This window comes from Manis javanica, chromosome 3, assembly GCF_040802235.1.
Source record: "Manis javanica isolate MJ-LG chromosome 3, MJ_LKY, whole genome shotgun sequence".
Taxonomy (NCBI): domain Eukaryota; kingdom Metazoa; phylum Chordata; class Mammalia; order Pholidota; family Manidae; genus Manis; species Manis javanica.
Genome location: NC_133158.1, coordinates 122,208,972 through 122,353,150, shown reverse-complemented (window position 1 = coordinate 122,353,150; position 144,179 = coordinate 122,208,972). Strand labels below are relative to the sequence as shown.

The following is a 144,179-nucleotide window of genomic DNA, read 5'->3' as shown; positions in this document are numbered from 1 at the left end:
TACACTCATGACAAGAATACCACAGAGAACGGTGTCTTCCCCTGAAGGCCTGGGGTCCTGATGCCCCCACTCTGAGGGGAGGAAGATAAGAGGGAAGCAGGGGCAAGCTTGTGTCTTTTTTGGGTGCTTTGACACGTGAATGTGTGCATACACATTCACAAGCATGTCTGGAGTGTGTTGTGAGAAAGGGGAGCATCCACACTGCGTTTGTCATTTACATCATGTTTGTTTGAAATGTGAAGCTCTCCATTTCCTTTATTTCTGTTTCATTCTCCCTTCCATTAAACTAAAACAGCAATGAACTTGCTCTTTAAAACCCAAACCTTCTGTAGTCCTTACTGCCTTTTAAGTGGGTAGTGGCAGAGATGGATTCTTTCTATCAGTCTGAAGGGAGATCTGGGATGGGGGCTAGAAAACAGGAAGACAAGAGCCTGCAGGATAAGGAGGCCAGGGAGAGAGGTCCCATGGGGAAGTAGCAGGAGCCAATTATTATGTACTATTTATCTTATCAGAAAGCAATTTAATCACTTTAAAATTGTGTGCAAAAAGCACAAAATGATTCTTAGAGAATAGTTTTCTCCTCCTCCTACCCCCATCCCCCAGGCATCCAGGTCCCCTCTCCAGAGACCCACTGTTACCTATTTCTTGCAGATAAGAAAGTCTTTTAAGATCAGATGTGTGTAAGATCCAAGTTGAAGTTATTTGCATTGTTGTGATACAGATCAGTGCTTTCCAAACTTTAATGTGCTTATGAATCACCTGGGAGATCTTGTTTAAATGCAGATTCTGGTTCAGAGGGCCTGGGGTGGGGCCTGAGACCTGCATTGCTGGCATGCCCCCAGGAGATGCCGATGCTGCTGGGCCAGGAACACACTCCAAGGATGTAGACAGTTCATCACTCCACATTTTTAGCAAATCTGCCATGCCACCAATGTCTCGTGTAAGTTTTTTCACTCAACTAATATTTATTGAGCAGTGTGTGTGTGTGTGTGTGTGTGTGTGTGTGGCACTGTTCTAGGAGCTGGGGACTCAGATATGAGTTAACCTGACAAAAAATACCATCTGTGTGGAGTTCATCATCTACTGGGGGCAGACAGTCAATAAATACAATAAACATGTCAATTGTAAGGTGTGCTAGGAGAAGGTGCTATGGAAAAAATAGAGCAGGAGAAGGGGAACTGGGAGCTCTTGGGGAGGAGGATCTGAGTTCAGTTTTATTAAGGATGGTCACAGAATGCCCTGGTGAGGTGACATTTGAATGAATACTTGAAGGAGGGGAGGGAATGAACCATGAGAATATGTAATAATTAAAAAAAAATTATGAGTGGGGTTAAGATCCTTATCAGGAGAGAAGGAATGAGATGTGCTATGAATGTGATATACATGTCAAATCAATATGTCAGTAGATATCTAAATTCAGAGTGAGAGGCAATCCTGAGAAAAAGAGCCCCTTGGAATATTACGGAGAGACTGGACCTCCACCAGAATAGAGGATGGGGTCTTGATTCAATTGTATAAAATCTCTTCTTCTAACACTTGACTTCTGTACTGTAATAGGAGACAAAATATGACTGAGTCAGAGTTAAATAACTACTACCTGGCACAACTAGGTCACATACATTAAGGTGTCTGTTATGCCTGCATGAGTTTTCTCACCAGATACAGCCCACAGGCATTGGTGAGTCTGGAAAAGGAGGAGGGGAGGAGGTTCTATTCATGATAGGGATGGAAACTTGCAGTAGAATCTTTACCGAGCAAGAGGTTAAAATGTCATATTTTGTGGTTGGAAATGTTAGGGGCCAAATGCCACACGAAACAGAGAGATTTCCTGGTTGGCAGACAAGGCAGACTGGAGTTTGAAAGGCTCACTGCATGCTACCTAAAAAAGCACCATGCCAGCCCACAGAAATAGGCTCCTGGACACTCTTGAGAAAAGGAGTTAATATGGAAGTGGAGGAGCAAAGGAAAGAGGTGGGGGAGGCACCTGGTGGACTTATTCTGGAAAGGTGAACTCCAGATGTTGGAGGACAAAAGATGCCTCATTTTCCCCCAGCAGCTCCAGCAGCTGGAACAAGCCCAGCCCCAACTTGTCCTCCCAGGGGAACAGGGAGCCCACCTGGGGAGAGGCCCAGCATCCTTCCCACCACCCCCACCAGGTCCCAGGAGGTCTCAGATTGACATCATGGACTCATCTGCCTCTCCTCTTGACACAAACATTACTGTACCTGCTCCCTGCTGCCTGAAATTCCTAAGAAGCTTTTTTCTCCCCACAACTGGAAGATGGGAGTTTAAAAATGTGAACTACTGGTTAAGGTATTAAGTCATTGGCTAAAGTATAATCTACCAGTCAACAGATGTAAAATGATACTGTTCCTTTTTGACAACGGGAGGGGTAGAAAAAAGGGAGAGGATGGGAGAGTGAAGGGTGAGGACGTGGGAAATGGGGGCTTCCGGCCTGTCTCCCAGGAAGGGACCCTGACAAGGGCAGGGGCTATTTACCTTCAAGAGCTCCGCGGAGGAGGAGTTGTTGTGTGCGGAGGAATTTCTGTCCTGCACATCTGAGCCCTCTCCCAGCTGAGAGGGAACGCGGCCACTCAGACATATGATTCACATCAACTGTGTTTTTCACGAGTTTTAGAGGTTTTTTTTTTAAGCAAACCTGACGTCATTATGAAGGAATTTTCCCCTCACAGGTTCCAACCGAGGTACCCCTGAAAATTGGCACCAGGGAAGACCTTCAGAAATTGCTTTTTAAATTTTCTCTCTTCTCCTCCAGAGATAGACGAGTGAGGGGACTTCCTGACAGGGATAAAAGAAGCAGTGTTTTATTTTTGTCTGATCATAAATGTAATGATCCTTCATTCAAAAAGACTTGGCAAACAGAACAGTACAAATGAAGGAAATGTAATGCTAATTGCTTGTCAAAATTAACACCAATTCAGAAATAATCCTCATTTACCTTTGAGTTTTTTCCCCAATCTTTTTTCTGAACATTAAATATGCCATGATGTCTTTGAACATTTCAGATGGCATTTCTAGTGAACCATCTTTTTTAATTATAAAAATGATGTTTGCTTGAAGTAGAGCATTTGGTTGAAGAAAAAACCAGGGAAAAATTCTTTGTCGAGAAAACTAAATTTTTTGAAGTATTTTCTTCCTTCATGTGTATTTTGTTGAGTTTACCCTGTGTTTATAGTTTTGCATCCTTCTTTTCTTTGCTTGGCTCCATTATCACAAAACTGGTGAGCTTTTTTCATGGATTGTTGGAGTTTTAAGACAGACAATGCTGGTTTTCCACATCTGGGTGAAGCCAGACACAGGGGGCCCAGCTGAAATCCCACAGCCTGAGGGCCATCTTCGCGGAATAAACTCGCCCTCAGTGCAGTGGGATGCGCAGTGCAGATATTTGGTGACAGCACCTCAGATGAGAAAGGAAGGAGTTTGGTGACAGAAGGTGAGCCACAGGCAAGAGCCCCGGGAGCCATGAGGGAGGTGGGAAGTGGTGGGCAGAGGCAGGCAGAGATGCAGTGCCTGGGGAGGAGGGCTGCTCCTTGAGATCAGTCAAAAGCTGCTCCAAAGCTGGACCAGTTCTCTCCGCATAGCTGTGGTCACCTTAATAGTTTGCAACGTGTGTATTCATTTTGGTTGCCAAGAAGACTCAGCTGAGTGGATCTGGACTCAGTAGATGACATTTTGTGAGGAGAAGGGAGGCAGTGAAGCAGGGGAGGGCCTGCTTTGCTGATGACCCTTTTGGTCACCTGGCCTCTATACCTCAGTTTACTTGCTTGTGGAAACTTCCCAGAAATATCGCAAGCCTTGAACTAGCAGCAGCTTAGTACAGTGGTTTGAATCCAAGGCCTGATGCATGTTGGCTGTGTGACCTTGGGCAAGTCATTTGACATACCTGAGCCTCAGTTTCCTGCAGATTGGTGATAATAATGGTTATCTGCATGATTGTTAATAAGGATTATAGAAAAGGTATGTGATGTGCTTGACATGTAGTTGGCACTCAGTGACATCACTGTAATTGGATCTGACAGTTGACTATCATTAGGGACATACAAAGTGCTCTGCTTGCACACCAAAGGGTGAGGTTGTTTAGGGTAGAAACAGAACTGAAGTCTCTGTTATGTGATGGACACAAATTACTCAAGGGCATGACCACAGCCTTTCTGCTGTCAAAGAGAATCTATAGCCAGCCTAATGCTCATTCCCCGTCTTCCATCCCAGAGCAGAAACATCCTTTTTTCCCCCCAGGGAATCATTTCTTTTTAATACATTGTTGATCATATAGAAAATGCAATCCTGGTCTCCTGATGCAGGCAACAGACAAGAGAAGCACAGCTGAGGAAGATCACAGAAAGGCAGTGTTCTTCAGAAAGCTCTTCAGCATCTTCAACATCTCAGCAGGTTGATATTGGGGCACCATGTTTCCTGGGTCCCTCATGTTGTTGGGCAATCCAGTCTGGGGAGATCTCCCTGCATGCTAGTTTGACACCTCAACCTGGGACAGGGTTCTTGACTCTGCTCGAGAAAGAGTTCATGAGCAGGCTGAGCAGGTACGAGCAGACAGTAACCTGATAAGGCAAAAGCACACACTGGAGAGGGAGTGAAGGAGTGCTCCAGAGGTGAGCAGCCGAAGAGGAGGCATTCTTTCTTGCTGGAAGTGAGGCTAAGCCAGTCTACCTAACCAGGTGGGGAAGAGGGGCAGGGGTGAAGGCTATAGGACTAGAGGTGGTGGATGGCCAGGAGAAGTGGGTAGCAGCATATGTGGGGTGAGAGGGAAGGGGAAATGAGAGCACAGGATTCTCACATGTTGCTGTGTGCTGTTGTTTATGGGTTTCCCTTAATGCTTCTCATGACTGGAATAAAAAAAGAAGAATTCTTTTTTGGGGTAAATATATATATAAATAACATGAAATGTATCATTTTAACTGTTTTTAGGTGTCCTGTGGTACTTAGGTGACATTAAGTACATTCATAATGTTGTACAACATCACCACTAACCATTTCCAGAACTTTTTCATCGTCCCAAACAAATTTTTTACCCATTAAACAATAACTCTCCATTCCCTATCAGCCCCTGGTAGCTTTTATTGTACTTTCTGTCTCTATGAATTTGCCTATTCTGGGTACCTTATAGAAGGGAACCATTAATAATATTTGCTTTCTGCATCAGGCTTATTTCACTTAGTGTAATGTTTTTAAGGTTCATCCATGTAGCAGCATGTGTCAGAATTCCATTGCTTTTAAAGACTGAGTAATATTTCACTGTATGCCTATTCCACATTTTGTTCATTCATCTGTTGGTGGATATTAGGGTTGCTTCTACTTTTTGGCTATTATGAATAATGCTGCTATGAACATTGGGGTACAAGTATCTGCAACCCTTTCAATTCTTTGGATGTATACGTAGAACTGGAATTGCTGGGTCGTATGGTAATTGTATTTTTAACTTTGGAATTCCTCTTTAAGTGCCTTTGGCTATGCATCTTTTGTTCTTATTTTGTTTCTCAAATCCTTTCATTCTGTTGTAGTCCCTCCCTCTTTATTTCATGCCACTGATTTGTTGGAGAAACTGGATTGCTTGTCTCTGCAGAATGATCCACATTCATTTCTTGCCTCCTTGTAGTGCCACTTAATTTGTTTCTCCATCCCCTCTATTTTCTGTAATCTGGAAGTTAGAGTCTTGATGGGATTCTGGTTCAAGTTTTCCACAGGAATATTTCATAGGGGTGCTCTGTATTTCCCATTGGATCATATCAGGAGGCATAAAATTACACTTGTTAAATATTAATCTACTTTGATAATGACCCACCCAGGTGTCTGGGCTCATCAGCACTAGGAGTTTTGGAGCTGCATTCATTGGAAAGGAGTAGGGTCAGGGAGTAACTGTCAGTGGCTACAGTGCTCCATGTTAGGTTCCCTGGGGACAGTGTCTCCTCCCTGACCCAAGCATCCCTGAGGACCTGGCCTGGCTCAGGGCTTTGAGATGAAGTTCTGGCCCCTCCGAGCTTCTGTAGCTCAGTAGGTGGAGCCACGGGGGATCAGCACTCTGAACAGTATGGGAAAGTAGAGGGTGAGAGAAGAGGGCCCCGTACCTGTCTCTGGGCTTTGTACAGAGCTGATGCCCAGGGAATGTTTGTCTATAGTGATGATGGTCTAAGGATGAAGTGAGGAAAGAACAGAAAATATATTTTAGACAAAATGCTGGTGAGGGTGTGAGACAAACAGAACTCTCATACATTGCTAGTGGGAATGAGAAATGGTACCCCGACTTTGGAAAACAGTTTGGTAGTTTCTTATAAAATTAAACACATATTTACTGCACCATCGAATAGCATCGTCCCTATGTATTTACTTAGTGAAAAGAAAACTGTGTTCACACAAAGCCCTGTATGTGAATGTTTATGGAGGTTTTACTAATAACTGTCAACAACTAGGAACAACCCAGCTGTGTTCGACAGCAGAATAGGTGAACAAACTGTAACACAGGACCGAACAGAACACTGCTCAGCAATAAAAAGCAACAAACTGCTAATGCACCACCACATGGATGAGTCTCAGCTTCATCATCTCCAGCTCCTAAGGTTCATACTGCATGATTCTGTTCATATGATTTTCTATAAAAGGCAAAACTTTGGACAAAAAAGACATCAGTGGTTCTCAGGGACAGGGGCTGGGAGAGAGGTTGACTACACAGGAGCACAAGGGAATCACTGCGTGATGGAGCAATTCTATATCTTGATTGCAGAGGTATTTATACGACTGTACACATTTGTCAAAAACTCTGAACTGAATACTAAAAAGGGTCAATTTTATTGTATGTAAAATTATACCTTAAGAGAAAGTGGGGGGAAAACTTGTCATTTTTAGGCTGCCAAAAAAATCTCCTCACTACCTCCCAGACCACCTGGGTGATCATCTAGCTCAGAGCTTACCCGCAGTCTCTCAGTTCTCTGCTCAGAGAGGACTGGTTAAGAGGCATGCCCATGGTCCATTGTGTGAACCAAAGGCACCACTTGTCCCTCTTTCTGGGGCAGTTGTGAGTGGGCAGGTGAGTTGGGCTCAACCAACTGGACACCCTCCCCTGGCTTTTGAATCTTGAGAATATGTGACCAAAGGTTTGAGGATGGCGGCAGGTCAGTTTCATTGTGTCGCCAGCAGGAGCATGTGGACAGATGGTCCTGTGCTGAGACACGCGCTCTTACTACTCTTGAGAGCCATCCCGCTTCCTCCTTACTGCACAGCTTCATATTTCACTTTCGGTGCTAGAGCTGGTTTCTGTTGTTTACAGCTCACAAAACTGTAAGCTGTAAGAGGCATGACCAGGGACGTGACTGGCTCTGTCCCAGGGCAGGGCTCTCCCTCAGAGCGGTGCCAGGCAGGGGTGCAACAGTCTGTGTCATGGCGATGGTCCTAATCTATTATCTGTGCCCATGAGAAGGATGCTCCAGGTGGTACCAGAGGGCTCAGGGATCTCCCATAGAAGTCTCCTGAGTCCCCTACACATGTAAGTTCTGGGTAAGCTTACTGGCTTGTCCCTCCAGTGTGCCGGCTCAATGGCCATCCCCATCAAAAGGCAGGGCCAAAGCCTTTCTCCTCATGGTGTTTCTCGAGGTGACCCAGGGTCAAGGATGAAAATGGAGACAGGGAACAGGCAGGAGGTGTCTCATTTAAGTTAGGGCAACCACCTGAAGCCTGGGCTCCCTTTTCTCAGTTGCTGCTTTCACCATCTCTCTGCTCTATTGTCCACTGTCTCCCACCTCCCTGCTCTGGGCCCCCATCCCCGCTGTTACCAGTCACCTCTGACCACCTCTCCCTGGCTCCTCCTGCACCTCACCCTTGGTGCTGGCTAACCAAAAAGGGAAAAAATGTATTTGGGGGATGGAGGGGATTTGCAGGACACCAGCTGCTTGGCCTCTGAGACTGTGAGGAGCCAAGTATTTCTCTCTCTTTCCTGAACAGGACAGGGTCAGTGGGCTTTTGGATTGCTCCCCATGCTGGCCTAGACCTCACCCCTTCTTCTAGTGCTTTTGGGACTCCTCTCCCAGCTCATCTCCACCCCTAGACACACAGACATGCTGGAGCGGGGGGTCCATCAGTCTTCTTCGGACCCTTTCTCTCAGGGCTGGTGTGGTCCAAGCAGTGTCAGCTAGTCTCCTGGACAGATCCATGGACACAAGGGGAGGAGGTCTCGTTTCCCTGGCACTTCTAAAGGCTTTTACACTTATGATGGGGAAGAACTAGAGCCAAGTAGAGTCAAGAGGTGGAGAGAGGGACAAAGCTCTGCCACATGGACACAGCTGGGCCTGAAGCAAAGCACTCTTTGGCTCAGCAGCTGGCCAGCCAGAGCTGTCCCTTTCTGCTCATGCTGGTTTGATCGGGGTTTCTGTCACATGTTTCTGAACAAGGCCTGACCAGTACCCATGATCTTGGCTCATCTGCATAGTTCCCTCTTTTGGACACAGATCTTTGCTGCCTCTCCAAGCACAGAGGGTATACCCAACAGCCCAGGAATTTATAGTTACTCAGTTCCAGCCATGCGCAGAGACTCCCTGGCTGTGTTTGAGCCCCAAATCCCTGGAGAGGGAATTTGGCCAGAAAATGGAATCATACAGGAAAATTGTGGCTGCCCAAGGCCCATCTCTGTGGGGGTGTGGGTAAGTTAAATGGGCAGAGAAATTCAGAGACAGGAGGACCACTGTGAGCCAGGAAGGCACCCTCAAGGTATCTCCTTGGGATATGGGCATGTTTGTGGGCAGACAGCAGAGTTATTGGTGCCCCCAGTAGCTTAGTTTCTCTTGTCCTGCAGATTCCAGGACCTGTCCTTCACTTTGAGCCCCTTTTCCTGTTCCTTCCTCCAGACTCTTTTGCTTCTTTCCTGGGCTTTCCCTCCCCCTCCTCCACTTTAACCAAGGCCCTTTCCAGTGGAGACTTCTGGATTCTTATTGCCTAAGAAGGGGAACCTGCCAGGAGCATGAAGTCCTCATGGCAATGAGCAGGAGTGATGAGGACAACACACAAGGCCAGTAAGATCCGGGACAGACCCCCTGCCGGGGCAGCAGACAACTCACAGAGGATGGAATATTTGAGCTGAGCCTTGGAGGATCCCTAAGCTTTAGAAGGGCAAGTGGTGAGGAGGCTTTAGGACCCTGGGGTGGGAAATTGAAACGGGCGAGTGTGGGTTCCATGGGGTTGGAGAAGGAAGACAAGGTGGCGGGATGAGCTTAGACAGCCTGGAGAGGGCCTTGAACGTCATCCACATCTGCACCAGAAGGACTGAGGGTCCCCAAGGCTCTGGGCTAAGAGGGCAGCTTGGAGGTAAACAAACTATGTCCTTGGGTCAGCTCTGCCCTTAGATGTGGGAGAGCACGTCCTGCCTTGGGCCGGGCCTCAGAGGGCCCAGTGCTTTGGAGTGTCTTGCTCGGAATGTCCCACCCTGTCTTGAATGCCTGGGCTGGGCTGCACTGGCAGTGCTGATTGGGCTGGGTGCCCCGAGCCTGGACCGGGCCTGCTGGGGTCATGGTTTCCAGTAGCTTGTTTCTCAAAAATTTCTCAGTCCCCCTGTAATGACTAGGACCACCCAGACTTCCCTCCTGGCAGAGCTGCCATGCCAGGACCAGGACCAGGACCCCCATAGCCCTGGCTCCTGTTACTCTCCTCTGGGGTGTCTCTGGCCTCTGCTCTGAGGGTGGGTGAACCAGTTGCCCTGAGGAGCTCTGGAACTCATACTGACGCGTGGGCCCCACATGGGAGGGCAGCCTGCTGAGCGGATTGCTCCTGCTGTCAGCGCAGTGTTTTTTCGTGGGATCAGATGCTGTTTGGGCTGGGTGCCCCGAGCCTGGACCTGGGGCACAGGATGAGTTTGAGGCTCTGGGTAACTGATGGTCAGCTCTTGGGCTTGACTGTGTATGTCAAGAGTGACTTTGACTGTGTGCTTTGGCTCCTGCCTGGAGCTGCTCCACAGGGCTGCCTCGGGTGTGGCACCCACGGGGATGGGGGTGGCAGCCAGCACTCCCTGGTCGGCCTCCCTACCCTGCCAGTGGCACCAGGGTGGTCGCCCCAGGCCTCTGTGGCTTCTATACCACATGTCGGGCAGTGTTGTGGCTGTCACCCACCTCCTCCAACAGCTTTCAGCCCTAGCCCCACACTGAGAAGTGCCTTTGCTTGCCATGACGGGTGTGAATGAGACTGTTCTTTCCCCTCTGGCTGTGGGCCCCTTCGCCTTTCCTTCCTGTGGTGTGTGGCAGGCAGGCAGGGGTGTGGTCAACAGGGAAAGAGCTCACATTCTAGGAGTTCAGGGATTACGGCCTAGAGAGTCCTAGAAGAGTCACGGTTGGAAGGTACGCTATTCTATGTGAATAAAATCCTCAATGGGAAATTTAATAGAGTCTGAAAATAAATAATTGCCAATGTTTTCTGTATACCCTGGGTAAGACATGCGTTTGTGATCATTCTGAAGGAAGCAACATTACAGCTTTAAGAGAGTCGTGGGAAGCCTGTGCTCATGGCCGCACTACAGATGATGCGGGCTCTTGAGTAGTGGTAGAGCCAGCATTAATAAGTGGCACAGGGAACAGCAGAGGTGGGAAGGTCTGTATCGTGTGGTGATGCACAGGTTCGGTAGAGCCATGGCATCGGGAGCGATGACAGCCTTACTGCCTTTTCCTCTCCATCAGATTTGTGAAGTGAGCCCGGAACAATGATGTTGACCGTAAACAAGGCGAAGAGATGGTTCCTGGACTGGGCAGGAAGAGAGGGGGCCTGTACCTTTTGGAGAGTCTTCATGTGCTCTGATGGGTCAATGCCCAAATCTGTAATAAGTATCTCTCCAACCCATTATGTGGGCCCATGAGTTTTGGTAATAATGCATTATAAAATCAAATTATTTATTTGATGGGGATTCCACAAAAAGTATTTGCCAGGGCCTGTGTACTTTGGGGGTGGGAGGGGTCCTGCCTTGGGAGTACTTGTGAGACCCTGCCTCTCACCCCTTTGGGCAAGTCCATCCATCCAGGCCTTGAGGGCATGGTCACTGACCTTTCCTGGGACCCAAGGCCTGCATTCTGTGCCCTTATGTCTGCCCAGCCCCATGTACTGGGTAAACATGAAGCACAAGAGTTGTGCACTGGCGTAAGGGACCTGGAGTGAGGGAGGAAAAGGTCACAGGTCAGGAGGAAGAGATTGGTGAGAAAAAGCATGTGGGTCAGTCTCTTTTGGGACAGGTGAACAGAAGCCAGGGCACTGTCTGGGCTCTTTCTGTCCTCGGGGGCCCCCAGGTCTAGCCAGTGTGCTGCAGGATGGGCTGGGTGGGGCTGCGTCACCCGGAGTGTGGTGTCAGAATCTTCAGGGCTCTCTTCCTGGACTGGTCAGATTCCTGCAAATGGCTCTTCCAGCATCCTGGCCAGGGGTTAGGACCCCAGCTGCCAGTGTTGGGGAGCAGAGGGGTGAGAGGCTGTGGATGGCCATGGCTGAGCAGGCAGCATGCAGCCTTGCAGTGGATCCAGTTTCCAGTGTGGCTCACTCTGCCTGGCAGGCCAGTTCAGAGACCCTCAATTTTACCCTTTCAGAAGAAAAACACCTCCAGTGTCTGTTGGAACGAGAGAAGGAATGAGGGTGGAGCAGGAATCAATCCTCAGTCCTCCTGTTTTGGGCTCCATCTTCACCAGCATCCCTCCCCGTCTCCACTTTCAGGGGTACCTGTTGCTGCCAGTTCTGGAACCATTTGGTAGTGCTGGAGTATAAATAAGATTTTTTTCTTCACTTGCCCCACAGCTCAGGATTGAGCTTTCTTGGTTCTGCTACATTCATTACCACTTGTCTAGTTGCTTTACAGCTTCCAGAATGTTGCTATTGACACCTTTCCTGTTCTCTTTTCTCTTATGGAGTTTTAGTCTTAAAAAAAAAAAAAAGGATTTTAGGAAGCAGTTGAGACTAATACAGGCCCAATCTACCACAGCAATCTTTCTAACATTTAAATCTGATTACGTGTCCCTTCTGTTCAAAATTCTTCTATGGTTCTGCTTTGAAAGCAGGATAAAAGATAAAAATCTTGTGCATGACATTTTTTTTTAGATTCTGCCCCAAATCAGCTTTGATACCTCTCATGTGCCAGACTGTACTTGATCCTATTCATTTTAATGAAACAGAAATTTCAGGATACCTAGAGACAGAAAGAGAAGTTCACTTTTGTTTTCTATTAAATGTCAGTGCTGAAACAGTACTGGCTGTCACCTGCATCGCTTTGAGCTCTTTTTCTCTGGGAAATTTTAACTGCCGAGGGGTCCTGAGCCCTGAGGTGGCTGGGGTTGGGGCTCAGTGATGGTGTAGTGTGGGGTGTGTGTGTGTGTGTGTGTGTTCACACCTGTGGCTCACATCCCTGAGCTGCTGCAGGGAATTTCCGGTGTATGTTGCCAGCAATGAGAAGGCAGACTTTTTTGTATTCTTTCCAGGGCATAAACAGCAGCTGGTGATAACATTTCTTCAATCTCCCTCACTACCAAGTCACATTGGACCACACAAATGCTTGGTCTAGATAATTCTGTTAGATTTACACACAGGGGGATTAGGGAGACATGCACCCATAGGGTGAGTTGGCAGGACCACCCAAAATGTGGGGGATTGCATCTGTTTTCTCTTCTCCCTTTGTGGTGCATGAAGGAATTGTCATGAACAAGTGGAGTTCTCTTTGGTAGACTGTACCAATCTATTTACTCTTTTACCATATCAAAGAAAAATGCCATCATGATGTCATCCAGCCGAGCATTAAGACCCATGGTGTCTTTGCTAAGAATCTCTTAGAAAAGGTAGTGCAGGTTTTTCATTTTGTGTTTCCTTTTTATTTGTCTCTCTTCCCCAAAACAAATACATTGGTTTTCTAGTTCCACCACATAGAACTTCTCGTACTTGCCAGGCAATGGCCTACTTGCTTTTATATGAATCTTACACAGTCTGCTCTCTCTGTGTGAAATACCTACTCTGGCTTTTCTATTCCAGCCAGGCTGGCCTACTTGCTATTTTTTAAACATACCAGTCGCAGTGTCACCTCAGAGATTTTACTCTGGCTACTCTATCAGCCTGGAATGTTCTTTCCCACATCTCCCTGTGGCCTGCCCCTCATTTCATCATCTGCATTCAAATCTCACCTCTGGTCACAATTGTCAGCGAGCTCCACCCAAAGCCGACTGGGAATCCACGTGCAGTGGAGCAAGTTAGAGTTTATTGCTTCTTGCAGCAAAGGAGAACACACACCATAGGGAATGTGAGCTTCTTGGCATGGAGGTGTCAGAAAGGACTCACAGCGTTTGGCTTCATTTTGTCTAGATCCATCATGGTCACAGAGTGGCCTTGTCTGATGCTGATGTTCTGTGAAACTGTTTATATTCAACAGGAGAACTCCACAGCCTAGCTGTGAGTGCCAGACCAAGATCTGGATGTCAGGGACTGCTTTTCTCTTTACCGTCATTGACTTTCTGGTGCGTAGAAAAGAAACTGGGGGAAATGGCGGCAGGTATTGGATAAAAACCTGTTGAACAAATCAACAAAGTGTGTCCTCAGCAAATTCTTACTCCATATTTAAGTGCCCAGCCAGAAGAGCCTCTCCTAGGAACCATCCTGGACTATCCCAGGCTGACCTTGTCTAGGCCCCTGCTGTATACTGCAGACCTCTTTGAAGCAGCTATCAAAGAGTCATGCGGTGAGGGTCTCCTTGTCAGTCTTCCTATTCTGCCTGAGGGAAAAGATCACTTCCTTTCTCTTAGAACCCCAGTGCCATGCACAGAGGAGGTGCCTAATACTTTACTGACTGACCAGCTGAACACCAGCTTGGCTGTGCTTGAATTGTGACTCCCGCAGAAACTCCAGAATTCTGAATGTGTTCTGTGAGATTATGGTCTGCAGGCCCTTGGGCGGGAAATAGTTAAACAGGAGACACCCAGACACCGGGAGCCAGAGGGTATGTTTGTGAGTTTGTGTTTCTTAGGGACAGCTTTAGCCTGAAGGACTCTGGCCCTCACATGGGGCCTCTGCAGTGTGGATTTCATCTGAGCCTGACTTTGCCTCAAAAAGTACTCCCATCCCTGCCACCCAAGCTCAGGGGAGTTTCATCAAAGCCTGCAGTTCCCAGTAATGGGATAGGAAGGGGCTTTAAGAGTCTAGGAACCTCTAAAACAGGGGCCACATTTAGGGGAGTCAGGACATTATCTGATTATCTGGTTCTATTCGCACAGCAACTCATTATAAGTATATACTGTACCTACAGATGAAGAAACGGAGGCACAGAATGCTTAAATAATTTGCCCAGAGACACACACCTGGTGAATGGACAGAGGTGGGATTCAGGCCTAGGTGTACCTTATCACCAAACTCATGTTTGGAACCCCGAACAGACTGCACAATCCTCTCTGTGACCTCAATGGTGGTCAGGGGAGGGACTGAACATTTGAATCCAGAGCTCTCTGAACCAAGTGGCCCCTAGAGTCAACATGTTGGTGCTCAGAAAGTTCTGTTACAGAAGGCAGGAAGCAGCTGTCTTCATGGAACAGGCCCAAGTTGGGTGGGCTATGTTCTGGTAAGCAGGGGACATAAGAAAGAAAATTCCACCCTGCGGCTATGTTAAGTGAGAACTTCGGGCTTCCTGTGATGTCTCCACAGGTCTCAGGTCTGCTGGGGTTGATGTGTGTAGAAAACCTTAACTCCTGTGGGCATTTCATTGGCTTTGGGCACTGTGTCATCGTCTTGTGGCCACGCGGGGTAGGTGCACCTCTATCTCCCTTCAGTGGCCCTGGGTCCCAGGACCACTCCCTGCTGTTATCCTTATCCCTAGTTCTGCTCTGAGAGAGGAGTGAATACTCATAAAATCTTGTATTTGTCCCATTGCCTCCCCTTTCAAAGAACAATTTGCAGTGTGTGTGTGTGGGGTGTGTGTGTGTGTGTGTGTGTGAGTGACTTGGGAACACACGGACTCCATCTCCTTTATCCTGAGGAAGAAACATGTTTTGTCAGAACCACTGGCCTTCAGATAGTATTCATAGCAAAGTCCATGTATATAAGCCTATTGAAATTTTATAAAATGATTTCTCCTCTTTTACATTTAATAAAAAGAAACATGGGACTTCTCTATAGGTATGGCAACCACACAATTTATTTCTCAACTTTCAGCCAGGATGGCATATTGAGTTCATGCTGTGGCCTACACCATCTGTTCCAAACACACAGCAATAATAAATAAAATAGAAAAAATGATAAACAAAGGACATAGTTGGGCCCCAAACCAAAATGGATATCTCTGTGTACCAGACGCAGAATAGAAATGCAAAGTGGTGAGTGGGGCAGAGGGTCTGGTGGCCTTGGGGTCTGGAAGCAGCAATAGCTGCCAGAGATACAGCTCCTGGTAATGAGCTAAAATGCCCTTTGCAAGGCAGGGAATAACAGCCAGGCTCCTTGAAGCCAGAGGTGGGGTGAGGCTCCCTCTGCTTGTGAAAAGAGGCAAGTAAAAAAAAAAGCCAGTTGTCCATGTATAGACTGGGGCTTGAAATGTGGGAAGATGAAGACAGACTCTTGACTAGGAGCTGAGCCAAGCCACCCTCTGGCTATGTACCTGGATGTGCAATGTCCTCATACCACAATAGAGTGGGAGCCCTGAAATGCTATTATAAGACCTGTGGTTTTCAACTGGGGTCCCAGCTCAGGATAGAGACAACATGAAAATTCAATGTAAAACAAAATAAAAAAATCCCCCAAATCACTGAGATTATAAACCAAAATATATGAAAAATACTTAATGATAAGAAAAGTAGTCAATAGAATCAACATTAGGAATTTGAATTCATTCCAGATTAATTAATTTTGTGAAAGTCTTATAAAGAATTAAAAATAAAGTTTAGGATGCCTTAGAAGGCAAAGGAAAGCTTAACGTACATTGTAAATGAACTAGAAATGAATGGAAACAAACAGAAATGAAATCAGAACAAGCAGATATAAAAGGAATCAAATAGAAATCTAGGAAATGAAAATTCTGATCATTAAAAAACACAGTAGACAGAATAAGTTGTAGACTAGACACAAAGAGAGAATTTGTGAGTTTGAAGTCATTACTTAGGAATAAATACTGATACACAGTGCAAAGAGACAAAGATTAGAAAAGGTAAAGAGCAGTTATGAGACATGAGGCTTGTATGAAAGACAATATATGTCCAATGGGAGTTTTGGAAGAAGAAAGTAAATGGGACCACAGTGAAGAATTATATGAGGAAATAGTAGCTGAGAAATCTCCTTGGGGAAATTGCAGAATATCAAAGGAAAAGAGAAAAAGGCCTTACAATAGATGTGAGAAAAAGACAGACTACTTACAAAGGAACTTCTGGCTTCAGCAAAAATCAAGGCCAGAGATATTGTAGTAGTCACTTCCAAGTGCCAATTGGACTTTTATACCCAGCTAACTTATAGTTAAAATTAAAAGTGAAAGTGGGTATTTTCATACATATGAAGGACAGACTGCCACTGAAAGAATTATTATAGGATGTACTTCAAGATGAGAAATGAATCCAGAGAGAAAGGGAAGGATACAATGAACAATATTAAGTGAAGAAATTGATAAAAGGTTGTTGATAAACCTAAATAAGCATTGACTATAAACAAAACTTTACAAATTTCTCATTTTTGTTAAAGATATACATATTTTAAGAAGTCAATTCTGTAAGACACTAAGGTTGGCCACCAGTGACCTTGCCTCCTGACAGTCTTGTGTTGTGCCCTCCCACACTGAATAGGGCTAACCTGTGTAACCAATAAGATATTACAGAACACATTGGTGGGTGATATCTGAGGCTAAGTGAGGAAAGATATTGCAGCTTCCACTTGGTGTTCTTTCGGCTTACTTGCTCTGGGTGAAGGCAACTGTCCTTTGGTAAGGACACTCAAGTCGTCTCAAGGAGAGATCTGTGTGGTGAGGAACTGAAGCCTCATGCTAACAACCAGCACTAACTTCCAGGTATGTTAGTGGGCCATTCTGGAAGGGGGTCCTCCATCCTCAGTCAAGTTTTCAGAGTATTGCCACCTTTATCTGATTCTTGACAGTGGTCTCAGGAAAGGTTCTGAGGCAGAACCACCTATTAAACTCCTGAATTTCTGATTCACAGAAACTAAGTGAGATAACAAGTGTTTATTGTTATTTTAAGCTGATTAGTTCTGGGTGACTTCTTGTGCAACAGAAGATAATTAATATAGCTTATAACGAAAAATGAAGCTCCCTGTACCATTTTACCCCACCTCAGGTCCTGACCCCAAAGGCAAACACTTTCAACTCCTTTCAGCTGGCATTTTGTTGTTATTGTTATTTGCCTCTATGTTTCTATATACCTTGTTTTTATTTTTTCCTATTTTTCCATTTTAGATGTTATATATTGATTTCCTATTATGGAAGATGATACTATTTTTCTCCCTCTGAAATTCTTCACCCCTTCCCTTTCAAGGTAATTACATCATATTTTCTAGTTATTCAGTGCACATACGAGGATTACCACATCAATACCATTCAGAGCTAACCTTGTATGTAATACGATTGCATTTCCTTTCTTGTATAACTTTTTATTTTCTCTGGTGATAATAATGGTCTTTGTTTACATTTCTAATGAGTGACTCATCTTCTCTCAATATGTTTGAACATGTCAGGTAATCTATTAATTCCACCTTTTTCTTGGGGATATCTCCTCCTAGAACCCTCAGTCGTCCTGTTTCTGTGTCCCTTGGCTGTGTGTTCTAGGGACACTATACCACTGTCTTCCTGGGACACCCTTCCTCTCTCACTCAGGGTTTCCCTTTGCCTACATCCAATGTCTCATGAATTCCTTTTTCTTGGTTGGTTTATCCCTAATTCTGATGGAGTATATTCTCCAGTGGCTTCCTAAGCAAGGGTCCATGAGACGTAGGCACATTTTTAACAGCTTTCATCTCTGAAAATGTCTATTCCACCATTGCACTTAAGTAATGGTTAGGCTGTCCGTGTAATTCTGTGTTGGAAGTAATTTTCTCTCAGAATTTGAAGGCATTTCTCTATTATCTCTTAGATTCAGGTATTACTTTTTAAAAGTCCTTTGCTATTTTGATTCCAGATCCTACAATAGGACTTTTTTCTCTTGGAAAAATTTTAGGCTCTTTTATCTCTATTGTTCTGATGTTTAATGATTATATGCTTTGATGGAGTCTTTTTACAATTAATTGTCTTGAGAATGTGGAGACTCCTACTCCAGAAACTCATGTCCTTTCTTTCTTTTTTTCTTTTTTTTTGAGGTTATCTGACATAATGGTAATTTATCTCCTTCACTTCACATGACAAAATTACATGGTACTGGGATGAGTAATCTACTGGACTCCTAGTACATTTGATCCACATGAATAAGCACAAGACAAGGGTCTAGTCACATGCCTATTGTGAGAAGGAACTAAAAAGGCCTAGAAAAGAGACAGTCCTCCTGGAAATTTTCATTCATAAGTTAAGGTAAAGGAGATTAGACTAAGGAAAATCTCTATAATAAAAGGGCTGATTATGGTGCTAGAACAGACAAAGAACATGTGGAAGTTATCAGAAAATGTGGGGCATCTGATTACAGATTACCATTTTTATAACTGTCATTTAGTGATACCCATTTATTTCCCAGAGAGTATTGGTATTTATGTATTGTCTTTAATCCTTACCACTGCCTGAGAGCATGATTATTTTTGAAATATTTTTTTAGGGTTTTTTTCCTTTTATTGAAGTATCATTGATATACAATCTTATATTGGCTTCAAATATACAATACAGTGGTTCAGCAGTTATCCATGTTATTAAATCCTCACCCCTACTAGTGTGGCTACTATTTGTCAACATAGGAAGATGTTATGGAATTAATGGCTATATTCTCCATGCTGTATTACTATCCCTGTGACCAACTTATATTATGACTGAGAATTTTGTGCTCCTTTAATCCCCCTCACCCTTCCCACTCACCCATCCGAGCCCCTATCCATGGTAACCACTAGTCACTTCTCAGTGTCTATTAGTCTGCCACTATTTTGTTCCTTCTGTTTTGCTTTGTGTTTATATTACACAAATAAGTGAAATCATATGGTATTTGTCTTACTCTGCCTGGCTTATTTCACTTACATAATACCCTCTAGATCCATCCATGTTATTGCAAATGGCAGGATTTTCTTCTTTTTTATGGCAGAATAATATTCCATTGTGTATGTGTACCACTTCTTTATCCATTCATCTATTGATGGACACTTAGGTTGCTTCCATATTTTGGCTATTGTATATAATGTGGCAATAAACATAGGGATGCATATATCTTTTTGAATCAGGGATTTTGTTTTCTTTGGATAAATTCCTAGAAGTGAAATTACTGGTTTGAAAAGTATTTCTATTTTTAGTTTTTTTTTAGGAAAATCCATACTGCTTTCCACAGTAGCTGCACCAAGTTACATTCCCATCAACAGTGTAGGAGGCTTCCCGTTTCTCCACATACTCACCAACACTCATTATTTCTTGTCTTTTGGATAGTAGCCATCCTAACTGGTGTGAGGTGATATCTCATTGTGGTTTGATTTGCCTTTCCCTGATGATTAGTGATGTGAGCATCTTTTCATGTGCCTCTTGGCCATCTGTATTTCTTTGGAGAAATGTCTGTTCAGGTCCTCTGCCCATTTTTAAAATCAGGTTATTTGTTTTTTTGATGTTGAGTCATATGAGTTCTTTATATATTTTGGATGTTAACCCCTTACTGAATAAATCATTTACAAATATATTCTCCTATACTGTAGGTTGCCTTTTTGTTCTGCTGATGGTGTCCTTTGCTGTACAGAAGCTTTTTATTTTGATGTAGTTACACTTGTTCATTTTGGATTTTGTTTCCCTTGTCCAAGGGTATGTGTCCAAGAAAAAATTGCTCATGTGTATGTTCAAGAGATTTTTGTTTGTTTTCTTCTAAGAGTTTTATGGTTTCATGCCTTACATTCAGGTTTTTAATCCATTTTGAGCCTACTTTTGTGTATGGAGTTAGACAATAATCCAGTTTCATTCTCTTACATGTGGCTGTCCAGCTTTCCCAACACCAGTTATTGAACAGGCTGTCTGTTCCCCATTGTGTATTTATGGCTTCTTTATTGTACATTAACTGACCACATATGTGTGGGTTTATATCTGGGCTCTCTATTCTGTTCCATTGATCTATGGGTCTGTTCTTGTGCCTGTACCATACTGTTTTGATTACTATAGCTTTGTAGCATAGCTTGAAGTCAGGAAGTGTAATCTCCCCAGCTTTGTTCTTCTTTCTCAGGATTGGGTTATTTGGAGTCTTTTGTGGTTCCATATGAATTTTAGAACTATTTGTTCTAGTTCATTGAAAAATGCTGTTGGTATTTTGATAGAGATTGCATTGAATCTGTAAACTGCTTTGGGCAGGATGGCCATTTTTACAAGATTAATTCTTCCAACCCATGAGCATGGGATGTATTTCCATATATGGTGTGTTCTTTGATTTCTCTCATGAGTGTCTCATAGTTTTTAAGGTACAGGTCTTTCACCTTTTGGTAGGTTTATTCTGAGGTATTTTATTCTTTCTGATGCAATTGAAAATGGAATTGGTTTCTTGATTTCTCTTTCTGCTGGTTCATTGTTAGTATACAGAAACTTAACAAATTTCTGTATATTAATTTTGTATCCTGCAACTTTGCTGAATTCACTTATTAGTTATAATAGTTTTTTTGATGGTGTCTTTAGGGTTGTCTATGTATAATACCATGTCATCTGTGAATTGTAACAGTTTAACTTCCTCCTCACCAGTTTGGATGTCTTTTATCTCTTTGTCTTGTCTGATTTTTATGGCTGGAACCTCCAGTACTATGTTGAATAAGAGTGGTGAGAGTGGACATCCTTGTCTTGTTCCTGACCTTAGAGGAAGGGCTTTCAGTTTTCACCACTGTGTATGATGTTAGTTGTGCTTTTGTCATACATGGCCTTTATTATGTTGAGGTATTTACCCTCTATCCCCATTTTATTGAGAGTTTTTATCATGAATAATTATTGAATTTTGTCATATGCTTTCCCAGCATCTATTTATTCTTCTTTTTGTTAACATGGTGTATGATATTGATTGATTGATGAATATTATACCATATTTGCATTCCTGGAATAAATTCCACTTGGTCATGATGGATGATCTTTCTGATGTATTTTTGGATTTTGTTTGCTAACATTTTGTTGAGGAACTTTGCATCTAAGTTCATTGGAGGTATTAATGTATAATTTTCTTTTTTTTTGTAGTTCTTTGCCTGGTTTTGATATTAGAGTGATGCTGGCCTCATAGAATGAGTTTGGAAATATTCCCTTCTATTTTTTGGAATACTTTAAGAAGAATGGGTATTAGCTCTTCTTTAAATGTTTGGTAGAATTCAGCTGCGAAGCCATCTGTTCCTGGACTTTTATTTGCTGGGAGTTTTTGTTTATCAATTCAATTTCATTGCTGGTAATTGGTCTGTTCAGATTTTCTGTTTCTTTCTGAGGCAGTCTTGGAAGGTTGTATTTTCCTAGGAACTTGTCAATTTCTTCTAGGTTGTCAAATTTATTGGCATGTAATTTCTCATCATATTTTCTAATAATTCTTTGTATTTCTGTGGCATCTATTGTGACTATTCCATCTTTGTTTCTGATTTTGTTTGCTTGTGTACTCTCTTTTTTTCTTGATAAGTCTGGCTAGGGGTTATCTATTTTGTTTATTTTCTCAAAGAACCAGCTCTTGGTTTCATTGTGTTTTTTCCTATTGTTTTATTCTCTATTTTATTTATTTTTGCTCTTATCTTTATTATGTTCCTCCTTCTACTAACTTTGGGTTTCATTTATTCTTCTTTTTCTAGTTCTTTTAATTGTGAGTTTAGACTGTTTATTTGGGATTGTTCTTGTTTCTTGAGGTAGGTTCATTTTGCTATGTACTTTCCTCATAGAACTACTTTTACACTGTCCCTCAAATTTTGGACTGTTGATTTTTTGTTTCCATTTGTCCCCATGTATTGCTTGATTTCTTTTAATTTGTTCATTGATCCATTGATTATTTAGAAGCATGTTGCTTAGCCTCCATGTGTTTGTAGGCTTTTTTGTTTTCCTTGTGTAATTTATTTCTACCATGGTGGTCTGAGAAGTTGTTAGACAAAATTACTGTCTTTCTGAATCTATTTAGGCTCTTTTTTGGCCTAGTATGTGACCTATTCTGGAGAACATTCCATGAACAGTTGAGAAAAATGTGTATCCTGCTGCTTTTGGATGGAATGTTCTGCAGATATCTGTTAAGTCCATCTTATTTAATGTATTGTTCAATGACTCTGTTTTCTTATTTATTTTCTGTCTGGTTGATCTGTCTATTAATGTGAGTGGTGTGTTGAAGTCTCCTAAAATGAAGGTGTTGCAATCTATTTCCCCCTTTAATTCTGTTAGTTTTGTTTTACATATTTATGTGCTCCTATATTGGGTACATAGATATTTATAATGGTTATATCCTTTCGTTGGACTGATTCCTTTAACATTATGTAATGTCCTTTTTTGTTACCTTCTTTGTTTTGAAATCTATTTTGTCTGATATAAGTACTGCTGCTCCTGCTTGTTTCTCTCTATTATTTTTGTGAAATATCTTCCATCCCTTCACTTTTAGTCCATGTATGTCTATGGATTTGAAATGAATCTCTTGTAGGCATCATAAAGATGGGTCTTGTTTCCTTATCCATTCTGCCACTGTATGTCTTTTGATTGGTACATTCAGTCCATTTACATTTAATTATTGGTAGGTATATAGTTATTGCCATTTTATTGTTTTCTGGTTGTTTTTATAGTTCCTTTCTGTTGCTTTCTTTCTCTCTTATACTCCTCTTATTTGATGGTTTTCTTAAGTGTTGTGGTTAGATTCCTCTTTTAAAATTTTTTCATTTGTCTCTTATAGGTTTTAGGTTTGTGGTTACCAGAAGGTTCAAGGATAGCTTCCTGACTATGTAGCAGTCTATACTAAGTTGCTGATTGTTCTATTTCAAACATAATCTAAAATATTTCATTTTTCTTCTTCTTCCTCCTCCACACTTTATATATTAGGTGTCATAACCTGCACTTTTTGGGTATGCCTTGACTTATTTTGTGTGTAGTTGGTTTTACTACTTTTGTTTTCTTTTAATTTTGTACTTTATTGGCAATTAATTTTTCTTTTAATTTACTGTGGGCTTACTTTCACTAGTGAAAACTATTTAGCCTTAGGAACATTTCCATCTACAGCAGTCCCTTAATTAGTATACTGTAATGCTGGTTTAGCAGTTATAAATTCCCTAAGCCTTTGTTTATCTGGGAATTGTTTAATCTCTACTTCAAATTTGAATGATAATCCTGTTGGGTGGAAGATTCTTGGTTGAAGGTCCTTCTGTTTAAATACATTAAATATTTCATGCCACTCCCTTGTGGCCTCTGAAGTTTCTGCTGAGAAGTATGCTGATAGTCTGATGGGGTTTCTCTTATAAGTAATCTTTTTTTCTCTCTCTGGTTGCTTTCAATACTCTATCCATATCTTTAATCTCTGTCATTTTAATTACTATATGACTTGGTCTTTCCTTCCTGGGGTTCCTTTTGTTAGGGGCTCTCTGTGTTTCCATGACCTGTGTGATGTCTATTTCCTCCCCCAGGTTGGGGAAGTTTTCAACAATTATTTCCTCAGAGAGACTTTCTATCCCTTTGTCTTTCTCTTCTCCTTCTGGTACCTCTATTATGTGAATATTGTTTCATTTGGATTGGTCACAGAGCTCTCATCATTCTTTCAGTCCTAGAAATACTTCTTTTCCTCTCTGTTCCTCACCTTTGTTATGTTCTTGTTCTCTAATTTCCATCTCATTGATTGTTGCAGCAATCTATTATTTATTCCCTCCATTGTATATTTCATTTCAGTTACTGAATTTTGTATCTCTGAGTAGCTCTTTTTCAGCCTTGTATCTCTTTGTTGAAGTTTTTCCTGAGTCTTCAATACTTTTCTGCAGATTAGTGAGCATATATAGACTTTTACTTTGTAATCTTTATCAAGAAGATGGGTAATCTCCATTTCATTTAGCCCTCTTTCTGGTGTCTTACCCTGTAGTTTTGTTTGGATCAAATTCCTCTGCCTCTTCATTTTGTTAAGGTTTCTGTGTTTCTTCCTTTATATTAGATGGATATGCTATGCTTCCTAGTCTAGAGAGTAATGACTTTATGAAGAAGTCATCCTGTGATGCCCAGGAGCACAAGACTCTCTACTGTCCATTGTCGGGGTCTTTTTGTGGTGGAACCCTAGTTGCTGTTGGTGGGCAATGGGTGGGGCTGCCTTTCTGTCTGCCAGCAGTGGTCTCAGTGCATTGCACTGGCAGTTTGCCTCAGCCAGCCTTTTGTGATCAGAGTAGTGGCTTCTGCTGGAATCATGTGGGTGGGACTGCCCTCTACCCATCCTGTAGTGAGGGTAGGGAGGTTGCAGGGCTCTGGGGCAGGGCAGGGCATGTGGCCTTGAGTTGCGGCTGCCCCCTTGCAATGCTTCACAGCACTGAGCTTGGCTGCCCATAGGGAGGAAGGGGCTCAGGGAGCTGTCCTTCAGGTGCCTCCACAGTTGGGCTGAGACAGGGCCAAGAAGGATGGGGACGTCTTCCTCTGCCTGCCAGGCAGCAAAGTCTGATGCTGCTGGGTCAAGTGGACCAGTGTGCCCGCAGTATGCTGGGAAATGCGTGGAGGCAGAGCCAGCAGCAGTAGGGGTGGAGTGTCTGGGCTCCCAAAGATGCCCCAACTGTTGGGCCAAGGGAGGTCTGGGAAGGTATTGTCCACTGGCCCTTTCTACTGCAGAGAGAGCTCTGTCTAAGCCTTGTCCCTCTGGCACCCCTCCCACTGCTAGAAAGTCTTTCAAACTGCTGCCTCTGTGTTGGGTCTCAGTGGGATCAGCAGAGCATGCCTGTCTTGATGGCTGGAGTATCAGCTTCCCAGAATGCTCCAAGTGCCCCTGGTTTCCAGCCCTGATAATCACCAGAACCCAATGCAGATCTCCAGGGCCAGGTGTGCAGATTTCCTGGGTGCCAATCACTGCCCCAGTCTGTTCATCTTCTTTCTGCCTGTGGACTGGGATAGGGGAAGTGATGGGGTCATGATCAATCATGGCTCTGCTACTTTACCCTTTTCTGTGTGGTCTTCTCTTCTTCCCCAGGTATAGGTGGTCTGTTCTGCAGCCTTCAGGTCATTTTCAGGTTTAGTTGTGTTTGCTGTATTTGCTTCCTTAGTGTGTATATGGGAGGAGGTTTCTTCCTTGACTTCCTACTCTGCTGTCTTTTTTCCATCCACATCCTTTCTTTTTAGAAGTTTTTCTTGGATTATTTCTGATACTTTTCTCTCTCCATTTTCTCTTCGTAGATTTCTGATTATTTTGATGTTGGACCTATTGGATTGATCACTTAAAGAACTTACTTGTTCTCTTCTATTTAAAATCTCTCTGTTTTACTTTCAGGGAGATTCCTTGTGTGGGGAAAGTGGAAGTTCCTATTGCCAGGATCCTCACCTGACCCTAAACTAATTGATGATGTAACTGGTATGCTGTTAGGCTAATGCTTCCACATCTGTTAGCAATGAGCTATTATTGACTGAGTCACTATATAAAGAACTCCACCCAGTGCTCTGGTTGGAGGCATGGACCTGCAGACTGCTAGATGCAGATGTGATTCTGGTGCTTGATATCTTGCCATGAGAATAAAGCCAGGTATAAACCCTTTTACCCCAAGAATGTTCCTTTGTCATTTCTTGGTCTCACCATATCCATAGTGAACTTGCCTGGGGCTGAAGGCCTCAGGCAAGATACCTTGGTTCTATTTCCAAACCTCCTTCTAAACTTTCCATTTCTTCTCTCTTATTTTTATTACCCACATATCTATGCTTATCTATCTGAGGATATTAATTATTGATATTTTAAGCAGTTTTTTCTTCCTGTTTCCAATTGTCTTTATTTCCTCAAACTTCCTTTTTAAACATGTATTTCTTCATTTATTTGTTTATTTTTGTCTTTTCACACTAGAAGCTCAAATGTGTGGTACTCCTTGCTAATATTTGTGATAAAGCACTAAAAAGCTGACTGAGAAGCTGTGTCCATAGGTGGTGTTTGTCCTGGGTGGGTTTCATTGTGGGGTAGTGTGACTGAACCTTTTCTCCATGGGCCCACAAAGGTCAATATATATGTCTTTTTTCTAGGGTTGGTCTGCCACCCCAGAGAGGAATCTTTGAATCTGCTGGCTGTGAGGTGTCAGCCTGCCTGCCATGGTCTGGGAGTCCCCTGGGACAATCCTTCTCATACAGATTTGAAATCAGTTATCCTGTGTGTATAGTCCCACCCACATCCCTGCTCTGATAGGTACCTGGCATCCCCAGTTGATATGACTTTTCAGCACTGTGGACCCTGTAAAGGTTGGCTCCCACATTTCCTATATGGTTGGCATTGGTGTCTGCTTTAGGGTCTGCTAGTCCTTGTCCATCTGCTTTTCAGATTCCAAATTTTGTTGGTATCCTTTTGTCTCCCTTCTTGTTTTGTTCTATGCTGTAAAAGAAAATCATTTTAGACAGTTCTAGAATAGACATTTGGGAAGGGGAGTTGGGGGTAACTGGAAACCTGCAACTCTGTTGTGCTTTTTTGCTAAATAATAGGTAAAATGAAAACCTTAGATCTTCACTGTTCAGTATGGCAGTTATTAGCTGCATTTGAGCAATTGGAATGTGGCTAGTCAAAACTGAGATGTATTACACTTACAGTGCAATACTTATTGGATTTCTGAGATATAGTATGAACAAAAGAATGTAAAATACCTCATAGTATTTAAAAATATTGATTATAGGAGAGGTGAGACAGAGCCCTCCTCCTAAAGCCACATAGAATACAAAAATATAATTTAATACAGCTAATCCTGAAAGAGCAACAGGAAAGAAGGCTGCACCAAACTTCATACACCTGGAGAAAAGAGCAGACCTCACAGAACAGGGTAATGTACCAAAGCTGTGACCCAGTGGGGCCCAAGCCCTTCCCCTACCCCAGCTCATGGTGGAAGGAAGAGAAACAGAGCAAGGAGGGAGTGTAGGCCTGGGACTGCTGAGCACCTAGCCCTGGATATTTGCTCTGGGAGCATAAACCTACACTGCATGGTGCTCTGGTGATTTAGGGGAGTTGGAAAACTAAGACAGGTGGAATACCTGGAGAGACGGAGATTCCAGCTGCTTGCAGAAAACAGGGATTCATATCCAGCCAATCTGGGTGGGCAGTTTGAGAGGACTGGATTACACAGAGCTTATTTCTCAGGAGAAAGGACAGGTAGACAAAATTGTCTGGGTGCACTCTGCCCAGCAGGTTGGGAGCTTAAATGATCTTCAGGCACTCCATCCCCCTGGCTGGCTATACTGCTCCAAGTGCCCCCACCATGATACACAGCCTGCTGTGTCTTCCTCCCAGCTAGTCTGCACCTGGCTCAGGCTCACAAACCTGCAACCCCTGCCCTGGTGTCAGGCCAGCCAGAGGGAAGCCCTCCTTATGGAGATACAAACACAAAGCATAGAGGCTTACACCTGTGTGTTCAGCCTATTGGTTCTGGCAGGGGAGACAGGCAGAGCAGCTGGGAAGCAGGAAACAGCTCTTTCCTCCCTCCAAGCACCAATACTGCTCCCCTGTGACCCCCGACATAGCTCCAGGGGCTGAGCAGCTCCAGAGAGTAGAGCTTCTGGGCACTAGAGGGCACCACAGACAAATTATGAAATGTACAAGGAACCTGGTTCAAAGCAAAATTATGAATACACCTGAGAATCAAATGAAATCGACCTCATGAATCTTCCTGAAAGAGATTTAAAAATAAAAATCATTAACATGCTCATGGAGGTACAGAAAAATATTCAAGAACTCAGGAACGAATTTAGGATGGAGATCCAATAGTTGAAGAACACAATGGAGGGTACTAAAAGCAGATTAGATATGGTGGATGAGAGGATAAATAAAATAGAAATCAGGGAAGAGGAATACAAAGAAGTTGAGGCACAGAGAGAAAAAAGGTTCTCTAAGAATGAAAGAATACTGAGAGAACTGTGTGACCAATCCAAATGGAACAATATTCATATTATAGGGGTGCCAGAAGAAGAAGAAGAGAGAAAAAGAGATAGAAAGTGTCTTTGAGGAAGTAATTGCTGAAAACTTCCACAATTTGGGGAAGGAGATAGTCTTTCAGGCCATGGAGGTGCACAGATCTCCCAACACAAGGGACCCAAGGAGTTCAACACCAAGATGTATAATAATTAAAATGGCAAAGATCAAGGATAAGGACAGAGAATTAAAAGCAGCCAGATAGAGAAATAAGATTATATATAAAGGAAAACCCATCAGGCTATCATCAGACTTCTCAATAGAAACCTTACAGGCCGGAAGGGAGTGGCATGATGTATTTAATGCAATGAAGCAGAAGGGCCTCAAAACAAGAATACTTTATCTGGCAAGATTATCATTTAAATTTGAAGGAGGGATTAAACCATTTCCAGATAAGCAAAAGCTGAGAGAATTTACTTCCCACAACCCATCTCTACAGTTTATTTTGGAGGGACTGTTATAGATGGAAGTGTTCTTAAGATTAAATAGCTGTCACCAGAGGTAATAAAAAGGGATAGACAAAGAGTACAGAGTATGATACCTAATATATAAAGAATGGAGGAGGAAGAAAAGGAGGGAAAAAAAGAACCTTCAGATTGTGTTTGTAATAGCATACTGAGTTAAGTCAGACTCTTAGATAGTAAGGAAGTTACCCTTGAACCTTTGGTAACCATGAATCTAAAACCTGCAATGGCAATAAGTACATACTTATCTATAATTACTCTAAATGTAAATGGTCTGAATGCACCAATCAAAAGACACAGAGTCACTGAATGGATAAAAAAGCAAGACCCAACTATATGCTGCCTACAAGAGACTCACTTCAAACCCAAAGACATACACAGACTAAAAGTGAAGGGATGGAAAAAGATATTTTATGCAACTAATAGGGAGAAAAAAGCAGGTGTTGCAGTACTTGTATCAGACAAAATAGACTTCAAAATGAAGAAAGTCACAACAGACAAAGAAGGACATTACATAATGATAAAATCCCACAAGAGGATACAACCATTATAAATATCTATGCACCCAACCCAGGAGCACCTACATATGTGAAACAAATACTACCAGAATTAAAAGGGGGAAATATAATGTAATGCATTCATTCTAAGAGACTTCAACACTCCACTCACTCCAAAGGAGATATCAACCAGACAGAAAATAAGTAAGGACACAGAGGCATTGAACAACACATTAGAACAGGTGGACCTAACAGACATCTACAGAACTCTTCACCCAAATGCAGCAGGATACACATTCTTTTCAAGTGCACATGGAACATTTTCCAGAATAGACCACATACTAAGCCACAAAAAGAGCCTCAGTAAATTAAAAAAGATTGAAATTGTACCAACCAACTTCTCAAGGGTATAAAACTAGAAATAAATTGTACAAAGAAACAAAAAGGCCCACAAATACATGGAGGCTTAACAACATGCTCCTAAACAATCAATGGATCAATGATCAAATTAAAACAGAGATCAAGCAATATATGGAGATAAATGAAAACAGCAGCACAGCGCCGCAACTTCTGTGGGATGCAGCAAAGGCAGTTCTAAGGGGGAAGTATACATAGGAATACAGGCCTATTTAAGGAAGGAAGAACAATCCCAAATGAATAGTCTAAATTCACAATTATTGAAATTGGAAAAAGAAGAACAAATGAAGCAAAAGTCAGCAGAAGGAGGGACATAATAAAGATCAGAGAATAAATAAATAAAACTGGGAAGAATAAAACAATAGGAAAAATTAATGAAACCAAGAGCTGGTTCTTTGAGAAAATAAATGAAATAGATAAACCCCTAGCCAGACTTAAAGAAAAAGAGAATCTACACACATAAATGGAATCAGAAATGAGAAAAGAAAAATCATCATGGACACCACAGAAATGCAAAGAATTATTAGAGAATGCTATGAAAATCTGTATGCTAACAAACTGGATATCCTAGAAGAAATGGACAACTTTCTAGAAAAATACAATCTTCCAAGACTGATTCAGTAAGAAACAGAAAATCTAAACAGATCAATTACAAGCAATGAAATTGAATCAGTAATCAAAAAACTACCAAAGAACAAAATCCCCAGACCAAATGGATTCACTGCTGAATTTTATCAGACATTTAGAGAAGACATAACACCCATTCTCCTTAAAGTTTTCCAAAAAATAGGAGAGGAGGGAATACTTCCAAACTCATTCTATGAAGCCAGCATCACTCTAATACAAAACCAGGTAAAGACACCAGAAAAAAAAGAAAACAACAGACCAATATCCCTGATGAACATAGATGCAAAAATACTCAACAAGATATTAGCAAATCGAATTCAAAAATACATCGAGGACCATACACCATGATCAAGTGGGATTCATACCAGGGATGCAAGGATGGTACAACATTAGAAAATCCATCAACATCATCCATTACATCAACAAAAAGAAGGACAAAAACCACATGATCATTTCCATAGATGCTGAAAAAGCATTTGACAAAATTCAGCATCCATTCATGATAAAAACTCTCAACAAAATGGGTATAGAGGGCAAGTGCCTCAACATAATAAAGGCCATATATGACAAACCCACAGCCAACATCATACTTAACAGTGAGAAGCTGAAAGCTTTTCCTCTAAGATCGGGAATAAGACAAGGATGCCCACTCTCCTTGCTTTTATTCAACATAGTACTGGAAGTCCTGGCCACGGCAATCAGACAACACAAAGAAACAAAAGGCCTCCAGATGGGTAAGGAAGGAGTCAAACTGTCACAGTTTGCAGATGACATGATATTGTACATAAAAAATCCTAAAGACTCCACTCCACAACTACTAGAACTAATATCGGAATTCAGCAAAGTTGCAGGATACAAAATTAACACACAGAAATCTGTGGGTTTCCTATACACTAACAATGGACTAATAGGAAGAGAAATCAGGAAAACAATTCCACTCACAATAGCATTAAAAGGAATAAAATACCTAGGAATAAACCTAACTAAGGAAGTGAAAGACCTATACCCTGAAAACTACAAGACACTCCTAAGAGAAATTAAAGAGGACACTAATAAATGGAAATTCATCCCATGCTCTTGGGTAGGAAGAATTAATATTGTCAAAATGGCCATCCTGCCTAAAGGAATCTACAGATTCAATGCAATCCCCATCAAAATACCAACAACAGACATAAATACCCATTCTCCTTAAAGTTTCCAAAAAATAGAAGAGGAGGGAATACTCCCTAACTCATTCTATGAAGCCAACATCACCCTAATACCAAAACCACGCAAAGACCCCACTAAAAAAGAAAATTACAGACCAATATCTCTGATGAACATAGATGCAAAAATACTCAACAAAATATTAGCAAACCGAATTCAAAAATACTTCAAAAGGATCATACACCATGACCAAGTGAGATTCATCCCAGGGATGCAAGGATGGTACAACATTCGAAAATCCATCAAAATCATCCACCAAATAAACAAAAAGAAAGACAAAAACCACATGATCATCTCCATAGATGCTGAAAAAGCATTTGACAAAATTCAACATCCATTCATGATAAAAATTCTCAGCAAAATGGGTATACAGGGAAAGTGCCTCAACATAATAAAGGCCATAAATAATAAGCCCACAGCCAACATCATGCTGAACAGCGAGAAGCTGAAAGCTTTTCCTCTGAGATCGAGAACAAGACAGGGATGCCCACTCTCCCCACTGTTATTCAACATAGTACTGGAGGTCCTAGCCATGGCAACTAGACAAAACAAAGAAATACAACCAATCCAAATTGGTAAAGAAGAAGTTAAGCTGTCACTATTTGCAGATGACATGATACTGTACATAAAAAACCCTAAAGACTCCACTCCAAAACTACTAGAACTGATATTGGAATACAGCAAAGTTGCAGGATACAAAATTAACATACAGAAATCTGTGGCTTTCCTACACACTAACAATGAACCAATAGAAAGAGAAATCAGGAAAACAATTCCATTCACAATTGCATAAAAAAAATACCTAGGAATAAACCTAACCAAGGACGTGAAAGACCTATACTCTGAAAACTATAAGACACTCTTAAAAAAAAATACCAACAACATTCTTCAATGAACTGGAACAAATAGTTCTAAAATTCATATGGAACCACAGAAGACCCAAAATAGCCAAAGCAATCCTGAGAAGGAAGAATAAAGCCGGGGGGGATCTCACTTCCCAACTTCAAGCTCTACTACAAAGCCACAGTAATCAAGACAATTTGGTACTGGCACAAGAACAAACACACGGACCAGTGGAACAGAATAGAGTCCAGATATTAACCCAAACATATATGGTCAATTAATATATGATAAAGGAGCCATGGATATACAATGGGGAAATGACAGCTTCTTCAACAGCTGGTGTTGGCAAAACTGGACAGCTACATGCAAGAGAATGAAACTGGATTACTGTCTAACTCCATACACAAAAGTAAACTCAAAATGGATCAAAGACCCGAGTGAAAGTCATGAAACCATAAAACTCTTAGAAGAAAATATAGGCAAAACTCTCTTGACTATAAACATGAGCAACTTCTTCATTAACATATTTCCACAGGCAAGGGAAACAAAAGCAAAAATGAACAAGTGGGACTATATCAAAGTAAAAAGCTTCTGTAAAGCAAAGGATGCCATCAGTAGAACAAAAAGGCATCCTACAGCATGGAAGAATATATTCATAAGTGACATATCTGATAAGGGGTTGACATCCAAAATATACAAAGAGCTCATGCACCTCAACAAACAAAAAGCAAATAAGCCAATTAAAAAATGGGCAGAGGATCTGAACAGACACTTCTCCAAAGAAGAAATTCAGATGGCCAAAAGGCACATGAAAAGATGCTCTACATCGCTAATTATCAGAGAAATACAAATTAAAACCACAATGAGATATCACCTCACACCAGTTAGGATGACCAACATCCAAAAGACAAACAACAACAAATGTTGGTGAGGAAGTGGAGAAAGCAGAACCCTCCTACACTGCTGTGGGAATGTAAATTGATTCAACCATTGTGGAAAGCAGTGTGGAGGTTCCTCAAAAAACTCAGAATAGAGGTACCATTTGACCTGGGAATTCCACTTCTAGGAATTTACCCAAAGAATGAAGCAGCCCAGTTTGAAAAAGACAGATGCACCCCTATGTTTATTGCAGCACTATTTACAATATCCAAGAAATGGAAGCAACCTAAGTGTCCATCAGTAGATGAATGGATAAAGAAGATGTGGTACATATACACAATGGAATATTATCCAGCCATAAGAAGAAAACAAATCTTACCATTTGCAACAACATGGATGGAACTAGAGGCTATTATGCTCAGTAAAACCGACAAGCCAGGTGGAGAAAGACAAGTACCAAATGATTTCGCTCATATGTGGAGTATAAGAACAAGGAAAAAACTGCAGGAACAAAACAGCAGCAGAATCACAGAACCCAAAAATCGACTAACAGGGAAGTTAATTTTTGAGGCCAGTATATTCTCAATACTAATCAAACAAGGTCAGTTCAAGAAAAGAAAACTATACAGCAATCTCACTGGTATCCAGCCCCCAGGATGGCCCCCAATGGCCCTCACCTCCTGATATTCACATCCTTGTGTAGTACTCTTCCCCATTGAATCTGTGTGCCCAGTAGGATATGGCAGCATTGATAGTGTCAGACTTTGGAGTTTAGTTTATAAAAGTCACTACAGCTTCTCTGCCTCACCTTTTCTGGGTAGCTCACTGTGGAGGAAGACAGCTGTCATGTCATGAACACACTCCACCTTCCCTCTAGAGAGGACCATGGTGAGGAACTGAGCCTTTTGCCAGCAGCAACACCGATTTGCCAGTCCTGTGAGTAAGTCATCTCAGGCATGGATCCTCCAGCCACACTCAGGCCTTCAGATGACTGCAGCACCAGCCAACAGTCTTGGCTCATCCTCATGAGAGACACCAAGACAGCACTGACCAGCTAAGTTGCTCCCATATTCCTGACCCACAGAAACCAAGAGATAACAATTATTGTTTTAATTAGCTAGTTTGGGATAATTGTTATGCAGCAGTAGAGAACTGATACACTTGCTCAAGAATGTTTAACTTAGGAACATTTATTAATGTAATTCAACATGTTAAAAATTAAAGGGGAAAATACATGATCATCTTAACAGATTCAGAGAAATTCAGAAAAAATTCAAAATCTGAAAGATTTCTTGATAATAAAACTTACTAACTGGAAATAGAGAGAAACTTTGAACATGGTAAAGGTTTTCCACCCATAACCAATGGCAAGCATACTCATATGGCACGGTTTTAGAAGTATTTTTTTAAAATTCAGGAATAAGACAGGATGCCTGCTCTCATCACTTCTCTTTCACATTGGAAAACCTAACTTAGGCAACAATCCAAAAAAAAAAATGGAGAGGTATAAGAATTGGAAAGGAAGAAATGCAAGTGTTCTCTTTTGCAGGCTATCATTGTCTACATAGGTAATTCAGAAGAATTTACAGATAAACTATTAGAAGTATTAAATGAATTCAGCAGTATTGCTGAGTACAATATCAAAATAAAAAAATTGCTAATCTTCCTACTTATCAATCATGACCAGTTTGAAAATGTAATAGGAAAAACAAAGATCTCAGTCATAATAGCACAATGAAGTGTGAGATAACCACTGATTAATATAATAGAAGATAGGAGAACTTTTATGGGGAAAATTATAAAGTATTTTGGGAAGAATACAAAAGAAGACCTGAAAATAAATGAAGAGACATATGTTCATGGATCAGATGACTCAATATCCTAAATATTCCAATTTCTCTCAATCTATGATTTCAACTAAATTTCAATAAAAATCCCACTGCAATTTTATTTGTTTGGGTTGTTTTTTTTTGGTATAACTTAACAAACTGATTTTAAAATTTATATGGAAGAGCCAATTCTTGGTAATTTTGGAAAAGAACACAAGGAGGTGGGATGGAAGGAAGACTTAGCCTACGAGGTAACAAGCCTTAGTGGTATTATAAAGGAATCATAATTACAGAGTGGGGTGGTGTGATGCAGAACACAGAGCCCAGGAAGAGGCCCACGCACATATGGGAATACTAGCTAGCATTTCAAATCAGTAGAAGAAAGAAATTACTTTTAAAAATAAGTGATGCTTGGAAGATTGGTTATCCATATGGAAAAACATCAAATTAGGTTCCTTGTTCCATACTCCAAAATAAATAACTGGAAAGCTAATCTTTAAAAGCTAACTTTTAAAACTTTTAGAAGAAGCATGGAGAAATCTTTATGACCTTTGGCCAGTGAATGATTTCTTAAATAGGACACAAAAATAAATTATAAAAGGAATGAGTGACATTTTACCTGTTTTAAATGAACAACTTCTGTTCAAAAAAGACATCTAAGAGAAAATTAAATTTAAGACACAGACTAGGGGAAGGTATTTGCCACTCAGAGAACTGATGTAAGATTAGTATCTATAGTTTATAGAAAAATCCTACAAATCAAACAAGGAAGAGATCAATAATACACTAGAAAAGTCGTCCTTGTGTCTGAAAGGGCAATTAAGAGGAAAGGAAATCTGAATGGACAACTTGACAAATAATCAAGTAAATAAAAATTTAAGCTACATGAGATACCATTACACACCCATCAGATTGGCATCAGTGAAATAGGAGCTCTACCAAATATTTACAAAGATGTAGAGCAGATAGACAGAAATTCTCACAGGCTGCTGGTTGGAGAATAAATTGGTACACTTTGAAGAGCAATTTGGCAATGGCTAATAAACTTCAGATGTGCATGTTCTTCAGCTCTGTGGTTGACTTTCAGAGAAATCTTCACATGTGTACAAGGAGACAAGTATAAGACATGATTAGAATTCATTACAAAAAAGTAGTCTACAGGGAGATACTACGAAACTGTGCAGCTATCCTGTTTCCCATCAAACTTTTACTCCAGTACTTTTAGCATCTGTTGGTAATTTCTGTCCAAATCAACTATTACTATATTATGTAGACTTTGACACAGCATTATTTTTTAATATTAACCTGTGTGAAATTTACTTCTTGTTCAAGGATTTACAGCCATCTGTGAAAGCATAGGATCCCTTAGGCAAGGTCTTGAAGCCAAGATGAAGCTGGACAAGGACCAGCTACAGAAGCAGATCCAACAGGTGCAGAAGCCAGAAGCTCAGAGGTGGTTTTGCTGGTGGGACTGGGAGCCCGATGCCTCTGTAGCGGGGCCACCGCTGCATTTGGGATTGCTCTTGGCATGGTGAGCATGTGCCAGGGAATGTGTTTTCATGGGTCTTAATGTTTACCTTGAGTCTTGGAAGCACTCTTTCTTTAAAAGTATTAAATGTAAGTTTTACCATTTAAAATAAAAAAAATTCATGACAACACTGCTCATATTAGGGAAGAACTGGAATCATCTATATATCCATCATCAGGATAATGAATACATAAATGGAATAGTACAGAGCAATGAAAATGCTACATGTATAAACATGAAAAAAATCTGAAAAACATAATGTTGAGAGAAAATCAGTTTGTAAATGACATAGAGTATGGTACATATTACATGAAATTTGAAAACATGGGTTATTACAATTACACATATATATACACATACATATATATAATACAGTATGAACATACAGTGGGAAGATAAATATCAGAATTTCATAAGCTGGGTGTTAGGGGCATAGATTTAAGATATGTTACTGTCTTTGTTTGTCTGTTTGAAATATTATAGTAACATCATAATAATCATGATCTGCATAACTGTCAATTCAGACAGAACAACTGCCACGTTCCTCTTGCATATTTCATGACACTGAGGTTCTTGGTGACCCTCTCTCACTAAATCCTGAGCTCCCTCAGGGACATTATCTTTTTACTTTCTATATTCCTTGGGCATAGGATAGTTTTAATGTTCAACCAATGTTTGTTGTTTGACTGACTGACTGAGTCAATGGAGAAGGAGGGGAATACAAAAGGAAAGTTAGGAGGATGGATAGAGAGACTGAGACAATGCTTTGACTGCCTGCATCTGACATGGGCTCCTATGGAAAGAAGTAGATGGGTTTCAGAGAAGCTAAGGAAATGAGCTCAGCTGGACTTGTGGTTAGAGGGAGAAGTCTAGAATGTTTCCTACGCTTCTTAATTGGGGGATGGTAATAGCGGAGCCACCATCTGACATTTCACCTGTTTAGGTAGGGAACCCCAAAGAACACATAGGTTTAAGATGATGAGTTTTAGACAGTGTTGTGAACCCCCCGGATGTAAATATCCAGCTTGTGCTAGGATGTACGTGTCTACAGTTTAGGACTGAGGCCAGGGCTAGAAGGGTTGATTTGGTTGTGCAGGAGAAAGAGGACAAGGAGCATGGTGGAGCATAAGCTTCCCCAAGGAGAGCGAGCAGAATGAGGAGGGCAGGTGGCTGCAAACAGATCCGTGGGAGCATTGATCATTTAAGGACTGAGTGGAGAGACAGGACCTGGGTAAGGAGACTGAGACGAGAGTCCGGAGGAGAGTGGGAGAAGTGAGGAAAGACATTTCAAGAAAGAGAGTGGGTTGAGTAGGGTCAGATCAGGATAAAACACCCAGAAAGATAAAAATCTGAATAGTGTCCTTTGAATTTGGCCAAAGAAGGCCATTGGTGGTGCTTGCTGGAGGAGTTTCAGTGGAGGATGAGGTGGAAGCTGACTGCTTTGTGTCGTGAGCAATGGTAGCTGAATGTGAGCACGTGCAGAGGAGTGAGTCTCAGAACCTACTTTTATTCAGATGCCTAGGCTTGAAGGTTGGGGAGAGACAAGGCAGTAAAATCACAGGGCGGATTTGAAGGCGGATGTGGGCGAGGGGGAGATAATTGATGAATCAAGGTTTTGGCAGAAATGGAGGAAAGCACTCACACCAGCCATACTAATCAGTACTAGTAATACTAACACCGGCAAACAGTTACAGAGCATCGGCTTTGCACCGGGTGCTCTTCTGAGTGCTTAATGTAAATTAACTCATTTAATTCTCCTAGTAGTCCTAAGAGCTAGGTACTATAATTACCCCATTCTACAGATTAGGAAACTGAAGTACTGAGAGGGAAAACAATGACCATCATTACCATTTAATGAGCCATTTTTATTTATCAGGAGTTTTTCTGCTGTCAAGTCTGTAATGTAATAATAAATCAGTTTTACGTATTAGCTGTAGTAAGAACCCAAAGGCAGTAAGGACACAGAAGGAACATTTGTTTCTGACTTTGGAGGGAGGGAGGGAGGAATGTGGGCACAGAGTGTGAACTTAGGAGGAGTGGAGAACAGGAATTTGAGGCAATTCAGGCCAATGGTTTTGATTTCTTTGGCAACATAGAGAAGGTACACATTTATTGTGGAAAACACAGGTAACAAAGACAGTAAGAATTCTAAGCCCTTGCCATAGTTACTTTTAATATCTTGTGTTCCTTTCCTGGATTTTCTCTAAGCACACATATACAGGCATAAATACATATCAGGGGAAGTCAGTCCTTCCTTCTGATGGCGAGAATGAGACAAACAACCAAAAGGAATTCAAACCCTGTAATTTTGGAGCGACAAGCAGAACAGTTCTCAGTGTATAGAAGATAGCTGTTTGACCTCTCTCCCTTGTCCTGAGAAATCTTTCTACAGGTCTGTAGTAATGTGAGTCCTGCAAAGACCCTCTTCCGGAGTGCCGGGCTCTGAGGCCTTGTGACTGGAAGAAGCCAGGCTGGCTTGTGCATGTATTGAAAGATCATCTTTGCAGTGGGGCAGCAGAGGTGCATCTCTGCAAACTCTTTCCTTGGAGAAATGTTTCAAACCTAAGTATGAATTTAACTCAGTCCTGTGGCAGTGTGAAACACCTATTATGAGCCAGTTGCGTGTAAAAACAAAAACAAAACAGTATTTATATGTTTGTGTTTTTGTTTCAAGGTAGATTGTCCTAGAAAAAAATGATGTGTGGGTGTCTGTATATGTGTGTCTCTCTTCTTCATTGAGGAAGTGTGAAAACACAGTCTGGCCTCAGGGATGTGGGCCCTGTCAGAAACAGGGTGGGATGGAGCAGGGCTTCCTGGAATCACGGAAGAGAGCATTCAGTGGGTGGGTGCCCAGTGAGTGGTCCGGATGTCTGGGGCGATGGTGTGGGGCGTGACAGCTCCCTTTGTATTTGGAGGGGAGGACTGGCCAACAGATCCCCAAGAGGGTGTAGAGGGGATGCAGAGGGGATGGAGAGATGGAGGCGAGACCCTCCACCCCTAGGACGTGTCCCTTCCCCAAGCCTGTGCTTCAGCTGAGGATAACCAGGGAACTTCTCTGAAGGGGTCTGACCCCAGGAGCCACAGAGATGGACAGAGCCAAGCCCCCAGACTGCATCTTCTCAGCCTGTTCTCCAGAAGTGCTTCTTCAAACAGGAGCACTGCTTTTATAAATACGGGATCCTGCTCTATGCAGCCTGCACCTGATAATATATGAAAATGCATTTCCATGTCATTAAGTGTTCTACGTCATCGTGTTCAGTGGCCACTCCACCGAGTATGATCGTGGCTCATTAACTAAGCCCCTAGGTTGGAAATGCCTACCCGACTGGACCTCACTGGAGTCCAAACTAAGCCCATCTTGGGAGCTGGTTAGCACCACATCCTCCCACTCCTAGGAGGACTGACGAGGTCAGTTCCTCCACTGCTTACCTCTCAACACCTTTCCGTGAGGTTCTGGACCACCTGTTGAAGCCCCATCATGCCTGGCTCCAAAGCTCACAGAAGCATTGAGGAAAGGAGACTCCAGCACACTGAGCAGCACTGAGCAACAGCCATAGCTGGGATCCCGCACAGACTCCTGTCTCCCCTGCAGTCACAGTCTCGGCTGAGCGGAGCCCTTTCCTCACAGTGTTTGGCTTGGATGCTAGACCAGGTGAGTCAGCCTTCCTGGATCTCTCCTTTAAGTCAGAAGTTACACTGAAACCAGATGGTTGCCAGATCAGTAGAATTATTGTCTCTCCCACAGCCTAAATCACCCCAGCCTTTCCTCTGAAACTAGAGAATGTGTCCTGTGAGGGTGTGGGCAGGGCCAAGCCACAGGAGCTGACCCATGTCAGCTCTGTAGTGGCCCAGAGCCTCTTGTCATGATCTGGGGCCAGCGCCCTAAATGAAGGAAGCACATCTTTCTGTGTCTCCAGATTCTTCCTTGGGCCCAGGGCCAGTGAACACACACCTTGCAGAGGCTGCTGGACAGACCTAGTTGGAACCCAAGCTCCATCACTGACTGGTTGGGTGACCTTGGCATTCATCATCTCTTTGGATGAGTCTTCATGGATGAGTTTTCCTCATCTTTAAAATGGAAAATGTTATCTGTACTTATGAACATAAAAATAGTCAATGCATATAAATGTAACTGGGCCTTAAAACTAAATTTTCCACCAGGCACCAATATGTATCATAGATGTGAAAATTCAAAGTGAGATGCCAGGTCACCTTTTGGAGATTTTCTAAGAAAGTGACAAAAATCTGTTCCAAGACTTTTGAAACCCCTTGCCCATTTTGAGACTGACAAAAAAATAGAGGTGACAGAAGGATTTTGTGAGGAGGAAGCTGTACTGAGTCCCATCTTGGGGACAGGGTGATTTCCTGCTCCCATACCTCAAACATAGTGAGGGCGAGTATCTCTGGGGTGGGGCTCCTCAACAAGCCAAACTGTGACCCTATAGCTGGGGGTGGCAGCCTGGCTCTGGCCCCACCTGGGAAATCTGGAAAGCGAGAATCTGGAAGCCTTCCCTGTAAGCTTCACTGACATCTGGAAGCCTCACTAGCTGCTTTGGCTGGGCTCCTGTTATTACCATGTTGGGACCAGCTTACTACCCAGAGTTTTTCTGGGGTATGGGGAGCATGCAAATTTCTGCTGGACAGATGTGGGCTTCACAGTAGAGAGCCTGCAAGGGCTCCATGTCTTGGGTTCTGTGAGGAGAAGCTCCACTAGTTAAAAGCTGGAGCTGAATGCCCAGGGGCTGAGCAAATGGTCTCAGGCACCCCCCCAAATGAGATTGGACTTGAGATACACCCACAGCTTAGAGAGAACTTCAGGAGAAAGAGGCTGAGTGGGGAGGCTGTGGAGAGGGCATAAAAGCACTGTGAGAAGAAGCAGGACTGAATGTCTTCCCGGAGAAAGCCTGAAGTCAGCTTACAGCTGTGGCTGCCCCTCGCCCGCCGCACCCACAGAGCCTCAGTAGTCATAGCCATGGCAACTGGCTGGTGAAACTGAGTGGGCAGAGAGAGAAACCAAGCCCTCCTCACTGTCCCCGCTGGGGGCTCCCAGCTGGCAGGCTGGGGCTCGGGGGAGAGAGAAGATGGAAGGTAAAAACAAGCTCAGAGTTCGGATGGAGCCCTTGCAGGAGCTTTCCAATTTCTGAGTGGAGGCTGTGCTTGCCACCCAGAATGAACATGGGCCCTATTTGGTGAATGAGCAGAAAAATCTCAGGCCTGCTGGAGTTGTCATCTAGGCCAGGGAGGGGCCCCTAGGGCCCCTCCCTCCAGAATCCCACTGGTGCAAGGAAACAGCTCCTCAGGGCTCTGAGCTTGGTGGTCAGTCAGCAGCTGGGCTACAACCAACCATCACCCTTCTCTGCCCACCCCACCTGAGGTCTCTGGTTCACAGTCCTCCTTGCCCTGACACGCTTTCTCCAGCTCATATGTTAAGCTTGAAGCATGTTGTCTGAATGTCAAGGCCAAGTTCTTTTGGCAAAAGCCATTTCCTATCATTGAATATCTTGATCTCAAGCCTAATCTCCCTAAGAGACAGAGGACCTCCGTGCTAGGCACAATCTTCTGGGGCGGAGAAGAATGTGAAGGGATTTTCCTATTTCTCAGATGGGGTGGAACAGGCTAACTGCTGCCATTAGGCCATCACAAGACCCCCATCAGCTAATCTGATTTAAGCTCCCTACCCCACTGGTTGCTCTTATGTAAAAAAGGGGAATGATGTGTATCCCACAGAGTAAAGAATATGAAAATAAAGTCATGTCTTCACCTCTAGGAAATTGCCAACCTTTAATCTTTCTTTACCATACATCAATGACAATTTCAGATGGTTCATCCTAATATGTAAACAATGCTCTGTGAACTCTAAATCGTGAATTATTGTGTTAAACAAAACAAAATCCTTCTATCCATGCTCCCTAATTAGCTCCCGAATTGTGTTTGGAGGAAACTTCTCAAGGACCCTGGTGATTGGCGAAGGAGCTACAACTGACGGCTGGAGACCAGTGAAGGTGCAGACCTTCTCAGGTTCTTGCCAATTTCTCCCAGGACCCAGGGGCCTCCCTCTGTCTCTTCTGGTCTCACTGCAAACACTAGCACAAACAACAAGCGCCCTCCAACCCCACCAACACCTAAAACCCTCCAACAATCATATTCTGATTTTCTACTACAGTGTGTCTAAATGGGCATTTATTATATTCAACCTGCTTAGCATTCGGTATATCCTCTCAATTCTGAGTTTTTAGGTTTGAGAAATACTCATCCATTCTTTAAAAAATATCTCTTCCATTAGATTGATAAATTTGACTATATAAAAGTGAAAAACTTCTGTATGAAAAAAGACACTATAAGCACAATTGAAAAAAGGATTCAGTAGGCTGGAGTGGGGTGGGCAAAATGGGTGAAGGTGACTGAAAAGTACAGGCATCCAGTTATATGATAAATAAGTTCCTGGGGATGAAATTTACAGCATGGTGACTATAGTTAGTAATACTTTATTGTATATTTGAAATGGCTAAATACTAAATGGCTAGATCTTAAAAGTTCCCAACACAAGAAAAGCAAATTGTACTATGGGTGGTGATGGATATTAACTATACTTATTGTGGTGAACCCTTCATAGTGTATACACATACCAAATCATTATGTTGTACACCTGAAACTAATATAATATTTTATGTCAAGTATACCTCAATAATAACAATAAAAAAAGATTCAAGGAGACAAATCACAGAAAAGGAATCTCAAATGGTCATTTGGCTATGAAAGGATGGTCAAAATTACTAGAAGTCAGGGACATGCAAACAAAAAATACAATGAGGTATAATTTTTCACCCATCAGACTAGGAAAATTAAAAAGTCAGAAAATATTAAATTTTGGTGAGATTGAGGGAAAATGGGGAGAGCCATATACTGCTGTTGGAGTGTAAAGAGCAACTTGACAGAATCTAGTACATTGGAAATGTGTACATCTTATAGCGTGCAATTCTACTTCTAGATATACACTTAGAAAAATGTTTGCCCTGTGCATAAGGCACATGTTGTTACACTGTTTCACTGTTTCCTGATGGTAGAAATGTTTAACTACTGCGTTAGTCCATCTATAAATATGGTACTCTATTAAAAATGTGGCACAGTCAGTAATACAAGGAAATATTCTACAGTGGTCTGGAGAAATTAACTGGTTCTCTGTAAATGTGGAGAGAACTAAACATACTGCTGAGTGAAAATAGTTAAGTGCATAACCCAATGTACATATACTCTTAAGTAAAATTTAAAGCCACATACAAAAGCATCCTATATATTATATTATACACATCATATATACAATATGTATATAACATATATACATATATACACACATATAACTAATACATATATTAGTTATTATTGTGGGGAAAGATACACACAAATTCATGATGGTGGCTGCTGCCCTAGGGTAAAGGGGAAGGGGGACTGGGTCAGGAAGGCCATCAGCTTTATCTGTAGCTTTCTTTCTTTGAAAAAATTACTTGAAGCATATCTGGTAAAATATTATAACTTCTCTGTACTGATGGGTGGGAACATAGTATTATATTATTTTCTGTTCCATTTTGTAGTTTTAACATTTCTTTAAGAATTCCCCCTTCTAGACTATTTTCTTCCTCTGAAACACCTATTAGAAGGATACTGGAACTTCAGAAGTTATTTTTCATGTCTCTTGGGTATATTAATTCATATTTTTCTTCTCTTGTGCTGCATTCCAGAAGAATCCCTCAGCTCAATTTTCTAGGTAATTCTTAGAAGCGGTAATTATTTTATCAGTTTATCTGCTTAATTTTTTATTTCCATTATATTTTTTATTTTCAAGAGTTCTCATTGGTTCTTTTTCATCACAGCCTGTCTATTCTTGTTTCTTGGAGGCCAGCCCCTCACTTAGTCCTCTGTGGATTTGGATTGTATTTAAGTTTTACTGTGATTACACTTTGCCTCTGTAAGTTCTCCTTTCCTTTATTTTCTGTTCTACTTCTTTCGTGGTGTTGGCCTTACTCAACCGATTGCTGATTGCTGACAGTGCTCATCATTGTAGTTGAGAGACATCTGTTTGTGCTAATTGCTTAGGGAAGGAGAGGGGTGTGAGGGAAAGCGGGGAGGGGCCGCTGGGAACCGGCTCTGGCGGAGTGGGGGTGGGGGTGTGGGTGCTCCTGTTTCTGGTCTCCACAGATACTGTCTTATCTCTCTGGCCCAAGCCCACCTATGCCACACTGCCTGGAGGGACGTACCCAGTCACTTCAGATTGGCTGTTTGTGTTTATGTGGGCAGGTGCTTGCTGGTTTATAGAGACCAAGCCCGACTCATCTGGGAAGCTCTCCCTTTCAGTTACCTGGGTTGTGTCCAGCTCTCAGTCACTCTTCCTCCAGCATGGTGCTCTCCCATCCATGTTTTGAACTGTGCTTGCTTTCTTCAATCCAATCCCATCATTATTTCATTAGCATTTCATTTTTAGGAATGCTCCAGTATCTGATCCACCAAGGGACCACTTCACAATTTTGAGTTGAAAATTTAAAAAAAGTATTTTCTTTCATTTATTAGGCATGTATTTTATTTATAGTCCACCATCTGTGAATCTCAAGCTTGGAGAGAGAGTTTAGGGTTAGCCATGTAGATTTGGGAGTCATTTGAATAAAATAAAACTTAAACATGAGAAGGTAGAAGATGTTCAGAGAGAGCCTGTACACAGGGAAAGGAAAAGCCAGCCAAGGACAGAATTTAGGAAATTACCGGTACTGAAGAGGATGGGGTAAAACAAGGAACCAGTGGGAAGGAGTGGTCTGAGAGGTGGCGCGGGGTTTGGAGAGGGCAGAGGAGAGAGGAACGGGAAGACTGCAGAGGTGGGTGGTGGGCCAGCCCCGAGAAGAGGTCCCGAGTGCAGCGCTGAGGCTGCTAGTGGCCTCAGAGAGCTGCCTCACTGCAGGGGCGGGACCCAGCCAGACCGAGAGAGTTAAGGGCCCGGGAAGGAGACTAAAGCTGAGGAAGGCGGTGAGTGCCAGCCTGTCCGCGCAGTGGAAGGCGGGAAGCAGAGCGGAGGGGGAAGACGTGAAAGACCAGCCAGCAGGGGGATCTGGGAGACCTTGGGAAAATCCCTCATTGTCTTTCAGCCCCCTGATTCCTCCATGTAAGCAACTTTTCCTCTTTATAAGAAGCTGGTGGAATTAACAGACTGGATTATTGTTTCTGTTTGTAGTATGTATATACGGTAAAAGTTATATTGGAAATCCTTGTAATTCCCTGTTATAAATCCATCCTTGTTTGGAAACCATCTTTGTTTGCTTTTTAGTTTTCTTTTCATGAATAAGGGGCATTTTCCCATTTTGTCAGTGTGTGATGCAAGAAAGGCCCAGTTAGGTGTCACAGGTTTTGCCCTGGGGAGAGTAGTAAAAGGCGAAGTAACAGTTTGTGTCCTTGGAACAGGTATGTGGCTGCTGCTCAGGGCCTGGCCCTGCTCTTCAGAAAAGGCTCCTCTGTTTACTCTGTTCCCAGGAGAGCTGCGCAGCTCTGAGATCCTCAACTGCCTAGACCAGCAGAGAGATTGGACCTTCGGCACAGGGCCAGACCAGGGAGGTTACTATCTGGGTACTGCCTGGCACCATAAGAGGAAACACAGGGTGTATTAACCTTGTGAGTGGACTCTGATTAGTTGAGTGCTGACATTTTCATCGCACTGCTGTGAAAGAATGACATTACTGCCCAGCCCAGAGAGGCAAGTCTGTCCTAATTTCAGCAGATTATGAGATGGGAGAGACAGGTCAGAAAAAGGAGAAACTTAGAACAAGGCCCAGAACAGAAGTTACCAAGAGGAAAAGAGGGAGAGGTGTAGTGGATGTTTGGGGTTATTTTTTCCTTCTTTTTTAAATTTAGATATAACTGACAAAATATTATGTTAGTTTCAGGTGTACAACATAATAATTTGATATTTGTATGTATTGTAAAATGATCACCACAACAGGAAAGCAGTATGGAGGTTCCTCAAAAAACTCAAAATAAAAATACCATTTGGCCCAGGAATTCCACTTCTAGGAATTTACGCTAAGAATGCATTAGCCCAGTTTGAAAAAGACAGATGCACCCCTATGTTTATCGCAGCACTATTTACAATAGCCAAGAAATAGAAGCAAACTAAGTGTCCATCAGTAGATGAATGGATAAAGAAGAGTGGTACATATACACAATGGAATATTATTCAGCCATAAGAAGAAAACAAATCCTACCATTTGCAACAACATGGATGGAGCTAGAGGGTATTATCCTCAGTGATATAAGTCAGGTGTAGAAAGACAACTACCAAATGATTTCACTCATCTGTGGAGTATAACAACAAAGCAAAAATTGAAGGGACAAAACAGCAGCAGATTCACAGAACCCAGGAATGGACTAACAGTTACCAAAGAGAAAGGGACTGGGGAGGGATAAGGGGTTTATGAAGCATTATGATTAGCACACATAATGTAGGGGGGGTGGCACGGGGAAGGAAGGATAGCACAGAGAAAACAAGTAGTGACTCTATAGCACCTTACTATGCTGATGAACAGTGACAGTAATGGGGTATGTGGTGGGACTTGATAATGGGGGGAATGTAGTAAACACAATGTTGCTCATATGGTTGTATATATCAATGATACCTTAATAAAAAAAATGATCACCACAATAAATCTAGTTAACAACCATCACCATTCATTGTTAAAAAAAATTCTTTTTTTGTGATGAGAACTTTGAAGATCTATTCTGTTTAGCTGATTGCAAGTATACAATACAGTATTATTAACTGTAATCACCATGCTGTACATTACATCCCATGACTTCTTTATTTTTTACTGGAAGATTGTGGTTTTTGACTTCTTTCACCCATTTTACCCACCCTTGGGGGTTCTCTTTTCTAAGCAACTTTATTGTGGTGTAACTGGTATTCCATAAACTTCATATTTTAAGTGTACAATTTGATGCATTTTGACATACAGATGCACTTAAGATACTATCACCACTACCAAAATATACTGATTGTGTCCATTACTCCTTGTGTCCCTTCATAATTCTCCCTTTCCCTCACCCTGATGCCTAGATAATCAGGGACCTGCTTTCTGTCTCTACACAGAAGCTTGAATTTTCTAAAATTGTATATAAATGGAGTCCTACAGTATATGCTCTTTTTTCGTCTGACTTACTTCGCTCAACATGCTTATTCTGTGATTCATTCATGCAGCTGTGTCAGTTGCTCATTCCTCTTCATTGCAGAATAGTATCTTCATCTGGTGATGAACATTTGGGTTATTTCCAGTGTTTAGCTGTCACAAATAAAGCTGCTATGAATAGTTGTGTATAAGTCTTTGTATGGACATGTGCTTTCCTTTCTCTTGGGTATAGCTACCTCTAGTGGAGTGGCTGGGCCATATAGTGGGTGTATGTTTAACTTTCCAAGAAACTGCCAAGCTGGTTTCCAAAGTGTCTATTTCATTTTACATCTCTACCAACAATGCCAGAATTCCAGTTGCTCCAGGTCCTCACCAGCACTTGGTATAGTCTATCTCTTTAATTTTAGGTATTTTAATAGGTGTAGATAAGTATCTCATTGTGACTTTAATTTGCATTTTAGGTGGAGTTCTTCTAATTTAGAGTTTCATAAACATAACATGTAAGATGTGTTGAGAATTATTCTGCCCATACAATTGCCCTAAGAATAAACAATTCAAAATAATTATGTAAGCTAAGTAGCACAAGTCATAAATGAGCTCTGATAACTGCTTTCACTCTTTCCTTTTAAAACATTTAGTCACATGTGAAACCAGATGAGGCCAAAAAGAAATAAACCTACCTGCTCATGCATTCCCCTCTAGCTTTTCTGTCTTTCTGCCCCAGGGCCCTCTGTTTTATTTCTTTTATGCTCTGAAACTTTCTCTAGGTTCTGTGGGAGACAGAATGAACAACATGCCTTATCTGTGTTCTTAAGATCACAAACAGAACTTGAGCATTTGCTCAACATTTAGAATTAAGAACAATTATTATGAACTAATTTTCTTTTCTTGTAGGCAATGGGTTGTAACTTCTTTTGGGTCATGGATTTATTTGAGAATCAGGGAAAAGTCAGGAAAGGGAGAAGGATAGATGTATATACAAAAGGGATGTATGGATCCGGCTCTAGCTAATGCTATTAGACAGATGTGTACAGTGCTGGAATATAGGGACCGGGTCTTTTCCTTTCAATTTTCCTATTCAAAATGTGAGTGGCAGGGGCTGCCACATGTTGTCAAGAAAAATGTTGGTAAACAGAGTAGGATCCTGTGGATCTAAGTCCTGCAGACATCCCCTCTGCCATAGACTTTTTGGTTGTACATGCTTCTAAATTCTGTCCTTTGTTTGAGTCAGTGTGGCTTTAGTTTTGTAACCAGTAGCTGAAATCACTCTTAACAGATACAACGGGTAAACAGAGTATGCTTCCTGCCACTGGCAAGCCTGGGGAAAGGAAGGGGACATTTTGGAAGGGAAGCAGGGAGTTGAAAGTCAAGGGCCTCAAATCCTAATAGTGGCCCAGGGTGAAGGATGTGGTACTAGAGGAGGAGAGGGCAGGCTGTACCACCCCTCCTATACCTCTCCCAGGGGACACAGGGACTCTGTCCTACCCCACACCCAGCAGTGAAGTCCCCTCATCATTCCATTTCACATCCTAAGGGTGCTGGGCACTGGGCTCTGTTCCAGGGCAGCCGTGGGACCTGGAGACAGCTCACACAGTCCTCCCCAGGCAGCCTGGGTGGGCGCACTGGACACAGTCCTCCTCGGTGTAACAGGAAGACTCTTGCATATCCCACCCCTCCCTGCTCAGGGTGTGGCTCTGGGTTTGCACACAGGAGAAGATCCCCTGGGGAGGCCATTGCTAACGGGTGGCTGAGCACCCACCTCCTCTCTCATCACTGCTGCCTGACTCTTGAAGCCGATGTCACTGTCTTCCTGCCTTCTGCTTCTCTGCAGGTGATGCTGCACCATCCTGGGTGCACCCCATCTGCCCTCTCCTCACCCTTGATCATCTTCCTAACACACCTCAGGGTGCCATTTCTTGGCCTCCAAATCTCCAGTGGTTTCCCCATCACTCAACTCCTTACTGTAGATGTTAAGGCTCTCCGTGCTCTGGCCCTGTTTTTCCAATCTCAATCACTCCACATGTTTCTAAAAGCCAGGCATGGTGCTGGGTATTGAAGTTCTGAAGACGAGCCTAGAGCTCACAGCCCAGCAGTGGGGTGCCAAGGTACCCTGGGGCACATGTACAATAGTTCCAGCATCAGGAGTTGCCTCGAGCCACATGGCACAGAGAAGTGAGCAAATGGGTCCAAAATGATCAAAAAACATTTGCAGTGGAAGAAATGGGACGGGGGGCATCCTGGACGGGGGATTGGCATGGGTGAAGGCAAAGAAACGAGTCTGTGGTATGCTCAGGTGAAGGCAGGTAGTTCTGTCATCTAGACTCTAAGGAAGGAGGGGAAAGGAGGCTGTGATGGGCTTTATAGGTGCCCGTTGGCTAAGGGCAGGGTGGAATGCTTGTAGGCTGACCACACTGATGTCTGCAGAGATGGGGCCTGCGTGGGGCCTGTGCTGGAGGGAGCACTGGGCCTCAAGGACCACTTAGAAGATGTCTGCTGCTCAGGCAGGCGGTGATAAGGCCCTGTACTTTGTGTGCAGTGGGGGAACTAGAGAGATGGTTTCCACTTCATAGAAGGGGCAAGGGTGTGGCTGGCATTTCTTTCTTGTTTTTTTAAGGTATCATTGATATAAAATCTTATGAATATTTCACATAAGCAACATTGTGGTAGCTATATTCACCCATATTATCAAATTCCCCCACCCCCACCCATTACAGTCACTGTCCATCAACGTAGCAAGATTCCACAGAGCCACTACTTGTCTTCTCTGTGAAAGACAATGGCAGCAGCTGTCTTCCCCATGACTCCCACACACCACATGTGTCAATCATAATGCCCCTCAATCCCCTTCTCCCTCCCTCTCCTCCCACCCTCCCCCACCCCTTCCTATTGGTAACCACTCGTCCCTTCTTGGAGTCTGTGAGTCTGCTGCTGTTTTGTTCTTCCAGTTTTGCTTCGTTGTTATATTGCACAAATGAAGGAAATCATTTGATATTTGTCTTTCTCTGCCTGGCTTATTTCACTGAGCATAATACCCTCCAGCTCCATCCATGCTGTTGCAAATGGTAGGATTTGTTTCTTTCTTATGGTCAAATAGTATTCCATTGTGTATATGTACCACATCTTTCATCCATTCATCTACTGATGGACACTTAGGTTGCTTCCATATCTTGGCTATTGCAAACAGTATGGCAATAAACATAGGGGTGCATATGCCTTTTTGAATCTGGGATCCTGTATTCTTAGGGTAAATTCCTAGGAGTGGAATTCCTGGGTCAAATAGTATTTCTATTTTTAGTTTTGGCTGGCATTTCTATAGAGAAAACCTGGTTAGGTTTGGGGGCGGGGGTTCTAGAAACTTTGAGATGAGAACAGAGTGGGCTGGTTACTGAACCTTGTCTTCTGTCCGACTCCCATACCCTTTCATCCCACTCACCATACTTTCCAGCCCCTCAGGTCTCTCTTGGCTAAATACACCTGTCTTGTCAAGCTTTTGCTAATGTTGTTCTTTCTGCTTGAAAGGCCCTCATCACCCACCCTTCTCCACCTGGTAAATAACAATCACGGTTCCTAACATAAAAATAATTATTTATTTATATAAATAATATAATATTTATATTATATTATACTATAAAAACAACTCTCTGAGCCCTTACTACAAGTCCAGGCATGATGCAGACCTCTCTGTATATGTATTTAGTGTTCACAGCAAGGCTATCTGATAGGCATGAGTCTGGTGCACAATGAATAAAGTGAAGCCTAGAGGTGGTTGGGTTGCTGATGGTCACCCAGCAGCAAGCAGCAGAGCCAGGATTCGGACTTACTTCTCACTGAGTCCCCACTTCATGCTCTGGAAAACTGTGCTGGAAGGGCCGCAGGGCCCAGTTCCTGTGACACCTACATGGACCCATCCCTGCTGCCTGTGCTCAGCCTCTTCCCCCAGATGCAGGATCTCCTGGCTGCCTCCTCAAGGTTCCCACAGCTCTTTGTTGGTGACCCTGAGCTCTGACCCAGGCAACTCTGGGATTCGAGAATGCTAGGATCGATTTCTACCAAATCATGGAAATCAGGGCTCAGAAAGGGTAAGTAAGTTGCTTACTGACACACAGCTAGAAAGTAACAAGACTTTTTAGGAGCATGAGCAAAAATTGCCCAAAGCACGGGAATATTTGGGGGACAATCTGGACCTTGGTGAAATAGGCAGGATGGGAACACAGACCCTGAGAGGGTCCCAACACCTTTGACCAGCCACATCCACCCTTCCCAGGTAACCAAACCCTTCTTAGGGTTTAGGGGACATGCTCCAAGATTTTCAAGAGCAACATCTTGCTTGTAAAACTCTCCAGTGACCTGGTTGGGAAGGGCTGGGTGGGTGTGAGTGATCATAGGTCCAGATGGGGTCTACTAAGGCAGAGAAGCAAGAAGGAGAAGCAAAGCCCAGACCCAGAGGAAACTGGTCAAGGCAGAGATGCTGTGAGAAAGGGAGGGGAGGGCAGCAGCCTGTAACCTCCACATTTCTTCCTGCAAGGCAGGGCCTGTGGGGCTTCCTTGAGGAGCTTTCAGGGGAAGTCTGGGGCTGTCCCCACCCCTGGTATAGCAGGATTGTCAACTCTCTGGGTTCTGGGGACAGACATAGCTGCTGCCATTGTCTTCTTGCTCTGGGGTTCTAGGCCTAGGGCTGTCCCAGACAGGGCAGCACTCAGTAGCCAGCCAGGGGAGCAGGGCACCTGGTTTCTATGAAGGCCTTTTCCCTTGGACAAGGTGGCTCTGGCTCTCTTTCAAAACCATGACCAGCATTGGGTATGTTCATGATAGAAAGCTAAGAGAAGAAAAGCAGGACTCAGTAGTGTAATGCTATGTGAGTTTAGCAATCGGCACAGAAGTAGGGAGATGTAGCAACACACCAACAGGGTAAACCTGTGGAAGTCTGGGATTTGACTCTACTTTTCCATACATTTCAGACTTTTTACAATGAACAAATACTAGTTTTTTAAGAAAAAAAGCTTATTTAAATTTTTTTAAGTTCTAACAACTTGCAACCAGAAACAAAAATGTTACTATATAGTTAAAAGATTGGAAGGAGAAAAGTCCAATGCTCACCACACTTCTCTCTGGGTAGAATGTCACCCGACCCTCTGAGTGTCAAGTGACCCCCTTCCCTGTCAGTCCCCCGGCCCCCTCACCCTATTCATTCTTCTTCATGGTATTTGTGGTAACCTGATGGATTTGGTGTTTATTAGGGTGTCTCTTGTCTCCTTCCTGCGCTAGCAGGTAGGTGACTGAGAAGAACCCGGGCAGAACTGACACTGAAAAGGTCTGAGCTCAATGTGGGTTTGTTGAATGAATGGTCAGCTTGTGAGCAATTTTAATTTTCTTCTTTATACATTTCTGAGTTTCCAGCTGTTTTCCAATGGACTTTTATTACTTTCGCAATCAGAAAAAAACGAATAAATATTATTTTTTCCTCCATGGAAATAGCACAACGGAGCGACATCTCCATTATAATATTTGAGAATGAAGTTCTTTTCTAATGAAGTTGGCATTCTTTTAAGTCTCAGAGGTACATGAGAAATCCGCCTTGTGAGTCATATGTCTGCACGGCCAGATTCCTGCTGAGCTGGGTGAGAGCACAGATGTGCAGAGAAAGCTGCGAGTTGTCCACAGGGCCACAGAAGGCGAACAGGACCAACCTGTGTAAATGTGCCTCCCCAGAAGGCGAGCTAGCCTGTGTTCTGTGTCTCGCTCTCTTCTTCCCCACCTGTTCATTTTTGGGTCTTTGGGCAGTAAGTGTAGAGCTGTGTTTGCCAACAGGCTCTTAGAAGTTGACCTGAGCCAGATCTCCAGGGTGGGGCTTGCCAGGAGAGGTGCCGAGCCTGTCCACAGGAGGCTCCCTGCACCTCTGGGGAGACAGGCTGGGGCTGGGCTGGTTCCAGCTGTTGGAGCTTCTGGGGGAAAATGAGGCATCTTTCGTCCCCCAACACCTGGAGTCTGCCCCTCCAGGGTGGGTCTGCTGGGCCCTTCCTGCTCCCCATTCCTGCCCTTGATCCCCTTCTCTGGCTTAACCAATTGCCAGGTAGCTCCCAGGACCTCTTTTCTATGCCCAGGAATGCTGCTTCTTAGCTGAAGTTCTGTGATATCTTCAAACTACAGCTCAGCTTGCTGCCATCTTGGGAAACCTCTCTGTGCTTCTTGCAGCTTTCTAAGCTCTGATTATAGCATTTCTGACCAATAACCCTGTGGAATTGTAGCAGCATCACTACTGGGGGGTTCAGCTCGGCTCCTTTCTCCACATCTACAGCAGACATCTCCTCTGTTCTCTCTGAGGTTCCCAACTCCAAGTGTTGTGTTTATTCATCCCACACAAACAGGCTCATGCAGAAGAAGCAGTGGACCCCAACTGTACCAAGAGATGCACATGTCTATACAACTTGCTTTAGCTGTATTTCCTTTCATTTACATAATGTGTCGGCTGACAGCATTGTTCATTTGCGCCTCCTCTCCTCATTCTGAGAGAAGTCCAAAGCCTTTCTGAAAATTTCTGGGAACTCCAGGGGCTGACCTGCTGAGGTTCCTCTCAGCTCAGAGCCCCTGCATCTTCAGTAATGTTGAGCTCATTGACACCCTCTAGGTCCTGGCTATGCTTTCCCCTCTGCTCCCATCACCTAGAGACAGGCCTTTTTGTTGTTTTCCCCCAGAATCAATCACACAAAACATTTATCTGAGAGGCAGACTTAATTTTTTTATTAAGGTATTATTGATAAACACTCTTATGAAGGTTTCACATGAAAAAACAATGTGGTTACTACATTTACCCATATTATCAAGTCCTCCCCCATACCCCAGTGCAGTCACTGTCCATCAGTGTAGTAAGATGCCATAGATTCACTATTGGCCTTCTCTGTGCTACACTGTCTTCCCCGTGATCCCCCACACCATGTGTACTAAACATAATACCCTTCAACCCCCTTCTCCCTCCCTCCCCACCCCCCCTCCTACCCCCCTCCCCTTTGGTAACTGAGAGGCAGACTTTATTGAAAAGCCTGGCTGTTTTTACATCTTACAAGCAAGACAAACAATTTTAGCATTAGTTATTAGATATCTTTGCCTGCTGCTTGTTTTAAGAACTAAAACAGTATTGGTTACGTACATCCACCTCTGTGCTCCCACCACAGGCCCCATTTCCGTAGCGGCCCTGCTGCTGGAGCTCCTGGCGGATTCCCTCCCTCCCCAGGCTCCATCTGGGCTGGGCCCTTGGGCCCCCTCTCCTTCCCCTGTTAGGCCACCACTGTCCCCTTTCCCCTAGGGTAGGAAGTGAATGGAGTCAGTTTCATTTTTGAGCAAGTTCTCCACCATCCTACAATTAACTTAAAAAACAAAAACAAAAGGACAGAAAAATGAAGGCATCTGAAATCCCCACAATTACATAAATGTGGGTGAGAGCCACTTTGATGGTCTCCACCCCACCCCACCCCCTCACTCAACACTCCAGCCTTAGGCACAAATGCACGCGGCCTTCCCCACCCAAGACCCAGCTCTGTGCCTACTCCCATCCGCAGCTTTAAGTAGATCTCAGGTGAGCAAACTGGATTAATTATGGCTTTGGATCATGACACACTCTCATCATTGGTCCACGATTAGTCTTTTATTTTATGTACCTATTGAAGCATACCCATGAACCTGCCACTAGTTTTAAGAACCAAAATATTATTAATAACCTACCTCTACCTTTGTGTTCCCCCCGTTTCACTCTGCTGCTTCCCTCAGTCTCCCACCCTGAGGAGTTCATCCACCCAGTCCATGCTCATCTCCTCCCATTTCCCCTTCCAGTATGTCCTCCTGGATTCCAGAAGCAACCAGAAGAGGCCTGGGATCCCCACAGAGAAGCCTGGAAACCACACACACAGGGTGAGGTAGATGGAAAGAAAGGCCCATAGATTAATAGCCCAAAAAACTACCCTCACAGGTAGCAGATATATTGAGGGACAAGGAACATGGTTCCTGAGATGGGAAGCCACGCTGTGGAACCTGACACTCCAGTGTCACTCACATGGTAGGTATCCTCACAAAGCTCATTACATGGACAAGCAAGACAGAGCATACCTGGGGGCAGAAGGACAGTTTTTAAATCAGACATCTCCATCCTGCAGCATGGCCTCTGTCCTGAGTTTCTTGAGTTCTGCACTGCTGTGGCCTGGAGGGCATGGCAGGTACCTAGGCCCTGGGAATCCCACCAGGGGGAGCAGTGTTGGTGCCAGGGGCTGCAGAGGCCATAGTCGGGGGCCAGCATGGCAGCCTCTAAACCCAGGTGCCAGCAGAAGCAGAGGACGACAGTAGTGAAGTCTACGGGGCTAGGTGTGCAGGCAGATCCTCAGGGTGTTCTAGTGCTCAGTATGGGCCACTGCCTCCAAGAGCATCACAACCAGGGCCGAGGCTGCAGCAGCTTGCTCCAGCTTCACACTCTCCTGGGCGCCCACGCCTGGCTGGTGCGATCTGCCAGGGTACTGAGCAGGAAGAACCCAGTGATGGTGGCAGGCTGCCACAAATTCTGATTCTGGAAAGGCCACCGAGGGCTCCCAGTTCCCTGGGGAAAATGGTTCATTCCAGGTGGGAAGAAGTCTCCCAAGAGCAGTATCATGCCAGCTCCCACCTTCACCATGCCCTCCACATGCACTGATGGCTACCACCTCTGGCCTTGTTGTCCCTTGGGAGGAGTGGGAGGAAGGGGAGCTTCTGGTCTCAAAAGATAGCCTGGGACACCATCACAGCACAGCATAGCCCAATGTATTAGATGACCAGCCCTAGAGCAGGTGTCCCATGAGCATGCCCATGCCTCGGCCACCAGCTGGCTCGGGAGTGGAGAAAAGTGGGAATTGTGAGTGACTCTCCCCACAAGGTATGGGCTCCTCTTGGCTGTCAGAATAGGCCCTGCCAGTCCCAACTCTGCTGCCCACACAGGGGGAGGGCATAGGCCCCCTGGGCCCAGGTCTGTCTTCAGGCAGGCAAGGACTGGCTGGGCTCCTCCCTGACACAGCAGGGCTCTGGTATAGTTGGTACTTCTACAGAGTGACTTCGCTCCCTTTTTCTCCTTGATATATCTCCAGGGGCCGGGACAGCTGAGTTGCAGTGTATTTGAGTATCAGGTGTCATGCATATTGCACCCAGAGCCACCATAAACCTTGGGGATCGTTTGACGCCTGGCTTGCTCTACCAGTTTCCTCCTCTATTATGGCAAATTCTCTCCCAGGGGGCCTCTTTCCACTGTACATTTTAGCCTTTGTCAGCCACAACCCACTCTGCCCACTTGTAAATGTCTAAAATGCCCATCAATGTCTGAACCTCCACCTTAGTAAATAATAATAATATAAAATACACAAATATGTTTGCATATATTATATATGTGTGAATGTATATTTACATATATGTATACTTGAATACATACACACATATATATACATGCGTGTACACACAGAGTTCTCCAGAGGACAGAACCAATAGTATTTATATATATATATATATACACATACATATAGTATATATGTACTATACATACATACACACATAATATATATAGTATACTATATACTGTACAAATACACCATATACTATATATACTGCATATATATATATATATATATAGAGAGAGAGAGAGAGAGAGAGATCTATAATGATGAATTGGCTCATGTGACTATGGCAGGAAGTCCCCCAGTCTGCCTGACGTCTGCGAGCTGGGGACCCAGGAGAGCTGGCAGTGTCTGGCTCGGGAGGCCTGAGATCCAGGAGCGTGGAAGGCATGAGCCCCAGTCTGAGGGCAGGAGAACAATGCCCCAGCTTACAGTCAGGCTGGGGGCAAATTCTTCCTTCCCTTTTGTTCTATTAAGGTCCTTGCTGATGCCCACCCACACTGGGGAGGGTAATCTGCTTTACTCAGTCTATGGACTCATACCAATCTCATTCACAAACACCCTCACAGACACATCCAGAATAATATTTAACCAGGCACCCCATGGCCCAGTCAAGTTGACACATATAATTAACTATTACTGCAAGTCTCCTCAGCCTTCAAGTTAAATAGATCATTTTGTAGGAAACAAGTCAGATGACCCTAGATAAATCTGAGTTTTGGCTCAATATCAGTCAGAATTGTGTTGTTCTTTACAGACATAAGTATAGGGACTTTAACATTACATAGCAGGGTTTATACTGTACATGCAATTTTTTCATCCTTTTTTCTTTTTGAACTCATTTATTTCCTACAACTCATGACCTAATCAAATATGAGTTTCATCTAAGTTATAAATGACTTTTCATTAAAATTAGAAAGCAAGTAATTTTCCACTCTAAATACAAAAACCTATCATTACACACAAGATTGTAAGGAACACAGACACCCAGGATGCTCAGTTATCTTGCTCGCCAACCTCCTTAAGTACTGCTTAATTGTTCATGGTTTGCACCAAGCTGGGGTGGATCAGGTCAGCCTTTCCACTGGGCAGTGAAAGTGCTCAGTATCTTTCTGGACCTTTAATTAGATTTTAAACACACATGTGTTGCTGCAATTCTAATCATCCTAGAAAAACTAATACTAATAATGATAACAGCATAACAGCACTTACTCTGTGCTGAAGCACTTTACAAACATATTAACTCATTTGTCTTCATAACAACCCACTGAGGCCTGTTTTATGGATGAGGAAGTGAGCACAGAGCAGTAACCTGCCTGGGGCCACCACTCGGTGAGGTCTTCACCTGGGCCATTTGCCACCGAGTCTAAGGAAGGACTTTTAGTACCTATCATCTGTGTGTTTCTGAGTCTTTCTCCATGTGCAGGAACAGAAAGAAAGAAGATAGTCACAAATACACTATGTAACCTGGTGACTGTTTTTCAGTCACAATCTGTTTTTCTCTGTCAACTTTTCCTTCTGAGAAATTCCTGAGCCCGTTTTAGCAGCGACCCCCCAGCACACCTCCTCACCTGGTATCTTCCAGTGCAAGGATGTCCTGGGGCCTGGTCACCCGCAGAGGCTGTGGATGGAACTTTGGTGGGCTCCTTGGAGTGATGCTGAGGTGCATCTTTGGGGCCTGGACCCCAGAAAAGGGCACAGTCCAGGCCAGGCACATCAGAGACCAAGGGGAAGGCAGCTGGGGGACTGGGGAGCCCTGCACGGGAAGGCTGGGGCCTGCTGCATGTGCTCAGCATGTGGGTGCAGTGATGAATGATGAGGGGAGAGCTCTGGTCCTTGTAGATGCCACAAAGCACGGGGCTGGCACAGGGCTGGATGTGGTTTTGGGTGGGCAGTATTGGTGAGGCAGCCACTGACACTTCAGACTTGAGAGGCCAGGACCTGCCTTCTGCACTGTCCCTTGTCCTCTGTGCCAGTCCCCGGGTGGTGGCTCTGTCTTCTTGCTCCTTCCCCTGTATGCTCCTGTAACCCCACTGTGAGCAAGGCCCTGTCCAGAGCAGACACTGTCTTTGGGTTCTTGACATCTAGTGAAGCCAGAAACCAGGGCAGTGCCCTGGGCTCCTCCCTTCCTTCAGCTCCCCCACTCAGTCAGCCTCCTGTGGAGGCAGACCTGCCTTTTCATTGACCACTCTGCCTTGGTTCTCTGCTGGGCCACGGCAGCATCCCCCTGACCTTCCCTGACCTCTCCATGTCCACGTTTCTCTTTTCCTTACAGCTGCCAGGGAGGTCTTGCTAATATCACATCTGGTCATGTCATTTCCCATGACAAACATTGCCTAACACCACTTTGTTGACTGGAGAAATGCCTCTGTGGTCCAGCGCCACGCTGCCCAGGCTCACACAGGGACAGTCCTCAGGTAGTGTTGTCACCCTCTCTGTGGCACATGTGGAGATGCTCCTCTCAGACGCCTCTTTGATAAAGGACTCACTACCCAGCTGCCAAGCGTGTGGTGAGCTGAGAGCTTCAGTGTAGCCTCCTTCAGAGTCAAGCTCAGTCATCCAGCTGAGGTCACACCCTTTTCTGGGTGGCCTCCCGCCAGCAGCCCCACAAGGCAGTGATGCACGCCAGCCATTTCTGCTCTGTGCTGGACTTCTCCACAGCTCCTGCCTCAATCGGGGAGTTCTCCCTGCCCTCTCACTTCTGCCTCTCTCTTTTCCAAGGCCTAGTACCCAGTGAAACGTTTGTTCTCCTGGCTCCATCTCAGCATCTATTTCCAGGAGTGGTCTGAGAGATTAATCAGAAAGGTGGAATTGGGACTGATTGCCCATCTGGCAATGAGGGCCACATCCAGGGGTTAGGTGGAGTACGGACCAGTGCGAGCGGCCGTCCCATTTCAAGCATTTCATTGATGGTGACGTGGGAGAATGGGGGTGGTGAAGAATGAACTGGCTTGTGTGATTATCACGCATTTGAAAGGTATGCAAACAAGAATTATATATCTATATATAATTTGTCTATATTTAATTTATATATATATATATAATCATGTGACTTATAGGCTGAAGGCAATAAACAATTAAAAAGTAAGTGTGTGAACTACAGAGTTTCTTTGGTAGTTTACAAAGAATCCTTCATCTCATCCAGTTGGAGAAGAAAAAATGAGCTGCAGATGAAGTCCGGGTTGCCTGGACAGAATGGCTGAGGCTCCAGGATGGTAGAATGCTCAACCAACGCAGATCTGTCGGACTCTGACGGATGGGACGGGGCCTCTGGGTGGATACGTTGGAAAGTTCTGCATCCCTCAACTTCTCTGCTCTCAGATCCTGCAGAGGTGGCTCACCCTCACATCAAGAGTTCGAGCCTCCACTGCCTGTGGGAAGACAATAAAAAGATGTTTCCCCCACAAGGCAACGGGGGTCCCTCTCCTGGCTGCCAGACTCACAACTGGGGTTCAGCTGTTGCATAACTTGACTGAAGACTTGCTGGCCTGATAAAGAAGGAAAGGGACTACACCCCAAAGGAGCTGCAAGATTTAGTCCCTGTTTGCCAGCTAGGGACAGCAGCTGGTGGGCCTGGACTCAGAGAGAGTCAGGCACTGGACAAGGGGGCTACCGGACATAGGATCTCACGCCTTGGCACAGACCCCAGGAGAGGGTCCAAGCTTGCTGCTGCAATGGCTTCCAAAAGCCCAGAAAAAGCTGAGGCTGAGCAAGGTTGAAATATCTGAATTGCCAGGAAAGATGGTTGAGGAGGGATTGAATGGCCTGGAGAAAAAAGCAGCTGTTCTGGAAGGAGTATAGTATGTTAGGCAAGGAGACTGTATCCTCTGGGGAGGCTAGAGAGCAGACATTCCAGGCCATTACTAAGCTGCTCACTGGTGGTCCTCTGCAGGCTGGGACTGATGCTGGGAGAGGCAGGTGCAGAGCCTGGCTCACTGATAGTTATGGAAATGATAAGGATCAGGCAGCAGAGGCCAGATGGCAGCGCCTAATGTCCAGAAGGGGACCTAATGACTGTAATAACTGACAACTTCAGCACAACTGTCATGGATGCCTGGACTATAGAGAGGTGTGAGGGTTAACAGAATGCAGCGTCCTCATGCAAAAATAGATGTGCAGCGAAAAGGGTACTGTTTTATATATATATATATGTGTAAAACCAAAATGAATGAGGAGGAGGCTAAGGGAAGCCACCCTTATAAAAAGCCATGATGTCCTGCCCAGTTTCTAGAATTGAGCCAGTTTTCCATCCAAAATCTGTTGACTAAAGAGGTGACTGGAACCCCAGGGGAAAGACCCTGCAGCCCCACAACAAGTATGAACCTTAACGATTCCCAGTCCTTCCCCACGGGGTCTACATTTACTCTGGTGATTATTCCCTGGGGAAAGGGTAACACTCAGCCATTTCAGGGACTGTTGAACACACAGTCTGAGTTAATGTTGATATCCAGAGACTTGAAATGTTATCACGGTCTCCCATTAGACACACATACTGGTGCCCAATATGTCTGCTTCCCCCCCCCCCACCAATTAGGGTGCAGGCATATATAGTCCTGGCCAAAGACCCAGCTTGTGATTGGTTTACTGCACTCATGGCCCCATCTGTGATCTATGCATTGAGGCTGGCATAGCTGGTAGTTGGAGTAACCTCCACATTGGCACCTTGACCTGTGGGCTAAGAGCTGTCAGAATGGTGAAGGCCAAATGCAACCCTCTGAAATGGCCATTCCCCCCACCCCTCAACCAGAAGAGTACATCAGAAACAGTACCAGTCATGTCCTGAGGGGAAAGGTGGGAATTGGTGCTGTGCTTAATAATCGGAATGGTGCAGGGATGGTGGTCCCTTAAATCCACAGTGCGGCCCCTACAGAAGTGGGATGGGTTCTGGAGAGTGTGTGTAGCCTACTGGAAGCTCAAGCAAGTGGTAACCCCATCACAGCTTTCCTACCAGAGGTGGTGTATTTGCTGGAGCAGATCCGTAAGGTCTTGTGTACAACGTATGGAGCCACCAATCTGGCAAATAGATTCTTAGCCATCTCAGTCAGAAAAGAGGATCAGCAACAATTTGCATTAGCATGGAATGGACAATCATATTCATTTACAGTTTTGCCCCAGGTCTGTTAATTCACTCACCCTTTGTCATAACAGTCTGAAGAAATTTGGACTATTTAATAAAACTTCACATTGATCCATAACATTGACAATATTGTGCTGATAAAGCCAGATGAGCAGGAGGTAACTCAGAGGTCTTGGTAAGATACAGATGATCCACTGGGTGGGGAATAAACTGTGTAGAGATTTAGAGGCCTACTACAACAGTAAAATTTTAGAGGTCCTGTGGTCTGCAGTGTGCCATGATATCTCCTCCAAAGTCAAGCCTAAATAACTGCATCTTGCACCCCATACCACAAAGGAAAAAGCTCAATGCCTAGTGGGTTTCTTTGAATTCTGGAGGCAACACATTCTACAGCTAGGATATGCTGTGTGCCAGGCAATCCTAAAGGGTGCCAACATCAAGGGGGACCCGGGCAGCAGGTGCAGGCTATAGTGCGAGCAGGCCTGCTGCTTGGACCACATGAGCTGGCAGATCCAGTGGTGTCAGAGGTACAGTGATAGGAAGAGATGCTATAGGAAGTTTTGCAAATCCCATGGGGAGAACTATAGCTCAGGGCTCCAGGATTCTAGGGTAAGGCCATACCTCCTGTTGTGCAGAAAACCTCTTGGTGTGCTGCTGAGCCCTTGCTGAGAGGGCAGGTTCAACCATGGTGTGCCAGCTGACCATGGGCACTGGGTGGAATTGTGTCCCTCTGAAACACATGTTTATTCAGAACTTGTGAATGCCATCTTTTTTGGAAATAGGGTCTTTGAAGGTGTAATCAAGTTAAGATAAGGTCTTGATAGATTAGGGTGACCCCAAATCTAATATGAGTGGTGTCTTTAGAAGGATAGGGAAATTTGGACACAGACACACAGGCACGGAAAGAGACCACCATGTGAAGACAGGCAGGGACTGGAGTTTTTAGCTAACTGCAAGCCCGGGAATGCCAAGGACTGCCAGCAATCGTGAGCCAGGAAGAGGCAAGGAAAGATCCTTCTCTAGAGCCTTCAGAGGGTTCACAGCTCTGCTGACACCCTGACTTCAGACTTCTAGCCTCCAGAACTGAGAGAGAATAAATCCTGTTGTTTAAAGACACCCAGCTTGTGGTATTTTGTCATGGTGGCCCTAGAAAATGAACACACTGTGTCTGGAGGTGCCTATCTTGAGCAATTTCCTGTCCATTTGTAGTCACAGTGGGGCAAAAAACACCAAGAGGTGCCCACAGGAGTCAGCTGAGTGCCACATGTACCTCACCGTGCCCTCACAGTGTAGCAGCAGGCTTGCGACCTCCTGCTAATCAGTCAGTTGTCCTTACAAGATAGTGACTTCTTGTCACTAACGGCTCAAAGTGCTCCCCTGGCAGCTGTTGCTTGGAGTTCAGTGGGACACTTGCTGTGTCCTCTGGTGAGAATGAGCCCCATCTGGGTACCAAGACCTCTAACTTGATGGGACTGGTTTGGGCCATGCCACAGGTGAAAGATTGGGACAACAGAGGTGGTAGCCTAGGGTGAAGGGAATTCAGAATGACTAGGAGAGGAGGGAGATGATGGGTACCAACTGTGGCCCCAAGACCAACTGCAGTGGATGGGGTCTGTATTTCATCCCCTTAACTTCCCTCTTGTAGGTTTCCCTGAAGCAAGGACGGTCCTCAGAGCTCTAGAGGAACCACTCCCCACGTGTATGCAGAGGATTTGGGTGCAGGCAGCACAGGCTGGGCCCTGTGGCAGACACAGCCACTCCACTCATTTCTCCTTTGAGAAGCCACAGGAAGTGAGGTGGAGCCTCTGCAGTGTGGATGCAACTGTGCTGGCTCCTCACTGCTAGACCCTCCCCTGCTTCCCCGAGGGCCAGGGGAAGACAGAGACTTCTGGATTAGGTGCCAAGGACTGGCATAGAAGGGGTCACGAGAGCTTCCACCTCCAAAACAGAAGCTGTGAGGGTGGCTGTGCCACAGAGAGACTGACAGCAGGGGACAGCATTTCACAGCGTGCAGGAGGCAGAGACACCCTCTGTGGTCTGGCCAGGGAATAGCAGGGGATGACTGCCCTTGCTGAAACTGTTGCCACATACTCACTCAGCCATTAAGACTAAAAGCATTAAGGCAGGGAGGGGCCATTTTATCAGAGGTCTTAACATTTTTTAAAAATTGAGGTGTAATCGACATGTAACACATTAGAATCAGGTATACCACCTAATGACTTGATATTTGTATATATATTGCAAAATGATCACAACAATAATTCTGCTTAACATCCATTCCCACACACAGTTACAAAATTCTTTTTACTTCTGATGAGAGCTTTTAAGATCTACTCTCTAAGCAACTTTCAAAAATATGAAACATTATTGTTAACTGTAGTCACCATGCTGTACATTACTTGCCCAGGACTTACTTCTTTTATATCAGAGGTCTTTATGGTCACAGAGCAGGGCCCCAGGAGGGAGGAGAGGGCAAGCCACCTCCCTCAGCTGTTCCCTGTAAGGCACAGGTACACCAGGAGAGGGACTGAGGGTCCCCACCAATTAACAGGCACCCCAGCCACCCTATATAATGATTGCCATTTGTTCTATTAGGGGGAATCATGTGAAAGTGACATTTTTGTAGGTCAAGAAACAGTAACATACTGACAATTTTATTTGTTCACTTTACTATATAGAGAGTTGAATTTAAGTTAGGGGTATATATATATTCCCAGGCTAGGGGCTTTATTTATGAACCTTCCTGTAGCTACTTTTCCTGGAGAGCCTCTTATAGGCAGGACATCAAACAGAAGTCTTACTGTGCATTGCTGATTCTGTTCACACAGCAACTCCAACAGTATGTACGAATATTATCCCTATTTTTCAGGCGAAGAGAGGCACCATCAAGTAACGTGCCTAGGAACAAAAGTGGGATGTAGACCTATGTCTGTCTGACCTACAGCCCATGTTACTGACCTCTGCACAGACTGCTCTTCCAAAGCCTTCTGTGTGGCCTCCAGTGGAATGGAATGGGGTCTGGGACAGAATATTTTCATTAAAGAATATGCAGAGAGCTCTGGACCAAGGAGTGGCCCCTGTGTGGCCGCCAGGGTCAGATATAGACTTTGTATGGTCTAAAACTTACGCAGTTCATGCGACCATCTTTAGGAAAACTAATACCAAAAAAATCTTACTTTTGCAGATTTTGCATAAACATACGTCCCTAGGAACATTTTGCTAACTGGCCTTAAAAGGACTTGCGAAAGGGAGGGGTCTTGAAGCTTCAGCTTCATTATCATCAAAGTTCTTATGCCCAGAGGGGCCGGGCAGGAGGCAGCTGCCTTCACAGGACACGCCCTAGCAGGGCCTCTGGTCTAGCACAGCCAATGAGAGTCCAGCAGCCCCGCAAGTTCCCCTCAGGACCCAGGGAGCTTGTATAAACAGAGACTTCAGGTGGCCTAAGCATTTTCCACAGGCCGGACTCTGCAAAGGGCGGGGAATGGTCCAAGATCTGCGGAGGTGGGGTGGGAATGCGGCGGAGAGTGTGTGGAAAACCTTACACTCCTTGGCATTTCCTTGGCTGCGACGGCCGCCGCTTTCGCTTATGGCCACAAGGGGGAGCCGCTCCTCGGGGAACTGGTTGCGGAGAGCCCCTCCCTCCCAGTCCCCTTCCTTGGCACCCACAGTACCTGAGCCGCGCCCCGCTGTTATTCTGGTAAGGCCTCTCCTGTTCCCGTGGCCTCCCCTTTTCAAGCAATGATTCACAAGGAGAGGGGCTAAAGCAGCTGGAGGGAACATATGGATTCTATCTGGAAAGAAAATTTCTTCCCTTCGCAGCCACTGACCCTTCAGAAAAGTCCATAAGAAAAACTAGTTAAATATTTAAACCAGAAAAATTGAAAATTCAATTCATGTTTAACTCGAGTTTCAGAAGAGGGAGCATCACACTGTTGTGTCGGTGCATCTGGATTCTGTGATGTAATTTGGAGAGGAAGGCTGCAGGCCTCCAGGAGGACCACGCCCATCCCCCCGTCTCTCTCCTCACAACTGTGAGCTCCTGGAAGCCAGGGCTGGTCTTTGTTCATTTGGTAACCGCTGACTGAGCACACTGATCTCTCTATCAGTGCTTCCAGGATGAACAAGTGAGCTGAGAAAGGAGGGGACAGGAAATGGGAAGAAAGGAAATGACGAGATAGAGACAGAGACTGGCTAGCTTATTTAAAAAAATTGTCTATTCTTTGCAGGACTTTAGAAATAAAAGAGGGGCTATAAAGATAAATGAGTTGGTATTCCTGTTCTCAGGTAAGGCACTTTCTTGTGAAAAAGAAAGATTTACCAGTAACTATGGTATTGGGCAAAGTAGAAGTCCCTTCCGGGGGAAGCCCAGCCTCAAGGCCTCCCCTGCTGAGGCCCACTCCTTCGGAGGCACCCAGCCTGCAGCACTCTGGTGAAAATGTGCAGAGACTTCCCGGCTCTTGGTCCTTTGCAGGACATGTTAGTGTGCTTATGCTTGGTTACATGTCTGGAATCTTTCAACAGTCTCTGTATTCCCAGCATCTTGAATTTCCCTGGTGGGGCTACTTTTCATTCATTGTTCGGGGATCTTGGATGGAAGTCAAATGTTCTTCAGCTCTAGGAAATTTTCTTGCTTAATTTTTTGAAAATCTCCCACCCCCTACCCCAGTATGTTTCTGTTCGCAGCTTCTAGGCCTACTATTAGTCTGCTGTTCAAGTCCTGGCTGGATGCTCTTTAGTTCTTATCATTTCTCTCACATTTTCTATTTTGTTGTGTTTTAAACTTATTTTTAGATCTACTGACCCACCTATTGAAATTGTTTTCAGAGATCATAGTTTTAATTTCTGCGAGTGTTGTTTGTTAACTGATTTTAGGGCATTCTGTTCTTTTCTATGCTTGTGATAGCTTCTCAAATTTCCCAGAGGATACTGTATGCATATTTTAAAGTTTCCTCTTGTTCCCTGAGTTATCCTTGTTTTCTCTAAGGTCATTTTCCTGTTTTATGTTTCCCTCAACTCTTTATTTAAAAAATGTTGAAACTTACATATAAGTTAAAAGAACAGTGCACCGAACACTCATATATCCTTTTCCTAACCAACCATCAATCATTAACATTTGCCACATTTGCTTTCTTTCTTTTTCTAGATTTGTTTTTTTCCAAATCATTTGAAAATAACTGTGATGACATTTCACTGCTAAATACTTCAGCATATATTTCCTTTAAGAACAAGGACATTCTCCTACACACCACAAAATCATCACTACACTCCAAACACCTTCATTAATTCCAAACTCCAAACATTAATTCAATAATGTCTTTTAATATTCAGTTTATATTTAAATTCCCTCATTTGTGCCCAAACTCACTTTAATAGCATTTTTTTTTGACCCAGTATCAGACCAAGAATCACATATTATCGTTAGTTATTTATTCTCTTACTCTCTTTTAACCTGGAACATTTCCCCCTTACCACTTCTTTGGGTAGTTTTTCATAGTGTGCTGACTTTTTGAAGAGCTCAGGCTAGCTATCTTGTAAAATGCTCTACACTCTGGACTATCTGATTATATTAAATAGGTTGAACATTTTTGGTAAGTACATCCCCTAGGTAATTTTGTGCACTTAAGATTGTATCTCATTAGGAAGTATTTGTTTCCTTATGATTAGGTTCATCTGACTTGTCCTCAGCAGTAATATTGCACAACTGACATTGTATTCAGAGGCACACAATGTTCACCTATCCATCATTGGTGGTGTTGATTTGGATTACCCAGTCTAGGTGTTGCCTGCTTTATCAACTTGTTTTTTCCTTGCAATTAGTTAATAAGCCATCTTCGGGACACATGTTAAGACCAGGTGACTATCCTACTCCTTACCACATTTCCCCTCTTAGATTTAGCACCCATTTTCCTGAACCAGTCTTTGCTATGATGACTGCAAAATGGTGATTTGCAAACTTAACTACTGTCTCTACATTCACCAGCACTTTCTGGATCTACAAGATGTCCCATGTTCATCTTGTACTTTCCATGTCCTAGTCCTGGGACCAGATGCTTCTCAGGGCACTGTGGAGCCTTTTAGCAGTGGCCTTTACTGTTGGAGGGCACTTTCAATGGATGATTTGTGGTTATAGGTTAGCAGGTTTTTCCTCTTCAATATTTTAAAGATCTTGTTCCATTGTTTTCTGGCTTGCATTATTTGTGATAAGTTGGTGTTTTGTCATTAAAATTATTTTTTCATTCAGTGTTTTATTTTTCTCTGCCTTTCAGATGTTTCTATTCATCTTTGTTGTTTAGCATTTGAGCTTCTTGGTTCTGTGGGATGATGTTTTTCCATTCTGTCTGAAATGTTTGAAATGTTTCAGCCATTATGTCTTCAAATACATTTTTTTTTCCTGCTATACCTCACTCTTCCTTCCAGGATTTCAGCTGTACATATGCTGGGATGTGTAATATTGCCCTACAGGTCCCTAAGGCGCTTTTCATTTTTTGCCATCTTTTTTTTTCCTCTCTGTGATTCACTTTGGATTGTTCTATTGTTCTGCCTTCAAGTTTACTAATCTCTTTTTCTGTAGTGTCTAATCTACCCTTAAACCTATTCAGTAAAATTTTATTTCTGATACTGTGTTTTTCAATTCTAGAATTTCCATTTGATCTTTTTAATTAGTTCCCATTTATCTACTGAATTTCCCTATTTGTTTACTATGTTCAGTTTTTCCCTTTAAGTCCTTAAATATGTTTATAATGGCTATTTTAAAGTCAGTGTCTGTTAATTCCAACAGCTCTATCATGTCAGAATTTGTATCTCTTAGCTGTTTTTTCTTCCCCTGACTTTGAATCACATTTTACTGCTACTTTACAAGTCTAGGTTTTTTTTCTTTTATTGTAGACTGTACATTGTACATGCTATGTTGTTGGGATTATGTGGTTTTCCCTTTAAGGATTGTTGAGGTTTGTTTTAGCAGGCAGTTTAGCAACTTTAACCGCTGGTTTTGCCTATCCTCCCCTCTCCCCTCTCCAGCTTCTTCTGGTTTAATAGCTCATCCTTTCCTTCCTGTCCATTAAGTGTGGCCACATTCCAGCCATCTGCCCCTTGGAATTCTCCTCTTCCCTCTCCACTCTGCTGACCATGGCCAAGGAAATGTCCTCTCCTCCTAGGACAAGGGCAGCTTTACTACTTATCCCTTTTAGCATCAAAACCTTTATTATCTTACTTCTTTGGATGGGGTGTCAGTCAAATGTTTCCACACTTCTCTGCTGAGTTAGAGATTGCTAGCTGGCCACCGAAACCTGCTCCCTGCTTCTTCCATAATAGCAGACACTGGACACATAGCTTCCCAGGGGCCTCATTTCCCAGTTATTAGGTGTGGCCATGCATCTTATCTTGGTTTCCCCCAAAGCAGAGACTGGGATAAAAGTTTTCATGTGAACAGTTTATTTGGGAATGTGATCTCAGGAAGCAAGAGTGAAGAACATGGAAGTGAAACAGGGAAGAAAGGATGTGTTTGTGAGGTGGCCACAGTATGAGTGACTGGTACTCAAACTAGAGGACTTTCTGATAAGCCCCATGGATGCATCTCAGAGCTATCTGCTTGGGGGATCAAAGAGGAAGGATTTATCTTTTGACTTCAATATCCTCCACTGACTGAAGCTGTGAGTCTAAGTATAGCCCCATAAGCCTTAAGTGCCCCTGGAATTTGGGACTGCTCATAAGTAGGCATTGAGGACAGAATTAGATGTGTATGGCACTGTGCCCAAGGCAAGGCATTGTCAGGCCACACAAGCAAAGAACTGGTTGAAATGTGTGCAAAGCTGGCTGCCAAAGCAGTGGCTGGAGGAAGAGGTGTGGCCAAGAGGGTTTGAAGTGGTGCCCATGAGGGTTCTTATACCACTCAGATGTGTTCCTGCTTTTCATCAGGTCCATTCCACCACAGAGTCACCATCGAGAAGGTGGTCAACTACAATCTCTGCAAGAACATAATGCAAGAGTGTTAGCAGAACAAGCTATGGTCCCCACTGTCCCCACTGGTGCAGCTGGTCCCAAAGCTCAAACTAGAATTTATCATCTTTCTGCCATCACATGATAGATTTCTCTTTACATCAGCCAGCACTTTGACATTGGTGTGGATTGGTTGCCTGGTGGGAGGCCTAGTCCTTCATCCCAAAGGATCTGAACCTTGGCTACAGGAAATGTAATTGTAACCCACCCCCCATGATCACTGGGTATGGAATCTCTGAGTTTCAATGATAGTCTTTCCTGCTCCCATCATATACCAGCTTTACATGGTGATGAGAGTCAATTATCACCCCCTGCCTGTAACACTTGCATATTGGCCCACTAGTGCAGTAGTCCAAAGGGTCCAGTTAGTAAGTGTCCCCCTTTTGGTGTTGCCTGTCAGGTGTTTTCTCCCTCTCCTCCCACTACAGGAGACAAGTCTTCTAATACAATAGGTGTAAGGCTTTAGGTACAGGAAGCACGAACTCTGAAAATGGGCCACTGGGAGTGATGGGAGAAGGTGTCAATCCTACTTCTACCTTTTGGTTCCCGAATGCATGTCGAACAGCTACCAAGGACACAACACTGTATCTCACCCATTGGCCAGCACCTACCTCATCCTAGAGGACGCACCTCAACCCCATGGTGCTGTCCCCAAGCTGGTGCCTTAGCAGGACTTCAGCAGGCCATATCTATGTTCTCTTAGGGTATTTGTTACCAGGTGCTGGAGAGCATAGTAACATTAGTACATCCTGTGATCACATGTCCATTTCATACTTCCTTTGCCATAAGATGGGTTCCTTGTTCTCAACTAAAGATGTGTGATACATCACACAAATTGATAAGAAATGTTGTAAGCCTGAGGATGGTGGGGAAGAATGACAGGCAGGGAAGGAAGCCAGGAAAGGTGTGTTGCCCTTTGGGTGGCAAAGGGCAGTCAGGTAAAAATCAATATGATTCTTCTGTGGCCTCTGGAGGCTTGGCCCAAGTTATTTGTGTCATAAGTTTGCTTGAAGAACCTTCCCTTCTGGAGCTCAGAGAAGATGGCCCACAGGGGACTTGTGGCGGGGGCCAAAGGCTCTCTCAATGGGGCTTGGCTATTGCACATGGCTGCACAGGCTGTACACTGCATAACACTAGGGAGTCATTTGCAAAACTACGATGTGCGTGATCCCACCTGGAGTTGTGGTACAGAGATCCTACACAAGGGCATCATATTTCAGCACTAGTCAGTGACTGTTGTGAGCTGGGGAGCAGTGTCACTAAATGATGCTGAGTGAACTCCTTCTATTAGCTTAGTCTGGAGGGGACACAGTGTGGGGGTCATAAAACCTGCCCTTGCCTTGAATCTCTGAGAGGTCCTGCTAACCTTGCTCACCTCCCAAAGCATCCATGCCTTCTGATATTTCTCCACCTATTGCCTCCCACCCTGAGGTGGGAGGGGTGGCAATGAATGCAGAGGCCTCATTTTACATGTCAGTAGGCAGCTATTTAAGGTAAAGCTGTCATTACAATTACAGTGACAACAAATGGCCCCAGGAATCTTAGCAACACCTTTCCACTGAGGAGCTCAGAGGTTTTCACTTTATTCCCGCATCTCTGTGAAGTTAGAAGAGGTTGAATGGATACATCCCCCATTTTACGCCAGGAGAAATTGAGGCCAGAGAGGAAAAGTGACTTTCCTGGTGTTGTGGACTGAATGTTCCTGTCCCTCTAAGATTAGTGTGTTGAAGTCCTAACCCCCAGGGTGATGGTGCTTGGGGGTGGGGCCTTTGAGAGGCGATTAGTCATGAGGATGGAGCCCTCAGGATGGGATTGGTACCCTTATAGGAAGAGACACAAGAAGGATGGTCTCTTTCTCTGCCATGTGAGGATATAATGTGAAGGTGGGATCTACAAACCAGGAAGAGGGCCTTCACCAGGAACCCGAGCATCCTGCTCTTGGACTTGGAACCTCCGGAACTGTGAGAAATAAATGTTTAGTATTTAAAACACCTACTCTGTGGTATTTCATTATGGCAGCCCAAAAAGACTAAGACACCCAGGATCCGACAGCAATTTGGTAGCAGTGCATCCCCACCCCAGGACATCACTACTCCACAACTACTGCTTCCCCTTGCAGCCCCGTCCCCATGCCCTGCAGGGGAAATGTTTTGGTCAGGTCCACAGGAGACAGAAACCACCCAGTAACTTGAACAGGAAAAGTTTAATATAGAGAAGAATAATTGACTATTAACAGGGGATTGAATAAAGGAAGATTGGCTGGTAATTGGTGGAGAAACCTTGAATGAATGTGGGAGTAATGGATAGGGGTGTAGCCGCTGCTCCAAGGTTGACATAGGGCACCCAGTGAAGGAACAAATCTGCAAGAGGGTCTCCCTCCACGGGGCTCAGTGGATGGGTGTTGTGCCCACAGACCTCACTGAGAAACAGCTCCCTGGGACTTGGTGGGGAGCTTCCCATGGATAGGTGTCAGTGCTGCTGGCTCCTGGCTGCTACAAAACCATGCATGTACTTGGACCAGGTGTGGCAGAAGTCTCCTCCTGCAAGAAGCTGCCTAGAGGAGCACATGGGCCACTGGAAGGCTGACCCTGCCTCCTCCAGGTTTCTTCCAGTGCTACTACTAAGAAAGCTTAGCATTCAGCCAGCTGGCAAAGATGAAATATTTTAGGGTCCAGCTCCATTATCACAAAGCAATAGACTTAGAGCTGAGAGGCAATAACTTGATAACTGGCACATGGAATGTAGAACCTGGAGTCCCTCAACTAATAATACTTTAATTCCACTTGGCAGCTGTTAGTTCTAAACCAAGTTTCCAGAAATAAATATTTCCAGGTACAGGAAGGAGGAAAAAGGACCCAGGATTCAGGAAGACAGATCAGCAAGGCGAAAAGTTTACTCACCCAAGGAATACTCTTGGCAAAGGGAGGGGCCCACAATAAATGTCCTTGTACCTTTTAATCGAGGTATAACTTAAACAAAATCAAGTTTTGCACTAATCTTAATGGTACTGCTTGACAAAGCTTTGCATATGTATAAAGCTGGGTGACCATCCCCCAGATCAAGAGAGAGCTTTTCCAACACCCTGGAGGACTTCTTGATTCCTCTCCCAGTCCACATGGACATTCCCACTATTCTGACTCCTATCATCATAGATTGACTCCTTGTTTTTGAATTTTGTGTATATGGAGTTACATAGTATCTGCTCTTTGATGTCTGGTTTCTTTTATCATTGTCTCTGTAAGATTCATTCTCATGTGGTGAGTAGTAAAGCCAGAACAATGTTTAAGCAAAAAAAGAAAGAAAGAGAGAAAGAAACAGAAAAACAAATCAGCCATGATGCTTACTATACTTGTTTCCTATGAAGACATGTCTGGTTACAAGCATCTCAACATACCTACTCCCCATGGTGTGGATTTGCGAATGTAGTTCCTGATCATCAGAAACCATCACTTTACTAGCTGTGTAATACTCCACCATGTGGGCCCAGGAAGCTCAGGTAAATAGGTAATAAGCCTTTGAACAGAGAGCTGCCCCTCAGTGCTGGGGGCGGGGAAGGCTTTGAGCCACTTCTCACTGCTGAATCTGGAACTGGCACAGCAAGAGTGGAAAGGAGACCCTGAGGGAGCAGATCCAGCCACTCAGTGGACAGAGCTTAGCTAGAGTGAAGTGGGCTGGGGTGCGTGGTAGGGCCAGACAGGGAGTAGAGCCCAGCATCCCAGGGAAGGCCAGGAGAAGTGATGGGTGATTTCAGTGCCCATGAAAAGGGGAGCAAGCAAGCTCTGGCATCCAGAAAACCATCCTCTGAGTTCCCCATCCAGGGCAACCTCTGCAGTTAACTATGCTCTAGTGAGAGACTGAGGGCTTATCCAGCTTGGGATGGGATGATGGTGGCTGCAGGAAAAGGGCCAGTAGCTGTGACCTCTTGCAAAGGAACTGGATGGTAGGGCAATTATAAGTCTAATTGTCTTCTAATAAAGGTGGGGGCATGTGTGGTGCGAGGAGTGTTAGACAGACAGTAAAGCCTCAGTAGCTGCAGCTGAGCCTGCAGGGAAGTGGTGGAGGCTTTGGAGCCCCAAGGATCTGGCTGAATTCTCAGCTCTTTCATTTCTTAGGCTATGTGGGACATTGGAGGAGTTACATAATTGTTCTGATGTTAGTTTCCTCATTTATAAACTGAGATAATAATGCTTATCCTACAGGGTGAGAGCTAAGATTAGAGATAACAACCGCAGGAATCACGGTGCTCTAGAAGCCAGCTATTGTCATTGTTTTCACATGCACACAGGTGCACACACACACACACACACGCACACACACATACACACAGGCGCATGCACACACAAACAAGGGGAGAGATGAGTGCCTGTGTGGGTCTCCCAGACTGCATGGCAGGTGCTGTTGTAGGCTTCAGATAGTGCAGGCTTGGTACTGGGGTCTGGGGACTTTTCAAGGAACATACAATGATGTCTGAGATCCCAAATTAAATGATTAGCTCAAAATACGAAACAGAATCCTCACAACTGAAATTGACAAAGATTTTAATTCATCTGCAATTCAACTAACTCATAAATGACACCTTAAATTATTCTTAAATATAAACTAGTGATGCTAGTGAAAAAAAAATGCTTCATAGGCCACAGTATTTCATCATCAGAGTGCCTACCTTTATATTTTGGCTCCATTATTTACTAGCTGTGTGGTTTTGAGTAAGTCACTGAACCTCTCTGTACCTGTTCTTCATCTGTAAAATAGGAATGATGATAATACTACTTCAGAGGGTTGTTGTAAAATACTTAGAATGGTGCCTGGCACATAGCAGTCTGGCTATTAGTATATTTACTATAGGATAGGGGTGCATTTTAATATGCTTCATATAATTCAGGTAAGGGTTCCAGAGTAAGGGCCTGAGTCTTATAAAGTCTTAAAACAGCCCTGATCGTGTGTATGTGGCTATATTTTTATGTAAATCAGGTGTAACTTAGATGGTAAACCACAGATGCGTGATTGTATCTTCATAAAAATTAATGGGATGATACTGCTCCCAGGGGTATTTTGGAAATGGAATTTTTCTTTTCGTCACAATGCATAAGGGTTACTGCTGGCATTTAATGGGGCCAGATTGGCACAACAAAAAGGCTCTCCTGTGTCCCTTGGGACTTTGAAATACTAGTGAGAAACTTGTTTATAATCTAATTCTAGAACACAACTGAATCTGGATTACATAGGTGAAAAACCTGTGCATAATTATTTGAATCCAGAACTAATACCATTTTACACATGAATACAAAGGGTTTTTTGTTTTGTTTTAGTTTTTGGTAAGGTTTAGTAAGTACCAATTTCCTAGGCAGCAACAACTGCATACATCAAGGGAAGATTGTACTGTGTTTTATTTAAAACTGTCCTAAGAAGTCACCATTGTGGAAAGCCATTGATGGCAATCGTGTATTATTGAAGTCACCGAATCCCTCTGCATTTTAACTGTCATCTTCATGGTGATTCTGTGTTTACATAGGAGTATTCTGATTTAGCCTGTATGACAAAATGTCAAATATAAAGGAAAACAGTCAACAATATTCAGTTGAATATTGAAAATGTGGTTTTCTATCTGCCTACATGTGAACAGTTGTAAAAATGCGAACTCTGTAGTTCTTTTTTAATAAGTAGGGACCTCATCGAGATAAGGTGAAGATTTTACAAAGAAACACATTTATAGAGTTAACAGTTTATCATGCTTCTGAGATTTAAAGGAAAAGTTTGAAAACTAGAATTTTTACTGAATGTTAAAAAAAATCTTTGAGTAGAAATTAAAGTTGTTGCTGTTTTCTATTAAAATAATATTAATGCTTGCAAAATAGGGTAAGCAACAGATTGTAAAAAACCCTCAAATTACCAGTGAATGAAAGGTTATTAGAACAATGATGGGAAAAATTTCATCCAAAATGATTTTTTATTCCACTGAATTCTGATGATACCGTTCTAAGAAAAATTGGAGAGATGGTGAAAGCTGTTGAGTATCAGCTGTGTAATGAGATCAGGCAAGTAAATTTTCATTACAAGTTGATGAGAGCTCCCTATGGGATAGGAAGCTCTCTGCTCACATGCAGAAGTTAGTTAAGGAATGAAAACAGCTATGGTGGAAATTTATTTTTGAAATTACTGACAATGGATACAAAGGTGTTGACAGTATTTGAAACCCTTATAAATGATTTTGTAAGAAAAATAATTCCCTTTTCCAATGTCATTGTATGTACCACAGATAGAGCCTCAGTTATAATTTGCTGGCAACATAGATTTGTAGGCCATTAAAACAAAATTAGTCCCAGATGTTTAGCACAATGCAAAGAAAAAAGTTTTGTGAAAATTGTGCATTATTTTATTTACTTTGGATTCCCTGCTGTTTTTCAGGATTTTCGCTGTTGTTCTGATAAGTCCTAAGTGGGCCACCTTTGAAGGCCTAACTTCTCTAAGACCTCTTGTATTCTTTTCCAATCCAGCCTCTATTCTCCACAACCTGATGAAGCAAAATAACTCCAGGCCACAGTGAAATAAATGGAGTACAAAAGCAATCATGTAAAATATAGGGTTGCATTTTTGTGATGTTAGTAAAAAACTAATTTCTAGGAAGTCTGTACCATCAAAACAAGGCATACAGGTAAATATATGGAAGCATGTTGTACACAACTATGCATACATCCAACTGAGCAAGTCCCAATTCAGTTATGCCCATCCTGTCCTTTCCATCTCCCCAATAGAGGGCCTGCACTGCCTGGAGCCTGCAACAGGGTGGCCAGGGATGCTCTCACAAACATGACCATGCACATTCCCACTTCCATGCAGTCACGGAGACCCAAGTGAGAATGCCATCTGGGTGTGTGTGTGTGTGTGTGTGATGCGCAGACCATGGTGATGACAATGGCTAGCTTTTAGAGCACTATGAAACAAGTATGTCCCAAATATTATCTCTACTCACCGTACCAACCCTCTAGGATAGGTTATTATCCTTTTCATCTGCCTAGCTTGAGACTCAGGTTTGGGAATGAGGGCTGGTCAGGGGTCTGGAGCGAGTTCCATTATATTAAAATATGCCTTATCTTGGGGATTTATTGTATATGACCTTCAAGGTTTTACATGCTGGAATGCATGTCTTGAATGAGTATTGAAATTTCAAGACAGGAGATATGATCTCTGAGATATTTTATCACTGCCTTGTTCCAATTCACATGGAAGGAATATTTTGTCACTACTCTTAAAGATGCTGTTATGAGTATATTGTTCTTATTTACATTTTCTTCTTTGACAGCCTGTAATTCTTTAACATGTTATTCCTGTTTCCATTAAGGTTATCCTTTCTTTCTATACACAAATGAACCTGGTGTGTCATTATGTATCTTAACACTAATTTTAACTCCAGCGTTAACTGGAAGCTCTTTCATTCTTCTGTATTTATTGTAAAGAAATACTTCCGATGTTCTTATTTTTAAATCCAAACTGACTCATAGAAGAAGGTACAGTAATCTGACTCTATTATGTATTCTAGTATAGTTATGCTGGAACATTTACATATGGAAACATATGTTAATTTATTTTTCATTATTTCTCTCTCCTTTTTTATTTCAGTTAGGGTCTGAGAAAGAGAAAGGAAGCTGGGAGCTGGCATGGTACTCATCGTGTGGCGTTGTGTTCTCCTGCTGAACATAACTGATTTCATGGAACACCAGTGTCAGACAGGGCCTGTGACACTGAGAGATCTAGATGAAAACAAGAGCACTCTGTAATCATGTCTGAATGCAGACTAAATGAGAACATGGTCCCAACCGAAGAAATGACTGAACATCTATCTTGGCTAATAATACAAGGTCCTGCTGCTCCTTTACTATGTCAGCTTTAGCTCCATTCTAGTCTGTCTTCCTCTGAGTAACATTTATTAAAATAACCAATTATGGAAAGATTCCCACTTCTCGCCAGTGGGTGGGGAGGGAGGCAGAAGGGGATCAAGGGGCACTATAATCACAATCACAATAAGGAAGGTCACAGGGAAGGCAGTACAGCAGGGTGAAGACAAATAAGGACTCTAGAGCATCTTACTATGCTGATAGACAGTGACTGCAGTGGGGGGTGAGGACTTGAAAATATGGATAAATGTTGAAACCACAGTGCTATTCATGTGAAACCTTCATAAGATTGTATATCAATGATACTTTACAAATTAAAAAAAGACTGCATTATAACAGAAAATAAATAAATAAACACATTTAACTTGTTCAATTGCAAGTGTCTTCCTGAGGGTCTTTGGCTGGGAGGTGTGGCAGATCTTATAATGATATCCATCTATGTATCTATATAGTGTTTGCATTTATGTATATAGGTAGATTATATAATCTATGAATTCTATTTCAAGATAGTAAAGGAGCTTTACAAACTATTTGTTATAAAAAGAGGGTATTGAATTTGGTAGGACCATCATAGACATTTCTGAAAGTGACCCTGCCTACAGGTAATTCATGGCATGTTTTGTCTGCATCAATCCTGTGTGTGAATGAATGTAGGCCTTGCAAGGGATACCACTTAAATGGGCTTTTGATAGTGTCAAATTACAAAAAAAAAAAGTCTTCAAACTAAATTCGGAGCAAATTATTCTGCTTTGCAGCTTAAGAAAAATGACTGCCAGAGGCCTGCTTGGAGTAGATCTAGTTCTGCTATGCTCTGGTTTTGATTTCTTTTGTCATTGTCTCCTTGTTAATTGGACCTTTTGGGCACTACTGTCTGAGCTCACCCCTTGTTATTCCCATTTAGGGAATGTACAACCGTGTTGTTCCCACGGTTTCTCTTTCAGACACGTGCTTTCCTTGAGCTCTCCATACTTGTACCCTCCCTGTATCATGTATGTACCCTCCATACTTGAAGCCTCCCTGTACCGGCTTCGTCTGGTGCATGCTGGACAGAATTTGTCAAAGATTTGCTTTTCATAGCAGTAGGAGGAGGTTTTTAGGTTACTTAGGGCTAAACATCAATATATGATTTTATGAGTTCATTGTTTTTTCTATCCAATCACATCCGGCCCCAGGTCTGCAAGCGTGGGGATCTTCGTTTTGTTCGCTGATCCCTCCCAAGTTCTTAGAGGGCGCTAGAGAAGAACTTACACAGGCACGAGCGAGTGGGTGGTTCAGTCCATCCATTCGTGCGTGATGCATCCATCTCTCCCCTCACTGTAGATGTGCGGGAGAAGGACGCACAGTGGCGCTGGGCCTGGCCTCGGGCACGCACATAGAACGCTGAACACTTCTTCCGCGGATCGGCTTCTGCCTGGGGCCTGGTGCGGTGCCTGGCGCCCTGGCCTTAGGCGAACCAAAGAGTGGAGGGAACCTCGCCTCCTCCGGACACTCCTGCCGGCGTCCTGGCAGCGCCTGCAAGGCGCGGGCGGAAACAAGGTGTGTCGCGGGTGGAGGGCTTGGGGCGCGGGCTCCTCCCTTGGGTGCTGGCTTGGAAAATCTCCCCTCCAGCCCTTGCCTGGGCGGTGGTGGAGAACCCGCTGAGTTCAGGACCTCCGCGCTGCCTCTAGCAGGGGAGAAGGAGGGGCGCAGGGTTGCGGGGCTCTGGCACCGCGGCATTCACAGGCCAGAACTCCTGTAGCAAAAGGGTGGCAGCGGACTGTGTGGGGCACAGCTGGAGACAGCCTGGCAGGACAGGGCTCCTTGCATTCCCCACAGTTTACCAGCTATTTCTGTACCCATTGCAAACTTAATTTTGATTTTAATTAAAAAGAAATAACGCGTGTTACCCATATACTTTCTTTTGCACATGGTAACACAATCACAGTACAAAGATAAGGAAGTCAAGGCCCTCTCCCACCCCAGTCTCCCGGTTCCCACGCTCCTTGTTCTGACCTAGGACACCAGGGCCGGTTGATTCGCGAGGCAGTGAGGATGCGGCCACACAGCGCACTCGGGTTCTCGGAGATTCGTTCTGGCCATCTGCGTCCTTGGAGAGGCGGGCTGCGGGAGGAAGTTAAGGAACTCCCTCCACCAGGGCTGTTGGGGGTGGGCGCACAGGGCAGGGAGAAGGACGTTCTCCAGGTTGAGCGCGGGCTGCTCTCAACGTCGTCAAAGATTTGCGAAGTAAAGAAGGCAGCAGCCTCGTTACCAAGCGCTCCATCCGCAGTGAGGAAGCGTGGGGGGGAGGGGTAGTCTCCGGACTAGTCCGGAAGCCAGGTGGCGACCCAGAGCTGTAGGTGTGGGAAGGGGGGTGTTGTGGTGGGGGGGCGTGAGGGAGAAAGGGTAATGGAGACGTAAAGGAGAGGGGAGCCAAGGATACTGGGAGAGCGAGGGAGAGGAAGAGAGAGGAAGAGAGAGGAAGAGAGAGGAAGAGAGAGGAAGAGAGACTCGGAGTGACAGCTCGGGTGGGGCTTCAAGTTGTTAGAGGGCCTTGAAATGTGGATCGTTATCCTTCCTCTGGTCCGTTTTGTACACAGGCTAGTGAGAGAGGAAATTCACTATCAGTCCCCACCGCTGGTACTGTAGGCAGTCAATAACCAGGGCTCATGACTAGATAGTTAATTGTAAAATGTACAGTCATCAAACTAGAATAATTCTGTTTTCCTGGAACTAACTTTCAGTCCCATCACCTTACCAAGGTATTAGTAAATTCCTTAGCTGGGCATGACTTAGGGGAAAATGTGTTCATCTCTTCCTATTCTTTCGTTATCCAGCCTTACTTTATGAGCGGCACGCACACCAGCATTTTGGTGTTGCCGCTTGGGCAACACTATGGGGCAATGCAGGGCCGGTTCCTGGAGTCCTGGGGGAGGAATCCTTCCGAATGTCCGGGAGGCCATCCTAATCTGGGAGGGGAAGGCAAGCAGGGAGGAACCTGGAAGAAACAAGGCTTTGGTGGCTACTCTCTTGATTGGAATACCATAAATCTTTGGTTTCTGAGTTACAGCAAATTCTTGGCTTTCCTGCTTCCTCCTTGGCTGCTCTTCCTTGGTCCGCCTTACAAGTGCCTGTCTTCCTCTTCCCAGCTGGGTATGCTGCCTCCCACAGCTGTGTTGCCAGCCCTCCCCCCTATAGCCCCTCGCTGGGGGAGCTTGTCCCTCCCTGGGCGATCTGAAACGTCTTCCATGGCGATTCACTGCTCCCACGTCTCCCGTCCTCCCCGCACCCATCCCTTTCTCTCGACTTGCACATCTGCCTGCTTCTAGAACATCTCAAACGTCTTATCTCTTCTCCTGTAGCCTCCTGCCCTAGTTTTCGTTTTCTCGGTGACTGGATTCATTTTCCTCCTCAGCTGTCCAAGCTTTGGCCCCTTTCCTCCTCTCTTACCCTGCCCGCCTTCGGCCGTGATGTCCTGGTCAGGAGCCATCTATCAGCTCCCCAATCTGTACACTTTTTTCTCGCCCAGCCGCCACCACCTGTTAGTCTCCTCACTGGTCTCCCTGCTTCCATGTTTGCCTTCCTCCAGGCCTCACTCCACATGGAGGGTGAGTGATGATTCCAAAAGGAAACTTTGATCACTGTTGACATAAGGATAAATGTTAAATTCCTTCATGGGGTCTAGGGTCTGACCATTGTCGCCTTTCCACCTTCAACGGTCTCCACTCCAGGCTTAAACTCCAAGATCCAACCATCTCACCTTTTTTTTTTTTTGACTTTTTAAAACCATTCCCTCTCTCCTGAATACTTCCCTTTCCCCTCTTCCCCTGGCCAAACCCACTCCTCAGGTCCTTGTGGAGACATCACTTTCCCTGATCCCCAGGTCTGGCTCAGCTGCTCCTCATCACAGCCCTTTCCAGAGGGTGCTTAGCTTGATGCTTACCTTTTTTCTCCTACTGATCCCTGATCAGCTTGGAGACAGAAACCCTGGCATCTGGATCACTCATTATTCTCAGGGCATAGCATAGAGCCTGGCATAAAATAGATACTCAACAAATATTGAGTAACTGCTTGAATGAATAAACGAAAGAATTGAACATGTGGAAATAAATGAAGACCAACCAAAGGACCACAAGCAAAGGCTATCAGGGGAGTCAGCCACCAACATTTGCTCTTTTGGCCAATACTCAAAGGTAGGCAGAGGAGTGGGAAAGCTTCATGGTGGGAAAAAAGGGAAGGCTTCAGGTGTACCCTGGCTGGAGGCCATTGGCATGGGGAAGCTGTAGGCAGGCTAATTAGAAGTGAGACATCTATGTGATCGGCAAGGGTTGCATATTTGGCTTTCTCTATTTGGTTGTGTATTGGAAGCAGGGCAAAAATTAAGGAAGCTGTTAGTTATTAATCAAGTCCTGTGCATTTCAGATCAGCTGTTACAGGAGTTATTGTTTAGCTTCCTGGACTGGTTACAAGAGATAGCTAGCTGAATTTTTACAAGTCTGATTTTCTGTGTAGTCTGTGGGCTGGCTTCCTGGGCTGTTTACTGTAGGTAATGGGTGGGTTTCCTGGGCTGATTGCTGCAGACTGTGTGTCAAGTTTTTCTTTTTTTATATGGCCTGCTCAGTGCCCACCTGCATATTCAATCTCTCAAACTAGTATTTGTTGAGCATCTGCTGTACACCAGACTCTGTACTAGGTATAGTATATGCAGACCAGGGGTGGTATTACTATTTCTGCTTAACACTAACACCTCCTCCCTCGAAGTTACTGTTAGCTACCTTTGCTGTCTTCTGGCCCTCCTTGCTCCCTTAGGTTCTGCCCCTGCCCTGCCACCCACAATTCACGGAGGACTGGGGTTCTGCAGTTCTTCACCAGCCTGAGGCTGCCGTCTTCCCTGGCATGTCATCCTTGTCCAGTTCCTTCCCACAGCACTAGATTCCCAGTTCTGGACTTCTTCTTCAGTGACCTTCACCTCCAGACCTCTTCAGTCCTCCATGGCTTAGTCATCAGGCACATCAGTCATCATTAGCAGGAAAAGCCTCCTCTCTGAATATAAATCCTGTTATCCCTCCGTGATTGAAATAACTTCCTACTCTTTCAGCCCTCCCAGGCAGTAAATAATTCTGGGTGAAGGCATTATGGTAGATTTCAAAATGCTTTAAAATACTTTTTGGTATTATAAAGATGCCTAAAATCCACAACTTGAATAATCCAATAAAAAACCCTCTAAACATAATTTTTTTAATCTTTAAAAGTGTCTTCTACAGAGAGCAGGGAAAAGAAGTTCCTACAGTGTTATATAGTCATAATCACACTGCAGTCAGAACCTATACTTAAGGAAGCTGTTAGTTATTAATCAAGTCCTGTGCATTTCACGTCAGCTGTTACAGGAGTTATTGTTTGGCTTTCAAGGAAGTTACTGTTATGTAGGAAGGTCTCCAAAAATCACAGCAAACACAGTTGACGTACATCATGTTTGAGTGGCCATGTTACCAAATGCTAAGTGTGATGGTTAACTTTATGTGTCCATTTGGCTGGGCCATGGAATGCAGGTGTTCTGTTAAACACCAGTTCAGGTGTTGCCTTGAAGGTATTTTTTTAGATGTGATTAACATTTAAATCAGTAGACTGTGAGTAAGCAGATTACCCTCTATACTATGAGTGGGCCTCATCCAATCAGTTGAAGGCTGAGGTGCCCTTAGGAAGAAGGGATTCTGCCCTCTGACTGCCTCCATACTCAAGATGGCTACATAGCTCTTCCCTGGGTCTCCAGCCAGCTCTGCCCTGCAGGTTTTGGACTTGCCAGCCTTCATAATCTCTTGAGCCAGTTCCCTGAAATTTCTGTTTAACTATCCACATCCTATTGGTCCTGTTTTTTTTTCTGGAGAACCTGACTGGGCAAGGGCCAGATATACAGGACAAAAAGCTCCCTGACACAGCACAAAGGAAGATAAACAGAACTTGCCTCTGTAAATTACTTCAGACATCTACCCCAGCCACTAGTCTTCTGCACCTCTAATTTCTCCTTATTAAATCAGGCCCAGCATCTGATAACAGATGACTGAGGGATTATACTTTAGCAGGTGGTTTTCAGCCAGAATGTGATGTCATTAGCATTTTAAGCTGCTTGTTTCCAAGTCAAAGAAGCAAGAGTCTTAACATTATCCTCGACTAAAGAATGTTCCACTAACAGGCTATGAGAGATGTTTATCATAAGGCATCCTGTGTTAAACCTGCACAGTGGGGGTACAGCCAGGTTTTGTGAAACCTGAAGTTTATACTATTTGGAAGTCCCTCTTTAGAAAAAATAATACAGAAATATCTTACTTTTGCAATTTTTCCATGACATGTGATCATATGAACACCTTGCTATGGCTACTCCCAGGGTTCTGGACTATAGATGGAAAGTGAGTGGTCCTGAAGCTTAAGCTTTTTAGCTTCAGGGTGAATCTGGCTCTGCTTCTGGGCTTTCTAGGGGAGGGACAGAAAGAAAAGTTTTGTCCTTTTCTTAGGACGGTTCTTGCTTTGCTGGGGAGAAGAGGTGAGGCTGGCCTGGTTCCAGCTGCTGGAGAAAGATACAGTTTTCTTCCTCTAGATCCAGAGCATCTCTCCCCTCCAAGCTCTGCCAGTGTGAGTTGCCAGACCCTTCCCCCACTTCCATCTCTCCCCTTGCCCCCCTTCCCTCCCCTTTAGCCCATGTCCCAGTGTTTGCAGGGCCTATTTTCATGCTCCTGTACACTGTTTCTTTAGGGAGTGTCCAGAGATAATTCAGATGACAACATACAGCCTGTCTTGTCTTCTATCCCGCAAATGCAAGTCCCTCCTATGCCTCTTACAACTTTTCAGTCTCTGAGGACAGCATTTCTGACTGCATGCGAGGTGGTGTAATTGCAGCTGCTTCATGAATGGGCACTTTCCTCTGTGGTCCTTTCCCTACACGTATGGCCAGTGTTTCCTTCCTTCTTCTTGCCTCTTCAGACTTCTAAATGCTGGGTTGTCCATCCCACACAAGCAGAGAGGATGATTGAGAAGCAGTGGCTTTTTAACTGTACCCAAGGATAAGTATTTTTATATAATTTTCTGTCATATATTTCAGTGAGTATATAAATTTATCAGCACTTCCTCTCCTTATTCTTGGAAAGGATTAATGACTGGTGGAAAATTTCAGCAAATTCTAGGGGGCTGGCAATCTCAAGTTTTCTCCCAGCTGAGTTCCTGAATCTTCAGAACCACAGAGCTCATTTGCAGCCTATGTTTCATGGCAGTTCTTGCCTTTCTGCTCCCACCAAATGAAATCTGAGCCTTTACTTTGATCCTGGCCAAGAATCACTCAAACAAGACACATATATGTGTATAGTAGACTTTACTGGGAGAGTAGAATAATGGAGTTTTTTTTATCACATCAAAAATAAACAACTTAAAAATCGTTTTTAAGTCACCCTCATTTCTTACAACTACCTTTGGGAATTCTTCCCTTGACCCTTTTTTCCCCAGACTTGAGTTCCTGCTAAACTGATTGCCACCTTTACCCCCTCATCTCTTACACCCTTACAAGGCAGGAGTAATCCTAATTTAGATTAAACAACAATGACAATAACAAGTTCTTCATTGTGTTACACTTAATGTGAATAAAAAACAGAGAAGTGTAGAAAACAGAAGCCCCCAAATTATGCAAAAATGAACCTCCTCTTTTTCATACATTTAAACACTTGCCCTGCAGCCACATAGGTGCACACACTGACCCAGCCTTGCCTCAGGCAGATAGATCCCTCCCTCCCTGAGTACCCGGGACAACCCCCCACCCCCACCGTCTCTCTCTATTTCTTCCTTTCCTATCCTCCTCTTGGATCCCAAAAGCTGTCAGAGAAAAGCACATTTCCTGTTCTCACTTCATCTAAGTCCGTGGTCAGGAATACCATAGGATAGCGAGACAGGAAAGACCCAGACCCAGAGAGAACAAAGGGATGGATAGAAAGTATTCCCAGGAGCTAGAAGGTTTATTTAGGACCAGGGAAGATGACCCCTGTGAAGGAAAGCCACACTGGAGATCCCAGGATAATTTTGGGCTATGCACATGGTAGGTACCCTCAAAACTCTCATTACCAAAGGCATAGCACAACAGCAGATTCTATACCTAGACACTCCCATCCTGCAGCTCAGCCTCTGTCCTGAGCATCTCAAGTTCTTTGCTGCTATAGCCAGTGGGGCATGGCTGGTACTTGGCAGCTGGGCCCTCTTTCCAGGAGGAGAAGTGATGGTACCAGAGGCTGCAGAGGCCACAGACTAAGGTTCAGAGGGGTGAAGAGACATGCGCAGGTGCTACTGCCAGTGCAGCAGAGCCAGTATGGGGACGGAGTTCTACTCACCTGTTCACAAAGTCTGGAGATTGTACATGACAAAATGACTGACTCAGCTCCAGTACTTGAAAGTCACAGCACTATGGCAAGTTACTTTGTCTTCTTAAGCCTCAGTTTCCTGATATATAGAATGGGAATAATAATTAAGGTAATAGGCTTGTTATAAGTATGAAACAGGTATATTTGTTGCAAGTATCAAGTAGAGTGTCTGATACATAGTAAATACTCAATAAATGGTAGTGATTATTAATAATTTTACTATTATTATTAGCATTCCTTGCTAAATTCTTATGATACTGACATTGTTCAAGTATCTCTATGAATGATGCCAAAGCAGGAATCATTTAAAAAAAGTGAAAAACTTATAGCTTTAAAAATGTTGTTTTTTATTAACAGAAATTAAACATTACAATTCATTATTTATTATATATTAAAACAACTATTAAAAACAAATTTCAAGAGAAAAACAAACTGTAAAATTTTACTCCACATGTAACAAAGTGTTAGTCTCCTTATGATATAAAGAGCTTTTACAAATAGAAAAGTTTAAACTGAATACCTCAGTAGAAAAATGGGCAAAGGACATAGAGTGACCTTTCTCATCCAAGAAAACCTCTAAGTTTATAAATCTATAGCATTCAAGATAATAAATCTTACTTAGTAAGCAAATGAATAATAGTAAAATCAACATGATACCTGTTACTGACTGAAAGTTTGTCTCACCCCAAAATCCATATGTTGACACTCTAACCCCCAGTGTGATGGCATTTGGAGGTGAGGCCTTTGGGAGATAATTAGGTTTAGATGAGGTCATGAGGTGGGATCCTCATGATAGAATTAGTGCCCTTATATAAAAAGGAAGAGAAAGATATCTCAGAAGAATGTGTACTCTGTTTTGGGTAAAGTGTTCCATATATGTTTGATCTAGTTGGTATATTGTGTTGTTCAAGTCCTCTATTTCCTTACTTATCCCTGGTATGGTGGTTTTCTCCATGTGCATGCACACAGGGAAAGGCCATATCAGCATACAGAGAGCAGGTGGCTGTCTGCAAGCCAGGAAAAGGGCTCTCATCAGAACCCACCATGATGCACCCTGATTCCAGACTTCCATCCTGTAAGACTGCAAGAAATAAATATCTGTTGTTTAAGCCACCCAGGTATGGCATTTCATTAGAGCAAACTAAGGTGACTAAGATAGAACTTTAGTACCATGAAGTGAGAGACGGTGACTGTAACAAATATCTAAAAATGTGGAAGTGGCTTTGGAATTGGGGAATGGGTATAAGCTTGGAGAGTTTTGAGGTACACATAAGGAAAAGCCAAGATTGCTGTGAAAGGACTGTTAAAGGTGGTTCAGGTAAGGACTCAGAAAGAAAAGAGAGCTATAGACAACACTTCCATCTTCTTAGAGAATGCATATGTAATCATGAACAGAATGTTTATAAAAACGTGGACTTATCAAGGCCACTCTGATGAGTCTGAGATGGGAATGATGAACATGTTATTAGACAATGGAGAAAAGGTGATACTTTTACAGTGGCAAAGAATTTGGCTGGATTATGTTCATGTTCAAGTGTGGTGTGGCAGGTAGAACATGTGAGAGATGAAATAGTATGTTTAGATGAAATTTCAAAGCAAAGTGTTGAAGGAGAGTCTTGCTGCTTCCTGACTACCCATAGTAAAATGTGAAAAGAGAGGACTGAGCTGAAAAGGCAATTGATAAGCACAAAAGAACCAGAAGTTAAATATTTGAAAAATTCTCAGCTTGTGCACATTGCAAAAAATGAGAAAGCTTGTTCTAAAGAGAACACTAAGGGGGTGTCCAAACAACCCTTTGATAAGGAGATCAGTAGAGGTGTGAATCACAGACCTAATCAGCTACACTATCAGAAACACTGCCAGTTTTAAGTATCTACTGAAATTTCCATTTTGTTCATACATTGTTCATTGTTCATGCATTGTTTTAAGGCAGAGCCACATCTTCCTTTAGTACTTTGAGCATTGTTAGGACAATTGTTTTAAAGTATTTATCTGGTAAGTCCACCATCTTGTCTTTCTCATGGCCAGTTGATATTTTTTCCTTTGAAGGGCCATACTTTCTGATTTCTTTGTATGCCTTTGTGATTTTTGTTGTTGAATATCAGACATTTCAATCTTATGATGTGGCAACTCTGGAAATCAGAATTTTCTCTTCCCCAGAGTTACCTGTTTTTGGTCCTTTTTTTTTTTTTTTATTGTTGTAATGTGTCTTTGTGCCAGGTATCAGCCTGAGGTGTAAAACCTAAGACCTTGTCTGAGCCTATCCCTTTCTCTGGGCATGCACAGTGACTTTTTAAATTCCCCTGTCTACATGTTTGCTTTTGAATGTCCTAGTCCTTAAATGTCTGGCTCCCAAAAGGGGAAAGAGGGAATAAAACACGTTCTGTTTTTCTAAGTCTCCTTGAAGCTGCCTCAGCTTGTGTGGGTTGCAACAGTAGTAGCTTGCCTCTTGTCTGCACTTCTGTGATCAGCAATTAGAACCTATTTGGAGAAGAAGTGTTTATTGTCCAGTCTACCTCCCTCAAGTTGCTTAATGAATACTGGTATGGCTACCACCATGGAACTGGGGTGGTGGGAGATGGGAAGCCACTACTGTACTAGCTTATAGTTGACATATAATTGGAATTTACTGTCCAAGCTTTACCCTAGAAGCTGCAAGCCTTCAAATAGACTCCAAAATTCCAAAACAGTTACATCAGACAGATTCTGCCAGTATAATTGTTGCCTAGATGGGGAGAGATTCCTGGTACTTCCTATTGACCATCTTCTCTGATGTCACTCTTCAGTCATTCTTTACTTGCATTCGTTTGCGTGTGTGTGTTTGTGTGTGTGTGAGTGTGTAGTTCTATGCAATTTTATCTCCTGTATAACCACCACCACTTTCACTGTCTTGTCTTAAAATTCTTTCAATTCTCTATCTTTTAGCCACAGTTTCATTGTCAAAGATGTGGACTGTCTATCTCATTTTGGTCCATATATTTATGAAATCATGTCAGTAAAACCTAGAGAGCAAGAAAGAGTAGGTAACCCAGAAATCTTGGTGGGACACATGTTCTATATAGGGTAGGAGGTAAAAAGAACATGGAGGCGTGTGCCAGCACACCAGAAGTTTTAGAAGTCTAAAGGTCTGTGGCAGGATATTCTTTCCAAAGGGAAACACAAATTTCTGTGCCTTATACTCCCACCACGAAGGGCTCTTGCTATTTTGGAGACAACATACACATCTAAGTATGCTGCTCAAGTCCTCTTACAGGGTTTACCAGGCATCTTTTAGGTAGAGACCAGTGTAAGGGAAGAATTCCTAACTGGCACTGGTTGCAGTGCAAGCAGCTCTATCATTGTGTAGTGGGGCTAGTGGTGGTAAATTTCATGTCAATTCCAGATAGGAGAATTAAAGTGAAGGCTCCAAAATTTTGGAGTAAAACCATGACCATGTTGGCAAGTGACCATCCTCATTTTGAGAAATTGCTCTTGGCTTGCTATGGGGCCCTTCTGGAAACTGAACACTTTCTGCATTGTACACCAGGGAACCATGCTCTCTGGGTGTTTTTAGGCATGCATATCAGGGTTCAGTTATCAAATAGATATGGTACAGTGAGGCTAGTTTCCATGTCTTGAAACCACAAATAAGCAGCAGAACGTGTTGCTCACATTTCTAGCAGATTTCCTCTTCCTGCTTCCCCCTCAGCTAACACCTAGGGCCACGTACAGAGTCCCAGATGACCACTTGGCTAAGGGGAAGTAGTCAAGCTTGGTTTCAGATGGTTCTACCAGGAATGCACTGAACAGCACTATGGTCTCACTCCAGGATGGCCCTGGGGAATGGCAAAGAAAGGAAACACTTTCAGGAGGCAGAACTTTGAACAGCATATTTTAAACTTTTTATTCTCTATTTTTCTGGAAAGGCTCAAGTACCCCTGAATCATGGGTAATGGTTAAAATCTGGTCACCTAATCGGTGACCTAGAAGAATTAAGATTAGAAGATTTATGACAAAAAAGCTTGGGGAAGAATTTGTGGCCAGAACTCTCAGAATGGGCCCAGAATATTTGTATCTCATGTGAATGCTCAGCAAAATATTCCCATGGTGGAGGTTTTCAGGAACCAGAGACCAGAACAACACACTTGGATGTCATTCTGCTCCCTTCCCAGCCACTTCAGTACATGCACAAGTCGTTCATGAACAGTGTGGCCCTGCTGGCTGGGGTGGAGTCTATCTGTGGCCCTAACACAGACTTCCCGTCATGAGGATGATGTAATTTTTCCATTTCTCCATGTCAGCAAAAAGTGGTGAAGAATGATAAACGGTAAGCTAAAAAATTATAGAGGCCACTGCAATAGTAAATGACTATCTACAATATTTTTTCCTAGCCTTCTGGGTTCTTAGGATTCAGAAGTTTTAGTACCAAAGGGAAGAATAAGTCTACCAAGGGACACCTGGATGATTTCATTGAACTGAAAGCTGGGGCTGACACATGGATATTTCAGGCTTCTCAAGGCACGAGGCAAATAGGTGAACAAGAGGAATATGGTATTGGTTGTGACAAGTGGTTCTGATTAACACAGGGACATAGAATTGTTGCTACATGAGGTGGTGGGGAGGATAGGGTGTAAATGAAACACAGGTGCTTCATCAGGTTGCTTTCTTAGGCTACCTGTCCGGTGGGAGTTAAAGGAAGATATTCCCACAGTCCTATCCAGGAAGTTCTCTCTGAGTTATTTATTCATTCAACAATGGATACTACTAATTCCAGACACTATACTAGGCCTCAAGGATACAGCAATGAAAAAGAGACAAGAAACAAAATAAATACCCAAGTAGACAAGAAAAATGGTAAAAGATGATAAACGATAAGCTCTCCCCTCTCAAAAAAAAAAAGGCTATTGCAATAGTAAGTGACTACTCAGATTGAGCCATCAAAGAATTAACAGTTAAACCAAGGTCAAATTGGCACTAGGATCCAACTATGCAATTTATGACTGAGTGTTTGGGACCCTCTATCACTTAGAGACCACAGGGAAGGATGAATGCAAGCAAAGACCCTGGTAAAAGCATCTCCCCACAATCTGTGCTACTTACAGTCTGTCCAGTAATGTCCTTTTTCTCCTATCCAGTATCAGAGTTTGTTTTTGACCATCAAGAACCTTGATGGGGGCACTCCAGATAGTAAGGCCATGGGTACTTTGTCTTTCCTTATCTATCTTTTTCTGCATATTACATTAAAAAGCAGGTGTTATTTTTGTAGCCAGAAACTATCTGAAAACAAAATTAATTTGCAGTTACTTAATGCACGGAGAAAAAGCTTGGATATGAGGACATCAAAATATGGCAATTTCTAGATGGTAGTTTTATGGGAAATTTTAATTTGTCTATTTTTTTATTGTCAAATATTCTATGAGGCTTTAATAATTTAATTTTTTAAAATTAACGTGTCATTGATATACAATCTTATGAAGGTTTCACATGTGCAACATTATGGTTTCAACATTCATCCAAATTATCAAGTCCCCTCACTGCACCCTATTGGAGTCACTGTCCATGAGCGTAGGAAGATGCTGTAGAGTCACTACTTGTCTTCTCCATGGTGTGCTGCCTTCTCTGTGACCTACCTGTATTATGTTTGCTAATTATAATGCCCCTTGATCCCCTTCTTCCTGCCTCCCACCCACCCTCTCCAACCCCTTCCCTTTGGTAACCGCTAGTCCCTTCTTGGAGTCTGAAGTCTGCTGCTGTTTTGTTCCTTCAGTTTTGCTTTATTGTTATACTCCACAAATGAGTGAAATCATATGGTACTTATCTTTCTCCACCTGGCTTATTTCACTGAGCATAATACCCTCTAGCTCCATCCATGTTGTTGCAAATGGTAGGATTCATTTTCTTCTTATGGCTGAATAATATTCCATTGTGTTTATGAACCACATCTGCTTTATCCATTCATCTACTGATAGAGAGACTTTAGTAATTTAATTTTATAGTAAAATTATTAACACAAAAAAACTTTGTAAGCACTCTCCTCAGTCATCAAAATATTTCTTAATATATGTATACTTACATGTGCAATTATTCATATAGATAAATATATAATACTGACATCTTTTAAAGACTGAAAAGCACAAAGACAAGTAAAAAGAGTAATAAAATATTAACAAATGCCAGTGCAGAATGAAGAAGTGTTAACATGTTGTCATGTTTGTTTCCAGGGTTTAAAAAAATTGACATTCAAATCCTGCCAATCCCATTCCTCTCTCCAAAATGGGAACTGATATCATGAGATTGGAGTGAATCTTCCCTGTCATTGTTATTTTGTATACATTTGCATCTATCTTTCTCTGTCTCTCTGTCCCTCTGTACTCTATCTTATCATTTTCTCTATATTTCTAGCTCTGCAGAAATAAGCAACAGAAGAGGCTTTTCCTTGAGCAAGGCATTGGTCACGCCTCAATTAGAACTCATGTAAGTGACGTTCCTTTGTAATGACGTCAGTGCCGTTAAATACAAAAGGGGATTCAAGAATCATGCAAAAATACAGTTACTGCGAACCATATGTCAGAGTGGCCCTGTTCCAATGCACTGGGCAAGTGCACAGATGTGTTGGTCCTAATTCCTCTACATGCAAAATGTATTCTTTCCACAGGGTAACTAAGCTACACAGGACTAATCTTTTATCACCCCCCTTCCCCCGCCCCTGCCAAAAGTGACCATGAGTCTCTGGGTGTGTCTGTCTGTCCTCACCTCCCAAACCAACTTTTACTTTTCATCCACTCTGTCCTTCGGGCTTTCAAAAGGAGACAGTGTCTGCTAATTATTACTTGGGCTTGTTGACTGACAGATGAATCCTAGCAGACGAGTTCCAGTCACTGTGCTGGCTCAGTCATTTTAAGCTCCTCATCTCCAGGTGAAGAGGGAAAGTCCTTGCTTTCCCTGGGGCTAAAGGAATGTGGGGCATCAGCCAGCAGGTGCTGTGATTTGTTTGCTCTGGGGAGGGAGTCATGAGAGCAAATCTGATTTAGACCTTCTAACCCAGTGGTTTCCAAGGTTGCCCATCAAAATCACCAGGGAGCTTCTTAAATGCTTGGGGCCCACTCCCACAAGGTCTGGGGTTGGGCTTGGGCCTTCATGTGTTTAAAAGGACAAATATTCTACAATTCCACTTGTATGAGGTATCTAGAGTAGTTAAATTCAGAGCTAGAAAACTAAGTGGTGGTTGCCAGGGGCTGGGGGAGGGGCACAGGGTATTAGTGTCTAACAGGTGCAGAGTCTCCTTTAGGGAACATGAAAGAGTTCTGGAGAGGGATGGAGGTGACAGTTATCCAACAGTGTGAATGGACTTAATGCCACTGAACTGTTTACCTAAAAATGGTTAAAATGCTGAATTTTATGTTATGTATGTTTTTTCTTACTTTTTTTTTTGCTATTATTAATGTACAATTACATGAGCAATAGTATGGTTACTAGACTCCCCCATTATCAAATTCCCACCACATACCCCATTACAGTCACTGTCTATCAGCGTACTAAGATGCTATAGAATAACTACTTGTCTTCTCTGTGTTATACAGCCCTCCCTGTATCTGCCCCCCTCCCCGCTACATTATGTGTGCTAATCATAATACCCCCTTTTCCCCCTTATCCCTCCCTTCCCACCCACTTCCCCAGTTCCCTTCCCTTTGGTGACTATTAGTCCATTCTTGGGTTCTGTGAGTCTGCTGCTGTTTACTCCTTCAGTGCTTTCTTTGTTCTTATACTGCACTGATGAGTGAAGTCATTTGATACTTGTCTTTTTCCACCTGGCTTATTTCACTGAGAATAATACCCTCTAGCTCCATCCATGTTTTTGCAAATGGTAGGATTTGTTTTCTTCTTATGGCTGAATAATATTCCATTGTGTATATGTACCACATCATCTTTATCCATTCATCTACTGATGGACACTTAGGTTGCTTCCATTTCTTGGCTATTGTAAATAATGCTGCGATAAACATAGGGGTGCTGCTGCATTCTTAGGGTAAATTCCAAGGAGTGGAACTCCTGGGTCAAATGATATTTCTATTTTGAGTTTTTTGAGGAACCTTCATACTGCTTTCCACAATGGTTGAACTAATTTACATTTCCACCAGCAGTGTAGGAGGGTTCCCCTTTCTCCACAACCTTACCAACATTTGTTGTTGTTTGTCTTTTGGATGACGGCCATCCTAACTGGTGTGAGGTGATATCTCATTGTGGTTTTAATTTACATTTCTCTGATGATTAGTGATGTGGAGCATCTTTTCATGTGCCGTCGGCCATCTGAATTTCTTCTATGTTATGTATGTTTTACCACACACACACACACACACACACACACACACACACACAAAGTGAAAAAGAAACTATTCCCTGGTGACTGTAATTTGTGGTCAGGCTAAGAACCACCTTATGCTATGTGGGGTTCCGTTTGAAGGGTGGGCCTGCCCTCTTGCTTGAGTGGGCTCCCTACTCCTCAGGAGGCTCAGCAGGGCTCCATTCCAGTTTCAATTATTGCTGCTACCAGGGGGCAAGAGCTTTCACTTTTCCTTTGAGATTTGGTCTGTCCCCTGCCCGAGGCCTGTCCTGCAGCATTTCTGTATCCAGTAGTAACATGTCTGGGTACATGGCTGAATGGCATCCTCTATCAGCAGGGGTTTTATTCTCTGGTGTCTTCTGATACCTGCAACTGGAGCCTCCTCCTTCTCTCCCCTCTCTTTTTCCAGGATTAGGCATGTTCAGTTTGACTCATGCAGGTTTAAATCACACAGGAATAACTAGTCAGTTGATGTCAACTAGGGATGACATGTGTCCATGGCAATGACGAGTTCTTTGCATCTTCTCGAATCTAGCTTGTAATTCAGGTATTAGCAAGGGCACTATATCTTTTGAAAATGTATATGAAGTTGACGGCCCTGCCCCACCCTTTGGGGGTGCAGGAGAGTCCAGTTTCCAGGGCCAGGTTTTTTGGACAGGGCTGGGGTTTCCCTCCCATCTGAGTGAATGTGCTCTAGCAGTGTTCTCACTTGCAAACATGTTCTGCAGTGGTGTGCTTTGCTCTATTTTTGCATTGAGCCAGAGGGGATACTCAGCCCCTTTTCACTGATTCCCACCTCCACTCTTTGGAAAACAAAACAAAAATACTTACAAAGGTATTTATTTGTGCAGCAGGCTTTATTACATGTGTGAGGAGGATGATCGGGGAGTATATCATCCCAAAGCAAAATTCTCAGTATTGGGTATTATATATTTTTGTTCTTAAAAGTCCTTCAGTAATATCACATAATTCTATTCAAATAAAGTCCCCAACCTGGCAAAACTAGCCTAAGATGTTAGAAGTCAGGAGGAGAGTGGTTAGCATCAGGAGGAGTGGCTGGGAGGAATTGTGAGGGGGCTCCTGGGGATTCTAGAGAAATTCTATTTCTTGATGAGATGCTGGTTACCCAAATGATTTTTGGGAAAAGCTATTGAGCTGTACACTTGTGATTTGGGTATTTTTCTGTATTTATGTTATGTTTCAATAAAAAATTCATATTAAAAAATAAAGAACAAAGAAGAGCCCGCCAGTAACATCCTGCCCAGGCATCCTGCTCTTATCTCTCTCTCTCCATCCAGACTCTTCCTGCAGATCAGCACAAGAATCCTCCCACCTACCTGGCATCTGCGCGCCAGAGGTCAGTTTTGGGTTTTGAACTAAGCATTTTCAGAAGGACCAAGAGAAAAGCAGACACAGGAGCCTGTTGTCAATGGTGAGCCTGTGCAGAGATGACCCTTCTCACACCCTTCCTCCTAAACCTCCTTGAAGCAATCACACCTGGGGTACTGGGAAGACTCATCCAGGTGCCCACTCCCCATGGGCCCATCTTATTCCCTCCACTCCTGCACATCAGCCCTTCCTCTGGAAACCCTTGTCGGTCAGAAGAGAGACTCAGTCTCTGCTGCTGACCTTACAGAGAGGTCAGCACCTCCCCACAATGAGATGTCGGAATGACACACTCTGAAGTCGTCCAGGAGCTAAACTGCCTCTGGAAAACAGGAAGATGGCTCATGCGATAGATAGGAAGTCAAACTGTGGCTCTCAAGACATGTCAGTCTGCCCACCAGCGGGCCTCCTCAAAGGACGTCCCATGCTTCCACACAATCTCAGCCCTGGGCTTCTTGAGCTCCATTGCTGGGGCCTGTTAGCATAGTGGTACTGACGCCAGGGTTCTTGTTCATGGAGCCGAAGAATGAACTTTGTAAACACTCAAGGTAGAAGAGCAAGGTAGAGGCTTTTATTTAGACATAAAATGAGAGGACAGAGCTCCTGGCTGTGATAGTACTGGCAAGAGGGGACAAGAGAGTCCAGGGTGGTGCGTTGTCTAGAGGATTTATAGTTGGTTGAGGATTTTCAGAAATGTGGGTAAAGGGCTCAGGGTGCAGACTTGTACCACCTACCCTGCCCCCAAGGTGGGCTGGGTTGTTGTCTGTTTGCTAGGGCTGTCTACAGTGAAGCCATGGGTTATGCTGAGATACCCTTCTTTATTTGCAGAAGACTCAAACATTCCAGGCCAAGTTGCTCCTGGCCTTTTGAGCTTTAACTGATCTCACTGAAGATGTCTATATTCCTAGTCTGGTATCTTTACCCTAGAGAATTAGTGTGGCTTTGCATAATGTTTAACACAGAGTTTTGACAGGGACTTCTTTGCATATTGTTACATTATTCTGACTGTAATTATCTTGCTCTGCTTTTCTCTGGAGGCCCTCACCCTACTCTGCCTAAACCCACAGTCCCTGTCTCAGTACCTGGTACTGGCCTTTCACTAGAAGGAGCAAGGTGCCAGGCTGCAGATGGTGCCAGCACATTAGCACATAATGCTGAGTGGCAGCAGAAGATGATGAGGAAGCCCAGGATCTCCAGTGGGTGGGGACACATCATCACACATGGCTGCAGTGGCCGTCCATGCCTTGAAAACCTGTATCAAAGGCCAAGTCCTTGGCTGCCCAGCTTCATGTGCTGGCATGCTAGTCACATGTGGTTCATTAGGGCCACTGCATGTTCAGCAGGAAAAGTGACAAACCCAGTGACCTGCTGCCCTGGCCTGTGGAGTAGAACCAGTTCCTCAAGCTCTTCCCTGTCCCCATCACCATCTTTTATCCTTGGAGGACAGAAAAACTTAGCAAGGGTGCTATGAAGGAGGCACCTACTTCCCCGACCTCTCCTACAGGTACCTGCTGCCTCCACCTCTGTCCTCATGCCCCCTGGTAGGACACAGCCCAGGACTCTGCACAGGGAATGCCTGCCCCTTCTATACTGCCTAACAGTGGCTGAACAGCTAGGCTTACGGTGGGCAGAAGGAGGTGCCTCAGTACTACCACGTGGCTCCCTGTGCTTTCGCTGATACCTCTGTTCTGTCCAGGAGGCAAACTAATGCACAAGAATGGCACCTGCATGACAAGTATGTTCATTATTGTGATCATAGTATCAGTACCCCAGGTTTCACTAGCCTGGGACTACAAGTCCAGTCCAATTAAGAAGAGTGCCCACATTTTAATGGCTCTTAGGCCCCATCTGACCACAGAGGGTCTTAGGATCTTGCAGCTTCCCTTCAGCTCCTGTGCTGAGGGAGCCTGGAACCTCACTGCCCTAGAGTGGGTCCTGACTCCTGCTCTGTCAGCATGCTGCTGGCCGCTGCCGACATACTGCCCACACTACCTGCTGGGCTCTGATCCCACAGCTGCTGCCCTCAGCAGCCCCCAGAGAAGTGGCAGCCTCGCCTCCCTGCCCTCTCCTGGCCCGTGGTGTTGCCAATACTGGGGGGGTCCTCTCCTGCTGCTGACTGAGCTGGATCTCTGGGGCTGGGGCTGCACAATGTCCTCAACAGCTAGGAGGGCCCTGGTCATGCTTGGTTTAAGTCTCTGCCAGTTCTCCCAGGAAACGATGCTTGTGCAAGTGAGCTGGAAATAGCTCTTTTTCCACTGGAGATGGAGGCCCACAGGAAGATTCTCTGAGCTCTGTGGGGCTCTATCCTTCTGCAAGACTACTGTCCTAGGTCTATCTTCTTGAAGCATATACCTGCAGCTGTGGTAGGCTGGGTTGGGGTCAAATTGAGGACCAGCCCCACAGTTCTTCTGAAACCACTAAGTCACTAGGACTCCCTGGGTTTGCAGCATAAGCTGCCTTCCTCCTTTGCAGCAAATATTTTTTTTTTGAGAGGGCATCTCATATTTATTGATCAAATGGTTGTTAGCAACAATAAAATTCTGTATAGGGGAGTCAATGCTCAATGCACAATCATTAATCCATCTCAAACCTAATTCTCATCAGTCTCCAATCTTCTGAAGCATAACGAACAAGTTCTTACATGGTGAACAAATTCTTACATAGTGAATAAGTTCTTACATGGTGAACAGTACAAGGGCAGTCATCACAGAAACTTTCGGTTTTGATCATGCATTATGAACTATAAACAGCAGTTCAAATATGAATATTCATTTGATTTTTATACTTGATTTATATGTGGATACCACATTTCTCTTTATTATTATTATTTTTAATAAAATGCTGAAGTGGTAGGTAGATGCAAGATAAAGGTAGAAAACATAGTTTAGTGTTGTAAGAGAGCACATGTAGATGATCAGGTGTGTGCCTGTAGACTATGTGTTAATCCAAGCTAGACAGGGGCATTAAAACATCCATGGATGCAGAAGATTTCTCTCAAAACAGGGGGGGTGAGGTTCTAAGCCTCACCACTGCTGATCCCCAATTTCTCACCTGATGGCCCCCCTGCGACTGTGCCTGTCTTAGGTTGTTCCTCCCTTGAGGAATCTTACCTGTCTCTGGCTAACCAGTCATCTTCCGGGGCCATACAGGGAGATGTAAAGTTGGTAAGTGAGAGAGAAGCCATATTGTTTGAAAAGGTTAGCTTTTTACTTCTTTGCAGGTTTATGCCCTGTGGCTTCTATGCCCAGCATTTGTCTTGAGGTATCTTTATGACGTGGAGGAATTATGATACTCGGTAAATTCGATATGAGGCACGAATTCTATTTAAAGGTTTTAATTAGGAAGGAAGAAGAAAAGCTATAGAGGTAGCAGACGGAAGAAAACATGGGAGGATTGATTATTTCTTTGACATATCTTCTTGTAGAGTAACTTAAGCATGTATAGGTTTTAAAGTACTAACTAAATTGCGCACACACATTAACATAATAGGAATACAGTTACATAACCAAAGCAGATCTATAATTACCAGCCATCTCCAGTGAAGCCAAGAAAACCAGTTAGGCACCCTAGGCATTTATGAAAATTTGTCTATGATATGATGGATATTGTTCAACTGTACTTGAATAGTCTGAGAGAAATCAGACAAATTAAAACAACTCATTCCTGGGAACTGTTCACATCCCATATGTTCTTTTAACAGTAGATAGTCTGTAGTCATAAGATTTTGGAGCGCTACAACTTGCACTTCTCCTAATTCTTGGTTGAGTTCCAACAGTATAGATCCAGTCAAATTTGTTGTTTTACTGAAAGCACAGGCCAGCTTAGATATCTCCTTCTTCATTCCAATGGCAAGCCCAGGAACCGGTGGGATGGGTGCAGCTACAACTGCAGCATCACCTGGATCTTTGTTGAGGTTTTTTGATGATCATCTTCTGGTATGACTCTTCCAGAGAGTGCTGATTTTGGAAGTTCTTCATATCGTATCTTAGTTCATTATCTGGGTAGCGAAATTAGGCTTGGATCCTCTGTATAAACACAAACAGACCCTTTGCCCTCACTTTGATATGTCCTTTATACCATTGTGTAGAACTCATTGGAGGTCACCACACAGGAACTGCTTTTTTTTTTAAGAGAAAGGAATATTATCAGAAAACAGTACCTCCATAGCCTATCATCTGATACCCTTTAAGTGATCAAAATTAAGTATATTTAAAGCATGCATTAATTGTTGATTTACAGTTAGTTTTATCCTATCAAGGAGTAATCCCCCTTTTCTTTCTTTTTTTATCTTTAATCTACACTTACATGAAGAATATTATGTTTACTAGGTTCTCCCCTATACCAGGTCCCCCCTATAAACAACTTACAGTCACTGTCCATCAGCATAGCAAAATGTTGTAGAATCACTACTTGTCCTCTCTGTGTTGTACAGCCCTCCCCTTTCTCCCTCCCCCCCTATGCATGCTAATCTTAATAACCCCTTTCTTCTTCCCCCCCCTTATCCCTCCCTACACACCCATCCTCCCTAGTCCCTTTCCCTTTGGTACCTGTTAGTCCATTTTTGGGTTCTGTAATTCCGCTGCTGTTTTGTTCCTTCAGTTTTTCCTTTGTTCTTATACTCCTCAGATGAGTGAAATCATTTGGTATTTCTCTTTCTCCGCTTGGCTTATTTCACTGAGCATAATACTGTCCAGCTCCATCCATGTTGCTGCAAATGGTAAGATTTTCCCTCTTCTTATGGCTGAGTAGTATTCCATTGTGTATATGTACCACATCTTCTTTATCCATTCATCTACCGATGGACATTTAGGTTGCTTCCAATTCTTGGCTATTGTAAATAGTGCTGCGATAAACATAGGGGTGCATCTGTCTTTCTCAAACTTGATTGCTGCGTTCTTAGGGTAAATTCCTAGGAGTGGAATTCCTGGGTCAAATGGTAGGTCTGTTTTGAGCACTGCTTTCCACGATGGTTGAACTAATTTACATTCCCACCAACAGTGTAGGAGGGTTCCCCTTTCTCCACAGCTTTGCCAACATTTGTTGTTGTTTGTCTTTTGGATGACAGCCATCCTTACTGGTGTGAGGTGATATCTCATTGTAGTTTTAATTTGCATTTTCAGATAACTAGCGATGTGGAGCATCTTTTCATGTGTCTGTTGGCCATCTGAATTTCTTTTTTGGAGAACTGTCTGTTCAGTTCCTCTGCCCATTTTTTAATCGGATTATTTGTTTTTTGTTTGTTGAGGCATGTGAGCTCTTTATATATTTTGGATGTCCAGCCTTTATCGGATCTGTCATTTACAAATATATTCTCCCATACTGTAGGGTTCCTTTTTGTTCTATTGATGGTGTCTTTTGCTGTACAGAAGCTTTTCAGCTTAATGTAGTCCCACTTGTTCATTTTTGCTGTTGTTTTCCTTGCCCGGGGAGATATGTTCAAGAAGAGGTCACTCATGTTTATGTCTAAAATGTTTTTGCCTATGTTGCTTTTCTAAGAATTTTATGGTTTCATGACTTACATTCAGGTCTTTGATCCATTTTGAATTTACATTTGTGTATGGGGTTAGACAATGGTCCAGTTTCATTCTCCTACATGTAGCTGTCCAGTTTTGCCAGCACCATCTGTTGAAGAGACTGTCATTTCGCCATTGTATGTCCATGGCTCCTTTATCAAATATTAATTGACCATATATGTTTGGGTTAATGTCTGGAGTCTCTAAGCTGTTCCACTGGTCTGTGGCTCTGCTCCTGTGCCAGTACCAAATTGTCTTGATTACTATGGCTTTGTAGTAGAGCTTGAAGTTGGGGAGTGAGATCCCCCCTACTTTATTCTTCTTTCTCAGGATTGCTTTGGCTATTCGGGGTCTTTGGTGTTTCCATATGAATTTTTGAATTATTTGTTCCAGTTCATTGAAGAATGTTGCTGGTAATTTGATAGGGATTGCATCAAATCTGTATATTGCTTTGGGCAGGATGGCCATTTTGACGATATTGATTCTTCCTAGCCATGAGCATGGGATGAGTTTCCATTTGTTAGTGTCCCCTTTAATTTCTCTTTAGAGTGACTTGTAGTTTTCAGGGTATAGGTCTTTCACTTCTTTGGTTAGGTTTATTCCTAGGTATTTTATTCTTTTTGATGCAATGGTGAATGGAATTGTTTTCCTGATTTCTCTTTCTATTGGTTCATTGTTAGTGTATAGGAAAGCTACAGATTTCTGTGTGTTAATTTTGTATCCTGCAACTTTGCTGTATTCCGATATCAGTTCTAGTAGTTTTGGAGTGGAGTGTTTAGGGTTTTTTATGTAAAATATCATATCATCTGCAAATAGTGACAGTTTAACTTCCTCTTTACCAATATGGATTCCTTGTATTTCTTTGTTTTGTCTAATTGCCTTGGCTAGGACCTTCACTACTATGTTAAATAACAGTGGGGAGAGTGGGCATCCATGTCTAGTTCCCGATCTCAGAGGAAAAGATTACAGCTTCTCGCTGCTCAGTATAATGTTGGCTGTGGGTTTATCATATATGGCCTTTATTATGTTGAGGTACTTGCCCTCTATTCGCATTTTGATGAGAGTTTTTATCATGAATGAATGTTGAATTTCATCAAATGCTTTTTCAGCATCTATGGAGATCATCACGTGGTTTTTGTCTTTCTTTTTGTTGATGTGGTGGATGATGTTGATGGATTTTCGAATGTTGTACCATCCTTGCATCCCTGGGATGAATCCCACTTGGTCATGTTGTATGATCCTTTGATATACTGTTGAATTCTGTTTGCTAATATTTTATTGAGTATTTTTGCATCTACATTCATCAGGGATATTGGTCTGTAATTTTCTTTTTTGGTGAGGTGCTTGCCTGGTTTTGGTATTAGGGTGATGTTGGCTTCATAGAATGAGTTTGGGAGTATTCCCTCCTCTTCTATTTTTTGGAAAACTTTAAGGAGAATGGGTATTATGTCTTCCCTGTGTGTCTGATAAAATTTTTAGGTAAATCCGTCCGGCCCAGGGGTTTTGTCCTTGGGTAGTTTTTTGATTACCATTTCAATTTTTTGCTCGTGATTGGTTTGTTTAACTTTTGTGTTTCTTCCTTGGTCAGTCTTGGGAGGTTGTATTTTTCTAGGAAGTTGTCCATTTCTTCTAGGTTTTCCAGCTTGTTGGCATATAGGTTTTCATAGTAGTATTTAATAATTCTTTGTATTTATGTGGAGTCTGTCGTGATTTTTCCGTTCTCATTTCTGATTCTGTTGATTTGTGTTGATTCTCTTTTTCTCTTAGTAAGTTTGGCTAGAGGCTTATCTATTTTGTTTATTTTCTCAAAGGACCAGCTCTTGGTTTCATTGATTTTTTGCTATTGTTTTATTCTTCTCAATTTTGTTTATTCTCTGATCTTTATTATGTCCCTTCTTCTGCTGACTTTAGGCCTCATTTGTTCTTCTTTTTCCAGTTTCAATAATTGTGATGTTAGACTATTCATTTGGGATTGTTCTTCCTTCTTCAAGTGTGCCTGGATCGCTATATATTTTCCTCTTAAGACTGCTTTTGCTGCGTCCCACAGAAATTGGGGCATTGTGTTGTTGTTGTCATTTGTTTCTATATATTCCTTGATCTCTATTTTTATTTGTTCGTTGATCCATAGATTATTTAGAAGCATGTTGTTAAGCCTCCATGTGTTTGTGAGTCTTTTTGTTTTCTTTGTAGAATTTATTCCTAGTTTTATACCTTTGTGGTCTGAAAAATTAGTTGGTAGAATTTCAATATTTTGGAATTTACTGAGGCTCTTTTTGTGGGCTAGTATGTGGTCTATTCTGGTGAATGTTCCATGTGCACTTGAGAAGAATGTATATCCTGTTGCTTTTGGATGTAGAGTTCTATAGATGTCTATTAGGTCCATCTGTTCTAGTGTGTTGTTCAATGCCTCTGTGTCCTTACTTATTTTCTGCCCGGTGGATCTATCCTTTGTGGTGAGCGGTGTGTTGAAGTCTCCTAAAATGAATGCATTTCAGTCTGTTTCCCCCTTTATTTCTGTTAGTATTTGTTTCACATATGCTGGTGCTCCTGTATTGGGTGCATATATATTTAGAATGGTTATATCCTCTTGTTGGACTGAGCCCTTTATCATTATATAATGTCCTTCTTTATCTCTTGTTACTTTCTTTGTTTTGAAGTCTATTTTGTCTGATATTAGTACTGCAACCCCTGCTTTCTTCTCGCTGTTGTTTGCCTGAAATATGTTTTTCCATCCCTTGACTTTTAGTCTGTGCATGTCTTTGGGTTTGAGGTGAGTTTCTTGTAAGCAGCATATAGATGGGTCTTGCTTTTTTATCCATTCTATTACTCTTGTGTTTTGGTTGGTGCATTCAGTCCATTTACATTTAGGGTGACTATTGAGAGATATGTACTTATTGCCATTGCAGCCTTTAAATTCGTGGTTACCAAAGGTTCAAGGTTAGCCTCTCTAGTATCTTACTGCCTAACTTAGCTCACTTATTGAGCTGTTATATACACTGTCTGGAGATTCTTTTCTTCTCTCCCTTTTTATTCCTCCTCCTCCTTTCTGCATATGTTGGGTGTTTTGTTCTGTGCTCTTTTTAGGAGTGCTCCCATCTAGAGCAGTCCCTGTAAGATGCCCTGTAGAGGTAGTTTGTGGGAAGCAAATTCCCTCAGCTTTTGCTTGTCTGGGAATTGTTTAATCCTGCCATCGTATTTAAATGATAGTCATGCTGGATACAGTATCCTTGGTTCAAGGCCCTTCTGTTTCATTGTATTAAGTATATCATGCCATTCTCTTCTGGCCTGTAGGGTTTCTGTCGAGAAGTCTGATGTTAGCCTGATGGGTTTTCCTTTATAGGTGACCTTTTTCTCTCTAGCTGCCTTTAAAACTCTTTCCTTGTCCTTGATCCTTGCCATTTTAATTATTATGTGTCTTGGTGTTGTCCTCCTTGGATCCTTTCTGTTGGGGGTTCTGTGTATTTCTGTGGTCTGTTCGATTATTTCCTCCCCCAGTTTGGGGAAGTTTTCAGCAATTATTTCTTCAAAGAGACTTTCTATGCCTTTTCCTCTGTCTTCTTCTTTTCCCGTACCCCTATAATACGGATATTGTTCCTTTTGGATTGATCATATAGTTCTCTTAGTATTGTTTTGTTCCTGGAGATCCTTTATCTCTCTCTGTGTCAGCTTCTATGCCTTCCTGTTCTCTGTTTTCTATTCCATCAATGGCCTCTTGCATCTTATCCATTCTGCTTATAAATCCTTCCAGAGTTTGTTTCACTTCTGTAATTTCCTTCCAGACGTCTGTAATCTCCCTCCGGACTTCATCCCTTAGCTTTTGTATATTTTTCTGCATCTCTGTCAGCATGATTTTTATTTTGAATTCTTTTTCAGGAAGACTGGTTACGTCTGTCTCCTTAGGTGTTGACTCTGTGATCTTTGTCTGCCTGTAGTTTTGCCTTTTCATGGTGATAGAGATAGTTTGCAGAGCTGGCACGAGTGACAGCTGGAAGAGCTTTCCTTTTTTTTGGTTTGTGGCCTTCTTCTCCTGGGAGAATAGCGACCTCTAGTGGCTTGTGGTTGGCAGCTGTGCGCAGACAGGGCTTCTGCTTCCTGCCCGTTTGCTATGGAGTTTATCTCCGCTGTCGCTGTGGGCATGGCCTGGCTCAGGCTGCTGCTCCAAAATGGTGGAGCCCCGTTGGAGGGGGAGCGGCCAGGAGGCTATTTATCTCTGTAAGGGGCCTGTGTGCTCCCTGCTGCCCAGGGGGTTAGAGTGCCCAGAGAACCCCAGATTCCCTGCCTCTGGACTAAGTGTCCTCCCCTGCCCCTTTAAGACTTCCAAAAAGCACTCTCCAAACCAAAACAACAGCAACAAGAAATTAAATAAATAATTTTAAAAAACAAAAAGAAAAAGAAAAATGCACGATTTTCTTTGTCCTCAGGTGCTGGTCTCAGGCACCCACTCACTGGTCTTGCTCCCCTGTTTCCCTAGTATTTGGGTCCCTGTCCCTTTAAGACTTCCAAAAAGCACTTGCCAAAAAAAAAAAAAAAGTGGGAAAAAAAAATGGCCACTCCCGTTTCTTTGTTCTCCGGCGTCGGCCTCAGGCACCCGCTCACCAGTCATGCTGCCCTGTTTCCCTATTATCCAGGACTCCACGCATGCACTATGTCTGCCTTCTGGTCCAGATGGCTGGGGCTGGGTGTTCAGCAGTTCTGAGCTCCTTCTCCCTCCCTGCTGACTCCTCTCCTCCCACCAGGAGCTGGGGGGAGGGGCACTTGGGTCCTGCCAGGCTGGGGTTTGTATCTTACCCTCTTTGCGATGTGCTGGGTTCTCGCAGGTGTGGATGTGGTCTGGATGTTGTCCTGTGTCCTCTGGTCTCTATTTTAGGAAGAGTTGTCTTTGTTATATTTTCATAGATATATGTGGTTTTGGGAGGAGATTTCTGCTGCTCTACTCATGCCGCCATCTTGGCTCCATGCCTCCAAATATTCTTTTTTGGTGCCACATTGTTCCTTCTTACAATGGCTCTCATCAGGGACTCCTGGGATATCAGCTATCTCTGAATCCTATTAACAAAGTTCAAGTTCTTGTTTCTCCAGACACAGCTCAGGCACACACATTTCAGGGGACACACATGGGTCCAGAAGAGGAAGAGCTTAGCCAGGAAGACATCTGAACCCCCTTCCTCTATCTAAGGAATTCCCCAAAGAAAGGGCATGTAGGTGGCAGAACTCAGCTTCCCGCAAGGAGCTGGAAATGCCAGGCTTGTCCTTAGTGGCCTCCCTTGAAATGGGCTCACACACACATCGGCCTTGGACTCTGCATTGGCTCTTAGCCCTCCAAATGGTCCCTTTAATAACTCCCTTTTCTGCTTCCAGAGGTTGTTTTTATGATTTGCAACCAAGAAGCTTGCCTGAGTTGAGGAGTTTCCATCTCTACCTGACCCCAGCTCCACCCTGTTAAATAATGATAAATTTGATTGTCTCTCTTCCTTCTTTCCTCCCCTCCCCCTTCTATCTTCCTTTCCTGCTGATCAACAAGGAAAAAAAGAGCAATTTAACAGAAAAACAGGCAAAGGACATGGGCAGGCAAATGACAGAAGAGAAACACAAGAAGCTAGTAAGGACATGACAAGATGCTCAAAATCTCTAATAGACATGCAGACTCAACCCTCTGTGAGATCACTTGGCACCTATTAGTCTGTGAACCATTGAAAAGCCAATAATGCTAAGTTAAAGGGGATTTGGTGACAGAAGTCAATCATGTATCACTGATGGAGGTATAGTCAGTGAAGCTATTCTGGAAAGGAGTCTGATTCCACTTGGCCAAGTTGAGTCCTATATATGCACACCCTATTACCTAGTAATCCTGCTTCTGGATAAACATTGCAGGGAAATCCTCATACAAACACATAAGGGAGCATTTATAAAGATGTTCATCACAGCATGTTTCTGCAGTGGCCAGGAGTGGAAGGCACTGTGAGCATCCATTGCCGGGAGACTGCAGCAAGCGCATGTGAGGGGCTGTTACAGAGAGGTTAACATCACACAGCAAGATGGCGGGATGTTAAAAACACAGAGGAGGAGCCAGGATGGCAGCGTGAGTAGAGCAGTGGAAATCTCCTCCCAAAAACACATAGAGCTATGAAAATATAACAAAGAAAACTCTTCCTAAAAAAGGGACCAGAGGACACAGGACAACATCCAGACCACATCCACACCTGCAAGAACCCAGCGCGTTGTGAAAGGGGTAAGATACAAGCCCCGGCCAAGCAGGACCCGAGCGCCCCTCCTCCCAGCTCCCGGCGGGTGGAAAGAAACCGGAGCGGTATTTTTTTTTTTTTTTGGCGAGTGCTTTTTGGAAGCCTTAAAGGGACAGGGACCCCGTTGCTAGGGAGGCAGGGCGGCGGGACCGGTGAGCGGGTGCCTGGGACCGGCGCCTGAGGACAAAGAATATTGCGCGTTTTTCCCTGCGGGACCGGTGGGCGGGTGCCTGAGACTGGTGCCTGAGGATGAAGGAAATCGCGCGTTTCCCCCCTTTTTTTTTCTTTCTCTACTTGGCGAGTGCTTTTTGGAAGCCTTAAAGGGACAGGGACCCCGGTGCCAGGGAGGCAGGGCGGCAGGACCAGTGAGCAGTTGCCTGGGACCGGCGCCTGAAGACAAAGAATATCGCGTGTTTTTCCCTGTGGGACCGGTAGACGGGTGCCTGAGACTGGCGCCTGAGGACGGAGGAAATCGTGCGTTTTTCCCCTTTTTTTCCCTCTATTTGGCGAGTGCTTTTTGAAAGCCTTAAAGGGACAGGGACCCCAGTGCTACGGAGGCAGATCAGCAGGACCGGTGAGCGGGTGCCTGGGACCGGCGCCTGAAGACAAAGGATATCGCGCGTTTTTCCCTGCGGGACCGGTGGGCGGGTGCTTTTTGGAAGCCTTGAAGGGACACGGACTCCGGTGCTAGGGAGGCAGGGCAGCAGGACCAGTGAGTGGGTGCCTGGGACCAGCGCCTGAGGTATAAAAAAAAAAAATCGTGTGTTTTTTCCTTTTTTTTTTTTTTCTGTTCCCTCTCTCATTGTTGCTGTTGTTGTTTTGGTTTGGAGAATGCTTTTTGGAAGCCTTAAAGGGGCAGAACAGGACACTTAGACCAGAGGCAGGGAATATGGGGATCTCTGGGCACTCTAACCCCCTGGGCAACAGGGAGCACAGAGGCCCCTTACGGAGATAAATAGCCTCCAAGCCGCTCCCCCTCCAACAGGGCTCCACCACTTTGGAGGAGCAGCCCCAGCCAGGCCACGCCCACAGCAACAGCGGAGATAAACTCCATAGCAAACGGGCAGGTAGCAGAAGCCCTGCCTGCGCACAGCTGACAAGCATAAGCCACTAGAGGTCGCTATTCTCTCAGGAGAGGAAGGCCACAAACCAACAAGAAGGGAAGCTCTTCCAGCGGTCACTTGTACCAGCTCTGCAAACTCTCTCTATCACCATGAAAAGGCAAAACTACAGGCAGACAAAGATCACAGAGAAAACACCTGAGAAGGAGACAGACCTAACCAGTCCTCCTGAAAAAGAATTCAAAATAAAAATCATGAACATGCTGACAGAGAAGCAGAGAAAAATGCAAGAGCAATGGGATGAGATGCAGAGAAAAATGCAAGAGCAATGGGATGAAGTCCGGAGGGAGATCACAGATGTCAGGAAGGAGATCACAGAAGTGAAACAATCCCTGGAAGGATTTATAAGCAGAATGGATAAGATGCAAGAGGCCATTGAAGGAATAGAAGCCAGAGAACAGGAACGTATAGAAGCTGCCATAGAGAGAGATAAAAGGATCTCCAGGAATGAAACAACACTAAGAGAACTATATGACCAAGCCAAAAGGAATAATATTCGTATTATAGGGGTACCAGAAGAAGAAGCAAGAGGAAAAGGCATAGAAAGTCTCTTTGAAGAAATAATTGCTGAAAACTTCCCCAAACTGGGGGAGGAAATAATCGAACAGACCATGGAATTACACAGAACCCCCAAAGAAAGGATCCAAGGAGGACAACACCAAGACACATAGTAATTAAAATGGCAAGGATCAAGGACAAGGAAAGGCAGCTGGAGAGAAAAAGGTCACCTATAAAGGAAAACCCATCAGGCTAACATCAGACTTCTCGACAGAAACCCTACAGGCCAGAAGAGAATGGCATGATATACTTAATGCAATGAAACAGAAGGGCCTTGAACCAAGGATACTGTATCCAGCACGACTATCATTTAAATACGATGGCGGGATTAAACAATTCCCAGACAAGCAAAAGCTGAGGGAATTTGCTTCCCACAAACCACCTCTACAGGGCATCCTCCAGGGACTGCTCTAGATGGGAGCACTCCTAAAAAGAGCACAGAACAAAACACACAACATATGAAGAATGCAGGAGAAGGAATAAGAAGGGAGGGAAGAAAAGAATCTCCAGACAGTGTATATAACAGCTCAATAAGCGAGCTAAGTTAGGCAGTAAGATACTAAAGAAGCTAACCTTTAACATTTGGAAACCACGAATCTAAAGCCTGCAATGGCAATAAGTACATATCTCTCAATAGTCACCCTAAATGTAAATGGACTGAATGCACCAATCAAAAGACACAGAGTAAAAGAATGGATAAAAAAGCAAGACCCATCTATATGCTGCTTACAAGAAACTCACCTTAAACCCAAAGACAAGCATAGACTAAAAGTCAAGGGATGGAAAAACATATTTCAGGCAAACAACAGTGAGAAGAAAGCAGGGGTTGCAGTACTAATATCAGACAAAATAGACTTCAAAACAAAGAAAGTAACAAGAGATAAAGAAGGATACTACATAATGATAAAGGGCTCAGTCCAACAAGAGGATATAACCATTCTAAATATATATGCACCCAATACAGGAGCACCAGCATATGTGAAGCAAATACTAACAGAACTAAAGAGGGAAATAGACTGCAATGCATTCATTTTAGGAGACTTCAACACACCACTCACCCCAAAGGATAGATCCACCGGGCAGAAAATAAGTAAAGACACACAGGCACTGAACAACACACTAGAACAGATGGGCCTAATAGACATCTATAGAACTCTACATCCAAAAGCAACAGGATATACATTCTTCTCAAGTGCACATGGAACATTCTCCAGAATAGACCACATACTAGCTCACAAAGAGAGCCTCAGTAAATTCCAAAATATTGAAATTCTACCAACCAATTTTTCAGACCACAAAGGTATAAAAGTAGAAATAAATTCTCAAAGAAAACAAAAAGGCTCACAAACACATGGAGGCTTAACAACATGTTACTAAATAATCAATGGATCAATGAACAAATCAAAATAGAGATCAAGGAATATATAGAAACAAAGGACAACAACAACACTAAGCCCCAACTTTTGTGGGACGAAGCGAAAGCAATATTAAGAGGAAAGTATATAGCAATCCAGGCACACTTGAAGAAGGAAGAACAATCCCAAATGAATAGTCTAACATCACAATTATCGAAACTGGAAAAAGAAGAACAAATGAGGCCTAAATTCAGCAGAAGGAGGGACATAATAAAGATCAGAGAAGAAATAAACAAAATTGAGAAGAATAAAACAATAGCAAAAATCAACGAAACCAAGAGCTGGTTCTTTGAGAAAATAAACAACATAGATAAGCCTCTAGCCAAACTTATTAAGAGAAAAAGAGAATCAACAGAAATCAACATAATCAGAAATGAGAATGGAAAAATCACGACAGACTCCACAGAAATACAAAGAATTATTAAAGACTACTATGAAAACCTATATGCCAACAAGCTGGAAAACCTAGAAGAAATGGACAACTTCCTAGAAAAATACAACCTCCCAAGACTGACCAAGGAAGGAACACAAAAGTTAAACAAACCAATTACGAGGAAAGAAATTGAAGCGGTAATCAAAAAACTACCCAAGAACAAAACCCCGGGGCCGGACGGATTTACCTCGGAATTTTATCAGACACACAGAGAAGACATAATACCCATTCTCCTTAAAGTGTTCCACAAAATAGAAGAAGAGGGAATACTCCCAAACTCATTCTATGAAGCCAACATCACCCTAATACCAAAACCAGGCAAAGACCCCACCAAAAAAGAAAATTAGAGACCAATATCCCTGATGAATGTAGATGCAAAAATACTCAATAAAATATTAGCAAACAGAATTCAACAGTATATCAAAAGGATCATACAACATGACCAAGTGGGATTCATCCCTGGGATGCAAGGATGGTACAACATTCGAAAATCCATCAACATCATCCACCACATCAACAAAAAGAAAGACAAAAACCACATGATCATCTCCATAGATGCTGAAAAAGCATTTGACAAAATTCTACATCCATTCATGATAAAAACTCTCAGCAAAATGGGAATAGAGGGCAAATACCTCAACATAATAAAGGCCATATATGATAAACCCACAGTCTGCATTATACTGAACAGTGAGAAGCTGAAAGCATTTCCTCTGAGATCGGGAACAAGACAGGGATGCGTACTCTCCCCACTGTTATTTAACATAGTGCTGGAGGTCCTAGCCACGGCAATCAGACAAAAGAAAGAAATACAAGGAATCCAGATTGGTAAAGAAGAAGTTAAACTGTCACTATTTGCAGATGATATGATACTGTACATAAAATACCCTAAAGACTCCACTCCAAAACTACTAGAACTGATATCCGAATACATCAAATTTGCAGGATACAAAATTAACACACAGAAATCTGTAGCTTTCCTATACACTAACAATGAACCAAAACAAAGATAAATCAGGAAAACAATTCCATTCACACTTGCATCAAAAAGAATAAAATACCTAGGAATAAACCTAACCAAAGAAGTGAAAGACTTATACTCTGAAAACTACAAGTCACTCTTAAGAGAAATTAAAGGGGACACTAATAAATGGAAACTCATCCCATGCTCATGGCTAGGAAGAATTAATATCGTCAAAATGGCCATCCTGCCCAAAGCAATATACAGATTTGATGCAATCCCTATCAAATTACCAGCAACATTCTTCAATGAATTGGAACAAATAATTCAAAAATTCATATGGAAACACCAAAGACCCCGAATAGCCAAAGCAATCCTGAAAAAGAAGAATAAAGTAGGGGGGATCTTACCCTCCAACTTCAAGCTCTACTACAAAGCCATAGTAATCAAGACAATTTGGTACTGGCACAAGAACAGAGCCACAGACCAGTGGAACAGATTAGAGACTCCAGAAATTAACCCAAACAAATATGGTCAATTAATATTTGATAAAGGAGCCATGGACATACAATGGGGAAATGACAGTCTCTTCAACAGATGGTGTTGGCAAAACTGGACAGCTACGTGTAGGAGAATGAAACTGGACCATTGTCTAACCCCATATACAAAGGTAAACTCAAAATGGATCAAAGACCTGAATGTAAGTCATGAAACCATTAAACTCTTGGAAAAAAACATCGGCAAAAACCTCTTAGACATAAACATGAGTGACCTCTTCTTGAACATATCTCCCCGGGCAAGGAAAACAACAGCAAAAATGAGCAAGTGGGACTACATTAAGCTGAAAAACTTCTGTACAGCGAAGGACACCATCAATAGAACAAAAAGGAACCCTACAGTATGGGAGAATATATTTGAAAATGACAGATCCGATAAAGGCTTGACGTCCAGAATATTTAAAGAGCTCAGACGCCTCAACAAACAAAAAACAAATAACCCAATTAAAAAATGGGCAGAGGAACTGAACAGACAGTTCTCTAAAAAAGAAATACAGATTGCCAACAGACACATGAAAAGGTGCTCCATATCGCTAATTATCAGAAAAATGCAAATTAAAACTACAATGAGGTATCACCTCACACCAGTAAGGATAGCTGCCATCCAAAAGACAAACAACAACAAATGTTGGCGAGGCTGTGGAGACAGGGGAACCCTCCTACACTGCTGGTGGGAATGTAAATTAGTTCAACCATTGTGGAACGCAGTATGGAGGTTCATCAAAATGCTCAAAACAGACCTACCTTTTGACTCAGGAATTCCACTCCTAGGAATTTACCCTAAGAACGCAGCAATGAAGTTTGAGAAAGACAGGTGCACCCCTATGTTTATCGCAGCACTATTTACAATAGCCAAGAATTGGAAGCAACCTAAATGTCCATCGGTAGATGAATGGATAAAGAAGATGTGGTACATATACACAATGGAATAGTACTCAGCCATAAGAAGAGGGAAAATCCTACCATTTGCAGCAACATGGATGGAGCTGGAGAGTATTATGCTCAGTAAAATAAGCCAAGCGGAGAAAGAGAAATACCAAATGATTTCACTCATCTGAGGAGTATAAGAACAAACGAAAAACTGAAGGAACAAAACAGCAGCGGAATTACAGAACCCAAAAATGGACTAACAGGTGCCAAAGGGAAAGGAACTGGGGAGGATGGGTGGGCAGGGAGGGATAAGGGGGGGGAAGAAGAAGGGGGGTATTAAGATTAGCATGCATGGGGGGGTAGGGAGAAAGAGGAGTGTGGGCTGTGCAACACAGAGAGGATATGTAGTGATTCTACAACATTTTGCTAAGTTGATGGACAGTAACCGTAATGTGGTTGTTAGGGGGGACCTGATATAGGGGAGAGCATAGTAAACATAGTACTCTTCATGTAAGTGTATATTAAAGATTAAAAAAAAAGAAGGAAAGAAAGAAAGAAAGAAAAGGGGGATTACTCCTTGATAGGATAAAACTATCGGTAAATCAAAGATCAACGCATGCTTTAAATATCCTTAATGTTGATCACTTAAAGGGTGTCAGATGATCAGCTATGGAGGTACTCTTTTCTGATAATATTCCTTTCTCTTAATAAAAAAAAAAAAAGGCAGTCCCTGTGTGCTGACCTCCAATGAGTTCTGCACAGTGGTATAGAGGGCATGTCAAAGCGTGGGCAAAGGGTCTGTTTGTTTCTATGCAGAAGATCAAGGCCTAGCTTGGATACCCAGAAAATGAACTAAGATACGATATTAGGAGGAGCTTCCGGCATCAGCACTCTCTGGAGGACTCGTGCCGGGGGATGATCATCAAAAAGCCTCCACAGGGATCCGGGCGATGCTGCGGTTGTGGCTGCGTCCACCCGTCCGTTTCCTGGACTTGCCATTGGAATCAGGAGGGAGATGTCTAGGCTGGCATGTGCATACAGTGAGACAACGAATTTGACCAGATCTGTACTGTTGGAACTCAACCAGGAGTTGGGAGGGGTGCAAGTTGTAGCACTCCAAAATCTTATGACTATGGACTATCTACGGTTACAAGAACATATGGGATGTGAACAGATCCCAGAAATGGGCTGCTTTAATTTGTCTGATTTCTCTCAACTGTGCAAGTACAGTTGGACAATATCCATCATATCATAGACAAATTTTCACAAATGCCTAGGGTGCCTAAATGGTTTTCTTGGCTTCACTGGAGATGGATGGTAATTATAGATTTGCTTTGTTTATGTCACCGTATTCCTATTATGTTAATATGTGAGCGCAAATTAGTTGGTAGTTTAAAACCTATACATGCTTAAGGTAAGGTATATCTACAAGAAGATATGTCAAAGAAATAATCAATCCTCCCATGTTTTCTTCCATATGCTACCTCTATAGCTTTTCTTCTTCCTTCCTAATTACAACCCTTAAATAGAATTCGTGCCTCATATCGAATTTCCCGAGTATCATAATTCCTCCAGGTGGTAAAGATACCTCGAGACAAGTGCTGGGCATAGAAGCCACAGGGCATAAATCTGCAAAGAAGTAAAAAGCTAACCTTTTCAAACAATATGGCTTCTCTCTCACTTACGAACTTTACATTTCCCTGTATGACTCCAGAAGATGACTGGTTAGCCAGAGACGGGTAAGATTCCTCAAGGGAGGAACAACCTAAGACAGGCACAGTCGCAGGGGGGCCATCAGGTGAGAAATTGGGGATCAACAGAGGTGAGGCTCAGAACCTCACCCCCCCTGCTTTGAGAGAAATCTTCTGCATCCGTGGATGTTTTGCTGCCCTGGTCTAGCTTGGATTAATATGTCCATAGGCACACACCTGATCATCTACATTTGCCCTCTTATAGCACTAAGCTATGTTTTCTACCTTTATCTTGCATCTACCTACCACTTCAGCATTTTATTAAAAATAAAAAAAATAATAATAATAAAGGGAGAAATGTGGGATCAACATATAAATCAAGTATAAAAATCTAACGAATATTCATATTTGACCTGATTGTTTATAGTTCAGAATGCGTGATCAAAACCGAAAGTTTCTGTGATGAATGCCCTTGTACTGTTCACCATGTAAGAATTTATTCACTATGTAAGAATTCATTCACCATGTAAGAACTTGTTCGTTATGCTTCAGAAGATTGGAGACTGACGAGAATTAGGCTTGAGATGGATTAATGATTGTACATTGAGCATTGACCCCCCTATACTGAATTTTATTGTTGTTAACAACCATTTGATCAATAAATATGAGAGATGCCCTCTCAAAAAAAAAAAAAACACACAGAGGAGAGGAAATACAATAAGATATATTGCATAATACCTTTCACATAACCTTTTAAAATATATGCACATAAATCAACAATGCCTATTTTGCAGGAACACAGTTAAAATAAAGATGGCCACTAGCATAGTAAAATAATGACCTGCAGGGAGAGGGGAATGAGAGTAGGTAATAGGGAGAAAAGAGGATAAGATAATTAATAACATAACTAAAGGACTGTGCAGACCACAAATAATAATACAGCATGAACTGAGCAATATGATGGTCAGGGCTTTTCAACCAAGGCAAACACATGAGACAGAGGCAGTCACCACCACAAAAGGGAAGACATGCTGTGTACAGAAAATCTTGATTATACAAGATAGAGTGTGATGTGGGCTCTGCAGCAGGTACTAAGGAAGGGCCCAAGAGCCACAGCAGGGGTTAGGGGAGGCCCATGTTAGGAGAGTCAGCACAGGCCGCATGGAGAAGGCATCACATCTGAGTTAATGTTACCTTCCTAAGAACAGGCCTCTTTCCCAGGTGGTGCACCCAGAGAGGTCTGCTCACACCATAGAAGAACATTTCCACTTACAGAGACCTTGGGCTCAAATCCACAATGGGTTACCACCCTGGAAGACCAGCACTCTCCCCAGCCATGCAGACATGTCCTGATGACTGGTCAGGAGACAGGAAGATGACCTCCTGGCCAGGTCCTGAGCCTTCCAGTGGAGCCAGGGGCACAGGCCAGGCCACATCCAATGGCTAGTTGTAAATTGCTTTCTCTATTATAAGGCCCTCCTGTTACCCCCATGTAAAGCTCAACTATGGATGAATAAAAGGAAGAATCTAAGTTCAGCAGGAAATAAGTGGTACCAGGGGCACCAGTGATTCCTCAGCATCTGCTCCCAGTGATGCTAGACTAAGGGATGAACCACCCTCCCTCTAAGGGGGCTACAGAAATCAGAGGATACCTTAAATCATCTTCTTAATAACATTGAAAGCCAAACCAAAAAAGAGCAATTAATAGAGTAGAACAGGGAGGATAAGGGTCTAAGTGGCCGAGTCCTTACTCCTTACCTGAAATGCAGTCACTCACTGGGAGCAGGCAGCCAACAGGCCTAGCTCCTTGGGTGAGCAGGAGGGTGATATTGCATACTGTAGCGTCCTGAAGACTCTTAGCAGGTAAGAGTCACCCGCTACCTCACCATGCTGGCATTTTTATCCTGGGGCTGCCTGCCAATCCTCAGAATCTGGAACGTAGAGCTAAAGGGACAGACTTGGCATTCATTGTCCACCAACATGGACACTTAGTTTAAGCCCACCCTGTGCTCTGCGCACCGACCCCAGAAATGGGTGCAGACCAACTTTGTGGTCATTTAGAATATTCTCAAGCCCATTTCTGGACTGAGTGCCCAGATATTGGCAGAAGGAGATAAAAGCAGAATATAAAGTTTTATTTAAGGATATGGACATTTTGAAAGCGATATTGCAGATTTTTAAAAGAACCAATTAGATAATACAGAACTGACACCTACAATAATCCAATTAAGAACTCGATAGAAAACAAGTTTAATAACAGATAATGGAAAGGAAGTTAAGTCAGAAAAACCACCCAGAACAATGTCCAGAGAGGCATGAAGATGGAAAATAATAAATGAGATAGAAGATGCAGTGCGAAAATGCAAGATGTGTGGATTACTGGAGTTCAGACAGAGGGGAGGGGAGAGAGAGTGGAGCAGAGGCAATATTTGAAGAGAAAATGGTTGAAAAATTTCCAGGATTGATGAAATAAACCAATCTGCTGATTAAAAATGCCAAACGGGAGATACCCACAGGAAATAGGAATCTCAAAGAACCACACATTGGTTAAGCCAATAATTTCCTCCTGGAAAGTTCCTCTTTCATGACAACATGTGAAAGTACTTGAGGGAGCTGGTGGATTTCCTTACAGAGGGTTTTTTGTTTGTTTTTAAGATGGGAGAAATTTGGCCTAGTTTATAAGCCTACGGAAGGAACCAGTTGAGAGTGAGTGGTTGAAAACACAGGAGAGAAGGGTGATAATGCATGAAGTTTTTAGAGGGAACAGGGCTCCATACTGTGAATAATTATAATAGCTACCATTTATGGAGCAGTACACACCAGTCTGTTTCAGGAATTCGTCACACACATCAATACTAATTCTTAAAATCCTTAATTATTATTTCTGTTCAGACATCACTGATATGTTAATTGATGCTCACAAAAAATAGAGGAAAAAATATTGTATAGCTCGTAAGTGGTAGCACTAGGATCCAATCAGAGGTCAGTTATACCACAGCCAGTGTTTTTCTACTTTACCAGGATGTCCTCTGAGCCCCAGTGGGCCTCTGACATTGGACTGAAGAGGACAGGATGGTGGTGGAGGTGGAGATGTTTGGAGACTATAAGGAAAGGATTAGAAGTTGAAGTAGTTGGGACCTGAAGCTTGGTTATTCCCAGGAAAATGGTAAGAGATACTATCTGTGGTGTTTGAAGGATGTGGGAATTTAACAGAGAAGTAGCCACCAAGGAAGAGTCTTGTAGCGTGGAGGGAGAGAAAAGAAGCCAAGTTAGACCAAAGTGGGGGAGGAGACTAGAAGTCAAGAGTGCAGGGAGCATCCATGCCAGACTTCAGGCTGGAGGAGTCAAGCAGAGGGTGGGAGCTGAGGCAGAGGGGGATGCTGTACACTGACGTACTCAGGCGGGTGGCTGGACTGGGGTAAAAGGAGGGCTGTGAACCCGGTGCCCAAAACACCAAGACCAGCATGTACAGGTGTTCCAGAGGCAGACCACCGACAGTCAGAAGTGGGGAGAAGCTTGGGGAGAAACAATATTTCATAGTCTCAAAGTAACTTCCCTCAAATATTTATTAATTACAAAGGGAAAATGTTAACTTTACAGTGAAAAACCTAGCAGACCTCATTTTAACCAAGTGATCTGGAAATTTTGTATTAAAATGTTGTTTTTTTTTAAAGATATAGTCAGACAAAGCTCCCAGATGCCTAGCAAGCAACAAGTGAATAAACAATGACTATTACTGTAGTCCTGGAGGTAATTATAACAACGTCCCCAGTAACCTACAGCCCAAAGATCTTCTCACTCCAATCCCACCTTAGTGCAAAATAACTGCTAATGTGTCGCTGCTTCCCAAAGGGTTAATGAGCTGTCCCTGGGTAGCATGTGGTTAACACATGTATATATGATGGGGGGCAGGGAGAGGGGGCAATGGGCGGGTGTCTTTGTAATGAAGAGAGTGACTCTAACCGCGGGGATTTGGGCCTGATGGCAGGATGGGAACTGCTTTGGGGCTGGGAGGGGAGTTTTGGGTCTCCAACTGTAGTAGGTAGCTTGCTGTCCTCCACGTTACGCACACCTGCATGCTCTTGGCTTGACCTCTAACCGTGCTTCTGCGGTTCTGGTCCCCCTCCTCGGGTCTCATCTCCAGGTGTGTGGGGGGTGGTGGTGGGGGCGTGCCTGGGCTCCGCTTCCTCTCTGCCTGGGCTTTGGGGGTTTATGGGCTCCCTCACCTGCTTCTCCCGCACCAGCACCGAACCAGTCTAAGTGTCCGCGGGACAAGCGCGGACTGGAAAACCGAACGTTCCGGGACCCGCTCTTCTGGGAAGCGCACCAATGCCCTCTAGTGGGTGAGCAATGAACTGGCGGAAGTCCCGCTCCTCTGACCCCTCCCAGTGCCTAACCTGCGTGTTCCTGTACTTCACATGCTGATTTTCCACTGACGGGGGTAGAGGGGGCGGAGGGGGGCAGTGTCACCCTGAGAGTGTGCGCTGGGGCTGGGGGCAGTGAGGACGGTGCAGTCGTCGAATGAGCCAGTCTGAGTCAGCCCAGATCCAGGAAGGCGCGGAGGCCTCCTCCTGCCTTCTTGTCCCCTTCGCTGGTCTCCACACCTTTCAGGTCTTCATTCTCCATGAGGGAAAACAAGGCAGAAAAGACCCAGGCAGTTTCACACAGTCATGTGGAAACTTACCACTTCTGAGAAGGATTTGGAGTGATCACAAAGATTTATGAGAAAAGAAAGAGAAAAAAGGATGGGGGGTGGGGAGGAATCTACAGGGGAGTAAAGTTAATCCTTAAAATGACTCTTGAGACCTTGAATAGTTACTAGACCAGAAGACTAGAAACAGGATTTTTTATATATATCTCTATGTCTCTATCTACCTATCTACCTACCTACCTACCTATCTATCTATCTATCTATCTATCTATCTATCTATCTATCTATCTATCTATCTATCTATCTATATCTATCTAGTATCGACATAAGAAAAAAAGCATGTTCTGTATCTAATAGATGCATGTTGCTCTGTGCAACAGGGAATAGTCTCACAAACATAATGCAGTGTGGAAGAAGCAAAGGATAACCCCACTCCCAAGTATTACATCATCCCATTTGAATAATGTTTACAAAAGACAAAACTAAGCTGTACTGTTTAGGGAGACCTACACGGTTTAGTCCAGAAATCAGGTATTACAGAAATTAGAAATCCCTCCCATTCCTGGGGAGGGAGAAGGTTGTAATCTACAAAGAGCAAGATGGAACCAGGGAAGGGCTTTTAGGTTGTTAGGGTGTTCATGATACTCTCTTTCTAAATATGTACATATAATTGAGTTTGCTGTGTGTATATGGATTATAAAATCCCAATTTGCTGTATGGAGATATATACCATGTTTATCAATAGGATGACTCAATATCATAAAGATGTCAACTTCACAAAATTTTAAGTTATTATTTTAGTCAAAATCCCAACAAAGATTTTTATAGAACTGACAAGCTAATTAAACAAAATGTGTATATTTCACTATGAAAATGTATGTAAAATACTAGAAAAAAGAAAGAATTAAAAATTAAAAACCTTGGAGTGGAGAAGTCTTTCTAAGTAAGAGATAAAACCCAGAAGCCAAAAAAGGAAAAAAAAAAAAGGACATGTGTGAACACATAAAACAAAATTCTGCATGGAGAAACGCCAAACACAAAATAAAAAAATAAGTGAAAATTGGAAAAATAATTGCAACTCGTATGTCAGATAGTTAATTTCCTCAATATGTAATCAACTCTTTCAAATCAATGAAGAAAAACCCAATAGAAAAATGGGCATAGTGCAGAAAAGGATATATAAATGGCTGAAAGACAAAAGATGTTCCATTTCTCCTATAAATAAGGATATGCAAATAAAAACTAAAAAGGAGATGTTTTTCATTAAGAAATTTGATACTTATGAGAATGCAAACAAGCATTCTCATGCATTTGTTGGACTTGTAAGTCACTGCAATCTTTTTAGACAGCCATTTGGCCAAGTCTATCAAAATTACACATGCATTATCTCTGTCCATCCTATAGGTACTCCATATTAAGTGTACAAAGCTATATATATGTAAAGTTGTCGATTGCAATATTTGTTTTTGCAAAAAGCTGGAAACAACTTAATGTCTACCAACAGGTAACCAGAAAGTGAACTACTTTGTAGCTATTTCTTTAGTGAGATAGACTGAGTATTGACATGGAATGATTATAGATAAGAAGTTCAGTGAGAAAAGCAAGGTGCTAAACTATTGTGTATTTCATGCATTTTATTTCTCCATTTGTGTCAAAAAATGGATGGGATAGATTTGGAGAGAGCATAAATCATATACATAATTGTGGGAGATTAAAATATTACAAACACCTGTAAGCAGCAGATGTATTGTGGAAGGCTACTGGGAGCCTGAGAACCAGAGGTGAGCAGTGTACTTAATGAGTTTTTATAAATCTCTCCTATTCTTTCATCTCCCTACACAAATACACATATTTTTAATTCTTAAGTGCATTAAAAAAGTTATTCTGCCTTTTTCCTTCCTCCAAAGGTTCTATCAAATCTGAGGAAACTGGTCATAGAGTAGACCATCTTCCCATGAGCCCAATTTGCATGTTAATATAAATTCTTACATACAAGAAAGATGTATAGTTAAAACAAAAAATAAAGGTGGTTTTTTCAATTATCAAAGTGAATCCTAGAGTATCTAGGAATAAATCTAACAAAAGATGTCAGATATATATGGAAAATATGTAAAACTTTATGGCAGGATTTCGAAGAATACCTAAATAAATGGAGATATGTGCCATGTTTATCATAAAGGAAAACTCAGCATCATAAATATGTCAATTTCCCAAAATAAATCTATAAAGTCATTGTTCAAACCCCTCCCACAAAGATTTTGTACACAAGCTGATTTTAAAATGTATATGAAACTGTAAAGGACTTCCAATAGCCAAGACAGTCTTAAAAATATTTGGGAATACAAGCTCACCCAGAAGCCAAGACTTATTATCAAATTACAGTAATTAAGACTGCAGTATTGCTCAAGGACAAACAAATAGACCAATGGAACAAAATAGAGAGCTCAGAAACAGACCAACACATTTTGGGAAATTCGATTTATGGCAAAGCTGACATTGCAGATGACTGGGATGAATGGTTCTAGGACGATTGTTATCCATATGAGAAAGAAGATCTCCCCATAACCACTTTCACAAAGAATCAAATGTGGGTGGATATAAGACAAAATATAAAATAACACATTTAAAAATTTTTAGAAGAAAACACAGGGAGACATGATCTTGGAATAAGAAAGGGTATTTTAATCAAGTCATCCAAAGCACAGACTATAAAGAAATAGAAAAGTTAAATTACATTAACATATAAATTTTCTATGCCTTGGAAAACACCATAAGAAGTTATAAGACAAGTCAAGGTGTGAATGATAATATTGGCACAACATCCATCTGACAAGGAAAGGAAAGGAGCGACACATACCAGCAATTCACTGGAGAAATCCACTTTATTAGGGAAAGGTGCTGGGTTATATAGGAAGGGGCATGGGGTGATTGTGGTGTTACTTCTACGGGGCTGGTGGCTATTGGCTAGGTGCTGGGAGTGGGAGTGGGGAGAGAGGTGATTGGTCTTCAGGTGGTGCCGGCAGGAACCAAGGACCCGGAAGAGAAGCCGGAAGTTCGCCATCTTACTGGTGGGGGCCCTTCAGACAAAGAATTAATATCCAAAATATACAAAGAATTCTTAACCATCAACAAAAAATTTACAACAACAAATAGAAAACTCAGAAAAGGTTATGGATGGGAGTTTACAGAATAAAAATTACAAATAAACATTAAACATATGAATAGATACTTAACCTCTAACCTCATAGTAATTAATTGAAAATAGAAATTAAACCAAAAAGAAAGAATTCTGCAAGCCCATTAAGTCAGGAAAAAAAATGAACAAATTTGATAATAGGAAGTGATGAGGACTGGGAACACAATAACCCAGCTATTGCTGGTATTAGTACTTTGGAGATGGAGTTGGCAGTGACTAGTAACGTTGAAGCTGGATGTCCTTTGTAACACTGCAGACCAATCCTGGATGTGTACCCTATGGAAACTCACACACATTCACAGGAAGACATGCACTAAACTGTCCATTGCATTGTTTATAATCAGGAAAAAATGCAAACAGGCCAAGTTTTCATAAGTAAATGAATAAATTTAATATTAACACAATAGTGTACTACACTGCAGTGAAAATAAAGTTTTATTTATTAAAAAAAATCCTAAAACATATGTAACATCATGTTCTTTATAAATATTAACTCATTTTTCTCTTTGGCCAGAACTGCCATCTTCCAGTAAATCACCAAAATGACCAACACAAAGGGAAAGAGGAGAGGCACCCACGATATGTTTTCTAGACCTTTTAGAAAACATGGAGTTGTTCCTTTGGCCACGTACATGCCAATCTACAAGAAAGATGATACAGCAGACATCAAGGGAATGGGCACTGTTCAAAAAGGAATGCCCCACAAATGTTACCATGGCAAAATGGACAAGTCTACAATGTTACCCAGCATGCTGTTGGCATTGTGAACAAATAAAGGGCAAGATCCTTGCAAAGAGAATTAATGTACTTATCGAGCACATTAAGCACTCTAAGAGCCGAGATAGCTTTCTGAAGCGTGTGAAGGAAAATAATCAGAAAAAGAAGGAAGCCAAAGAGAAAGGAACTTGGGTTCAACTGAAGCACCAGCCTGCTCCACCCAGAGAAGCACACTTTGTGAGAACAAATGGAAAGGAGTCTGAGCTGCTGGAACCCGTTCCCTGTGAATTCATGGCTTGATGGGTATAAAACGTAAATAAATAAAAGATCTCTGGACTGTAAAATATATATATATATATATATAAACTCATTTACTGAATGAACCAGAGCTAGATTTGTCAACATGAGTCAACATGGATAAATCCCTAAAGCATCAGGTTGACTGGAAAAAAACAGTCACAGAGGTGTATGTGTAGTCTTTATCATATATGTAAAGTCTGGAATGTTTAAAACAGTTTTATATAATGTTCATATATAATAAAAATATGGAGAGGTTAGCTCAGGGGTGAGGGTGAGGGTAAGGAGGGTCCTGAGGGGCTTCATCAGGAAGACTGCATTTCTAATGTTTAGTGATGGCGAACTTACTATCTACACCTCAGTGTATCTTTGACATTGTTCATAAAACAGTAAAAAAAAAAAAAAAAAGGGAAAAAGATCACCTCTCCCATTTAATTAGTTTTCTTCCAGTTTTTCTTCTACGCTTTTTAAAACATTTGTGATTATATCATATATAGTAATTTGTATTGTTTTTATTGTAATAAGACAGTTTCCTGGTGTTAAAAATTCTTCATAAATGTTATTAATGACAGATGGATTCCAACTTGTGATGTACCGTAATATTTTTAGTAAGTTGTTTGTCATTTTCCAGTACAAAGCATAACTGTGATTTGGGAATATTTGGGATTGTTCCCTTTGATACATTTTCACAAGTAGAATTACGGTATCAAATTGTATAAGCAAAGAGCCTTAGTACTCGTCGTCATTACATTTCGCCAAGAGTTGGACGACTTCACTCTTCCGCCGCCGCAGGGCATGGGTACCTCCGCTTTTGCTGCTTTGTCCGAACTGTTCTCTTAAAAAAAAAATTCTTAACTATTTTGATCAGTGAAAATAGAAGCTTATTTGTATTATTTTGAGGAATAGTTCCCCCAACCGTGTATCAAACGTTTATAAGGGGAGACAAGCTTTACTGCTGAGGGCGCGTGGGGCCCGGTCTCCCCTGCGGAGCGCGGCGGAGGGGGCTGGGCGCCCTGCAGGTGCAGCTCAGCAGCCCGGCCCCTGAGTCTCGGGGTGAGCGCCCGCGCCTCCCACGCTCAGCGCGGTAGGGACGGCGGCTCTGATGGCGGGAGCTCAGTCCGCAGGAAGCACAGCGAGGTCGTCGGGGTCAGAGTTGACTTCGCACCATCTTTATCGCCCGAGGAGGTGGGTTGTGTTCACCCCTGGGCCGGTGGGCCGGGGCTCATTTTCAGGGCTGCCTCCCAAAAGTCCCTGGGCCACTTTTCACCCAGTGACGCACTGACCACTGATATCCGCCCACGGAGCGCGTGCACACAGGGCCCCATTCACCCTCCTCAGGCCGGGGAGCAGGCTGGGCGTGCCCCGACCCACCTCGGGCCACACACAGGCAGGGTGGGACCAGAGGAGTTTTGCCTTTCCCAGGGACAGGACTGGAATTTGGGGGGGAGGTGGGAATTGAGGAAGCCGGCAAGGGAGGAGTGGAGGGGTGGGGGAGAAGTGGGAGGTTGTTTCTAGGGATGGGGGCAGTGGGAGAGGGGCTGAGGGGAGGTTTCCGACCAGAGAGAGTTGAGACCGATTGAGGGGAGGGGGAAGAAGGGTCAGGGTGAAGGGTGGTGTAGGGAGATGGGAGAGGGCGTGAAGAGGAGACCCAGAGAGCAATTGGGGGCAACTTCAGATCAGCGGGGGGTTCCCGAGTGGGAAGGGAGCGTGGGAGCAGCAGGAGGGAAGGTTTCGGGAGTGGGGAGGCATTGCCAAGCCAGGGCCGCCCGCTGGAGGCGCCTGCCCATTGGCATTCGCCAAAGGGCCCGGCTTGGAGCCTGGACCCAGCAGGGGGAAGTCTGAGGCTCCAGGCCCCGCTCCAGGCAAGGACGAGGATGGTAGAGGCAGGCAGCTGCATTAAGCCGTGGAGACCAGGCAAGGACGGTGCTTCCCCGGCTGTCAGGGGTCTCTTGGGGTGGGGCTTGGAAGGGGTCAAGGGGTCATCTGGGAAGTGGGCAAAAGGGAAGGGAAGGGAAGGGAAGGGAAGGGAAGGGAGCCCACAGGGAGGGAGGAGCACCCCGCTGGGAGGGAGGATCTGAAGAAGCACAGGGATGGCTTTGGGAAGCCCCAAATCCTCCAGCCACTCGCTTCTTGTCACAGGAAAAAGTTCCCACCAGTGAGAGATGAAATAGGTAACTTAGGGTTTAGCCAAGTGATGGAAGACTGTGGCTTTTTCAAATGGTGCTGTAAGACAATGCTCCTCAAACTGTGTGGGGCATGTAAGTCCTCTGAGAGAGCTTATTAAGATGCTGACTCAGATTCAGCAGGTCTGAGGTGGGGCCTGAGGGGACACCTGTGCTGCTGCATCAAGTGCACACCATGAGCAGCAGGTGTGTAAGGAATGGTGTTCGGACATTAGAAACATCTAGGTTATATGGTTGTGGGGAAGTTGGGGTTTCTATGGCCAGGATTCTCACTGAACTTAAACCACCTGATGATGTAACTGGCCTGTTGCTAGGCTACTGCTTCCACACCGTTAGGCAATAAGCTATTATTGTGCTATATAGAGAGCTTGGCCCAGTGCTCTGGATGGAGGCAGAGACGCTAGTGCTCCACCTACCGCCAGGAGAACAAGCCGGGTAATAAACCCTTTCACCCCAAAGAACGTTTTGCTGTCAGTTTCTTTGGTCACATTGAATCCATAGAGAACTTGCCTGGGGGCTGAAACCCATTGGCAAGACAATGATAAAGTGAAAGAATAGTCTGTGGGGCATGAACCCCATTTTGGTTTTCTGAAAATGTGTATCTTACACAAGCACAAATGTATACCATACACAAAACCGTATTTTTCTCCAGGAGATGGGATTACAAGAGATACTTATTTTCTTTTTTTGTGTGTCTATTTTCTGAAAATTTTTGAATGACTTTATACTCATATTGTAAGAAAAAAGATTCTCTCAAAACCACAAAAGTTATCTATTTTAAAAAGAGAACTCAAGTAGAAGTTCACAGATTTCCCTAAACTGAATTAGCTACATTCTGGAGCATCTGTTTACATGCTGCTTGGGGAGGGGTCCTTCAGTTCCTGTGGCTTTGCATGGGGCTTGCCTTTGTTCTGCTAATGCTTAGCACAGATCCTCAATAAATGTGTGCTCACCTGAGTGAGCACACAGGACGAGGACCCACTGAGGCAAGTTGGGTTAAGCAAGCTCTAGGAGTACATTTCAATTGAAGCACTAAAGTAAAATTTTCTTGGTGGCTATTACTTATATTGTTTGTATTATGTGGGCTCACCAAGCTGTGAATGGATAATCCATTCCATTTATGTGCCATTTTGTCATTTATACTTTCTTATTGATCACTCGTTTGACCCTCTGAGGTAAGTTCTCTCATTATCTCCCTTGTATAGAGGAAGAAACTAAGCCAGAGTTAAATAAACTTACTTACCCAAGGTCAACAGCTAGTAAGAGGCAGAGTACTGGGCTTTGCAACTCAGAATGTTTGACTCCAGAATCTAATTTCTTGACTACTGTGCTGTGTACTGCATGCATCTCACAAGACACTAGACTCAGGTTCAGAAACCCACTCAGTTTGTGTGCAACCACATCTCTGGAACTGTTTTCCATGTGTGAGCTTGGGGGGCATCAAACCTCTGTAACTGAGCTCAAGTTACAGTGCCAGGAGTGTTGTGTACAGTGAAGTGGGGCTCATGGAAGGGTGATATCATGGGGGCATGGTGATGATGAGTTTATCCATTTAAAAGAAGGCTGGATCATGTGAATATGAAATCTAGAATCTGATTGCTGAGAATTAGCTAGATATTCTTGAGATCTTTTTTCTTCACTGGGTTTCTCTGTAAAATAATAAACATTTTTATTATGTGTTCTCCTATCTTTGAAAATATTTAGTTTTAATATTCTTTATATATCCACACTGAGCAGCTGCAATTCTATCCGAAAGAAAAGAAATTAGACATTTTAGTTGGCCTCTGCAGCTTTATAAAAGATAAATATTTGTTATTTAGGTTTTTAAAATAGTGAAAAGACCTATGAACCTCCTATCCTAAAGGCATGTATTAAATTGCAGAAGGAAACATGTATTTATAAAGATGTTCATTATATTATTTATGACAACATTAATGGTAGAAACACACTAAATACGCATCTATAAATCAATTAGGGCACATTTGTGTGTTTACACAATGGCATATTTGCAGCCTTACAAGTTCCATTCAGTCATAGTTAATAAAGACTCCCTATGCAGGGCACTAAACCAAAAGCTATTAAGGAAAAGCTGACAAGTTTGACACCATACATATTAAAAAGGTTTGTCCTTGAAAGACACCATATATAAAGTAAAAATACCAGTGACAAACTGAGATAAAATATGCAACAGGAACAATATTAAGCCCATGTATTTTTTTTCCCCCATAAAATATACTCTCGGCTTCTCTCCTCCAAGGCTGAGCCATGAAACTAGTTGCCCAGAGAAAGAGGGGTGCTTCAAGAGGCCCTTCAAAGACTGTGAGACTCAGTCCTACTTCCTTCACCTTAGCAAGTCAGGAGTCTCAAACACCAGACTTTGTGGAGAAAGGAAAAGGAATGATTTTATCCTGAAACTTGTCTTTTAATAAATCAAGGGCCAACCTAGGTGTACTTGATCATAAATGTCTACACAGGGAGAATTACTATCAAGGGGAGGTAGGAAAAATAGCTACCCCTTCCCCCTGGAGGGCTGTGGGAGGAAGAGAAAGATGGGAATAGGAGAAGCAGTTGGTGAAACTGTCCCAAAATTCTAGGCGGGTAGATTGAAGGAAGCATCAAAAGCAGAAGAGAGGCTTCTGACTCTGATCTAGTTTCATATTCTGGAAAGAAAAGCCTCACTAGATACCTGCCTTGGAGCAACTTTCTGCTTATTTAGGCAGAGAGGAGGCCAGCACTTAGCTGCCCAGAGTTTTTCCTGGCATTCATTGGCATGAAAGATGCCCCTAATTTCCTGGATTCCTTTGGGAAGGAAGAACTGACCCTGCAGGTGAGGACTGGGTGGCCACCCAGGCTGTGAGCCAAATGGAAGTTGTAGCCAGGCCTCAAGGGGTTCAGAGCACTGGTAGAACTGAAGTGAAGAAGAGTCCATTCACAGGACCACTGGACTTTGAGGGAGCTAAGAAAGACCTCAAGTTTCTTAGCCACAGATGTAAGCCACAAATGTCAGCAAGATGCATACTCAGTGACCAGGCCAACAAGAAACATGGCTATAGAAGTCGAGGAGCTACAGGGCAGTGTGCAAGTGTGTGCAAGGATGTGTGCTCAGGACCTTAGGCCTCCTTCTTCACCTTTGCTACCACCGTAAGCCCCATGTCCCACACTCCCAAATGTCATCTCAGAGAATTAGCAGCAGGAGAAATACGTGAGTTTGCTGGAGACCAAAGGGCCCTCACCCACAAAATGGCATACTCCCCGCTTCTCCGGGTCCTCTGCTCCCGCCGGCACCAACCAAGGCCCAATCACCCCTCTACACCTTCCCGCCGGCGCCACCTAAGGTCCAATTGATTTTTGATCCACCCCTTTCTTGCTGACCTGTATAAATTGAGCCTGCAAACAATAAACTGTGCTAGCTTGATCAGACACCCTGTCTTGCTGGTCGTTCTTTGTGTCCCTTGCTTGTTTCATTTCTGCAGGCGTCTCCGGTTACACTCCACGTTCGTCCCGCGGGCCGGGACAACTGGCACCCAACGTGGGGCCCCGGGACTCCTGCTGAAACGTCTGCTCGTAAGCCCTGGCCAGGCATTCATCTGAGTCATCGCATGGATACTCACCTGATGTCGACTCTGCATTGAGGATCACTGCGGCTCACCTGTCTGTAATACAGATCCTGGAGAGGTGACTAGACACATCACCCAAGCAAGCATCTTAAATACCTCTTGTGAGTTCTCACTGATCCCCTCCCTCTAGTTTGCTGCCGCGATTTATTCCTTGTTTTGTCCTCTGGTTGTTCCTCTCTGAAAACCTTGTGCTTACTTTGGGCTAACGGTCATTCACTTCTAAGGCTTGCACAGGGGACTCTGACTACAGGGTCCCTGCCCTAGCGGGTCCGAGCAGGCAGATTATACCTGCCGGCCGTCCTACGTAAGCAAGGGCTCGTCTGAGCTGATGAGAGTAGCTCCAGTAGTTCAATGCATTGGTGTAGTCGCGGCTGCATTAGTAAAATTCCTACTTACATAAAGCAGAAATCCCAGCCATCCTAATGGGCAACTCACTGAACTCCCACGAGGTATTTCTTAGTGGACTCAAGGAGTCCCTCAGGACACGAAGTGTAAGGGTTAAAAGAAAAGATCTTAGACAATTTTTTTCCTTTATTCATGAGATTTGCCCCTGGTTTCCCCTCGAAGGCACTATCGATCATAAACGTTGGAAGAGAATTGGTGACGCCCTCCAAGACTTTTATCAGACCTTTGGCCCTGAAAAGGTTCCTGTTTCAGCATTTTCTTACTGGAACTTTATTCACGACATCCTTGAGGTCCATTCTCAAGATCCTGACATTAAAGATATAATTAAAACAGAAGAAATAGCCCTTAAAGAAAGCTCCCCACCGCCCTCTGCCTGTCCTTCAGTAGCCATAGATATCCCTGAAGACCCCACCATTCCTATTAAAGAATCTCCTAAACCTCAACCTAGTATAAAATCTTCAGACACCCATGATAAGCCTGACCCCCCTAAAATCCCGAATATCTATCCTACACTCACGTCTTTAAGACACCAAACAGATCATTTAAACCTTAAAGATGAAGAGCCCTTAGAAGAGCAAGCCACCCATTACCATGAAGATGAAGACACCTGGTGCCTTACGGCGCCAGCCCTTCATAGTGCCACTAATAGAAGCTTCAGACCCCCTCCATATAAACCTACTTCCCCCCAATGTGTTCCTATATTTCAAATCCCTAATCTAGAGTCACCTCACAACTTCCCCCTTTTATCTGACCCCATCCGGCAAGCCAAAATTTCATTAACCAAAGAAGTTTCTTCACTTAAAGAAATTTTGCAACAAAAACGTGAACATGTTCAGCTTATTAAAGAGATCAAAGCCCTTGAAGCTGAACTAACATCATTAAACCCCATGCAGACTCCCTCACTCCCCCAAAAACCCCTGAAGAAAATCAAACCCAAAAGCCCAATCCTAGCCTTCCCAGTCACCCGCGGCTGACCACTCACCCATGGTCGCCGCCCAGAAACCCCCCCAGAGGTCATAGAAGAGAGCGAGGATGAGAACGCCCCAGACTCCCAAGACCCAGATGCTCCAGACCAAGAACAGAATTCCGAGGGAGAGCCCTCAGACAATGAAGAGTCTAGTAGTCATATAGAGAATCCAGGCAAAGCCCAAAAATATCGCCGTCTTAACCTTAAACACCTAAAAGACTTGAAAACAGCTGTTACCAATTATGGCCCCACAGCTCCTTTCACATTAGCCTTAATTGAAAGCCTGAGCGATCGATGGCTAACTCCTAATGACTGGCTTTCCCTAGCTCAAGCCGCCTTGTCAGGAGGAGAGTATGTTTTATGGCGTACTGACTTTGTAGAAAATTGCCGTGAGACTGCGCAGCACAATAGCGAAAGTAAAACTTCGCGCTCAAGGACAAGGAATAATCGAACGAACCCATCAGACACTAAAGAATACAATTAATAAGCTTAAAACCAACACTGTTTACCCTATAAAAGGCTCTCCAAAAAACCTCCTTAATCATGCACTATTCACGCTCAACTTTTTACAATTAGACAACCACAACAAGTCTGCCGCCGACAGGTTGTGGCACCAAGAAACGAAAAACCAATTTGCAGAAGTCTTATGGAAAGATCCTCTAACCTTTAAATGGCATGGTCCCGACCCAGTTCTTATCTGGGGTAGAGGCCACGCCTGTGTATATGATACACAGGGAAATGGACCTCGATGGTTACCTGAGCGCCTTGTCAAACCCATTAATACCCCTTTAAAACATATTAATAATAACCCAATACATCCCAGGGAGGAGAGTCCTCCCTGAGAACAGTTTTTCTTTGCCTTTCAGAAAAGAAAAAATACTCATCATCATTGGACAAGGTAAGCCCACCTAACCTTTGTTAGCATAGTTGTAGACCTACTACCAGTGATCTCGCCTATTTTCATTGAACCCTAAAAAGTCATCATGTCTACTATCCATTCCCTTATCGCTACTGTAATAGTCACTGTTGTCCTAGGAGGAATGGGACCCCCTGTAAATAAGGAAGAAGTCCTCACCAAGTTGTATGGAAGCCCTTGTGTTTGTAGGGAGGAATAATAGACTTAGAACCCAGTCTGGGAGGACATAAACAAATAACATCTCAAGGGGAAAAACCGGTAGCTGGATCTCAATTTACTACCGGAGGACCCGTAGACTGCCAAGACAAAACAGCATACCTCACAGCAGATATCTCTGCAGGCGGATTTTCATCCGGAGTAGGTTGGAAGCCCCTTTCTTGGAAATGTGTAAGAAAGCCCAAAATTATACCTACAATTAATGGCAAACCAGGGCCTTGTCCCAACCCCTGCCAAAAGGCCACTGAATTACACTCTACCTGTTACCGCACTGTCCAACAGTGCACCGGTGCCGATGGCAAAAAATATCTAACAGCTATCTTACAAAAATGGTTATACTGGTTCCTTTGGAGGCGAGTATGATTATAGCAACCCCCGAGGATATTCTAAATATGCACAGGCCTCCTGCCATGGCCAAGTTGGCAAAGCGATTTGCTGGCCACTGCAAGCCCTGATCCACATATCTGATGGCGGTGGACCAACAGACAAAGTGAGAGAAGCCCAAGTTCAAAAGAAAATTGAAGAAATTATCAAAGAAAAATACCCTCCCCTAGAGTATCACCTCTAGCCTTGCCCAAGTCTTGTGGCATAGATCTTGACACCCAGACTGCTGATATTCTAAAAGCCACCCATAGCGCACTAAACGCTACTAATCCCAGCCTTGCTGAAAATTGCTGGCTATGCTTGACTCTTGGTATGCCTATGCCCCTTGCAATTCCCACTAACGCTACCAATACACTGCCAGAACAGAATTGTACTCTTAACTCACCCTTTAGAGTACAGCCTGTAGGATTTAACACATCCCTATGCATAGAAAAGCAGCCCCAGAATAATAGTGATGATGTAAACGTAGGATTTGCCTCTTTCACAGATTGCTCCCAAGTTTTTAATTATACCTCATCTCTTTACCCCGCTATTGGACAAGTCTTTGTCTGTGGAGGAAACCTGGCCTTCACCGCCCTACCCACAAATTGGACTGGGTTATGTGTGCAAGCCAGTCTCCTCCCAGATATTGATATTATCCCAGGAGAAGAACCTATCCCCATACCCAGCTTTGAGTATATAGCAGGGCATCCACGCTCTAAAAGAGCCATCCAGCTTATCCCACTCCTAGTAGGCCTCAGGATTACTACCACAGTAGCCACAGGAACAGTAGGAGCAGGAATAGCTGTACATTCCTACCATAAGTTGTCCCATCAACTAATCAACGACGTCCAAGCCCTCTTGGGAACAATTAATGATCTCCAAGACCAAATAGACTCTCTAGCAGAAGTAGTTTTGCAAAACCGTAGAGGCTTAGACCTCCTCACAGCAGAACAGGGAGGTATCTGTTTAGCTTTACAGGAAAAGTGCTGTTTCTACACTAACAAGTCAGGCGTCATCCGGGACAAGATAAAGACTCTTCAAGACAATCTTGAAAGAAGGAGGAAAGAGCTCCGTACAACCCTCTCTGGACAGGATTAAATGGACTCCTCCCCTACCTTCTTCCCTTATTAGGCCGGCTCCTAGGATTAATACTAATACTTTCCTTTGGCCCCTGGGCCTTTAAAAGACTCGCAATGCTAATCAAACAGCAAATCGACTCTCTTATAGCAAAGCCCATCCAAGTTCATTATCATCGCCTTGCATTAGCTGATCAGGGTGTACATCCTTACATAGAGCCTTGCATCAGGAGAGACCCAGCAGTAACTTGGGAATAAAAAAGAGCCACGTCAAGGTTTTCTTGTCCTGTTCCTTGACAATGTTCCTGGGCAACTAGACGGGTAGTCAATGACGGGTAATTAAGAGGATATACCTGCAAGAATACAGGACAGATATAAAAACTCTGGTTAAAAGGGACCAATCTAGGAGGCGGAGCCAGGATGGCGGCGTGAGTAGAGCAGTGGAAATCTCCTCCCAAAAACACATAGAGCTATGAAAATATAACAAAGAAAAATCTTCCTAAAATAAAGGCCACAGGACACAGGACAACATCCAGACCACATCCACACCTGCAAGAACCCAGCGCCATGCGAAGGGGGTAAGATACAAGCCCCGGCCCGGCTGGACCCAAGCGCCCCTCCCACTGGCTCCCGGCGGGTGGAAAGAAACTGGAGCGGTTTTTGTTTTTTTTTTTGGCGAGTGCTTTTTGGAAGCCTTAAAGGGACAGGGACCCCGTTGCTAGGGAGGCAGGGTGGCGGGACCGGTGCGGGTGCCTGGGACTGGCACCTGAGGACAAAGAATATCGCGCATTTTTCACTGTGGGACCGGTGGGCAGGTGCCTGAGAACGGTGCCTGAGGATGGAGGAAATCGTGCGTTTTCCCCCCCTTTTTTTTTCTCTTTTTGGCGAGTGCTTTTTGGAAGCCTTAAAGGGACAGGGACCATGGTGCTAGGGAGGCAGAGCAGCAGGACGGGTGAGAGGGTGCCTGGGACCGGCGCCTGAGGACAAAGAATATCCCACATTTTTCCCTGCGGGACTGGAGGGCGGGTGCCTGAGACCGGCGCCTGAGGACGGAGGAAATCGCGCGTTTTTCCCCTTTTTTTCCCTCTTTTTGGCGAGTGCTTTTTGGAAGCCTTAAAGGGACAGGGACACTGGTGCTAGGGAGGCAGAGCAGCAGGACCGGTGAGCAGGTACCTGGGACCGGCGCCTGAGGACAAAGAATATCCCGCGTCTTTCCCTGCGGGACCAGAGGGCAGGTGCCTGAGACCAGCACCTGAGGACGGAGGAAATCGCACATTTTCCCCCTTTTTTTCCCTCTTTTTGGTGAGTGCTTTTTGGAAGCCTTAAAGGGACAGGGACCCCGGTACTAGGGAAGCAGGGCGGCGGGACTGGTGAGCGGGTGCCTGGGACCAGCGCCTGAGGACAAAGAATATCCCGTATTATTCCCTGCGGGACCGGAGGGTGGGTGCCTGAGACTGGCGTCTGAGGATGGAGGAAATCGCGTGTTTCCCCCCCCCTTTTTTTTTCTTCTCTTTTTGGCGAGTGCTTTTTGGAAGCCTTGAAGGGACAGGGACCCCGTTGCTAGGGAGGCAAGGTGGCGGGACTGGTGAGCGGGTGCCTGGGACCGGCGCCTGAGGACTAAAAAAAAATCGCGTGTTTTTTCCTTTTTTTTTTTTTTTTTTTTCTGTTCCCTCTCTCATTGTTGCTGTTGTTGTTTTGGTTTGGAGAGTGCTTTTTGGAAGTCTTAAAGGGGCAGGACAGGTCGCTTAGACCAGAGGCAGGGAATCTGGGGATCTCTGGGAACTCTAACCCCCTGGGCAGCAGGGAGCACACAGGCCCCTTACCGAGATAAATAGCCTCCAAGCCGCTCCCCCTCCAATGGGGCTCCACCATTTTGGAGGAGCAGCCCCAGCCAGGCCACGCCCACAGCAACAGCGGAGATAAACCCCATAGCAACTGGGCAGGAAGCAGAAGCCCTGTCTGCGCAGAGCTGCACAGCACAAGCCACTAGAGGTCACTATTCTCTCAGGAGAGGAAGGCCACAAACCAACAAGAAGGGAAGCTCTTCCAGCGGTCACTTGTACCAGCTCTGCAAACTCTCTCTATCACCATGAAAAGGCAAAACTACAGGAAGACAAAGATCACAGTAACAACACCTGAGAAGGAGACAGACCTAACCAGTCCTCCTGAAAAAGAATTCAAAATAAAAATCATGAACATGCTGACAGAGATGCAGAGAAAAATGCAAGAGCAATGGGATGAAGTCTGGTGGGAGATCACAGATGTCAGGAAGGAGATCACAGAAGTGAAACAATCCCTGGAAGGATTTATAAGCAGAATGGATAAGATGCAAGAGGCCATTGAAGGAATAGAAGCCAGAGAACAGGAACGTATAGAAGCTGCCATAGAGAGAGATAAAAGGATCTCCAGGAATGAAACAACACTAAGAGAACTATGTGACCAAGCCAAAAGGAATAATATTCGTATTATAGGGATACCAGAAGAAGAAAGAGGAAAAGGGATAGAAAGTCTCCTTGAAGAAATAATTGCTGAAAACTTCCCCATACTGGGGGAGGAAATAATCGAACAGACCATGGAAATACACAGAACCCCCAACAGAAAGGATCCAAGGAGGACAACACCAAGACACATAGTAATTAAAATGGCAAGGATCAAGGACTAGGAAAGAGTTTTAAAGGCAGCTAGAGAGAAAAAGGTCACCTATAAAGGAAAACCCATCAGGCTAACATCAGACTTCTCGACAGAAACCCTACAGGCCAGAAGAGAATGGCATGATATACTTAATGCAATGAAACAGAAGGGCCTTGAACCAAGGATACTGTATCCAGCATGACTATCATTTAAATACGATGGCGGGATTAAACAATTCCCAGACAAGCAAAAGCTGAGGGAATTTGCTTCCCACAAACCACCTCTACAGGGCATCCTCCAGGGACTGCTCTAGATGGGAGCACTCCTAAAAAGAGCACAGAACAAAACACACAACATATGAAGAATGGAGGAGGAGGAATAAGAAGGGAGAGAAGAAAAGAATCTCCAGACAGTGTATATAACAGCTCAATAAGTGAGCTAAGTTAGGCAGTAAGATACTAAAGAAGCTAACCTAGAACCTTTGGTAACCACGAATCTAAAGCCTGCAATGGCAATAAGTACATATCTCTCAATAGTCACCCTAAATGTAAATGGACTGAATGCACCAATCAAAAGACACAGAGTAATAGAATGGATAAAAAAGCAAGACCCATCTATATGCTGCTTACAAGAAACTCACCTTAAACCCAAAGACAAGCATAGACTAAAAGTCAAGGGATGGAAAAACATATTTCAGGCAAACAGCAGTGAGAAGAAAGCAGGGGTTGCAGAACTAATATCAGACAAAATAGACTTCAAAACAAAGAAAGTAACAAGAGATAAAGAAGGATACTACATAATGATAAAGGGCTCAGTCCAACAAGAGGATATAACCATTCTAAATATATATGCACCCAATACAGGAGCACCAGCATATGTGAAGCAAATACTAACAGAACTAAAGAGGGAAATAGACTGCAATGCATTCATTTTAGGAGACTTCAACACACCACTCACCCCAAAGGATAGATCCACCAGGCAGAAAATAAGTAAGGACACACAGGCACTGAACAACACACTAGAACAGATGGACCTAATAGACATCTATAGAACTCTACATCCAAAAGCAACAGGATATACATTCTTCTCAAGTGCACATGGAACATTCTCCAGAATAGACCACATACTAGCTCACAAAGAGAGCCTCAGTAAACTCCAAAATATTGAAATTCTACCAACCAATTTTTCAGACCACAAAGGTATAAAAGTAGAAATAAATTCTACAAAGAAAACAAAAAGGCTCACAAACACATGGAGGCTTAACAACATGCTACTAAATAATCAATGGATCAATGAACAAATCAAAATAGAGATCAAGGAATATATAGAAACAAATGACAACAACAACACTAAGCCCCAACTTCTGTGGGCCGCAGTGAAAGCAGTCTTAAGAGGAAAGTATATAGCAATCCAGGCACACTTGAAGAAGGAAGAACAATCCCAAATGAATAGTCTAACATCACAATTATCGAAACTGGAAAAAGAAGAACAAATGAGGCCTAAATTCAGCAGAAGGAGGGACATAATAAAGATCAGAGAAGAAATAAACAAAATTGAGAAGAATAAAACAATAGCAAAAATCAATGAAACCAAGAGCTGGTTCTTTGAGAAAATAAACAAAATAGATAAGCCTCTAGCCAAACTTATTAAGAGAAAAAGAGAATCAACACAAATCAACATAATCAGAAATGAGAATGGAAAAATCACAACAAACGCCACAGAAATACAAAGAATTATTAAAGACTACTATGAAAACCTATATGCCAACAAGCTGGAAAACCTAGAAGAAATGGACAACTTCCTAGAAAAATACAACCTCCCAAGACTGACCAAGGAAGAAACACAAAAGTTAAACAAACCAATTACGAGCAAAGAAATTGAAGCTGTAATCAAAAAACTACCCAAGAACAAAACCCCGGGGCCAGACGGATTTACCTCGGAATTTTATCAGGCACACAGAGAAGACATAATACCCATTCTCCTTAAAGTGTTCCACAAAAGAAGAAGAGGGAATACTCCCAAACTCATTCTATGAAGCCAACATCACCCTAATACCAAAACCAGGCAAAGACCCCACCAAAAAAGAAAACTACAGACCAATATCCCTGATGAATGTAGATGCAAAAATACTCAATAAAATATTAGCAAACAGAATTCAACAGTATATCAAAAGGATCATACACCATGACCAAGTGGGATTCATCCCAGGGATGCAAGGATGGTACAACATTCGAAAATCCATCAACATCATCCACCACATCAACAAAAAGAAAGACAAAAACCATATGATCATCTCCATAGATGCTGAGAAAGCATTTGACAAAATTCAACATCCATTCATGATAAAAACTCTCAGCAAAATGGGAATAGAGGGCAAGTACCTCAACATAATAAAGGCCATATATGATAAACCCACAGCCAGCATTATACTGAACAGCGAGAAGCTGAAAGCATTTCCTCTGAGATCCGGAACAAGACAGGGATGCCCACTATCCCCACTGTTATTTAACATAGTACTGGAGGTCCTAGCCACGGCAATCAGACAAAACAAAGAAATACAAGGAATCCAGATTGGCAAAGAAGAAGTTAAACTGTCACTATTTGCAGATGAAATGATACTGTACATAAAAAACCTTAAAGACTCCACTCCAAAACTACTAGAACTGATATCCGAATACATCAACTTTGCAGGATACAAAATTAACACACAGAAATCTGTAGCTTTCCTATACACTAACAATGAATCAATAGAAAGAGAAATCAGGAAAACAATTCCATTCACAATTGCATCAAAAAGAATAAAATACCTAGGAATAAACCTAACCAAAGAAGTGAAAGACTTATACTCTGAAAACTACAAGTCACTCTTAAGAGAAATTAAAGGGACACTAATAAATGGAAAATCATCCCATGCTCATGGCTAGGAAGAATTAATATCGTCAAAATGGCCATCCTGCCCAAAGCAATATACAGATTTGATGCAATCCCTATCAAATTACCAGCAACATTCTTCAATGAATTGGAACAAATAATTCAAAAATTCATATGGAAACACCAAAGACCCCGAATAGCCAAAGCAATCCTGAAAAAGAAGAATAAAGTAGGGGGGATCTTACCCTCCAACTTCAAGCTCTACTACAAAGCCATAGTAATCAAGACAATTTGGTACTGGCACAAGAACAGAGCCACAGACCAGTGGAACAGATTAGAGACTCCACAAATTAACCCAAACAAATATGGTCAATTAATATTTGATAAAGGAGCCATGGACATACAATGGCAAAATGACAGTCTCTTCAACAGATGGTGCTGGCAAAACTGGACAGCTACATGTAGGAGAATGAAACTGGACCATTGTCTAACCCCATATACAAAGGTAAACTCAAAATGGATCAAAGACCTGAATGTAAGTCATGAAACCATTAAACTCTTGGAAAAAAACATAGGCAAAAACCTCTTAGACATAAACATGAGTGACCTCTTCTTGAACATATCTCCCCGGGCAAGGAAAACAACAGCAAAAATGAGCAAGTGGGACTACATTAAGCTGAAAAGCTTCTGTACAGCAAAGGACACCATCAATAGAACAAAAAGGAACCCTACAGTATGGGAGAATATATTTGAAAATGACAGATCCGATAAAGGCTTGACGTCCAGAATATATAAAGAGCTCACATGCGTCAACAAACAAAAAACAAATAACCCAATTAAAAAATGGGCAGAGGAACTGAACAGACAGTTCTCTAAAAAAGAAATACAGATGGCCAACAGACACATGAAAAGATGCTCCACATCACTAATTATCAGAGAAATGCAAATTAAAACTACAATGAGGTATCACCTCACACCAGTAAGGATAGCTGCCATCCAAAAGACAAACAACAACAAATGTTGGCGAGGCTGTGGAGACAGGGGAACCCTCCTACACTGCTGGTGGGAATGTAAATTAGTTCAACCATTGTGGAACGCAGTATGGAGGTTCATCAAAATGCTCAAAACAGACCTACCTTTTGACTCAGGAATTCCACTCCTAGGAATTTACCCTAAGAACGCAGCAATGAAGTTTGAGAAAGACAGATGCACCCCTATGTTTATCGCAGCACTATTTACAATAGCCAAGAATTGGAAGCAACCTAAATGTCCATCGGTAGATGAATGGATAAAGAAGATGTGGTACATATACACAATGGAATACTACTCAGCCATAAGAAGAGGGAAAATCCTACCATTTGCAGCAACATGGATGGAGCTGGAGAGTATTATGCTCAGTGAAATAAGCCAAGCGGAGAAAGAGAAATACCAAATGATTTCACTCATCTGAGGAGTATAAGAACAAAGGAAAAACTGAAGGAACAAAACAGCAGCAGAATTACAGAACCCAAAAATGGACTAACAGGTACCATAGGGAAAGGAACTGGGGAGGATGGGTGGGCAGGGAGGGATAAGGGGGGGGAAGAAGAAGGGGGGTATTAAGATTAGCATGCATGGGGGGGGAGGGAGAAAGAGGAGTGTGGGCTGTGCAACACAGAGAGGATATGTAGTGATTCTACAACATTTTGCTAAGTTGATGGACAGTAACCGTAATGTGGTTGTTAGGGGGGACCTGATATAGGGGAGAGCATAGTAAACATAGTACTCTTCATGTAAGTGTAGATTAAAGATTAAAAAAAAAGAAGGAAAGAAAGAAAGAAAGAAAAGGGGGATTACTCCTTGATAGGATAAAACTATTGGTAAATCAAAGATCAACGCATGCTTTAAATATCCTTAATGTTGATCACTTAAAGGGTGTCAGATGATCAGCTATGGAGGTACTCTTTTCTGATAATATTCTTTTCTCTTAATAAAAAAAAAAAATAGCAGTTCCTGTGTGCTGACCTCCAATGAGTTCTGCACAGTGGTATAGAGGGCATGTCAAAGTGTAGGCAAAGGGTCTGTTTGTTTCTATGCAGAAGATCAAGGCCTAGCTTGGATACCCAGAAAATGAACTAAGATACGATATTAGGAGGAGCTTCTGGCATCAGCACTCTCTGGAGGACTTGTGCCAGGGGGATGATCATCAAAAATCTTCCATAGGGATCTGGGCGATGCTGCTGTTGTGGCTGCATCCACCCCACTGTCTCCTGGACTTGCCATTGGAATGAGGAGGGAGATGTCTAGGCTGGCATGTGCATACAGTGAGACAATGAATTTGACCAGATCTGTACTGTTGGAACTCAACCAGGAGTTGGGAGGGGTGCAATTTGTAGCACTCCAAAATCTTATGACTATAGACTATCTACGGTTAAAAGAACATACGGGATGTGAACAGATCCCAGAAATGGGCTGCTTTAATTTGTCTGATTTCTCTCAGACTGTTCAAGTACAGTTGGACAATATCCATCATATCATAGCCAAATTTTCACAAATGCCTAGGGTGCCTAAATGGTTTTCTTGGCTTCACTGGAGATGGATGGTAATTATAGATTTGCTTTGTTTATGTCACCATATTCCTATTATGTTAATATGTGAGCGCAAATTAGTTGGTAGTTTAAAACCTATACATGCTTAAGGTACTCTACAAGAAGATATGTCAAAGAAATAATCAATCCTCCCATGTTTTCTTCCATATGCTACCTCTATAGCTTTTCTTCTTCCTTCCTAATTACAACCCTTAAATAGAATTCGTGCCTCATATCGAAGTTACCGAGTATCATAATTCCTCCAGGTGGTAAAGATACCTCGAGACAAGTGCTGGGCATAGAAGCCACAGGGCATAAATCTGCAAAGAAGTAAAAAGCTAACCTTTTCAAACAATATGGCTTCTCTCTCACTTACCAACTTTACATCTCCCTGTATGGCCCCGGAAGATGACTGGTTAGCCAGAGACGGGTAAGATTCCTCAAGGGAGGAACAACCTAAGACAGGCACAGTCGCAGGGGGGCCATCAGGTGAGAAATTGGGGATCAACAGAGGTGAGGCTCAGAACCTCACCCCCCTGCTTTGAGAGAAATCTTCTGCATCCGTGGATGTTTTGCTGCCCTGGTCTAGCTTGGATTAATACTTAGTCCATAGGCACACACCTGATCATCTACATTTGCCCTCTTACAGCACTAAGCTATGTTTTCTACCTTTATCTTGCATCTACCTACCACTTCAGCATTTTATTAAAAATAAAAAAAATAATAATAATAAAGGGAGAAATGTGGGATCAACATATAAATCAAGTATAAAAATCAAACAAATATTCACATTTGACCTGATTGTTTATAGTTCATAATGCGTGATCAAAACCGAAAGTTTCTGTGATGAAAGCCCTTGTACTGTTCACCATGTAAGAATTTATTCACTATGTAAGAATTCGTTCACCATGTAAGAACTTGTTCGTTATGCTTCAGAAGATTGGAGACTGACGAGAATTAGGTTTGAGATGGATTAATGATTGTACATTGAGCATTGACCCCCCCTATACTGAATTTTATTGTTGTTAACAGGCATTTGATCAATAAATATGAGAGATGCCCTCAAAAAAAAAATTAACTCATTGAAAGACATTATTAAGGAAATAAGTTAACACTCAGACTGGGAGAAAAATTTACAATACATATATATGACAAAGAACTTGTAAAATAAAAATAAAAAAAGAACTTTTATACAGAATATATAAAGAATTTTATATAGAATATATAAAAAATGTATTATAAAAATAGACTATAGAATATAAAGAACTTTTGTAAGTAAGTAATAAAAAGACCAAAACCCAATTACATACAGATAAAAGACTTGAAGAGAAGCTTTACAAAATAACATTCTTTGGCCAATACGCATAAGATGTTCAGTTTTAGTTATGAGGGCAAATTAAACCATAATAAGATATTGCTTCACACTCATTAGGATGTCTAAACTTAAAAAGACTGAAAATCATAAATGTTGGTAGGGATGTGGAACAATTGGAATTTCATATACTGCTAGTAGTTATGTAAAATGGTACATTTTGGAAAAATCTTTTGTATTTTTTTATATAAAGATAAACATATACATATCCATGACACAGGCAGTATAGTAGGCAGAACAATATCCCCCTAAAAGATATCCACATCTTGATCTATTATAGTAGGTAGCAAAAGGGACTTGCAAATGTGATTGAATTAAGGATTCTGTGATTGAGAAATTATCTCGGATTATCCAGGTGGACTAAATGTAATCACAGGTGTCCTTCAAAGTGGAAGTGGGAGGCAGGAAAGGAGGTCAAAGTGATTCAGTGTGAGAAGGATTTGCTATTGTAGGTGTAAGAATGGGACCATGAGCCAAGGAATGCAGGCAGCTTCTAGAAGCTGAAAAAAGTATGGAAACAGATTTGCCCTTGCTGTGGACTGAACTGTGTCCCCCAGTGATTTATATGTTGAAACCCTAAGCTCCATCGTGATGGTATTTGAAGCTGGAACCTTTGGGAGGTAATTAGGGGCACATGAGGTTTTAAGTGTGGAGTGCTCATGATGGGATTAGTGCCTTTAAGAGACACCAGAGCACTTAGTCACTCTCC

At 43.2% G+C, this 144,179-nt stretch overlaps 1 pseudogene; it reads left to right on the top strand.

Annotated features, from left to right (window-relative positions):
• The first annotated feature begins 79,387 nt into the window (after positions 1 to 79,387).
• On the top strand, positions 79,388 to 124,329 carry LOC118973515 (large ribosomal subunit protein eL21-like; annotated as a pseudogene).
• Positions 124,330 to 144,179: the final 19,850 nt, after the last annotated feature.